General features: G+C 39.7%; 1 protein-coding gene across 1 annotated transcript; it reads left to right on the forward strand.

The window, feature by feature from the left end:
• Positions 1-699: 699 nt before the first annotated feature.
• Positions 700-84175, forward strand: MSH2 (mutS homolog 2). The gene is made up of 16 exons (XM_081944768.1): positions 700-1037; positions 4063-4217; positions 6893-7171; positions 11676-11822; positions 15115-15264; positions 17835-17968; positions 49501-49697; positions 55319-55428; positions 65694-65817; positions 67307-67457; positions 67612-67709; positions 74077-74322; positions 76325-76529; positions 77372-77619; positions 79140-79312; positions 83454-84175. The coding sequence occupies exons 1-16, from the start codon at positions 806-808 to the stop codon at positions 83622-83624; spliced, it is 2820 nt and encodes a 939-aa protein (XP_081800894.1). The 5' UTR covers positions 700-805; the 3' UTR covers positions 83625-84175.
• Positions 84176-144179: the final 60004 nt, after the last annotated feature.

Genomic DNA, 144179 nt, shown 5'->3' on the forward strand with positions numbered 1-144179 from the left:
ATAAAATTACCTTATTACTTAATGCAAAGTATGAAGCAACACAAAGTGGTTTATTTTTTTAAACAGTCAAAACAAACCATGACTTGGAGTTATATGTGTACTTAGCTACTGAATTACACTGGACTTTCTCCCAAATCTATCTATGGTAGTTATTTTGAAGGCTATTATTGTCTGTAAAGAGAGTTCACTGAAGCTGCTCTGAAACAGATAAAACCTCTGAGTAAGCATGCCGATTAGTTACACTGGAGTGGGGGGAGTAGCAGAAAATGGCGCGTTTTAAATGTTACAACCTGCGAGGTCTTATTTTGAAATGCCTTGATAGTAATAAATGTCTTTCAAGCAAATACGCGTTTACTTCTCTCCCAAAATGCTTGAAAGACGTTTTAGTTATTCTTCCGATTTTTACCACCTCCGTCTGCGTGCTGAGATCAGAATTCACAACTTGCATTAGAAAGGCTGTTGAAAAAAGTGCTTGCAGAATTGCAATGGGAATATTTAAAATACAGCCCTGTGCATATTTAATAGAACATTCTAATAATGCACCTTAGTTCACGAAATGAGAAGGAAGCATGTTTTTCAACTAAAACCGTGTAAAAGGGAGAGTGCATCGTCTCCGCTCTCTTCCCAATAGCGACGCATCTTCAAGCTATAAACACGGTGTCCCGAAAGGCCTATTTTGCTCAGAACGCGTTGCGATGAGGGCGGGGACTCTTACGGTGGCCGAAATAGGCCTCGCTCTTCCGGATTGGCGGCGGGACTATGGATATTATTTGCTGGCGGCATCGAAGTGGCGGGTGATTTCAGCATGGCGGCCTCCATAGACGCTTGTGTTTCTGCTCCACGAGAGGGATGCTGGCCCGAAGGCTCGGGTGCCGAAAACGGCTTTATTCGCGCCGTCTTGGCGTTGCCTGCAAAACCTAAAACGACTGTGAGGTTCTTCGAGCGCGGCGACTACTACACGGTGCATGGCGAAGATGCAAACCTGGCGGCGAGGGAGGTCTTCAAAACACAAGCGATCATTCGGATCCTGGGCTCAGGTTGAATTGAGGGGCTTTCGCGACTTCTCCTTGGCGGGATTATAGTGGCAGGGTTGGATTGCTTAGTTGCAACTGCGCTCCCGGAGTTCGCTATTTCTTTCACCTTAGCGCTGCAGTAGACGCCATGCTTTGTGCTCATGCCGGCGAACCGCTCAGTCTCTTTTAACAATTTCAGGTAGCGCTGGAAAAGCCTTCTGAAAAGCCGTTGCAGTCCTTCCCAATTACAATGCCCATCTGTCTTGTCCAGCAAGCCGGAGGTGATGGAATTTCTAATTCCACGGGTCTGGATGAGTATCAGACTGACCAGAGTTAATCTGAAAAGACTCCTCAAATCCACTTCTGGAGAGGAAGAGTAAGCAGGCGCCTTGTGTTCCAGAATGGGTGGATCCACTCGAAGTGATCCGATGACCCAGCCCTGATTTTAAGCTTGCTGGCTTGGGGTGTTCTAGAAGAGATTTTGCCTGCCTTGTTTATGGTTGATGATAATGATCCATAATGATCTAGAATCTAAACTTTACTTTTCATATATAGTATAACTTCCCTATCTTTTTCCATTATTGCTCCAGCTTTTTCTTTTTCAGATTATCAATTAAAGATTGAAGTATAAAGTAACTACACAGAGTAATATTTTGACTCGACTAGGCTAGAAGCAGATTGTTTAGAAGTCCTTGATTCCTTAAATCATAAGGAGCTTGAAATTCTAAAAGCTTCTACTCAGATTTCATTATTTATAAAAATATATCAGTTGCCCACACAATGGATGCAATATAAACATAGACTAAAATAAAGCTGTATGAAAAGGAACAAAACTAAATTTCTGTATCAACCCATTCAACTATCTCAAATAAAATTTATCTCACCTTTGTTTTCCACATTTTAGCATGGCTTTCTCTTGTTTTTCCCACAACACCCCCCCTAGACTTAGAGAGAGTGTGGGAAACTTTCCCACAAAGTTATCCAGCTGGCTTCTGTGCCTAACGGAGGACTTGAACATCTGGTCTTATGGTTTCTAATGCAGCACTTTAAGCAGTAGATTGGTACTAAGAAATGATACAAACTTTAGCTGTAAATAGCATCCAAATATAACCAGTCTTTTTACAGTCAATGTTCTGATCTATGTCTGACTAAGTCTATAATACAATAATAATATAATACAATAATAATACAATAGCAGAGTTGGAAGGGACCTTGGAGGTCTTCTAGTCCAACCCCCTGCCTAGGCAGGAAACCCTATACCATTTCAGACAAATGGCTATCCAACATCTACTTAAAGACTTCCAGTGTTGGGGCATTCACAACTTCTGGAGGCAAGCTGTTCCACTGATTAATTGTTCTAACTGTCAGGAAATTTCTCCTCAGTTCTAAGTTGCTTTTCTCCTTGATTAATTTCCACCCATTGCTTCTCCTTCTACCCTCAGGTGCCTTGGAAAATAGTTTGATTTCCTCTTCTTTGTGGCAATCCCTGAGATATTGGAACACTGCTATCATGTCTCCCCTAGTTCTTTCTATTAAATTAGATATATCCAGTTCCTGCAACCGTTCTTCATATGTTTTAGTCTTCAGTCCCCTAATCATCTTTGTTGCTCTTCTCTGCACTCTTTCTAGAGTCTCCACATCTTTTCTACATCGTGGTGACCAAAACTGAATGCAGTATTCCAAGTGTGGCCTTACCAAGGCATTATAAAGTGGTATTAACACTTCACATGATCTTGATTCTATCTCGCTGTTGATGCAGCCTAGAACTGTGTCTACCTTACTTCCATATCAGAAAAAGTTTTTGTTGACTTTTGCATATCAAACTTTTATCAAAGAAAGTAAAGCAGAATGCATGTGTTCTTTCTGGAGATTTGGCATTCCTTCAGATAAAAGCTTTAGTGCATTGGGAAGACTTCAAATAATACTAAAAAAGCAAAATAAGTATAGAAATGCCTGCAAAACATGTTAAAAATAATATAAGAACAGTTAGCTTGATTAGTCTTGTATTCACTGTGTAGGGAATCAAGGCATAATGATCAGAGAGGATAAATTTATTTAGGTTTATCCCTAATTAAATAGTTAATTGTTGCTAATGAGCATTATATGCATAGAATAAAGGAATCGTTAAATTACAGAATAATACATGTCTTAATTTAATTTGAGAGACTGAGTATCTTCCATAATGTCTCTTACAATGTCAAACTGTCCAGTGCGTTTCAAAAGATGGGTTGTTCTGGCTGCTATGAATTAAGCCAGTGATGGCGAACCTTTTTTGGCTCGCGTGCCATAAATGGGGGGAGCACAGGGGGGTAGTGTGCGGGCGTGCCACACCCATAATGCAATGTGCGACCTCCCCAGTGCGCATGCGCGCACTACAGGTGCGACCCCCCCCATTTTTCCATGCTTTTTTTGCCCTCTCTAGGCTCCAGAGGCTTTATAGGAGCCTGGGGAGGGCCGAAACAGCCTCCCCTGCACCCCCGGAGGCTTCAGGGTCCTTCAGGACGCTTCCTTGAAGATTCCGGAGCAGTCAAAACAAACCTCAGAGCAAACCGGAAGTCGGTTCCCGAAGTTCCGGTTTGCCTGTAGGGCTGGTTTTTTTGCGCTCCGGAGGCTTCAGGGAAATTCATGAAGCGTCCGGAGGGCCTCTGGAGCCTGGGGAGGGCAAAAATGGCTTTAAAAAAGGGTGACTCTAGAAAGAGTGCAGAGAAGAGCCCTGTCAAATGGTTCCACGTGCCACCTGTGGCATGCTTGCCATAGGTTCGCCATCACTGAATTAAGCAATACAATCTAGTAGTGAAACTAAGGAAATTGACCTTTTCTATTCCGGTTTCTATCCTTTGGAACAGCATTCCTCCAAATGGCCTCATCTTATCCAACTGAGCTGTAATCTGGCGTCCTGTAGTTTAAGTATGTTTAGCAGAGATTATTTGTGTTTTTACTGTATTTCCCAATAAGAAACAATAGCTTTTAATGCTTATTTTAACCAAAATTGTAACTTCTAATTGTAGTTTGTCAACGGTATTCCTTCAATTTTTTTCTTATTTTTTAGGAATTCAGAAACTCGAGAGTGTTGCACTCAGCAAGATGAATTTTGAGTATTTTGCACGAAATCTTCTTCTGATTCGTCAGTACAGGGCTGAGGTGTACAAGAACAAGGCAGGAAATAAATCCACCAAAGAGTCTGAGTGGTATTTGGCCTATAAGGTATGTGATCATTGTGTTCAGAAATGTATATTGCTTTGATTTATAGACCTGTGACTACTTTTCACTCTTTCATTGGCAATTAAATCCAAAACTTGTACAATTGCCGATGTCTCTGTTAGGGCAGCCCACCTGATGTTATATTCTATAGATCTGGTGAAAAAAACCTCTTGTGGATTATATATAGAGATTGCCAGGTTGTGAAACATTGCATAAAGTGTTCAGTTCTTTAATTGCAAAGGTTAGTTTTTACATTTTAGCAATGTTATTTCAGAATATTATTCCAAATAAAAATAATAAATTATTCCAAATAAAACAAGGTTTATTCATGCATTCTATTTAACATATGGCAAAGAAGTCAGGTGTCAAAATTTGATTGCATAGCTCTTTTTGTTGTGTAGAAAATTATTTGTCAGTCATGAGACTCCCCTTCAGCAACTTTAACAGGTTCAGCTCAAATACAGCTTTATGAGAAGTCAAGCTTGGAATCCTGCTATACTTATTTCTTTAATAGCATAATTGTCTGCTGTTAATATTGCAATGCAATAAAATAATGGCAACATCAAAATATTTTAAAGCACTACAGAGTAATATTAACAATTTAAAAATCAACAATTTGACCTTATTGCATAATAAATCAGTAGCCCTGGAACGTACCCAATATTTTTCAGAAATATTTTCCTTCATGAGCTTTTTTCGGAGTCCCTTGCATAGTGTTTGCAAATAGCAACTGTAGGGACTCTCCTAACAATTACTTTTTTCTCCTGTAGGAAAGAAATGGGGAGGCTGTTGGCCACAACTGATAGTTGGTGGTGACATTCAGGTTCCTATTTTTGAGCAAAAGGCTGCAAGGTTCTTCTTTCCCTCCTCACTCTCCTTGGAAAAATTAGAATAATGTGAAGTATGACTGGGAGGAAAATGGAAAAACTACCCCAAATGACCAATATAATTCCCACCAACCAATATAGATAGATAGAAAGATGCAGGAATTCTTTTTTGTTTCTTCTGTTCCCTAGAATCATAACTTACCTCTTACATTCCTCCACTTGAAAATGAGCAGTTTCACCTTAGCTTAGATCAAATCTTGTTGGAAATATCTGTATAAAACTGATTGGAATTGGAACTATAGTAACTTTCTTGGTTCCCTTATTAAGCCACAAAGTTAAATACACATTACAGGAAGCTGTCATGTATGGAAATTGATGAGAAACAACAGACTGAATAGATAGGTAAAAGAAGCAAAGAGATTCCTCTTTCAGGAATCATGAGGTAGGAACATTTAGGTAATTGTCTCATATAATAATAATAATAATAATATATTTATTTCTTAGCCGCACCCTCTCCCGAAGGACTCGGGGCGGCGTACAACGAAACATACGAAATAAATATGTAAACAAAACAAACATATAGCAAAGACATACACTGAAACATACACAAGGAGGAGGTCGATTGATAAAAACAATTAAAATACAGTATATAAAACCCCTAGAAATTAAATATAATTAAAATACCCAGTTAAAAACCCGTCAGGAGCCATATGGTGAATGTATCTCTGAATAAGATAAAGTTTAGCTTATTTTCCAAAACTACTTAATTTGTGGCGCTAAAGTCAGGGACCTTCTGTGGGGTGAGGAAAAAATAAGTGAGTGAAGAGGACATATAAGCCATGTAATCATGAACAAAATACACTGATTGAAGTTATTGACTTGAAATGTATTTTTTCTAGCCTCGCAGTTCTTCTCTGAGGGGAGAGAGAGGAAGAGAGCTGTTGCAATAGTAGTGCTCTTGATTAGCAGCCCTTGTAATATTGTATCAAATAATTTAAATAAATGTATAGAAAAATCCAGATTAATCTTTTGCAGGGTGGATTTGATTTAAATCAAGTCAATTTAAATCAAGTCAATTTAAATCACTAGTAAAAAAGCTTGATTTAAATCATATTTTTTAAAGAGCAACTGTCCTCCTCTCACCCGCTGTTGACTCACCGACAGTCTCATTCACTTTAATGGGATGGCTGGTGATGCGGCAGTGACACAACAAGGTGAGGGACGTGGCAGGTAGCAGGTGAGTGGATGCCCACTAACAGGCACTGCCATGATGGATCTGAAATGACAGGTGCTCTTTAATATTATATTTATAAGCTGCTTAAAAGGTTTCACTGCTTGTCCTGCCTCCTCTCACTTAGACTCTGGTGGAACATTTCTCTTCAAACAATCGTAGAGTTTGTAGTGTACATAGATTTGCAAAACAATGGGATAAAGGAATATTCCTGAACTTTGTTTTATGATTTATCTCATGGTTACTGTGAAATTGGGTGAATGCATCAAGGCAGTGCATGTTATCTCAGCTTGCAGAGCTTGGATTCATTGAATGTTTACCAAAAATGTAAATATTGCAGAATATACAGCCTCATGCTACATAACTAAGCTCCATTTCAGATTGAATAAGCTAAATTATTAATGCATCTTAAATAGAAAACTATCTTTAGATAGATTTTTACTCCAAAAGCATTTTATTAAAACAAATTTGATAAAAATAAAAAATTCTGATTTAAATAAAAAATCTGATTTTTTTAATTAAAAAAAATCATTGATTTTTATCCACCCTGATCTTTTGTTAGTTTTATTGTTGTATTTGTATAGAAATTAATATCCTTGTGTTTTTCTTTCCTCAAATAGGGTTCTCCAGGCAACCTTGTTCAATTTGAGGATGTTCTTTTTAGTAACCATGATATGTCCTCTTCAGCTGGTGTTGTAGCCATTAAGCTGTCCTCAGTTGATGGACAGAAAGTTGTTGGAGTAGGATATGTGGATTCACTGGCAAGAAAACTAGAAGTATCTGAATTTGCAGATAATGATCAGTTTTCCAACCTTGAAGCACTGTTGATACAAATGGGACCAAAGGAATGTTTGCTGCCAGGTGGGGATACTGCTGGAGATATGGAGAAACTGAAGCAGGTAAGCCATGGAAATTCTGAAATCACAGACCTTGTTTACATGAACTTAAAACTGAAAAGCCATCTAGAAAATGAATTTAAAATGGGCATAAAATGGAGCAGCTCATTCAGTTGTGGAGTTCTTGGTGCTCCCTTAATAAACATCAATAATTATTTTGTGTAGATTTGCATCTGCACACTAATTAGGTTAACTAATGGGTACATTAAAGCTTCAATTGGTGACTATAATCACTTATAACGGTAAGCTATGGCTTAGTTACCTATGTTTTAGGGAATAAAGTGCACCTTTCAGAGTTTACACAACATGTGAAGTCAAAAAAGAGTCTGTAGTGTAGCACAGTATAACCAAGTCATTGGCTACTCTTCTGCTTATTGGGCATGCTATTTACTTGCCTAAGGCTAGGGGAACAACACTCTTCAGGGGCTGTTAAGACTTAACCACTTTGAAGGCCTTCTAAATGAACAGGAGTATTTGAGCACTGGGCATTAAAAATGCAAAATGAATCCTAGTCACAAAACCCCCCAAAAACCCAACATAAACACATTTTCAGATATCAAAGAAGAATTGAAATCAGGTTCAATGAAGATATAAAAGCCGAACAACAGAATCAAGGCATTGGTTGTCTGTAATAACAGTTAACTGAAAAGGCAAATATTTAAATTAATACTGATTCTTAAGACTATTTCCAAATCGTACAACTGTTGACAATATATTAATTTAAAGAAGTGGCCCTGGAACTGCAAATCATCTAAGTAGGCATGGTGTTTCTGGGCTTTTGTTCCTCCAGAGCCATTTTGTGAAGATTCTGTTAGGAGGATAAACTCATCCTCTTCATTAAGATTAGGTTTATATTCACTGTGGTATCTTATCATGGCTTAGCATCCTTTTCCAATGGGAATATTAAATATATAGACACTTCTTGAATCTGATCCTTTTACTGGTGCTCCTTTTTCCTTGGAAGAAAAATCCTCTAGGAAAAATATTTGGCCCCAAGCATGATAGCTTGAACAAGTAGGCCTTATTTAGCAATTGCCCTGTTTAGCAACTGTTCAAATTTATGACCTGTCCTTCTACTTAACGACTATCGCAGCATCCCCTGCAACAATGTGATTGAGATTGAGGCCCTTTGCAACTGGTGTGCATTTACAACTATTGCAATGTCTCATGGTCACATGTTTGCCATGTTTGCGTATCATAGCAGAGTTTGGTGGTTGTTTGCTCTCCAAAGACTGGTCATAACAGTGTAGTAAACTTGTACACAATGTTTTATTACAATACATACTTTCCCCAAAAACAGGCCATTGCTCTGGGTGAACTCCACCCGGAATTTGCAGGGCGATCTTACCACATAACTTTGTTTTTAATGCTTAGTCAGTCAGTCCTTTATACTCTGTCTGTTCAAACAAAAGTCTCAAAGTCCTTAAAGAAGTATACATCTGTTGCCTTTTCCAAACATTTACACTAGTTGTGGCATTTCAGTGTGATTGCTCTTCTTTCAAGTTGCTGCTGAGTTCCAGACAAAGCTTCAAGCTCCAGTCAGGACTTTCACTAGGATATGCTACTCATTGTGGTTTGTGGTCCTGGCAGTTGAGTCATAGTCCCATTGTCTGCTTGTAATAGCTATCAATCTTAGAAATCCACCTATGCTTTCCTGTAGAGGCTTTTGCTTATTACCTTTCCTGCTACACTGTCCCCTTCTCCACTCTGTAATAGCATTTGTGTTTGTAAGCTCAAAAGCCTGGATGAGGCGAAGCTGCCTCTTGAGGTCAGCATGTTCTTGAAAATACCAGGGTGTGGCTCAGTTAACCAGGCAGCAGGACCACCGGCTTGAATGCCCGTGAATACAGTTCTAGGGAATGGATGAAAGCCTGAGGGAAGGAGGGATAGAAAGTTTGCATGACTACAGGCACTTTTGAGGAGAGCAGATAGCAGCTCTTAACTTCACACCCTCACAGAATCAATGGAGAAACCAGCACTGCCTTGTTTAATAACCACAGGTGTTTTGCTTAATGACTGTGGTAGAAATGACATAAATCCACTGCAGCCACATGATTTTTTGATTAGGGATGGAATTGCCTATCCCAATTGTGGTATAGGTCAACCCTCAATTTGGGACCATAATTGGGTCCGAAATCTTTGGTCAATGGTTGTTGAGACATCATATGACTGCTTCATTGAACAACTGTAACCCCAGCTCTCCCAGTTGCTGTCATAAAATGATCACATATGTAATTAAGGAGAGCATGTGGGAAGCTCTGAGCAAACTACAGGGCCTACAGAGGCTGGCTTGTATCATTCTGCAAGTGGGTGTCATTTTCACAATCGCTAGGAAGGCTTCTAGACTAGAAAGGCTACAAAACTAATCAACATGATTGCTAGAAGGAATCAAGGCTGGAAAGAGCCTCCTGGGCCATTCTCCCTATCTTTCAGAAGGCTCAATCTTCAAATCGTGTCATTTGGAAAAGGAGCCTTCCATGAGAATGGCACCTGTTTGCAGAATGGTGCAAGGAAGTCTCTGTAGAATGGCCATGCCTCTCATAGGCTGGGTGACATACAGATCCACCTGTCAGCAGCTGCAAAATAAACAAAGATAAGTGGAGCAATTTATGCATACTGCTGGGCCCTGTAACTGGTTGAGGCCTCCCAGGTGTGATGGGAAGCAGGCCTGGGCCTCCAGAGCCATAGTAGTTTTCCCTTACTGGTGGGCCACTGAGTAGTTGAGATGGGGAGAGAGATAGGTGGCTGGAGGCAGCTTTAATGCTTCTGTGTTCAGTTGTAATGGTGGGCGGACTGCTAACTGCTTGAATTTTCATTCCATAATTATAGGAGCTTTGCAACGGCCATACCTTTTGAGTACAGATTGTATGTTCGTTTCCTCAGTACCATTTGAATTTTGAACAGTTACGAAGTGAGGACTACCTGTAGTTAAGCGAGGACTCTTTCTGTGGTGCATTGCCATGGCTTTTTATTGGTGTGAAAATATAATGTTTCAATGCCACTCATGAAAGTTATTGAGTGATCAAAGAGCTCTAGTACTTACCAATGCTGTTTGCATCTCTCTTTGTACCTTAGAAGTTCTTCTTTCCCTTTGTGGGTCAGTTAGGTGTGAAAGTAACTTTTAGCATACTTTGAAAATGGGCTTCTATTGTGATTTACTGTTTTCTGCAGTCTGTGTATCAGTCTTTCCAATCTGATGCTCTTCCGCTAAATATAGTACCATATATGCTAGGGTATATATAGTAAATTATGTGTCAGACATATAATTTATTAATGGAGACATCAATTCACTGAAATAATATCAAACTACTCTTTCTGCATGTAGTGTAGCCTCACAATTACATTTAGATCTTCAGTTATACTGCTAACAATATTTCAATATACAATCTTATTCAGCTTGAAATAATATTTAGATGGGCAAGGATGTAGCTTCTCATTAGGTCTCACCATGCAAGTTTGATCTGCACCAAACTTTGAGTGCATTATATTGAAATAATAATTTATTATATGTGTGGAACTATGTCTGAATAAATGTGAATGGTTCCTTTTTTATCCCTTCAGTTTTAAAAGTTACATCTGATTAATAGTTCTTTGGTAGTCACATTAGGTAACTGCATGATTATATATGACAGTGTTTGATTGATTATGTGTCATCAAATTGGTGTTGACTCTTACCCATAATATAGCTTTTTGTCCAGGATACTCTGAATAGGTGACAGTGAAAAATCCTTAAAATAAAAGTAATAAAACTTCATTTAAGAAAATGCTGAATTTTATAGTACAGATGGAGGAGGAGCTGGATCAGTCTGTCAACAAAATAGAGTCTGGTAGCACTTTCAGGACAAGCAGTTTTATGAGAGGGGGGGGCATCCTTTTTGTAAGCAGCAACTTACCTAGATTTGCTATTATAGGGCTTTAAACGGGTTTAAAAGGACTTTAAAGAGTTAAAAGGGGAAGATGGAGGGGGAAAAACGAGTGGGAAGTTAATGAGTTTCTGTGATAGCAGAAACTGAGAAAAGAGGTTGTTACATTATCAGTTGTAAATGAGACATTTCATTCTTTCAAGTCTATCTATCACTAGTCACACAGATCTCAGCAATGGTGATACAAGTGAAATTTTGTCAATAAAATAGAGTTAAAGTACATTAGAAAAGTCTAATCTATTATAGAAATCTTGAATAAGGACAATGACTTCTTAAGTCACTACATTTGCTATCTTCCCCTTTGAGAGCTTTTTTTTCACTCTCTGCTTTTATAAATCCATTTTCTTCTCACCTTATTTTTCTCCCTTCCCTCCCTTACAAGTCTACTTTTAAGGTTTTATAATACTGAACCCATTCTGTGTATCTGATGAAGTGAGCTCCTGCTCACAAAAGCCTGTGCCTCAATAAAGTTGGCAAGTTTGCAAGGTGCTATCGTATTCTGTGCTGAATGTTGAATACAATTAAGAGTGTTTTGAACCTATAAGCCTGAAATGGAATTATTCCTAATTATTTTATTTGTAAAGGTGGTTCAAAGGGGAGGAATCCTGATCACAGAGAGGAAAAAGACTGAATTTTCAACAAAAGATGCTGTTCAAGATCTCAACCGCTTGTTGCAATCAGGAAAGAAGGACCGTGTGTCTAGTGCAGCATTACCTGAAATGGATAAGCAGGTGAGTGGTATGGACGTGTGCCATAAATCAAAGAAGTGCATGTCAGTTTTAAATAGAAAACAGCTGGCTTCAGTAACGTCGTAACTTTTACATCCTTCAGAAATTCTCAGACAATCTCATCAATCATAAAACATACACTTAGATTCATCTTCACTTATTTGCCGTGTGTATGCATGAATGCTTAAATCATGTTTTCAAAACAAACATTTTTCTAAGCATAACTCTTGACTCCAGAGGAAAAAACAGAAGTCATCTACAACATACAGCGTAATGATTGCAACAGTCACTATGAAGAACAAACAGGCAAAAGACTGGCAAAACACATCCATGAACACCAGCTAGCAGTCAGAAGGCATGATGAAAACTCTAATTTCACAACGTATGGACAGACTTAACCATAGTTTCAATTGGGAAATTGTGACCATCCTAGACCAAGCCAAGTCCAAAAATGCTAGGGAATTTCTAGAAGCTTGGCACACTGACAAATTAGACATCAGTAGTCAGACATAAACAATATCTGCAAAAGAGACAATAAGCCAAAAAAGGGAACAAAAAGACCAAAACACCCCCACCCCGCACTAACAATCAGCACCCAGCTGAGCATAGATTAATTCCAAGATTAACATTAGATCAACAAGTAAACAATATCCTAATTAAGGAACTGCCAAACAAGCTAACGGTAAACATTGCAGTGAAAGAAGCTCCAAAACCACCTTCGCCAACACTGACTGGACAAGCCACTAGAGCAGGGGTGGCGAACACGCGGCTCGCGAGCTGCATGCGGCTCGCGGCCAAAATAAATGAGGCTCTTTGCCTCTTACCATTATTTAGTATACTGTGGCTCGGATCGCGCGCTAAACCCGGAAGTACGGTCGACGCTTGCCTGCACTCCACCAGCTCTGAGCTGGTTGTCGCGTCGACCGTACTTCCAGGTTTATCTCAACAGCGCCCTCTGCTGTTGAGATAAACCAAAAAAATAATGCTTCAAAGTCTAGCACAGTTGCTGCAGGATTCCGGTGAGGTTCTAATGATTGCTCAAATTAATAATAATGGTTGCATATTGAAGCTCTGGGTTCAGGAGCAGCAGAGTTTTAAATAGGAGAAAACATTTAATTGAATTTCCATGGTTAGTATATTTCCCAAAATTCTACGAGTGTTTTTCTCACAGCCTGTAATTGTAATAGATATCAAAGATAATCCAAACTCATATATATATATTATAATACATATATTAGGTTAAAGGAAGATAATATTAGGACCAGGCTTTACCCATGTATAGGTTGTACTCGATTTACAATCACAATCTCGTCACTGAGCAAAGCAGTCATTAAGCGAGATATGTGACTGCTTTGTTTAATGACTGCAAGTGTGGCATTCCTGGTTGTGGTCATCAAGTAATCTTGTAGGTTGTTAGGTGGACAGAGATTCCACTTATTTATGGATTTAAAAGTTATACAGCAGCTCTAATGGGTTTATAAAAAATTATAACAAAAAACACCTGACTGAGCATGTTATATTATGTGTTTAATATATTATTGTTAAAATTATATGCTTTTGTGTGAGTGTTTGTCTGTTTTGGCAGGTCACTGCGTGGTGTGGCTCTCTGACTCTCACAGTTTAAAATTTTGGCTCTTTTTGTCGAACTTGTTCGCCACCCCTGCACTAGAGTATAACCTAAGTGCAAACCCCACTCCCTTTTATCATTGTTGATGATGAAATGCCTGCAAGAAAACAACTAAGCTCAGAGAGCAACAAGGACCCCTCACTATATGTATTTCTTTTTCTCTTGGATTGCATTGATAATATATGCCTGTTATATTTCAGTGAATGGAAGGAATAATGGAAAATCTTATAAATAATGGAAAATGTTATAAATAATGGAAAATGTTATAAATAATGGAAAATCTTATAAATTGAACAGTGAGCTGTTGGTTAAATTTTTTTAAGGCTATGAATCATAAACAAGCAGTGCACTTTGTAGATAATGTGTGTGTTCATTTTAGAATTGTAGTCTACAAGTGAAAGGAAGAATGCCTCTTTTGGGTGAATTAATAAATGCTCAAATATGCCTGTCTTTCTCTATAGGCACAAACATTATGAAGTTTGCTCCTTAAACAACATTCATAAACATCAGTCTAAAGGAAAAGTTCCGAACTAATGAAATATTGTAATAAGATTTTTCCCCAAGCCTTTCCAAAATTTACAGCTTGCTATTTGAATGATTATAGCAGCTTTTTTGAGCTGTTGTTAACACCTAACTACCACTAGGAGCCATTTTAACATAAGTGCTTGAGAAGGAACTGACTTAACCTGATGATGCTGGAGAAATCATTTTCTTGGGGAAGGAGTATATAAACTTGAGTTCTGTGTAGGAATGTCAGAGAAATTCCTACAGGCAAATTCTTAATGTTTGCTACAGTTTTAAAATGATGCATACCTCTAATATGTATTGTTATAAGATTTATTAGAAGTTTCTAAATAGAGGTAATAATGGCAAAGCAGCCACACAGTTTCACATAGAATGATATTCATGTGTTTTTTAACATCAACCTTGCCCAATTAGATAGTCTTCAGTTGTGCTAGTGCATGACTTACAACATTTTGAGCTAGTAGAAACTGTCCATACTGTCTGATGATGCGGGATTATACCACAGCAAATTAGGGATTATGGAAAGCTGCCCTAGAAAAAATTCATCTATGTTTTGTAAGTAAAATACAAAAGCAATTTTTGTTGAATGCCATGGAAACTTCTTCCATCTTTATAGAAAGTTCTTCTCTCTTCATAGAATAATATTTAATAATGGTTGTATGATATCCTGTTTCCCTGAAAATAAGACCTCTCCGGATAATAAGCCCAATTGAGCTTTTGAGCACATGCGCTAAGCCTTCCCCTTAAACCCTCCCCTGAAAATAAGCCCTCCCTGAAAATATTGCAACACAGCAACAGCCATGAGGTGACCTGCACCTCAAAAATAATAAGACCTCCCTGAAAATAAGGTCAAGTACTTATTTCAGGGGTCAAAAGAAAATAAGACCTATCTTATTTTCGGGGAAACGCAGTATTTGTCTGATCCTCCTCCTGTTATTTCTGTTGTTTTACAAAAACTTCTAGCGAAACATTTGCGAGCTACTTCTATCTTTGAGCAGTAATTTAATTTTGAAAAACTGCTGTTCAAGAACAAACACTATATTGTCCACATTGCCACCAATTTAGTCCCACCAATACCCCAGTGATCAATTGTCAGGCTGAGTACATATGTGATTACACTTCTGTTGAACTTTTATCCTCCAGGTTGCCATCTCTTCTCTGTCTGTAGTGATTAAATACTTAGAGCTGTTAAATGACGAGTCTAACTTCGGACAATTTGAACTTACCACGTTTGACCTTAATCAGTATATGACCCTGGATCATGCTGCTGTCAGAGCCCTTAACCTTTTTCAGGTAAGATGTATAACTTGCCCTTATATCTGATTTCTGTCACTACCTTGAGTAATTTATGAAATCTATGAGGTATCTACTGATACAGTCATTAAGAACATTAAAGGATTATAGTAACTAGCTTAAAGTTCTTAAGCTAGTTTTCTATTCAAGATGTATAAAAATTAGCTTGATTTTTATATGTAGGTTGTTCTCTGAGCCAAATGGATTTATGCTCCCCTTTACTTTAGAAAGAGCCACTTCTAGCACTTATCTTCTTGCCAACATTGATGATATGGAGAACAAAAGTAACCATGCTGTGTGTTTTTCTCATATTATTTACTACATGGGAGAAGTTGTCATCATTTGTTAAATTTTTCCATTGTGCTGTTCATTCACTTGGACATTCAACTTCTGTAAACAAATACCGTATTTTAGGAGTATAAGACGCACCTTTTTTCCTCTAAAAAGAGGCTGAAAATCTGGGTGTGTCTTATACATTGAATACAGCATGTTTTGCCTCCTGAAGCCCCTTCACAAAAATGGCTGTGCATACCCTTATGGAGGATTTCAGACAGCTCCTGGGGGCTGGGGAGGGCAGAAATGAGCAGAAAATGGGCCGTTTTTTGCCCCCCCAGCCCCCAGCAGCACTCTATAAACCTCCATAAGGCTATGTATGCATTTCTTTTACAAAAAAATGGGCCGTTTTCGTGAAAAACAGGCCTTTTTTTGCTCTTTTTTGCCCCCTCATCTCCCCAGGAACACTCTGCAAGCCCCCCCCCCCCCCCCCAAGGAGTGCAAAACCTTTTTTTTTCCTTTCGGGAAGCTGTTTAATTAGAGTGATTGATGAGTTTTAGGTGCTACAGATTGTCAGCGATTTCCTTCACCACCACATGGAAATTACGCCTGGAAATATCTACATACCTACTCTCTCTCCCTCCCTCCCTCCCTACTATTCTCTCTCTCTCTCTCTCTCTCTCTCTCTCTCTCTCTCTCTCTCTTTCTCTCTCTTTCTCTCTATCCCTTTACCTACCTACCTACCTACCTACCTACCTAACTACTCTCTCTCTCTCTCTCTCCCTACCTACCTACCTACTATTTATCTCTCTCTCTTTCTCTCTATCCCTTTACCTACCTACCTATCTAACTATCTCTCTCTCTCTATCCCTACCTACCTACCTACTGTATTTCTCCCTCTCCCTCTCCCACCTGGGCTCCATTTTCAGCTGCAGCAGCCTCCTCGACTCCGTTTTAGCTGGCAGAGAGTTGCAGGAGGCTGTTGCGGCCAAAAAGGGAGCTTGGGAGGGCCATGCATGACTCTCCTGTGCTCCTTTTTCGCTGGCAGAGGCACTGCGGATTGGTCCTTCGCTGTTTCCATGGAGGCCCCATGAGCCAGATCTAAGCACCCCATGGGCCGGATGCAGCCCATGGGCCTTCAGTTTGACACCCCTGTTTTAGAGTCATATTGACCTTAGCATATGCACCCCTGGAAAGCTTAATGTTTATTTCAAAGCTTTAAGTGATTTTGTTCATTTTAAAAATAGATTATTTTTTGACTTCCATTAAGGTGGCTTCTGATTTCTCTTTTTAAAATGGATATAGTATATTTGTTCAAAGAAGCATTGAAAGGAAAGTTTTACCCTTTGTCTTTTTCTCTCCTGGAATGCTATATTTAATCTCTGTTCTGTTTATCTATTCGTGTGATGTCTAAAATGTGTAGGCTACAATTTATGAAATTGTTGACAAATTTAATTTGTCTACTGTATTTAAAAGAAAAAACATTGAAATGCAAAATATATAACATTATCTTCTGTTGCCATTCTTTCTATTATTTTCTGAAGGATTTAAACAAGGTCAGCAAATTTTGTTCTGAGCTTAGAAAAATCCAATTTAGAATAGTTTAACAAATTTGTTTGTTGTTTTGTCTTGAAATAAGTTCAAACGTTTGAAGTTTTCAGGCATACGAGAAAGTAGAATCCTAAAACTAATTTCTTCTTCTCTCCTTTTTATGAAATGACCAGAAAAGCACTTGTTTTTAATTCTTCCTAATCTGAATAATAAACCACTTAAAACAGCAGAGAAAAAAATTCAGCTAAGGCAGAAGTATGGAACATGGATTGCTTTGTTCTAAGATCAGAATGTGAGTTTGAAACATTTTGTAGACAGCAGTAGTCAGGGTTTTATAAAGGAATCTTCTTTTTATTAATCAATGAACAATTCCTAGAAGGAACCATTGTGCCTTGATCTTTTGCATGCATCCTTAAACTGAAGAAAACGATGGAAGAAAATGAAAAAAGAGGAGGCAAAATGACGCCCACTGTTATGGTTAGCAATTTGAGTTAAAATTGCAGATTGTCTATAGAATTGCAAAGAGAATTAATTGGTAACCAGTATGTGTTAAGGAATCAGATTTCACATATACCATCTTGGAACAAAGAAGCAATGCTTTGATCACCATTTATGAAAACAGAAAGACTAGCAATAACTCAGCTTCCTCTCTTCCTTTAGTTTGAAGTAAAGACTTTTTTTGGGTTTTTTATGACACAAAAGTGCCTTCTTTCACAACATACATCCTTATCTCTTTTTCTTCTCAGGATTCTTCAGAACTTTTCCAAGGAACACATTCACTGGCTGGATTGTTAAATAAATGCAGAACACCTCAAGGGCAAAGGCTAGTCAACCAGTGGATCAAACAACCATTGATGGATAAGAACAAAATAGAAGAAAGGTAGTAAATAAATAATGCATTCCTTCTCAGTGCTCAATTGCTTGTGCTGGCTAGAAATTCTGGGAATTGTACTCTTAAAATATTAATGGGAACCAGGTTGGGGAAAGCTGTTCTGGAAAGTCCATTGCCTTATTGCCACGATTTTGGAGTTATAACCTTTAGCCATACATTGTATAGTACTTGGAGGAGACACATACTTAAATTCTGCAGCATTTGCATTCTGAGTAATTTAGTGATCAAACTGGAGTATTAATGAGGGCTTTTATCAGGGTCCAAGAACCAAGAAAGACATGGGTGTGTTACTAAAGAGCAGTGCCCTTCATTGTAGACAGAAGTCTTGACAAATTAAAATAACTATTGCATCATTATAGATACACTCTGGGAATAGCTGGGGAGGAGCCTTCTTAACTCTCTTCCTCTTGACAAAACTTTCTATGTTTCATTGTCTCTTTGCCTTCTGGGAATTCACATCCTCATATCCTAGACCAGTGATGGCGAACCTTTTTCGCCTCGGGTGCCAAAAGCACATACGTGCGCGCTATCACACAAACTCGAGTGCCGACCCACATAACATAATGTCCCCGCTCACCTGTGTGGACCGTGCATTATTGCACAAGGCTTCCTCGCCACTCCCTGCTCTGGCTGCTTCCCCTTGGCTAACACCCAGTGAGGGGAGAAGTTGCTCTGCCACTAACGGGCAGAGATTGGGGTGGGGGGATGCTCAAGTGTGCTCCTGTGTCAAAAAACCTTCCCTTATCATTCTCCTGTGTAAAGATTGGGCCCTTTTTACAATGGCAGGTGTGAGTCCAGTTGCTAAATTCTCCCCTTCTATTAAAGAGGATCCTGGGCACTACAGTCAATAGACAGATGAGGAAGGGAGCTGCTGGCACAGGGGAAAGACAAGCGGCAAGGAAAGAAGAAAAAGCAGCTTTTCCCCCTCAAGGTGGCTGCTCTGTTCCCCCCCCTCCCCCGTGCTAGCACAGAGGATCCTGCCTCGTCCCTGCAATCCAAAGGGAAATGAGGAAGAGACCAATCTGCATGAGGGAAAGACAAGCAACAAGGAAAGAAGAAAAAGCAGCTTTTTTCCCTCAAGGTGGCTGCTCTGTTGCCCTTTTCTCCATTTCAGCACCACTCCATGGAGCCTGCCCCACCCCCCATCGCCCAGGTCCTCGCTTCTCCCAAGCATTTCTTTGCCTATTTAATTTCCCCTCCGTAGCATTTTTCCATCGTGTTTCTTGCCGTTTTGGACAGGAAAACAAAGTTTGTGGGACTAAAAAAAACTCCTTTCAATCAATCAATTCCAACTTTGCGAGATCTCTTCCCCCTCCCCAAGTTGTAATTGATTGAAGTTTTTTTTAGTCCCACAAACTTTGTTTCTCTGCACACGATGGCAAGAAACGCGATGGAGCTGGAAATCAGGTAGGCAAAGAAATGTTTGGGAGAAGCGAGGACCTGGGCGATGGTGGGTGGGGCAACCTCGATGCCCTAGCACTGAAATGGAGAAAAGGGCAACAGCAGCCACGCTAAATGAAAGAAGCCTCTTTTCTTCTTTCCTTACTAGCAGGGGGGAGGGGGGAAACACAGCAGGCAGCACGGGGGAAAGAAGCCTCTTTCCTTGCCGCTTGTCTCCCCTGTGCTGGCAGCTCTCTCAGCGATCGGGCAGGATCCTTTTTAGTAGCAGGGGGGAGGGGGGAACACAGCAGGCAGCACGGGGGAAAGACAAGCGGCAAGAAAAGAGGCTTCTTTCACTCGTGCTGGCAGCTCTCTCCCTGTGGATTCAAACGATCGGGCAGGATCCTTTTTAGTAGCAGGGGGGAGGGGGGAACACAGCAGGCAGCCCGGGGGAAAGAAGCCTCTTTCCTTGCCGCTTGTCTCCCCTGTGCTGGCAGCTCCCTCAGCGATCGGGCAGGATCCTTTTTAGTAGCAGGGGGGAGGGGGGAACACAGCAGGCAGCACGGGGGAAAGACAAGCGGCAAGAAAAGAGGCTTCTTTCACTCGTGCTGGCAGCTCTCTCCCTGTGGATTCAAACGATCGGGCAGGATCCTTTTTAGTAGCAGGGGGGAGAGGGGAACACAGCAGGCAGCCCGGGGGAAAGAAGCCTCTTTCCTTGCCGCTTGTCTCCCCTGTGCTGGCAGCTCTCTCAGCGATCGGGCAGGATCCTTTTTAGTAGCAGGGGGGAGGGGGGAACACAGCAGGCAGCACGGGGGAAAGACAAGCGGCAAGAAAAGAGGCTTCTTTCACTCGTGCTGGCAGCTCTCTCCCTGTGGATTCAAACGATCGGGCAGGATCCTTTTTAGTAGCAGGGGGGAGGGGGGAACACAGCAGGCAGCACGGGGGAAAGAAGCCTCTTTCCTTGCCGCTTGTCTCCCCGTGCTGGCAGCTCTCTCAGCGATCGGGCAGGATCCTTTTTAGTAGCAGGGGGGAGGGGGAAACAGAACAGCCAGCAGGAGTGAAAGAAGCCTCTTTCCTTGCTGCTTGTCTTTCCCCGTTCCGGCAGCTCTCTTTGCATTGGGCTGTTTTTCGCCCTTTGGAGGCTTCAGGAAATCCTCCGGAGATTAAAAAAAACTATCGAAAATCAGCTGGCCAGCGGGTGCATGCGCACTGGAGCTGACAGGGCAATGCCTCGCGTGCCCTCAGAAATGGCTCCGCGTGCCGCCTGTGGCACGCGTGCCATAGGTTCGCCATCACGGTCCTAGACCTATTGTTTCAACTTCTGCCCTGAAAACAATGCTATAGCGCACTGCACACCAGAACAACTAGACCCAAGGACAGTTTTTTCCTGAATGCCATCACTCTGCTTAACAACTAATTCCCACAACACTGTCAAATAATTTACTAAGACTATTACTATTATTATTTCTCTTCCTTCCTAGTATCTATCCCTTCCTACTTAATGACTATTACCATGTTACTTGTATCTTTCAATTTATATTGTTTTATTTGTTTACTAGTACGATTTGATAGCTTATTAGTAACCTTGACTATCACTAAGTGTTTTATCTTTTTATTCTTGATGAATGTATTTCATTCTCCTTATGTATGTATACTGAGAGCATATGCACCAAAGACAAATTCCTTGTACATCCAATCACACTTGGCTAATAAAGAATTCTATTCTATTCTATTCTATTCTATTCTATTCTATTCTACTCTACTCTACTCTACTCTACTCTACTCTACTCTACTCTACTCTACTCTACTCTACTCTACTCTACTCCACTCCACTCCACTCCACTCCACTCCACTCCACTCCACTCCACTCCATTCCATATTACATCCCACCCCATCTTTTTGTGGAGAAGTGGCTTTTACTTAGTGGTCCAGCGAAACAAAGTTTTGCTTTCTCTTTCCCTTTGCTTGGAAGCAGGTTAGTTGACAGAGACAAGATGTATATTAACAGAACAGAGTAGATGGCATTTATTTGGTGTCTTAGTTTTCTCTATATTTACTGGTTGTCGTCTCATAATTTATGATATAAATAATTTGGAACAAGGCCTTTCACTGATTGTTGAAGAAAAAGAAATGTTCAAGGTACTTCTTGATTACAAAAAAAAGGAACTAGTCCAAGGTGCTCTCACTCTTGGAAATCTTGAAACGACACAAGACTAGGCAATGTCTGAGATTTCAACTTTTAAAACTTTAATATCTCTATTTAATTTTGGTGTTCTGCAGCAATCGTCTGATACCTTGAATAAAACACTACAATTTGCTGTCTTTTGTGATGGTGAAAATGTTTCTAACATTAAATCCATATTTTAAGACTAAGAATCTCATTTAAACATTGCATCATTTTGTAGACCAACTTTATTTTGTGTTTAGTTTAGCTCTAACCCGTTACCTTTTACAGTACAAATTAAGTTGGGATCATTGTGTTTTTAAAAGCAATTAATAGTCTGGATTCAAACTCCCTTATAGTTAGCTGGTTCTACTATTATAAAGTATATATTATACCACTACTTTTCTAGGAACTCTGTTCTTTGTTACAATTAAAAAAAATGAAATGACTGGCTTCAGAGTAAGAAATGGAACATTACATTGCGCATGATAATTAGGAAAACAGGAATAACAAGAAATAAATTGAGTTGCTCTTAACCTGTATTTGTCTATGTGCAGGTATGGTATGTATGTATATTTGATTTATAAACCCAATCTTAAAATTGACTATCTGAATTAATTTAAAGCTATGTCATTTATGGGAATGAAAATCAGTTTGATAATAACAATATCTTTGCTGTATATGAAAAACCAAAATAGTCTTATGTACTGAGATATATTGTGTGATTCTAGCTTGGGAGAAGGGAAAAGAAAAATTCCTGACCCTATTCTGAACATATCATTCCTGAAATTATGCTCTATTAATCTAGTTGCTGATATGGACCTGCTTTTATTATTGGTTTGATAGCATTTCATTATGTTTTGTACTCATTTGTTAATCTTGTATTGCATTTTCAATGATGTATGTTGCTTTGAGGTGCCAGGTCTGGTCTGCGAATGAGAATAATTTAATTAAGCAAGTATGAAAGAATTGATGTTATGCAGTTTGCTTGCTCCTAGCTAATTTCATTAAGAATGTAGTTCAGCCTATAATTCTTTGAGCAAGGATGTGGGGATCCATATGGAAGTGCTGTTTTGTTTCATAGTAGGAAATCTAATCTTACTTTCCAGTTTCACAAAGGCTGTTAAGTTTTATTAAAACTAAAATATTCTTTAAAAGTAACAGCAGATAAACAGTGTTTTGGGTACCATAAGCAAATGAAAAGATTATGTCACCTGTCTCCTCCTTTTATTTATTTATTTATAACATTTATTGGCTGCCCATCTTACCTAAGGGTAACTCTGGGCTTAAAATCTTACACACACACACACACACACACACACACACACACACACACACACATTAAAACCAACCATTAAAATCCAATTATAGATCGGGAGGACAGAGGCACAGTGGAGGAGGTGGGATCTGCTGTTACTTAACCACTCCACTGTGCTGCTCTTCCATTGGTACCCCAAGCTAAGTTCTTGAGGCCCTTACGAAAGGAAAGGATTGGGGTCAACCTCATATCGGGACCAAGATGTTCCAGAGGGCAGATGCCCAAGCAGAGAAGGACCTTCTCCAGGATCCCACCAGTTGGGATAAACAACTTTTTGCCTTGAACTGGAGGGGAAAAAAATCATCTCCAAAAGTTAACCGACTAGAGACTTTGAGGAATCTGGGTTTTTGCAAGCGTTAGCTGTTTATCTGACGGCAGTCTACACTCTAGTCTTTAAGTTCTAGCTGAGCTTCCTTATGTCTTCTTTTATCAGTACATCTTTGCCTTCGTTTTTCTTCTGTTATACCCATCCTTTGCATATTTCTTGGTTTCCATAATTTTCCTATTCCTCTTTGATTGCTATCTTCTGTTTATTTGAATATCCATCTATAATTCCTTGCCTTTTCTTGGGACTCTGGAATTCAAGATTTAGCTGGACACATTTTCCTCTGTTTCTTTTTTTCTTTCCTTCTGTCATTTTCATTTTATCAGTACATATGTCATTTTTGATTTTTGCATTTTAGGATATTCTTGCTTGATTGATATTGAGTCATATTGTTGCAAGAGTTAATGATCTGAGTCAGACACAAAATTCTGTTTTTGATTTGTGAATAGAGCTTTTCCATTTATGTTTAAAGAAAATATAGATTTTGCTGTTGTCCATCTATTGATGTCCATGTATAGAATTTGTTATTTATTGTTGAAAAAAAGTTTTTGCTATGAAGTTTTATTTTCTTAACAGAATTCTACCAGTCTATTTTCCACTATAAAAGTAAAAAACAACAACACCCTAGATGCTTCGAAAGAATAATTGCAGCTATTGTAAGGGAATAACTTGGAGTAATATTTTATACATATTGCAATAGATATAAGCAGGCATGACATTTAAGGAAAAGTCCAATAGTTCTGATTTTAATATAGCAGGTTTGGCCTATTCTTTATGTTTAACTGAACTATAATGTCTATGGAGATTTTCAGTCATCTTGGTCATGGTTGTCCATCTTAATATGGTAGGGAAGACATTTGTTTCCTTCCTCTTGTAAAAACATATTGCAAAACTGATGGAAGGAAGATGGAAAGTTATAGTAGTATCCTGTTAAAAACTAACAAATTCATATTTTAAAAAGATATTTTCCTTTAAAACATAACAATATGGCTTAAAGTCCAACATAGATAGCATGTGGGCTTAAGAAAAGACCTTATGTGAGAAGTTTATGAATCTTATTATTATGAATATTGCATCAAGATTTGTTAAAAGCATATATTGTCTTGTGTTTAAAGAGGTTGCTTTACTCCAGAATCTGACAAAAAGTTTGTAATGTTTAGAATTGGTTGGTTCAGGAACTTAATTCCATCGGTGCATTGGCAGAAGAAACGGAGGCTGAGGGGCTTTTTATCTAGATGTTTTTTATTGCTATTAAGGGGTTCCAGGGAGGGGGTGTGTGATAACCAGGCCGGGAGAGGAGCCAGTGCCAGTGCCAGACGGACAGGTGAGTCCGGGAAGGAAGTGAGCGGAGTGGGGGGGGGGAGAGGGAACAAGTTATTCCAACAGAGGGTTGTTTGATTACAACGGTCGCGGGGAGGGGGGGATGCGAGGACAAGAGAAGATCACAAGGTCGGTTGGGAGACCGTGGCTGTTGGCTACGCCCGGTCGTTTGTACCAACCCCCGCAACCTAGGTGGCCAGGAACTACAGAGCCCGGGCCTACGGCTGATGCTTTGCAATGCAAGGTCCGTAACCAACAAGGCCCCCCTCATTAATGAGCTGATCTCTGAGGGGGAGCTGGACCTTGCAGGGATAACGGAGACCTGGTTGGGCCACGAGGGTGGTTTACCCCTCGTGGAAATGTGCCCACCAGGTTTCTGTGCATTCCATCAGCCTCGGGCCCAGGGTAAGGGTGGTGGGGTGGCGGTAGTTATACGGGAAGGTCTGGAGCCGAGGGAGTTCACTGTTCCTCAGATATCCGGGTGTGAGTCCCTTGGTGTGAAATGGGGCCCAGGGAGGCAGTTGGGTTTGCTGATTGTATACTTGGCTCCTCGCTATACATCAGCGGCCCTCGAGCTGATCTCGGAGACGGCGGTTGAGATCCCCAGGCTTGTGGTTATGGGGGATTTCAACCTGCCGTCGACGGGAGCAGCGTCTGAGGTGGCTCGGGAGTTCATGGCTTCCATGACAGCCATGGGCCTGACCCAGTTAATTCAGGGCCCCACACACGAAGGTGGCCACACACTGGACCTTGTTTTTGTATCTGAGCAGTGGACAAGTGATCTGGGTATAGGGGACTTTGTTGTTACACCCCTGTCATGGTCAGATCACTCATGTCTCCGGCTGGACTTCCCTGGCGCTACCCCCCACCGCGAGGAGGCGGGACCAGATGGTCCAAGCTGGTACCGCCCCAAGCACCTGATGGAGCCGGATAGGTTCCAGACGGAGCTTGGGCCATTACCTGTAGCCCTGACCCGCGCTCGGTCAGAGGACCTAGCGGCCGCCTGGAATAGGGCGGCGGCTGGGGCCTTGGACCGGGTTGCGCCTTTGCGACCTCTCCTGCGGCAGCGACCCACCCGGGCTCCTTGGTATACCGAGGAGCTGAGGGTGATGAAGCGCCATAGGAGACGTCTAGAGAGCAGGTGGAGGTCCTCACGCTCCGAATCTGATCGAACACAGGTAAGAGCCTACTTACGGACCTACCTTGTGGCATTAAGGGCGGCCAAACGTAGATATTGCGCCGCTCTTATTGCGTCCGCGGATAACCGCCCTGCCGCCCTGTTTAGGGTGACCCGCTCCCTCTTGTCACAGAGGACGCAGGGGGCACCCTTGCAGGGCAGAGCAGAGGAGTTTGGGGAATATCTGCAGGATAAAGTCGCTCAGATCCGGAGCGGATGGGCCCCCCTCAGTGGACCGGACGGGCCGCCAACAGTCTCTTGTGAGACCATCCTGGGAGGAGTTTGATTCTGTTGCCCCCGAGGATTTGGATAGGTTGCGTGGACGGCTGCGACCCACCACATGTTTAATGGACCCGTGTCCCTCCTGCTTGGTACTGGCATCTTGGGAGGTGACCCGAGGCTGGCTTCTGGGCCTGGTGAATGCCTCATTGGGTGAAGGATCCTTACCAATGCCTTGAAGGAGGCGGTGGTGAGGCCCTTACTTAAGAGGCCTTCACTCGACCCAATGGAGCTAGCTAATTATCGTCCAGTCTCCAACCTTCCGTTTCTAGCGAAGGTTGTTGAGAATGTGGTGGCGCAGCAGTTTCCACGACACCTTTACGAATCCGAGTATCTAGACTCACGCCAGTCCGGCTTCCGACCCGGGCACAGCACAGAGACAGCCTTGGTCGCGTTGGTCGATGATCTCTGGAGGGCCAGAGATAGAGGTTGTTCCTCTATCCTGGTCCTATTAGACCTTTCGGCGGCTTTTGATACCATCGACCATGGTATCCTATTGCGCCGGTTGGAGGGGATAGGAGTCGGAGGTACCGTTTTGCGGTGGTTCGGCTCCTACCTCTCCGACCGGAGGCAATGTGTGTTGACGGGGACAGAGGTCGACCCCGAGGCCACTCACTTGTGGAGTGCCACAGGGGTCGGTCCTCTCGCCTCTCCTGTTTAACACATATGTGAAGCCGCTGGGTGAGATCATCCGTGGTTTTGGGGTTGAGTATCACCTCTACGCTGATGATACTCAGCTGTATATTTCAACCCCAAACCACCCCAACGAGGCTGTCGAAGTGATGTCCCGGTGTTTGGAAGCCGTCGGGGTCTGGATGGGGGACAACAGACTTAAACTCAACCCCTCCAAGACTGAGTGGCTGTGGCTACCGGCACCTCGGTTCAGCCAGCTGATCCCATCGCTGGCCATAGGGGGCGAACAATTGCCCCCTGTGGAACGGGCGCGCAATTTGGGCGTCCTCCTTGATGCCCGGCTGTCAATGGATGACCATGTGGCAGCCGTGGCGAGGGGGGCGTTCCACCAGGTTCGCCTGGTGCGCCAATTGCGCCCCCTACTGGACCGGGATGCCCTACGCACGGTCACTCATGCGCTGGTGACGTCCCGCCTGGATTACTGCAACGCTCTCTACATGGAGCTGCCCTTGGGACGCGCCCGGAGACTGCAGTTAGTTCAGAATGCAGCCGCGCGGGCTGTGATGGGGAGTACGAGGTACTCCCACGTAACACCTCTCCTGCACGAGCTGCACTGGCTACCTGTGGTTTTTCGGGTGCGTTTCAAGGTGCTGATTACCATCTTTAAAGCGCTCCATGGCACGGGACCTAGTTACTTGCGGGATCGCATCCTCCCACATACATCCCTGCGGCCAATTCGCTCACACAGGGAGGGACTTCTCCTGGTGCCGTCCACTAGGCAATGCCAACGGGCGACACCAAGGAGTAGGGCCTTCTCTGTGATGGGCCCAACCCTCTGGAATGACCTCCCCCCCGACATTAGAACCACTTCTGACCTCCGCTCCTTCCGGCAAAAATTGAAGACCCACCTGTTCCGATTAGCAGGCCTGGCATAATTACAACAGTCCCTCCTGGCAAATGTATTATCATCTGGTTATTTTAGGGGTTTTTAAATTTATTGTGTCTATTTTAGGGGTTTAAAACTTATATTTATATTAGCTTTGTACAGTTCTTTTAATTGCATTTTAACCTCCTCCATGCCAACTGTACATATTTAACTTTTTATTGTATTTTGTTATATTCTGTATGGACTGTACACCGCCCCGAGTCCCTTTTGGGAGAGGGGCCGGTCTAGAAGCATCAAATATAAATAAATAAATAAATAAATAAATAAATATTTTAGGAAGCTGTCACAAGTTGATGCTGCTTCCTTTAAAAACTACAATCTTTCCCAACATCAGGTCTCTCTCCCCCTCCCCCCACCTCCAATGACTCCTCTCTTCTCCTTTGGTGGCCAGAGTTTCAGCTTCATAATTCTGTGTGATGTTGTATGGCAGCGGTCACCAACCGGTGGTCCGTAAACCACTGGTGGTCCATGAGAAAATTTTGGTTGTCCACAGAAAAAATTATTTGCATTTCTTATATTGCACTAAATGCTATTTATCTTTTTAAAAAATTCATATTGGTTGTCTGCAGGATTTAAAATTATGAATTTAGGGGTCCCTGAGGTCTGAAAGGTTGGCGACCCCCGCTCCATGGCACAGGTGTCAAACTCAACCACGTCACATGATGTATTGCGATGTTTTTTACCTTTGCAGAGATGGAGTGGGCGTTTAACACACCTGCTCTATGGAAATTAAAGTTGGACTTTAAAAAGCAGGATAGCAAAAGTGTTGGTGCCCTTGCTGAGTTATACTAGTATGAATTAAAAAGGGGTGGGATAAAAATCTAATAATTATTAAATAATAAGAAAATTTAAAATAAATAGTAATAATAATTTAATAAGAATGATTTAAGTCCATAGCAGATAACATTTGGAATGGGCTCAGACATACTTTCCTAATTTACAGTATTAATAATTAGTAGTAGTAGGTATGTTGTAATCAGATATGCAAGATTTTGTTATTATAGCAATCTGAATAAATTTGTAACCTTGTGGACTTGATTTCTTGATCTGTTTCTATGTAGTAGGGCTGACATTTGTGGTCTGGTTAAGAAATTGGCTGATTTTTATTTTCACATATCTAGGAAAATAGATTGCTGTTGACTGAAATTTTAGGTAAACATTCTGTTAATTTGGCCTGCTTGATGTGTTTTTGTGTTATTTAGTACATTTCGTCTGCTGCTATGGGAGTTGTAAACTAAAGATGGTTGTTAAATATATAAATGAATAAATAAATATCACTTTAGTCTTTCTAGAGTGCACCACTTCGGAATACTGAGAGGGCTCCTTTGTCAAGTGTACTGTGCAGACTAGAAAACTAAGTGCTTATTCTAGTTAATTGAAAAAGCTTCCCCTGATATATTTTGTAAAATCACTCCTGCTTCTCATTTTTGTTACAGTGAATGATAAAAAACAGTTCATTAGGTGATTGAATTCTGGTGCCTATATCGCAAGTTTGATTATTATAATTCATTAAAAGTAAGATTATGGACAACAAGTAACATTTTGATATTTCTTGCAGCAACAAGAAATGTTTATGTAAAATACGTAATTTCAAACTAGCATTAAATTGCCAATACTAGCCCACTAAATATGCTCCTTAAAATGAATGTAAAATTGAATGATTCTGCCTAAGATGTCTTTTAATAGATAAACAACAGGCCAGTTGTGTGATTTCTCTCTTTGTGTTTACTTAAACAGCAGAGCAATTTAGAAGCTTAGAAACATAATAAAGGTTAGGGACTCTCTTCATTGTTTAAAGGTAAAAGTTCCCCTCACATATATGTGCTAGTCGTTCCCAACTCTAGGGCGCTGCTCATCTCTGTTTCAAAGCCAAAGAGCCAGCGCTGTCCGAAGACATCTCCGTGGTCATATGGTGGCATGACTAAATGCCGAAGGCGCACGGAATGTTGTTACCTTCCCATCAAAGATGGTTCCTATCTTTCTACTTGCATTTTTACATGCTTTCGAACTGCTAGGTTGGCAGAAGCTGGGGCAAGTAACGGGAGCTCACTCTGTTATGCAGCATGAGGGATTCGAACCGCTGAACTGCCGACCATTCTGATCGACAAGCTCAGCATCTTAGCCACTGAGCAACCCCGTCCTTCATTGTTTACTCTCTACCAAATTAGATCAACATACTATCAGATTTTCTATAAGCATGTGGCATACCTTTTCCTTAGTAACTGCCCATTAAAATGGAGCACTTTCCTTCAGTATTGCTTACACTGTCAGGCATCAGCATCTGGCAAATGTTATCCTTGGCCTTGAGTGGTATGTGGGAAGTCTCTCTCCAGAAGGAAGGTTGGGCTTGGATGAAATATTTCATTTCCTATTCATCTATACATGGACTCCATTATACATGGAGTATAATTATTGTAATTATCTCCCCACTCATACCATGTTTTCCCCAAAAATAAGAACCACCCCAAAAATAAACCCTAGCCTTTTTTGGGGGGGTTGAACCTAATATAAGTCCTATCCCAAAAATAAGCTGGGGGGATGGGCGTGGCCAGCACAACAGGCAGTGCATGTGTGGGGGCTGATGGTGCAGCAGCTGCAATTTGCCACCCCCTTGGTGCAATGCAGATAAGTCCAAGCACAGAGGCAGAGGTGGTGGGGAGGCAGGCGATCCGGACATGCTGCACGGCTGCCTGGATCTTGGGAGGCTTGCGTAGCGGGACTGTCAGCAGGCAAAGGTAGAGGCATGGGGGGGGGGTTTGGGAAAACAGTCAGGACAGGTTGCCTGGGTCATGGGAGGCTTGCGGGAGGCTTGCGCAGCAGCGAAGGCAGAGGAACGGGGGGAGGCAGGCAATCCAGATGTGCTGCGTGGCTGCCTGGCTCACGGGAGGATTGTGCGGCGGCATCAGCAGCAAGTGGAGGCAGAGGTATGGGGAGGCAGGCGATCCTGATGCTCTACCTGAGCTGCGGGCAAGCTGAGAGATGGTGGGGCAGAGTGGGTGGTGCTTTGGAATCACTTGCCTCTCCCCCCGTGCCTCTGCCTCCGCCTGACTTTGCCATGCACTTTTCGCTTAGGGGGAGATGAAGCTTCGTCTGCATGCAAATGTAATGTGGCACTTTGAAACGGAGCTAATCACTCCATTTCAAAGCACCCCATTTGCAAGGCAGACAAAGCTTCCAGTCTCTATTATTTCTCTGTTATGGCGAAAAGTGTGTCTGCCCTGGGAAGCCCTGAAAACCCTTGTGGAGGTGGGCAAGCAGATGATGGGAGGGAACAGGTGAGTGGCTGCAAAATAATACATACCTCAAAAATAAGACCTAATGGGTTTTTTGATTATATATACACCCACTCTGATGGATCTTATCAGAAGGGCAATTTTATAAAGGTAAAAACATCATTCAATTTCATAAAAAGAACTTTGCTGCAATTACTACTCCACAGAAATTTTATTACTTTTTATATGAATTGCATATTCCTAATTATTTCTAATTAGATAATTATATTTCTTATTATGCAGTTAGTTATTTCAACATAGTGGCAGTCTTTGGAAGAGCTTAAAGAACTGGATTAAGAGCTTTAGTGATACAACAAATTATGTACCTTCTTAAAGGGAAATGTGAGAGCTGAAATTGGGCTCCTGCAATCATCAGAATCTTCAAGTGTGTCTGAACTGAATGATAATCAAAGGCCTTAATATTAAAACGATACGCAAGTGTTAGATCACAGGTGTCAAACTCACCGTGTCACATTGCCGTGACGTGATATATCGTGATGTTTTTTCTGTTCACAGAGCTGAGATGGACGTGGTCTGCGTGTGACACATTTGGCCCACGGGCCACCAGTTTGAGAGCCCTGTGTTAGATACTCCAGTTCATGGAAGTTTGTTTCTTACCCACATTTGAAGATATCTACGGGGCTTGATACAATTTCTTTATTATAGCAGTTGTAACTGTTACTTTGCACTGGAACTAACCGGAAAGGATAGCTAAAGTCCTTTTTTATGAATTTGATGGTATTTTACCTTTTTGCAACTAATTAGATCTGCTTATGTGTTACAAGATCATTTGTTTTTATAATTACAGTGCTAACAAACCCCTGCAGGCAAGTTGGCAAGACAGTTTTCTGACCTTCGTTGCAGATATGTTAGAGCATGACAAAGTAGATTATATTTTAGGGCAAGTAGACATATTTAGATTTCTGAGGAGTGTTAAGACTCTCCTGGCTGCTGAAAGGGATGATTATTCAAAAACTATAGACCTACCATATATCTAAGTTGCAAAAAACAGACCGTCAGTAGATGGCAGCAAAGAATCAGAGTTTTCCGCATATTTTTTGCTCATGTGTAGTAGTAGTCTGACCGTTGCAGCCCAAATATGTTAGGCCTAACAAAATGCTTCCTTATTAAAGCAGCAGAAGGAAAGTTACGAAATGGTAGCTAGTCAGGAAAACATTAATAAAGTACTACTCTTTAGTAGAGTCCATGCTTTGTATTCAAAAGGCACTATGTTTAAAGCCTGGCATCTTGGGGTAAAAGTCCCAAATGTAATCCTCCATTGCTGTTGCCATTCACAGAACATAGGTAATATTGAGCTGAGCAGTGCAATGGTCTGATTTGATGCTAGGCAGCCTTCGTATGGCGTTGAGCTTTCAGTTCAAGCGAGTTCAGTCCTGTCTAGTTATATCAACAGATACTGCTATTGAGTCAGTACACTGGCTTCACTGAAGAAGTGAATCAGAGCTGGAGCACTAATTCCTTTATCTTTTTTTATTACTTGGTCTTTTGCATCTCTACTTTCAGATAAAATGTGGGTCAAAATAATAGAATCTTGAATAGCTGTGCATTTGTTTTGAAGAGTGTATGTAATTATTTTGAAAATAATATTTGAGTTATGTTGAGTTGCTCAAATTATGAGTAATGTGGAATCCTAAATAGGGTAATTTGGCAACAGTAAATCCCTGCATTGCACTAAGAACATTGTTGATGTAAATGGAATGTACTGCTATCCTTTCTTAACAGAATGAATCCATATTTTGAATTTGGATTTTAAATTGTCTTGGTGTTGGAAATATCTTAAATTTTGGTTGCTTCAGAGATAAAAACTAGTTACAGCTTTTCAATTTTTAATAATTCTGGTGCTCAGATTTTTTAACTGAAAGAACAGTTGTAAGAAATCAAAGCTATGTACCTTAGCAGATTCAGGAAATTGTATAGGGCAGGTTTTGATTGTTCTGATTAATTGAGCTATATATGTACATTCTTATAATCAGTTTTTTTTAATGAAGGCCTGCTAGTTAGGAAATGTTCCGTACTGCTCCTGTTACAAAAGTAATACAGATGAATGTTTCAATTAATTGGAGGAATGTTTTAAAAATTAATACAGAACCAATGTATTTTCTTTGCAGTAATAGGAAAGTGAATATGATATTCCCCGTGGCTATTGCTTTAGTGTTTAATAATTGGCAGTATTGGATTTGCATCTTAATTTGGACTAAAAAAATGGCATACACAATCTATGGGACACCTTTCTACTTTCCTCGGTCACTGCTGATAACAACGTTGCTGTGTTTCTCCAAAAGGCATTCACAGAAAGACTTCAGCTGAATGACATGTAATCAGAACTCTGATTAGTTCTATCCTTATGGATTCTATGGAATCTCATCGCCAAAAAATATGGTGGCATCAGATAATGAAGAATCTGAACCATATTAGATTGATTTGGATAAATTATGGAGATATTCAAATTGAGTCATCATTATCATCATCAATTCAGTTTATAAATCCACGTAATAATGGTTATACCATACAAAAATTATAAAACAAAGGAACCAAATACAGTGACAGGGGCATGTTGGGGAAATGCATAGAAAAGAAAAATTCCAGGAACCATTCAGGCAGAATAACAATGCTTTTCTGAAGGATGGAAGATTGGACCCCATTGGACTCTGGGTGTGTGTGAATTTTTTATCTAGATAGCAGAGTGATAACAGAGAAGGCACCTAGGCTTTGGTTTCCAGCTAGATAGTATTAATTGCTGTGATCCCAAGAATGCTCACATTGTCAGAGTTATAGTGCGGACAATTGCAACTACTTCCAGACTGCCCATCAATCTTGGTTCTTAACTTTTAATCTTTTTATTCTAATTTTAGGGGTGTTTTTTAGCACTGTTAAACTTTTTATTATATTGTAAGCCACCTAGAATCACTGTATTAGTGAGATGGGCAGTATGGTAATTTAATAAACGAATAAGAGTAAATAAGAAATTAGAGAACAGTCCTACGAATAAAAGACCTCTGGCCACAAAGGGCTTTATATATATGAGTGCCTATACCTTGAGTTGAAAAATTACAGCCAATTGGTAACCAGTGCACCTTGGGGAATTCTGGTAGTACATAGGCATTTTGAGGTGTTCCCATATTTTCTTACGCAACTGCATTCTGGACCAACTATGAATTATCTTCAAGGGCAACTCAATGTAAAGGGCATTCAGTAGTCCATTCAAGAGACCCTCAGAGTCTGTCAATCCAGGAAAGAGTGCAACTGTTACATATGAGGGATCTGTAAAATCTTTCCTGACCACATCTACTATTTGTTTTCAACTGGTTTTGTCTGAAGAAGTATAACCCCATCAAGAACTAAGGGTGGAAACTACCCATTCACAACCAATCCATGACTCCAAGGCCACTTGATCTTCACATCCTCTCCATAGTCCTCACTTACAATTTGTATAAAGTTTCATATTATCAATCTGGTGTATATATATGCATTATACTCATTTATTTGACTATAACTATTATCATTTTATACATAATACTCTAAATTTAACTAAATTTAACTTAAATTTTTATTATGATCTTTCATTACATCATCCTGTGTCCTTCCAGTAGCAGTGCAATCTTATATCTCTTGCCATTTGTAGTATTAGTGTTCTGATTGCTTTCTTGGTAAGTCTTATATGGACTTCTCTTAGCAACTTGTGTTCATTACATATCTTGTAAAAACTTGAAACCCTCCATTTGATACTTCCATCAGCTTGCTTTTGGTTATCACTGATGCCTCTGCCAAAATTTTTCTCATTACTTCTATCATTTTTCCCCTTTTCTTCTATATTTTGAGATCTGAGATAGAGTTCCAATCCGTCGATCTCCCCTTTCCATAGTCCACTCTTGCCATTTCCAACCACGCTCAGTTTACTATCAATAACAACAATTTTCTTATCTCTTTGTTCATCTTTTTCTTCAATTTTTAGAACTCTGTCCTCAACTTTCATCATCGTTTGATAAGTATCCTCAATTTTTCCATCTATTTTTCCCATTCTGTGTTCTATATTCTCCATTCTCTTCTCGATATTCTCTGTTGTTACTAGTATTTTTTTGAATTTCTAGCATAATCATCGGCAATATTAATGTTTCTTTTTCATGTTGCGTCATTCTTCCAACTTATAAGTACTGCCACTGTAACATCCAAGGCTTTTTTTGTTAAATGCAATACAATACAATAGTAGAGTTGGAAGGGACCTTGGAGGTCTTCTAGTCCAACCCCCTGCCTAGGCAGGAAACCCTATACCGTTTCAGACAGATGGCTATCCAACATCTTCTTAAAGACTTCCAGTGTTGGGGCATTCACAACTTCTGGAGGCAAGCTGTTCCACTGATTAATTGTTCTAACTGTCAGAAAATTTATCCTCAGTTCTAAGTTGCTTCTCTCCTTGATTAGTTTCCACCCATTGCTTCTTGTTCTACCCTCAAGTGCCTTGGAGAATAGTTTGACTCCCTCTTCTTTGTGGCAACCCCTGAGATATTGGAACACTGCTATCATGTCTCCCCTAGTCCTTCTTTCTCTTAAGCTAAACATACCCAGTTCCTGCAACCGTTCTTCATATGTTTTAGTCTCCAGTCCCCTAATCATCTTTGTTGCTCTTCTCTGCACTCTTTCTAGAGTCTCCACATCTTTTTTACATCGTGGCGACCAGAACTGAATGCAGTATTCCAAGTGTGGCCTCACCAAGGCATTATAAAGTGGCATCAACACTTCACGTGATCTTGATTCTATCCCTCTGTTGATGCAGCCTAGGACTGTGTTGGCTTTTTTGGCAGCTGCTGCACACTGCTGGCTCATATTTAAATGGTTGTCCACTAGGACTCCAAGATCCCTTTCACAGTTACTACTACTGAGCAAGGTACCACCTATACTGTACCTGTGCATTCCATTTTTGTTGCCTAAATGTAGAACCTTACTCTTTTCACCATTGAATTTCATTTTATTAGATAGTGCCCAATGTTCAAATTTTAAGCAAGTTCGTTATAATCTTTTAAGTCAAGGCTTTTCACTCCAGTCTAGCTACTGATAGTACTCCAGAAGAGCACCTGTATAAACAACCAGTGCTCTTCCCTCTATCACTTTCAATAAACAAACTCAGAAGCCTTAAGATATACCGTATTTTTCGCCCTATAAGACGCTCCGGAATATAAGACACACCCAATTTTAAAGGAGGAAAATCTAGAAAAAAAAGATTGTGAACCAAATACTGTAGTAAAATATTTTATATCAACTGTATAAAGTTAACAGCAGTTTAAGAAAAATTTTATGTCAACCATGTAACATATTAAGAACTATCTTTACTCTCATTAACAGTCAGTAAAGTCAGTAAATAGTGAAAGTAACAAAAATAAGGCTGTAATGTTTTTATTCGAACCCCAAGAATTCCTCTTCTTCGCTGCTATCAGAAATGAGGAAGGACAGATCCACACAGTCATTGTCATCGCTTTCTTCCTCACTGGTGTTTGCCTGCCCCATTTTTAGATGACACAGGTGGCTACATTCGGCGTATAAGACGCACCCAGATTTTCACCCTCTTTTTTGGAGTAAAAAAGTGAGTCTTATAGGGCAAAAAATACAGTAAGTCAAATGTTCAAAGAGAAAAGAAGAAAACAATGTTTCCAAACCTCCATCCTCTAAGTGGCAATGTTACTTCTTTTTCCTCTGCTTTTACGTCCCTCTTTGTATTCCAAACTTAAGGAGAAAAGTTCTTAAAAGAAAAATAATCCGATCAGGCGTTGTAAAGAAAAGAAATTTTTAATCCATAAGTATGAAAAAAGAGTGAAAAATAGAAGAAGAAAAATTTACCAATCCAATTTAAAAAGTAGGAAACATTTGTAAAAATTCCATCCGTAAAAAGAAAAAATTAAAAAAAGATAACACACTAAGTTTAATTCTGGCTTAATCTCGCTGCTTACTCTCTTCTGTCTTCAATTTTAATTTAACTTTTGGTTTTTTTGGGTGATCTCTAATAATAAAATTTATCTCTCCAATTTGACACACACTTCTTCCCTGCTTTCCTTCTGTTCTGGAGCTGTCCCAACTTCAGCAGCTTCAATGGCTGCTTCTCTGTCGCCGGAAAAAAGAGCTTCTCCTGGATCAACCAGGGACTTCGCGATGTCCCTGAGATCAGCAGGATGTGCACTTCTCTATCACCGACTCTACAGGACGGTTTAGGTCCAAAAGGACCGTCCAGCGGCAGAGATATCGACAGCAATCTTGGAACTCCAAGATCGCACGTTGTATTGTCGTGGTGTCTGCTCCGCTCCCCTCTAAGACCACTTGGATCTTGTTATGGTTGAACTTGAGCCTGTTAGTCCTCATGCAGACCTCAACAGACCTCCGGAACTGGCACAACATTTTAGCAACTTCAATTGGTAAGGGTTGAGATATACAACTAGATATTATTATCATACTGCTGATATCTGACCCATGCCCTCATGTGTTTTCCTCCAGAGGTCCCATACAGATATTAAATAGAATAAGGAAAAGTGTCAAGCTCCGAGAAACCATGTTGAGCAAGCGTTTAGACTTCAATTCTATTCCCCACCAACATTGCCTGGAACCAGCTTGGAAAAAGGAGACAAAACAGCAGCTTCCATTCTCAAACCATAAAGAGAGTCTAGAATGTTTAATGGCACTCAAAGTCATTGTGAACTCAAGAAAGATCAAGAGTTGCCACAAGTGCGATCAATGCTGTCTCAAAGCTATTTGAAATCTAACTGAAAAGGATCTAGATAATTCATTTCTCCTAATTTAGCATCCTAAACACTAAAAAGAGGACATTGGAGACCAGATTAAAGTTACTAGGTCCAGCAATTGTTCCTTGAGGAAAGGATGCATCATCTGCAGGTTGCTAACAGTTCTGAGAACTTTGCATACTTCCTTGAGATTTATAGTCTCAATGCATAGAGGGAGAGAATTAATCTGACAGATTCCTCTGTAGCTCCTGAGTTTTAATATGATTCTCGAATATTTGCATTCTTGGGTTTAAAATCAGTAATTGATTAAGAGTTCCAGGAAAAGTACCAATGTATGAAAGCAGGCTTTTTCTAAAAGGAAGTGTTGTTATTTATTTAACAAATTTATATAGCTACCCAACTCACACATCGATGACCCTGAGAGGCTTTCAACATTTGAAATTTCAACAAAATTAAAAAATTCACCATATAATAAAAAACATTAAAAACCTCCATCCCACCCACATAGTATTAGATAGAAGCTCCATACGAAGTCAAGACAAGAACGTGTTTCATTCAGTTTTTCAGTTTCTAAAAAAAGTAATATAATTTCTAAAGAGAAAGAATGGATATTTCAGTAAATTATCTTGCTAATAAAGATGAATAAAATCCTTAGGTATTGGAGGGAGGGTAGATACCCCATGTGCCCTCTTTTTGTGATTCTTTTTAGCACAATTTCCTGACATTTTGAAATGGGTAAGAAAACAAATGCTGTATTTAGATTTCAGATTTAATGTTGTGAATCCCATTGTGAATCCCACAGCCTTGGAAAAAAACAGCTCAGAAATACGTGAAGGAACATGAAGAAAATGGACAGTTACAATTGTGTGACCTTTAGCGGTTCAGTGTCTTTACATAACTTACCACACAATATTTCTATATATGTTTCCATACAGTTTCCATATATGTTCCAAGTGTTCAATATATTTTGGTTCATTGTTTATAACGTTCTATATACTTATAAATAGTAACACTGAGGCTGAGCAAGAGAACTTGCAAGGTAACTGACCTGGTACAGCAGAATGGGGAGGGGGGAAGCAATTGTGGGGTGCTTGAGGTATCTCAGTGGGTCGGGGAGGCCTTGGGCGGTCTTAAGCAGGTGGCCTGTTCCATCACTCCGCTCCTCCCCACCCTTAATTAGCTTTCCCCACCCTTAATTACCTCATTTACACTTAATGTCTGGCACATTTGATTAGTGAATGCATGGGCAAAAGCAAGGACTTTTCACATTCATTTTATGTGATTCACTCCAACAAATCCTCAAGTTACGAATGTAATTGGTAGGCTCCATTACATTTGTAACTTGAGGACTACCTGTACTACATTTTAGCTTCAGTACAGTTTTTCCAATGATGATTTATATCTGCATCGAACATTGTAACGAAGTTGTTAATTGTCTCTGCTTTTCATCGAATTTAAAAACCAAAAAATCCTTACTGAGATTCTGTTGTGATTCTATAAATATCATAGAATGCTGAGATAATTGTAATGCTTATTTTTAGGACTCCTAAGAGGAGATTCCTGAAATAATGCCTGTCAAATGTTTTAGCACCTAGAATATGGTTTATAAATATCAATAATTTTCAAAACAAACTCCTTATATATTATTTTCTTGTTTACCTTAAGTTCCAGTCACCACCTTGTTTCCTTTTATATCTTGTTGGATTTCTCTCCAAAAGTAAAGAATCCATAGTTGCTAAGACCTGACTGTTGCCTAACAACTATTGGGCAAATCTTAGAATAAGATGGTTTTCTGAGGCAATCAAAATAACTTTTTTTCTTTTTTGAGCAATTAGTGCTGCATTTAGTTGTGATTCATGAATGCCTCTTCGATCTTATCCATCATTCTTAGGAATATTGATGTATGGTTTCATTTTTCTTGTCTCACTTTCCCCCTCTTTATTCTTTGTGATGTTCCTGTAGTTAATACAGCTTTGTGATTAAATATTATCAGATTGTTGACTTCCATTTGCTGACATGGAAAGAAGAAGGAATCTTTTTTTTCACTTCCAAGTTTTCAGGAAGTGTAGAGAGGAAGTAAGCAAACAGAAAAAAAGCAAGGATAATTTTTGAGATCAGGTTTGTTTGGCCTCACGGTTGTAGATCTTCGTTTCAAATACCTAGACTGAATCTATGACAAAGACAATTATAGCACTTGCTATGCTCCATTGGTTCTAAACAAACCAAACTTAATAATTTGTCCTCATACTGCAAAGATTTATCTGTCTGCCAGCCTTAGAAACTGCTTTACAAGCAAGCACATTTTATCAAAACAACTGCACTGAACTGAAGCAATAAAAGCACAGAGGGCTGAGATGTGCCATCAAAGCATACATTAATTTGCTTTCCTTATTAAAAACAAAACAAATATTGGACTGTAACAAGGTACGATATAGGCATATTTTTTTTATTGGAGGAGAAGCAATAAAAGGCAAACGTGTTCTACTACTCTGCCAGAGCAGGAAGAAATAAAATTTTAATGTTTGTGGCAATGGAAGACAAGTTTTCTAAAGGAAACTGCAGAAAAGACTGTTCTGTTTTAGAGAAAATTACTATTTGTAATTGCCTTACTATTTGTAAGACTTGCTTGTCATCCCGCAGCGGAAAGATTTCGCTTTGTGGTGCTTTTTAAATATATATTTTTAAAAATGTAAGTTGCATCATGAAGATAAAAATGGGAAGGAAAGAGAATTACAAAGGAGTTATAGAATTCAACCTCTCTCATTCAAGTCATTCAGGTTTTGGGGAAAGCTGCATATGATAAGGTGTTTTTTTTTCATATTTCCCTTAATGTTAAAAACTTTTTTTGTTTTGTTTGATGGTTTCTCTTTGATTTCATAGTATGTTCTCAAATTATTACATGTCATTTTGAGTTGCTTTGCAATTTGGGTTGTTTACAGTCCTGTAAATAAATAAATAAAGAATAGCATGCTTTACCTCCAGCATCTCTGCAGGCAACTAATCTGAAAACCAGAAACATTCTCAACCTTCTTGCAATTCTCCGTCCCTGACTTCCTCTTGCTGTCATTTCTTACTTGGGCTATGTTCCTTTCGAAGAGCCACTTACAAAATAGCAAAAAAGCAGCAATAAAAATGATGATTGCAGTAGGTGTTAATGAAGAAGGATGGGATGGAAATACAAATCAAGGTAAAAGGAGAATAAAAAGTCAGCTTCTGAAGAGATGTGATTTTTCTCTAGACTTAATAGCTGCTCAGTTTATTCTGTCTTCCTCAATTTTCTCATTGCAAATTCAGTCCTAAATTCAAGGCATTACAAAGAAGGTTATAACTTACAGGCAATAGTTAGGAGCGAACCTTTTCCCTGTGAAGACATGTGATGTCTAATTTTAAAAAGGATCCATGTATTCATTCTCTGTTTTAAACTTTCATGTTTGCATTTCCGTGTGCATGTTTATGTAGGAAGACTTCCTTGGCACAGAAATCCTTGCTGAATACATGAATGATTTTACAAAAGAGATGTAATCCATATGGCCTTGACTAGTGGGGCGTTTTTAATTCTTTTCCCGAATGCCTGAATATAATTTTATTGGAGGCTGAAATTTATACATTTCTGTTGTTTAGAGTGGGATGAATTCTTATGTCCTACATAAAGCTTTGTGAAGGCTATTCAGAATGCTTATTGAATGCTTCACTTTGCTCATTCTTTTATACTTATTGAACCCAACTTCTTCCAAAATGCCTGTGCCCTCTGCTACATTATAGGCTCCCAGCAGATATTAGCCCCCACTCCCCCAATCATTTGAGTTGCTTCTTAAATACAGGTTAAATTCAGCAACTGTTTAAAGTTACGAACAAGCTGAATGATGATACTTAAGACTGAAGCTCAAGCCATGGTGGTGCAGTGGTTAGAATCAGTACTGTAGGCTACTTCTTCTGACTGACTGCTGCCAGCTGTTCGGCAGTTCAATTCCCACTGGCTCAGGGTTGACTCAGTCTTTTATTCTTCCAAGGTCGGTAAAATGAAGACCCAGATTGTTGTTGGGGGCAATATGCTGACTCTGTAATCTATAAAGCACAGTGTGTCAGGGTTCCAAGTAACACTCCTAACGAAAGAAGACTCCGAGGCTTGAGTTTCCTCAAAGTTTCATTTTATTAGAGATGTCATATTGGCACATCTGGGAAAACCCGAATCTGAAAGTTTCCAGGTTTTTCCTCACCCAAAAGAAAGTTCAAGTCCTTACCCAGCATCCACTTGTCTATCGCATGATCCAATCAGGCACCATCCGAATTGGAGATGCCTCCCAGTCACCTCATCGCAGCTGCAGGGACAGTTGACCTTGACTTTCTGAGAAAGAATGTTGTTATGGCTACATAGCATCCACACTCTGTATAATCCCCCCTCCCATTTTCCCACAGTAGAAAATGTGGCAGGCCTGAAGTCCAAAAGGTAAAAGATGGCTTCCAGGTCTGACACAGTGAAGTCTAAGGGCTATTGCTATTGAAGTTCCAGCCATCCCAGCACTCCTCCTGTGATAACGATCTGAGCGCTTGGCAACTGTCTTGCATTATGATGGTTGTAATATGTAGTTACATGATCACCATTTGCAACCTTCCCTGCCGGATTCCGACAAGCAAAATCAATGGGGAAGCTGAGAGGGAAGGTCTCAAAGTCATTGCAGTAAGTTGTTTGTACCCTTCCTGCTCAGCAGCAAACACCTCCCCCCCCCCACCCCATGTGCATGTTACACTTTACCAGTTACCGACATATCCTCTTGGCCTAGCAGCAGCCGATAACACATCTATGCCATGCCTCACAGGTCACCTGTGCATCTCCCCCATCCCAACAATTACACCCAGCAGCAGTGCTTTTCATCCCTCCCTACTCAGCAACATCTATCCTACTGTGTTCACGTCACACCTTACCTGCCTGTTAATCTGTTTGCAATCCATTGGGTCTTGCTTAATGACCCATGATCCTTGCTTAATGATAGCAGGGACTGCTGATATTGTGATCGCCAGCAATGTGATCACATGATTAATACTTTACAACTGCCTTATTTAGCAATGAAAATTCCTATCCCAATTACCATAGTTAACCAAAGACTACCTATAAAATCATAAACTGGATTTTCTGGTGATGAATACAGTTCCTATTAATCTTTATTCTCTGGATGCCTAAGTCTTCCTCCCAAACAAGAAGCATTTGACTTGCCTTAAGCCTTACTAGTTATTGTTGACCCATATTGATGAACAAATGTTCTTTCTCTTTAATGACCTGAATGAATCAGGAATACACAGTAACACGTCGTTCTGTTGTGGAGAGCTTGATGGATATCAACACTCCCCACCTCCAATATTTTGGCTAGAAATAGAATACTACTAGTGAAGATGAGAGTCATTGCTGTTGAACATATATTAATCATATGTCATTTGTCCCATTATATTTCCATTTGGCAAATAGAAAACTTTAGTATATCTGTTCAAATTAAAAATGAAAGCAGCAGCATCACTATAATGTTAGTATTATTGAATCATTGCATTAGATAGGTTAGCTAAATATTGCTAATGCATTGCCCATAAAGTGTTGCTTTAGAAGTTAATCCAGTGCTTTGCACATGAAATTTTTTGGCTTTGATCCCTTTGAATATTTTTATATATTTTGTTTTGATTATTTATTTTGTTTTGAATATTTTGAGTAATAAACTTTGAAATTTAGGGTCAGTAAATATAGGCAATCCTGGCTAAAAGTCCTAGTATCTATGAAAAATAGTTTGATATGGTCATAAATTTATACTGTAGTCCAGTGATGGCGAACCTATGGCACGCATGCCAACAGGTGGCACGCGGAGCCATTTGTCAGGGCATGCAAGGCACTGCTCTGTCAGTTGGCCAGCGCGCATGCGCGTGCTGGCCAGCTGATTTCACCCTTTTTTAAAGCCATTTTTCACCCTCCCCAGGCTCCAGAGGCTTTAAAGGAGCCTGGGGAGGGCGAAAAGAGCCTCTCCCCCCGGAGGCCCTCCGGAGGCTTCCCTGAAGTCTTCGGAACGCTTAAAATGACCCTCGAGCAATCTGGAAGTGACATCCGATTTGCTCAGAGGGTCGTTTTGAGCGCTCCGAAGGCTTCAGGGACCGTCCAGAGGCTTCCCTGAAGCCTTCGGAATGCTTAAAACGACCCTCCGAGCAAACTGGAAGTGACCGTGGTTTTTCCTTGAAGTATACTTCAAAATTAAGAAAAATAAACCCGAGATATATTCTAAGAAACACATTTTATTGTAAAGAAAATAAAAACAAAACTTACTAGCTAATGATTACATTTTGGCAGTGTTCCTGCCTACCTTCTTGGCAGGCGAACAGAGAAGAATAATGTGGAAAAGAATGTGGACATGCGTAGTGAGCTTAGTGATACGAGTCAGATCAGTCTACTGTATGTTTTAGAGTTTAAGCACAGCTGGCAAACAAAAAACGCAGTGACAGTACCAACCCTGCATGTAATCTTGATTCTATGCCTCTTTTAATGCAGTCTAGAATTATGCAGGCTATTTTGGTCAGTACAGTTTTTGAACTAAGATACCTCAAATGAGCTAATTTACAGAATGTGTCCAAAATCAACAATCCATGACTCCCAATGGAATGAAATTTGGGGAGGTTGTGGCTGTTTCACTGCTATTGACATCTGCTGCAGTCACATGACTTTCATTTTCAAAGTTCTGTGACAGTTTCCCAGCCAGTTTTGCAATCCCTCACTTCCCCCTCCCATCCAGTAGCAGCCACTTTCCTGCCTACTGGGAAGGGAAATGAAAGGGAGGGAGGGAGGGAGGGAGGTAGATTTCCAGTGCTCCCTGCCAAATTATCACAATGAAACTCAACAGGGCAGGATGTCAGAAGTTGCTCCTGCTCTACTGCTTTTTTGCCCACTCATTTTGTTTCTCTGCTTGGGTAAGGAAATATACAGTATCTGAAAAGCTGGTCCAAAGGGGCACACGTTGTCTAATAACAGCTAAAAATACCCATAAATAATTTACGTGTCTGAAACTGTCAGCATATACAGAAGAACCTGGCGCTGAGAGAATTCACTGTGTCGCAGATATCTGGGTGTGAGTCTCTGGGCGTGAGATGGGGCCCAGGGAGACAGTTGGGCCTGTTGATAGTATACTTGGCTCCTCGCTATACATCAACGGCCCTGCCTGGACTCCTCGAGCGGATCGCTGAAATGGCGGTTGAGACCCCCAAGCTATTAGTGATGGGGGACTTCAACCTGCCGTCGATGGGAGAAGCATCCGAGGTAGCTCGGGAATTCATGGCTTCCATGACAGCCATGGATCTGACTCAAGTAATTCAGGACCCCACACACGAGGGAGGCCACACACTGGACCTTGTGTTTGTCTCCGACCAGTGGACGAGTGATCTGGGAATAGGGGATTTAGCCATCACGCCCCTGTCATGGTCAGATCACTCACTTCTCCAGCTGGACTTCCCTGGTGCTACCCCCCGCCACGGGGAGGCGGAACCAGATTGTCCTAGATGGTTCCGCCCCAGGCGTCTGATGGAACCAGACAGGTTCCAGGCGGAGCTTGGGCCACCTCCTGCAGACCTGTCCCGCTCCCGGGCAGAGGACCTGGTAGCTGCATGGAATAATGCGGCTGCCGGAGCCTTAGACCGGGTTGCGCCTTTGCGGCCTCTCCGGTGGCAACAATCGACCCGGGCTCCCTGGTTTAACGGGGAGCTAAGGGCGATGAAACGCCACAGGAGACGCCTAGAGAGCAAGTGGAGATCCTCCCGCTCCGAATCTGACCGAACACAGGTAAGAGCCTACTCAAGGACCTACCTTGTGGCAATAAGAGTGGCCAAACGTCGATATTGTGCCACCCTTATTGCGTCCGCAGAGAACCGCCCTGCCGCCCTGTTTTGGGTGACCTGCTCCCTTCTGTCACAGGGGCAGCGGGATCCCCCTTTGCAGGGCAGGGCAGAGGAATTCGGGGAATACCTGCAGGATAAAATCGCTCAGATCCGGAGGGAATGGACCCCCTTCAGTGCTCCAGGGGGGGCGTCCGAGGCGAGTCTTGAGAGACCACACTGGGAGGAGTTTGACCCTGTTGTCACCGAAGATTTGGACAGGTTGCGCGGGCGACTGCGAGCCACCACATGTTTATTGGACCCGTGTCCCTCCTGGCTTGTACTGGCATCCTGGGAGGGCTCACGAGGCTGGCTACTGGGACTGGTGAACGCTTCGTTGAGTGAGGGCCTTCTACCAGCCACCTTGAAAGAGGCGGTGGTGAGGCCCCTGCTCAAGAAGCCTTCTCTGGACCCAACGGAGCTAGCAAATTATCGTCCTGTCTCCAACCTTCCTTTCTTAGCGAAGGTTGTTGAGAGTGTGGTGGCTCAGCAGTTCCCGCGTCACCTGGAGGAATCTGATTATCTAGACCCGCGCCAGTCCGGCTTCCGACCCGGACACAGCACGGAGACGGCCTTGGTCGCGTTGGTGGATGATCTCTGGAGGGCAAAGGATAAGGGTTGCTCCTCTGTCCTTATCCTATTAGACCTCTCGGCGGCTTTCAATACCATCGACCATGGTATCCTATTGCGCCGTCTGGAGGGGTTGGGGGTAGGAGGCACCGTGCTGCGGTGGTTCCGCTCCTACCTCTTTGGCCGGACGCAATGCATGCTGGTAGGGGAGCAGAGGTCGACCCCGAGGCCCCTCACTTGTGGGGTCCCGCAGGGGTCGGTCCTCTCGCCTCTCCTGTTCAACACATATATGAAGCCGCTGGGCGAGATCATCTGTGGTTTTGGGGTGGGATACCATCTGTACGCTGACGACACGCAGCTGTACATCTCCACCCCAAACCACCCCAACGAGGCCGTCGAAGTGATGTCCCGGTGTCTGGAAGCCGTGCGGGTCTGGATGGGGGACAACAGGCTCAAGCTCATGGCACGGGACCTAGTTACTTGCGGGATCGCATCCTCCCACATACATCCCTGCGGCCAATTCGCTCACACAGGGAGGGACTTCTCCTGGTGCCGTCCACTAGGCAATGCCAACGGGCAACACCAAGGAGTAGGGCCTTCTCTGTGATGGGCCCAACCCTCTGGAATGACCTCCCCCCCGACATTAGAACCACTTCTGACCTCCGCTCCTTCCGGCAAAAATTGAAGACCCACCTGTTCCGATTAGCAGGCCTGGCATAATTACAACAGTCCCTCCTGGCAAATGTATTATTATCTGGTTATTTTAGGGGTTTTTTAATTTATTGTGTCTATTTTAGGGGTTTAAAACTTATATTTATATTAGCTTTGTACAGTTCTTTTAATTGCATTTTAACCTCCTCCATGCCAACTGTACATATTTAACTTTTTATTGTATTTTGTTATATTCTGTATGGACTGTACACCGCCCCGAGTCCCTTTTGGGAGAGGGGGCGGTCTAGAAGCATCAAATATAAATAAATAAATAAATAAATAAATAAACCCCTCCAAGACAGAGTGGCTGTGGCTTCTGGCTTCCCAGTTCAACCAGTACATTCCATCTCTGGCCATCGGGGACGAGCAATTAGCCCCGGTGGAATGGGCGCGCAATTTGGGTGTCCTCCTAGATGCCCGGCTGGCTATGGATGACCATGTGGCAGCCGTGGCGAGGGGGGCGTTCCACCAGGTTCGCCTGGTGCGCCAATTGCAACCCCTTTTGGACCGGGATGCCCTGCGCACAGTCACACACGCGCTGGTGACGTCCCGCCTGGACTACTGCAATGCTCTCTACATGGGGCTCCCCTTGAGGTGCGCCCGGAGATTGCAGTTGGTCCAGAATGCAGCCGTGCGGGCAATTATGGGGAGAACAAGGTTCTCCCATATAACATCTCTCCTGCGCGAGCTGCACTGGCTTCCTGTGGCCTACCGGGTGCGCTTCAAGGTGTTAGTTATCATCTTTAAAGCGCTCCATGGCACAGGGCCTAGTTCCTTGCGGGATCGCGTTCTGCCCCACACATCCCTGCGACCTATTCGCTCGCACAGGGAGGGACTTCTCCGGGTGCCGTCCTCCAGATAGTGGCAGAGGGCGGCGCCCAGGAGTAGGGCCTTCTCTGTGATGGGCCCTACCCTTTGGAATGACCTCCCCCCAGACATTAGGACAACAACTGACCTCCGCTCCTTCTGCACGAAACTTAAGACCCACCTGTTCCGGCTAGCCGACCTGGCTTAATTTAGAGCTTCTCCACCTCTTGGGCATTTTTAATTTTAATTTTTAATTTTAACTATCATTGGGGTTTTTAATTGTTTTAAATTATTGTAATTTATTTATTTATTGTTCCACCTCCTCCATATTGTATCGTTGTGACCGCTGCTGATGTACGTCGCCCCGAGTCCCTTGGGGGAGAGGGGGCGACTAAGAAGTCAAAATAATAAATAATAAATAAATAAACCTGTGTAGGTCAGAAGCAATTATAAAAAAGCGAGCACTTTCCTTGGGTACTTGTAACAACTGTTATGCAATCCTTTCTAGGGTGGAACTTTTGGAACGCCTGAACATGGAATCAACAAAAAAGCATTTTATTATAGCAAGGAAGGTGGTCAGGATGATTTATAACTGTATGATCATCTGTTAGGATGGAGGAGCTAAAGACCTGTTCTTTAATGCTTAATGTATGTGGATGGCTGACCATATTATATTTTTACACATTTCTGTCGAGGTAATTCTGCTTACGGGTCTAGTGTGGTGGCAGTTCCACTGAGTAAGTGGGCTGTGATACTCTGAGGTAACTGTTGCTAGCCAAATAGGTCATATTTGGCAACCAGAACAGAATTGCTTTGAAAAAGGACACTTGACTCCCTTGCTCTTGTTTCCCAAACAGGCACTTTACAGTTAACATCATTTCTTGCAGAATGAGAGTTTTGTTTCATAGATGCTGAGATTTCTATTTTGCTGTGAATTGTTTTTGCATTTTTTAATTATTGATTTAACATTTTAATTCTAGTTTGGCTCATTTTAATTACATAAATATTGAAAATTATATGTAAATTGAGAATTTTTATAATCTCAGGTTGCTGGGGATTGGGCAGCATATACATTTAACAAAGTCATTATGATTATGATTATTGTTACTGGAGTATGGTTTTGGAAATTCTATAGCTGAATCTTTGGTAGCCAGAAAATTTTGGATACAAATACATGTACAAAGTCAGAAGTTTTCAAACACTAATGTATAATGAAACCAGAGGATTTATTTTTTGGGAATGGCGGATAAGCAGCTGGAAAAAAAATCATGGAATTTTGCTTTAATATGTAACTGCAGCAAGATTTATTATATGCTTCAAAGTGGAAAGGTTTGATACTGTTCACAAAGGAGGAATGATGAAGATGATGGAATTTCCTGAGATGGCTAAACTGACTTCTTTGGTTAGATAAAATTAACATCTATATTTGGTTGCTTACTGGAAACCCCTTATACACTTTTTGAAAGAAATAGAAAAAAATGAACTTTTGATTTATAGTTTTGATGATAAAACTGTCAGGGTTCCAAAAACACCCCCAACAAAATCAAAAACATTAGATAATAGGTTCTATTAGATAATAAAAAGCCTATTTTGTAACTATAGAGTAAGATCATTTTCTAATCATACTTCTACTTGCTGCAAAGAAAATTGGAAGCCTCTTTCTTTTTTATCTTTTTACACTTCTATCTTTTTCTTCTTTTTCCTTTCTTCCCTTTCTTTACTTCGTATTAATTTTTGTTTGTTTTTAATCTTCTTTTTAAATTCTTAATAAAATTTATACAAAACAAGTATTTCTGATGGTGAAATGATTTATAGTTATGGTTATTGACATCCTATCCCAGTTATCCCCAGCCTAGTACTCTGATTAATTTTAAGCTCCCATTTTAAAAGATAACTTGAAAATGTGTTACGATTTTCAAAATCATGGCAGTCCCACATGCTAAACTTTTTTTCTGTCTATTTTAAACTTACCTTACACTTAGGTTAGATATGGTGGAGGCCTTCATGGAAGATGGAGAACTAAGACAAATTCTTCAAGACGATCTCCTCCGCCGCTTTCCAGACTTCAATCGGATAGGGAAAAAATTTCAGAAGAAAGCTACTCTACAGGACTGTTACAAAATATACCAGGCAATTAATCAGCTACCTAATGTGATACAGGCCTTGGAAAAAAGGAATGGTAATCTTTTTTTCTTATTTTCTAAATGTAGAAATTTTCTAAAGTTTAGAAAAATTTAAAGATTTTACTTCTAAAATGTTTAGAAATAAAAATTTAGATATTTAAAAAATAAATATGAAAATCCAAATATCATAAGCTCAAGAGGCAATCTCTATTCAGCTGCCAAGAGTATTTTTACAGCATCCAGGAGAACTGTTTTACTGCCAATGTTAGTGATACATGTGTAAAAAGCTAAGCATTTTGGTTTGGAATGCCTTATCATCTGACATTTGTATTCCTTGTTTATTTTTCATATAACAAGAAAACAATTAATGTGGGAAAAATGGAAAAAAAAACCAATTCTGATTATTGAATTCAGTATTTTGGTATTAGGAGTATAGCCTCAATCTCTTAAGTATAGAACAACCAAATAACTGAATCAATAAAAAATTTAAAACAACATAAATGGAAAGAGAAAATGGCAATTAAGATATCATAATTGATGCAGTGATACAGTTCAGCAATTAGAAATTTCTAAACGGGGCAATAAACAAAAAAAAATTCTGGCTATGGTATTTTTTATTCTGAGCACAATTTAAGATTGCTCACTTCACTTCTGAAGTAAGAAACACTTGGATAGAACCAAGTTGGCTTACAAATCAGGATTAGCTACACTTTTGTGTCAGTCATGACTTATTATATGAACCTATTTACATATATATGCACATGAGGTTATCTTTATGTCCAGTGAACTTATAATTGCATCTTTCTCAGAGTTGTGTTAAATATGCCTTTTTCCAAATTATTAAAGAGTTTTTCTTTAAAAGAGTCAGTCAAGTTTTCCATATTTTGAATACAAAAAACATTCAGTTTTTGTGTTAACTCCTACTATGTGTCTTAGTGTGCTATTCCGAATTATGGTAATAGAAGGAAGACGGAGAAATTTAATTTGCTAAATAAAAAAAACAATTTTTGAATAGTGACAAAGCAGTTTGGGAGGCTGATCTTTATAAATATTTGTAACTCATGATTGCTCAAGTGTGAACAAGGAAAGATGAATAGAAATTGGAGGGGGGAAAAAAGTAAGATATAAAGTGGTATGTTGGCTTTAGTAGAAGGTGAAGCCAAAATATAACATTCCTTGTTTGATCATAACAAGCATTAGTTATCTTTTGTTAAAAATGTAGTCCTAACACTATTTGTCTAGAAACTTTTATATAGCACATTGTCCACAAAGAAATAACAATATTTGTTATACTAAAATGGCATTGAGCAATCTTGAAGCAATCTTGATATAGATAGACTCCTGTTCATAGAGGAGTAGCCAATGAAGTCCTGACTGATTAAATTATGTATGGGGAGCAGATCTAATTTAGTTATGAAAGTAGAAACATCTGTTAGTGACTAAGAGTATGAGACTAAAACTCTTGGCAGACCATCCCAAATTTCCAGCTTGTCCATCAAGTAAATGAATAAACCATAGTGTCAGCGGCTACTAAGAAGTGTCACAGTTGCCTGCAAATTAACATACACACCTGTCAGAAGTACTAGAACCTACTGTTTGGAGAGTTAGACATATGAATGCTATCTAAAGAGTCACCTCTTTGACTTCTGACTGTGCTCAGTGATCCAAGGGATCAGATGTAAACCGGCAAAGTGGTTTTTGGCTGAAGGTAACTGACATTCTGGCTCTGGAAAAATCTTCCCCAAATGTAACACTATTTAGGTCAGTGATCGCAACCATTTTTCTTGTGGCGTGCCACAATTGTATGCGGGCGTGCTATTGCATGCCCACACCAATTCAGTCCTTTCCACCCCTCTCCCCGCATGCGCGCACGACCCCTCCCCAGACTCTGGATACTTTCCTGAAGCCTGGGCAGGGCGAAAACTGCCTCCCTGGCTCCCCGGAGGCCCTATGGAAGCCGGAAACTAATCATTTCCAAACTTCCGGTTGGCCTGTTGGGCCTGTTTTTTGCCCTCCCCAGCCTCTGGAGGCTTTCCTGAAGCCTGGGGAGGGCGAAAACAGCCTCCCCCAGCCCTCTGGAAGGCTAAAAATCAGATGGCCGGTGCACGCATGCGCACTGCAGCTGATGGCTGGTGTGCCAGCAAATATGGCTCCGTGTGCCCCCTGTGGCACATGTGCCATAGGTTCGCCATCCCAGATCTAGGTGCATAGAGTTCAACTCATAGAATTCCCCCATCATCATGGTCATTACTGAGAACTCTGGGAGTTGAAGTCTCTACATGTAGACATGGTCCAAATATTTATAGTAAGAAAGAGAAACTTTCATGATGAATATTCTATTATACAAGGGAACTCCGAGTAATTTTTGAATTGATTGTTGTAGGATATTAAAAAGAAAACAGATTATTCAAACTTGATACGTTTCAAACAAAGGCTTAATAACATTCAGTATCTATAGGACATGGCAAAATATGTTAACTTTGTCCAGGAATGAATCAGAATCTGATGGAAATTCCTGGTTATTAAGTTGAATGAAAACAAATTGGTTTTTAAAAAGCCCATGTACAAGAGCTGTTGTTTTATTGTATGAATAGTCCAAGTGCACTAAAGTCTCTAATGTTTTGGACATTTCTCTAGCAGCTTGAATTGAATGATCAGGCTGTTCCCTTTCAGTATAATAAATGTCAATTTGCATCTGACATCAAATGGCAAATATAAAGATCTGGCTGTTCATTAAGTTAACAAAAGGTGAACCTTCTAACGTCTGCAAAAATGACCCCTCTGATTTAAAAAAGCAGTATTGTAGCTGAGAAAATTAAAGGGCATTTTAGTAAAGAGCTTTAATTTGGCAGCATGAAAAATGCCAGATTTGTTATCTATTAAAATCTATAACATGCTTGCTTCCTGACTGCTACTGTGTTTCCCCAAAATAAGACAGGGTCTTATTTTCTTTTGACCCTGAAATAAACACTTGGCCTCATTTTTGGGGAGGTCTTATTATTTTTGAGGTACAGGAGGTGGTGAGCATAGTCACCTCATGGCTGCTGCTGTGTTGCAATATTTTCGGTAAGGGCTTATTTTCGGGGGAGGGCTTATTTTAGCACATGCGCTCAAAAGCCCAATTGGGCTTATTATCTGTGGTGGTCTTATTTTCAGGGAAACGGTACTACAAATTTGAAGGGTTTTTAAAAAAAATAATACCTCAACGAAGCAAACGCTGCATTTGGAATTGTAAAACCAGAAATGTATTGGCTTCTAAAAATAGGGTCTGGAACAAATTTATAGTATGAAAATAAGTTGAAGGTATAAGCCAATCAGTCATACTTTCTTCAAGGGTCTCTGTTATATTTTATCTTTTTGCTCAGAATTTGTCACAATTCTGTAGCCACTGAATATACTTTGTATATTACTTCTTTACTGATTGGTTTTAAAAGCCTCTCTCCTCTAGATTTTATTCTCTTAATTTTTCTTAGTTCCTCTGCAAATCTTAGAGTAGTATTCACTTCTAGACTGTTTTTACCTCCATCATTTATGTGGTTAATTTTAGGGCATATTAGTAATTGGCAAAATGTGTTTAATCCAGGCAAACAGTACAGATAGTCCTCGACTTATAACAGTTCATTTGGTGATTGTTCAAAGTTACAACAGCACTGAAAAAAGTGACTTATGACTGTTTTTCACACTTATCACAGTTGCAGCATTCCTATGGCCATGTGATCAAAATTCAGATGCTTGGCAACTGATTCATATTTATGACAGTTGCAGTGTCCCAGGACCTTTTGTGATCTTTTTACACACAAAGTCTATGAGGAAGCCAGATTCGCTTAACAATGGTGTCACTAATTTAAGTAGTGATTCACTTAAAGTCATAAAATGGGGCAAAATTCACTTAACAAACGTTTCACTTAGCAACAAAAAAATTGGGCTGAATTGTGGTCATAAGTGGAGGATTACCTGTATTTATTTAATAGCATTAGAGAAACTCCTAAGGTTGAACAGAAACAGAAATTACAAAATTTACAAAATTGATCAGCCCTATCAGATAGACCAGACCAGAGAATCAAAGAAGCATTTGTTGAGCTGTGTTTTCCAGGACTTAAAGAATGCTTCAGCCCCTTTACCTAGATATTGGTTATTGCCTATTTCTGCAAAGGTTACCTCCCTTTCTTATACAGCTTATATTGTTTGCATTGAGAGTCAAATGGAAGGACCCAGTGGTGGGATTCAAATAATTTAACAACCGGTTCTCTGCCCTAATGATTTCTTCCAACAACCAGTTGGTTGTTACTCAAACTGCTCAGAAAGTTAACAACCGGTTCTCCCGACGTGGTGTGAACCTGCTGAATCCCACCACTGGTGGGACCCCAAAATCTTTTCTGTACATTTCTATTAGGAAGTCTGATTTGGTGCAGGTAACATAAGCAAGCTTCTTTAAGAGCTAACCTTGAAGACAGGAGAATGCCAGGGAGAGTATGTACTTGATATCCAAATAAATGGTACAAAAGAGCCTTTTGAACCTCTTTGGAGCAGAAGGATTCCTGCCTCCCCATGTTATATCTATATAGATAATCATGTTACACACACATGTCCAGGAAACCACTAGGCGTCAGATTGAGTTTGCTTGGGCTCAACTTTTAATATTTTTCTGACATTGTAAGATTGATAGATTGGCTTCTTGAATGCAACCGTTGGTCTTGCAAGGAATACTATAAACCTAGGAAATATTACTATACTAACTCTCTTTCTGTGGTCTCCGTTACTGCTGTGATAAATAATAGTAAAGGAGAATTTTCCTCTAACGGCAGAGAAAGAACAATTCTTTCTGACCCAGCTTCTCACCTGAATAGGAGATATCCCTTCTCTGTTGGACTATTATCTAGGAGGCAGATCAATATTTTGCAGTAAGTCAGGATTTGTACCTGTTCCATTAACGGCAAGCACATAATTTTTAGTATTGTGCTACATTGTGGGAACAAATTATGAACAAATTAGGTTTTGTTCAGAATTGTAGACTTCTTAAGTAATAATAATTTAAAAAATAATTTGCACTTTTCTACGCTTTCTATTCAAGATACAATGAAAAAAGACCAAAATATCTACATGGCACCTATATATATGTCATTCCATATTGAGTAGGGTTACATTCTAAATGACTGGATTAAAGAATCTAACTGTTTTCATGTTAGAAATGGATTGATTGGATTCAGGGTTCCTTCAGAAAAGGAGAAAAATGCTAAGCTGATCAAGACTCTGGGAATCCATGAAAGTGTTAAAATTCTCTCTACTACCAACAATACAGTTAAATGTATAATTCTGTAATTTACTATTTTCCCCCCTTTCAAATGATTGTTGATTCTTGAAAACTGCCTGGGGTTTCTCTGTAGTTCTTCTGGCACGACTCAAAAGTAGTTTGCCCTTGTCTTATTCCCTGGGCTGAGAAAGAGAGGCTGGCCCAAAGTTATTCAACTAGCTTAAAGCCTGAGGCAAGATTAAAACTCATTGTCTCCTAGTTCTAGCCTGGAGCCTTAACCACTGCACCAAACTGGTTCTCACATTACTATTTAGTAAGTTACTAAACAGCTGCTAATCTATTTAAACATATCTGATAAATTCAAGTAGCATTGTCAGTCAGTTTATTTATTGGCGATTCTTTTCTATGTGTTTTATCTTTTGACAGGAAACTGCAGTACGCTACTGGATGCGATATTCACAAAACCTCTTAAAGAGCTAAATTGTGATTTCTCCAATTTCCAAAACATGATAGATGAAACTTTGGACATGAATACGGTAATCTATGAAAGTAGAATGATTTATGGTCCTATCATATATATTCTATGCCAATTTATAGCACAGAGCACAGTTAGTCAGGAAGGAAATTTCAAGAGACATGTTGCTATACCAGGAATGGACAAAGCTCCGATTTCTCTTTCCAGGTGCTAAAAACATACCGTGGGACCTGTTCAGAAGACTCACCCAACTAATTATAGCAACTAAAAGTACTGTAAATGTGTCCAACCCAAAGTTCCTTTGATTGGACACATTTCCAGTGCTTCTAGTTGTTATATTGATAATTCAGGATGCTTTGGTTATTTGCATTAATAATAATAATATTGGATAAAAACAATAATAAGATTTTCAGTAGTAGTTTCCCTATCCATGGGTACATGCATAACTACATTCTCATTTTGCTGTTATCTTTTAGGTAAGCAATGTTATGCTTGCCCTCTCCATCATTAAGGAGAATGATGACTGCTCTTACATTCATTTTTTTGCAATCATCGCTGCTTACATTTCCCCAAGCTCCTCCATATTCCAGTGGTACTTAGTGATATAGTTGTTTTCCATCATTTCCAGGAAGTTTTTATATTAGCAATAGCGATAGTACTTAGACTTAACTTAGACCCTAACCTCTCCATAGTGCTTTACAGCATTCTCTGAGCAATAATGCACATTTACAAATGTCAGCATATTGCCCCCAACAATCTGAGTCATCATTTTACTGACCTTGGAAGGATGGAAGGCTGAGTCAACCTTGAGCCGGTCAGAATCAAACTCCTGGCAGTGAGCAGAGTTAGCCTGCAGTGCTGGATTCTAACCACTAGGCCACAACGGCTTTAATATCCACTTTCTATTTATTCAGTTGGGAAGATAACCTATTTTCTAATACCTTTTCATAATTGCTTTCTTTTCCTGAAGTAGTTTTATTTTCATACTTACTTCTTACATTTCTTCAATGTCTATATTTCCCAAGATTCACTCTTGACTGGCAAAAATGGCTTGTTTCATATTCAGAACCTCTCATCACTTTGTATCCTTCACTAATATTCTCTATCTTTCTTCCTAAACATTCAACTTAAATCAGTTCAGTTCTTGGATATGTGTATGCATGAATAGACTTATGCATAAACATTTATTTGAAACAGCTTTTTCTAAGGAAATACTCAGAAATGAATTATTATTTTCATTCATTTTTGCGACTCTAAATGGCCCAGCAGCATTTTCTATAATCTCTTATTTCTACTCATCTATTAATATCATATAGTAAAGCTTTTTCCTCCTGGATTGCATATTACAGTCTTGCATATTTTATGTATCACCTGATGGGCCCATAGATTAACATCTGCTGCCCATCATGGCTTTGATCAATCACAGTTTTCACATCATGCTTTGTAATATAATAAAATTACTAGGCTTAGTCATACCAATGCCACACGCAGCATTGCCTTTTAATAATAAGAACAGTACTCTCAGTACTGGTATATTTTGGGCCAATATGGTACAAGAATATTTTTTCCTCAAACATGATCACACACTTTTCTGGAAGTTTATTTATAATTTAGAAATTACGGTACAACTCAGTATCAGTATCAATAAAAAGATTCATGCAGAATAGTGATAGACAGAAAACTGGATCACATTGATAACTCAGAACTATGTATACCAAATGTATTGCAATTCCTGTTCAGATTAATAGTAGTTACATGTTATGGAAAGAGCTTATGTATTTGTGAGTGTGTATGTGTTAGCAATGAACATTTTTGCAGAACTCTTTGAATAAACAATCATTTTTTTCTGGGAAGATCCAATCAAAAAAATGATAAAGACAAAGTCAGAAAAATTGAGTGTTCTTTGCCTCCACTCTCATCAAATGCTTACATTAGCTTTCTCCAACTTCATGTCTCAAGTATTGGATTTCAACTCATATTCATAATATAATGAAACAGTATCTTATTCCAGAAATTTAAAGGCTCATATTCAATCAATTAGAGGATTAAAAATTCCAAAAATGATCTAAAGGATACTTGTTGCCCTTTTCAAAAATGATTCATTAAGATTTTACTGTGTAATGTTGGTAAAATTATAAATAAATTATTATAAATTAGAAATCAACTCTTGAATTACTTAGTACTCTCTGTTCTTGCAGTTAATGTTCCCTTTTGACCTTCTATTCCTTCCAGCTAAGCTACTTTTTCTTTAAAATCAAACAACAAAACTGCAATTTGTAAAATGAAACTCCTACACAAATTGATGTGAAATGGTTGAGCAGGGCATATATCTAAATAAATAAATAGAGCATTTGTTAATATTTTACATTCATGAACAGTTCACCTGTGGTTACTGGGATAGTAAACTTTCTGGAGTGTAAAAAGCTAGACTCTTGTGATTGGAGATTTTATGGGCTTCAGTTTGACACGAAAACCTTTATGAATCATTTAATTCTCCTCTGCACAGTGCATGGTGAAGTTACAAGTCACCATAGCAACCAAATTATTAAGCTTTGCTGAATAAACTTTTTATGTATAGATTGACGTTTTAGAACCCACCAACATATTACCTTGTGAAAGATACACTATCTTTGTTATATAGAGCCCTCCCTTCTTTTTGATCATTTCAAGACTTTTCCTCCTCCTGCCCTCTTTTAAATTCCTGGCAACTGCCTGGATTAGTTCCTATAGTTTTCTTGACAAGATTTCTTCAGAAGTGGTTGCCATTGCCTCCTTTATAGTGCTGAAAGAGAGCTACTGGCCCAAGACCATCCATCTGACTTAAGGTATGACTAGAAGTTTCTAGCTTGATGCCTTAACCACTACACCAAACTGGCTCTCCTATAGAATCATTTTTTTGAATTATATTTTACAGGCAGCTTCAAGTATTAGAAGATGGCTATCAGCTCTCACCTTGTTCATTTCTTCTTTAAGCTATTCAGACTCATTCCCTTAACCATTGTTTATAGGACTTAGCCTCCAAGCCTCACTCTATCTTATTTGCTCTTCTGTACACTCTTTCCAGTTCTTTACTATGCTACTAGTAATTTTAAATTCAAGGGAAAAAATAGTGATGTAATTAATGCAGTCAGTTAAAAAAACGTGATAAGCCATAGCCCTATTAGCCATTCTATCTGCTTTGACTGGAGTTCTCCGAAAATGGTGCATTGAACGGCAGGGCATTTTTTCTCCTTCTGCCGACAAACAGCTGGTTTTGCTGCCAAAGAGCCAGCTTTAGTGGTGTACTCGCCAGATTTGAACAGGAGAAACTAGGAATGACCCAAGATGATCCTCGGATGATCGTGGACCTACTAGGGAAGGGGAATCTCGATGGTTGCAATTTTTAGTAGGAGTGACCGGACAGTTGGATCTTCATCTTTTTCTTTTAGCTGTTTGTTCTTTTGAAGTGCACCTCAGTTTTTAACTGCAGTTCTTGAAATTTTCTTTTTGACTTTTATCTTTAACTGTTGATTGAATGCTGATTTATTCTAACCCTTTGCTGGACTTTAATTTGAATTTTTTGTGGTTTTTTACTGCTTCATTTCTAACTGTTCATGAGAACAGTTGCGAATCACTTTCATTTTTACTGTATGGAAGTCAATGGAAATCTCTTGAGTAGTGAAAGTGATCAGATTGAATTTAACTTATGTCAGATTTTCACTACAAAGATTTTGAAGAACGGTTGCAGGAACTGGGTATGTTTAGCTTAAGAGAAAGAAGGACTAGGGGAGACATGATAGCAGTGTTCCAATATCTCAGTGGTTGCCACAAAGAAGAGAGAGTCAATCTATTCTCCAAGGCACCTGAGGGTAGAACAAGAAGCAATGGGTGGAAACTAATCAAGGAGAGAAACAACTTAGAACTGAGGAGAAATTTCCTGACAGTGAGAACAATTAATCAGTGGAACAGCTTGCCTCCAGAAGTTGTGAATGCCCCAACACTGGAAGTCTTTAAGAAGATGTTGGATAGCCATTTGTCTGAAACGGTATAGGGTTTCCTGCCTAGGCAGGGGGTTGGACTAGAAGACCTCCAAGGTCCCTTCCAACTCTACTATTGTATTATTGTATTGTATGCTATTAATTTTTTAAAACTGGTCTTATTTCCTTTAACCTCTGATGGGAATTTCCGTTTATCTCTATTCGTTTTCATTATGTAAAATATCTCAATCCTTTCTGCGATTATTCTGTTATGATACATCAGTTTCCCTTGTCCAAACTCTTTATGTTTGGTTGTGAAATCTCAACTACAGGAGAGTTTTGTACTGTATTAAAAATGCAAACAATGCATCAGCTGAATGATAAAAGTCCTTTGAGAAACCTTTGAAAAAAATGCTTTTTTTTAGCTTCGACTGACAACAACTTCTAAAAGCCAGGAACGATTGTACCATTATACGTTATATAATGTGTAATAAGCCAGATTTCCATCATAATCATAATTACAATCATCATAAATCATTACATATAACATTCAGTGATAGTCATAGGATACTAAATAAACAACATAAATCATAGTAGGGTACTAATAAAAGGAATCAACATAAATCATGAGATACAAACAACAAAGTTATAATGAAGAGAAGGATAATAGGTAATACAGCCCTACTAGGTGGTTGACATCCCAGGGCATAAAACAGTGTTGTGGGAATTAGTTGTTTAGCAGAATGATAGAATTGGGGGAGGGGGGTACAACAACTGTATTTGTGTCTGGTTGTTTTGACTTGCAGTGCCCTATAGTATCAACCTGAGGGGAGAAGTTGAAATAGTTTATATTTAGGATATGAGGGGTCTTTAGATATTTTCACAGCCCTCTTTCTGGCTCCTGCAGTATATACAAGTCCTCCATGGAAGGCAGGCTGGTTGCGATTATTTTTTCTGCAGTCCTAACTATCCGTTGAAGTCTGTGTCTGTGTTGTTTGGTTGCTGTGCTAGACGCTTATAGAGGTGCAAATGACAGACTCAGTAATTCCTTTGTAGAACTGTATCAGCATGTTGTGGCCCATCAGGGGAGCTGGCAGCAGATTTGGACAGTGAGGAGGTTGGGGAGGAACATGGGCCAGTCCTGGAGTCTGGGGAAGGTTCTGATGAGGGTGCTGTGTCGGAGGCAGAGAGAGGGCCAGAGCCATATGCCAGTTATCAGCTCCCTTCAGAGTCAAATAGATGAGGTAGACAAACAGCTGGAGCCTGTTTCCAACGTGTGCATGTGCAGAGTTGCCAGACAAAGGGAACAGCTAAAGAACAAGGGGTTGACTTGGGAGTAGGACCACAGGTGGATGATGAATGCCCCCCCCCTAGAGGAAATAAAAGAGGAGTGGAGTTTGCAGGAGACAGTTAGTTTGCTTAATTGGATCCTGACTCTCAGACACTCCTTGCCAAGTGTTGCAGATATCCACCTGGCAGCTCTCCATGCCAGATAAGGTCTGTGACTGTAAATCCTCCCTTTGTTGGATGTGAATGAGCACAATTCACAGTAAATGAATAAAAAGTTTTTTTGTCGGGACACGGAGTTTGCTTCATGCTCTTGGGAAGCCTAGGTCAGAACACAGCAGTTCTGATACATCTGTGCATCTGTAGTCTCTTCCTCCTCCTTGCTAATCTGAACCCTGCTGGGTAAATATGGTCACTCTGTCAGGATGATCAGACAGGCAATTGCACCCTTTCCTACATATTCAGAGTAGAAGAAAGAGCACTGTACCAGGTTTGTTTTGTATTGACTCTATGTGACGAATAGAAAGGCAAGCTAATTCTCGTGTTGAAGTTTTGCAAGGATTACCCAGTTGCATTGGAGCCTAAGAATCCTGGGAAGCTATGTATGTTAGCAGTAGCCATTCTTTACTATTGATCTTCAACAGCTGGGATCTGTGGTAGTGTTGTACCTTTGCAGTTACAGTAATAGCCACAAAAAGATCTGTAACTTTGTTGTCTATTTCTTTTAGAGTAATCTGTATTAGTGCATTTTATTCATTTATGTAATCATATTTATATGTTTACCCGTCTTAAGAAAAGTGATTCTAGGTAGTATACAGTCCAGCCATAAAAACAATTTTAAAATAATGCAAATACAGAACATGATATATATTTTTTATTAAAGGACTAGGAGAGAGCATCATATATTTCAAACTCTGGAACTATTTTGTGACAGTGAATTCCATAAATCAAAGTTGGACAATCCATGGTCACACTTCCTGCCTCTTTTTCTAGAAAATTCTTTTCCTCCATAATATTTTTTTACTGAGTTTAACTTAGTCATTTCTCTTTCCTCTTGTTTCCAACTGGTAAACCATCAAGATTATGCTTTTTAAGACTTGAGTGTTGTTCCTTTAACTGCTGTATTTTTCTCTGTGATGCATCACATCTCTCTCCCCATGAGAGAGGAGTGGTTGATTTGAAGCCTGTCTGGCTGATTCACCCACTTCTGTTGTCAAGGAAAGAAATTTGCATAACAGGTAGTTCTAAACTCAAGGACCATTTGTTTCACAACTGTTTGAAGTTACCACAGTGCTGGAAAAAATGGCTTACGGCCAGTACTTGCACTTAATGACCATTGCAGGGCAACTGGGATGCATTTATGATGGTTGCAATGCCCCAAGGTCAAGTGTTCAACTTTTGCAAACCTCTGACAGGCAAAGTCAATGGGGAAGCCAGATTCATTTAACAACTAACTTAACAACTGTGGCAAGAAAGATAATAAAATGGGGCAAAACTCATTTAACTGTTTTGCATAGCAATGGAAATTTTGTGTTAATTGTGGTCGTAAGTCGAGGACTACCTGTAATAATATTGGGCCTCTTGAGCTTTGGCTAATCGACACAGCTGTTTTAAGCTTTTCCTCATATAATAGATCTCTGGTTGTGTTTACAAGGGTGGATACTAAAAATTAAACTGGCAGGAAGGAGAGATATGATAAATCCTGCTTCTTGGTATAGGAATAAGAACGTATTGTTCTAAAGGGGCAAATTAAATAAGATTTCTCTCACTACAGGAAGAAAAAAAAATGATATTATTAGGAGACCCATAAATCACGGTTTTTATAGCTTTTCCTCCTTTTCTTCAGCCCCAGCAAGAAACCCATTCACTACTTATGTAACTGTACGTATACGTAAAAGTATTTGGTATGCTGGAATATAGTCTTTGCTCTTATCAGCTACCTTGTCAGAATACCAGACATGGACTACAAATAGCCACTTCTAGGCCAGTTACCCTCAGAATGTCAGCCACACACATCCATTCCTCCCTCCCTCTCCTTTCTTCTTTACTTCTTCCCTTTGTTTTGTGTACAAATTATCGTCCTGCTATAGTTATAGTCTGACAAGGTCATTCAACTGAAAAATAAACAGTGCGTGCTTTTCCTTCTGTAATGTATCACATTCCTATATCTGCATTGTCTGATATTCCATGCTTAGAGGCAATGTATTTTTTAACAAGAGAACCAGTTTAGCTTAGTGTTTAAGGGCTGGAAAATAGAAGCTCATGAATTCTAGCACTGTTTTAAACACAAAACGAACTGTGTGACCTTGAGCTACTCATTGCCTCTCAGCCCTAGGAAGAAGGCAATGGCAAACCACTTCGGAAACTCTGCCCCAAAAAACTTCAGAGGCTTGTCCAGGTTGTATCAAGAGTCAATACTGACTCACAGGCAAAAAATATATAAACAAAATCTTGGAACTATTGGGTAGTAGAAATATACTAAAAGGAAAGGATTAGTTTGTGTTCAGATTCTACTTAGAGAGATTTCTGACTTTTGTTGAATGAAATAGTCCTTTTTATATTTCAGCCCTTTGATAGCTATTTTTCCACATTATTTCAGATTAATAGAAACTGTCTTTATTGTGTAGCTCTTGCCTTAACTTTCAGTTTTAATAATCAGTAGAAAGAGCTGTGCACAATTCCTATGCTATCTCTGATTTTCTCCACACTAATCACCTGAGGATTTTCATTAATACTAGTATTAATGAATTAGTATTAATACTAATATTGGTATTGGTATTAGTAGAGCAAATTTGCTCTTGATGTTAAGGCACAAGGCTAGAAAGCAAGTTCAAGTTCCACTTTACCCATGAAAGCCAGTTAGATGACCTTGGACAAGTCACCTCATAGGGTTGTTGTGAGGAAAATAGGAGGAGGAAGATGTGTTGGATATGTTCAACATCTTGACTTATTTGTGAAAATAATAAAGGATAGATAGACAGACAGACAGACAGACAGATAATCAATTAGGTCTGACCCCTAAACAATACTACCAGTTGTATCCTCAGCATGTGATGTTTTTGTGCATTATGCCAGGCATTCACCCCTGCCCTGGAATCTTTCTTCAGATTCCTCACAGTTGCTATGTTGACGTAAGACAAAAATGGCCACTTGTCACTGATCAGAGTGGTCTCTCTGCACCATAGCAGGGCTGCCCATGAAATCCTTATAGGATCTCTTTAAAAATCAGGTCTGCCTTACCCAATCAGGACAGCTTGGGGTGATTTCAGCGGTTATGTTCTGCTACTACTTTTTTTGGCAAGGCAAAAAGAAAGAAAATTTGTGTTAATTGTCAAACATACAAGCACGTTAAGCCCAGTATCTGACAGGCATGCCACTTGAAAAGGCCCAGGTCTTCTAAGGCATGTTAAAACTCTACAAGATATAAATTGGCAAAATAGTTGTTGCAATTATTATCTAGATCTGTGATGGCAAAACTATGGCACGTGTGCCCGAAGTGACATGCAGAGCCATGTCGCCTGGCACGTGCGGCGTTGCCTGTTCTTCTTCTGGGTTTCTGGCGTGCATGTGCACACAATGATCAGCTGGCTTTTATGCATGCAGCAGTATATTGGAAACGGGAAGAGCTGGTCTTCCGTTTTTGGCGTGAGCATGCATGCATGCCAGCTAATAGGTACGTGGGCATGCATGGCAGTAACTGGAAGACTTGCTGGCTGCATGCATTCATGCGCTGGAAACCAACAGTTCATTTTTTGGCATGCCCATCCCCCCTGGGCAGCTGTTCTTCCTGATCGCAGCCCAGATGACTGTGCATGCGCATGCGCGCCCACACTAAGTGCTCCTTTTTTGGCACTCAGGCGTGGGTGCTCTCTTTTCGACACTTGGTGCTGAAATGGTTCACCATCACTGATCCAGATGTTCTGCATTCAGAATATCTTCAACCACACAACTTAGATTGGATGTGGGTTCTTTTCTTTCTTTCTTTCCACAGAGCTAACTGCTACTCCTAGGGAAGTTAAAAAGCAAAAAAAGCCTTGAATAAACATCCCCTCAACCTCCTTCCCTCCCTCTCATTATTTAATCTCAAAAGTCTGGGAGTTCTTGCTCAGGCCACTTTGTTTTTTAAAAGATAGAAGGAGATTGGTCTATAAATAATTGTGGATACATTCTTAGATTGTGTCCATTACAGGGATATATTAGCAAATAATGGAGTTTATACATGAGTATCTATTTATCATAGGACTCCCTCAGATCTGAAGCATTAGTGTTGTTGCTATGATAAGAAGAACAATGATTTATAAATAAAATTTGAATTTCTATTGAGGACAGGCATATTCAATTGCTGATACAACATTGTGATTGAAAGACTTTAGATTTGATTTAGATTTACTCCATTTGTGTGCAGGGACAGGAATTCCTCAGGAATTGTAGAACTCCATTATAATTTTAACAAATTGCATTCTAAATTGCTTTTGAACTATTCAGCTTCAGTTTGTTGTTTTGATTTATGCATGGAAGAAATAATGGCTTTTTCCTGTGAAGCAGATTCCTAGGTGTTTCCAGATAGCGCTTTTATTGTGCAGAATCCTTGTCTTGTTTCATGTAATGAGAAGAGGATCCAGTCGTTGCTTTCCATTCCAAATCTCTGCTTTTTGTTTATCTTTTTTAAAGTATTTAGTCCTCTATTAAAGAAGGAAAATGGGATATGAATATAGTACCTTTGGAGTGATAACAATAGAATCTCTTTAGAAGAAGGAAAGTTGAACAGATTTCCTTGAGTTATAATGGTGTTCTTTCCTGGATGAAATAAGGTACACTGTAGCACAATAATGCTCACTTGCCGCTGTGTTGATTTTCTACGAACAAAGAATTCATGAAGGGAGATTCCAGCACATGTTTTGTAGTGGTACAGTTGAACAAATCATTTTTGCTGAAAGGTCTGATTAGCCCTTTGGCTGCAAAATTAAATGATTTTTGTGATTATTTTTCCAAACTCTTGATTAATGAAAGTCTTAGTCACTATACCTTATTTGTTAACTATGTTTGTAATAAGAGTGCAAATTTTGTGAAATTTGTTTCCTAGGTGGAAAGTCATGAATATCTTGTCAAACCTTCCATTGACCCCAATCTTGCTGAATTGAGAAAAAGTATGGATAAGCTGGAAGAAAAAATGCAGGGCGTCTTGAAAATTGCAGCCAAGGAATTAAGTATGTTGGAGGGTGGAAATTATTTTACCAAGAAGTACTTTTAAGTTCGTTGAGTTTTTTCTTTCTCCTTTCAAGTCACCATCAATATTGACTTGCTTAAGATAGCTTCACAGTCTAAAATGAAGTGCCACATGTCAGCCTTCTCCAGCCTGGGGATTTCTGGGAGTTGTAACCCAGAACATCTGGAGGCACCAGGTTAGATAAAGTTGCAGCATATTGCTCTTTTAATCCCTTCTTGGAAACTTATTAGAGTTTTCCTTAAATAAGAAATAAGCTTTCCCACTGCTACTAATATTTACTTTGAAGTTCAATCACTTTCTAGGTTCTGCTAGCACCCTGCTTTTATTCACTGTACGCATTCAGGGTCTTCAATGAATGCATACCATTTTATGCGTATCTTTAGGGGTCCTTGATGTGGAAAAGACACTCTGAAGGAAGAATCCTGGAAAATTATTTCAGTATTCAAGGATGCCCAGTCAATGATTTTGTAGCTCTCCCCCTCCCCCCACCTCCCTCTCATTAGTTGCTTGTCATTTCACTTCTTACTGAAAAGGTTAAAAACGGCAAAAGCTATGGAGTCAGAGCAATCATACTTCAGAACTACATCTCTCCTTACGCTTTCTGTATATGCCAGTACATTGAGGGAATCCACCTAATGCAACCTTGACTGCTAAATTGATATGCCATAGTGGTAATTATTATATAAAAAATAAATGGGCTGTAGAAAATGGCTATTGCCATTTGTAATTGTAATTTTGAAACGAAGGTAAGATTACTGACAGATGAATTATAATTTTCTTTGATAATGCTGTCCAAAGCAATTTAATACATGGTCTTATTTAAACACCTATATTTTTGATTTGTCTCAGCAAATGGCAGCATCTACTTGTCTGAATTTGAAACTAAAGAAAATTGGCCCTAAATTATTACTACTGTGGGAAGTTGAAAAAAAATCCAACAAGAAGCCTGTGACAAATTACTTCTGTACTCCCCCCCCTCCCCCCGCCCAATTACCATTGTAGTCAAGCTCCATTCTGGGTTAACTTTATTCTTACTTTAACTTTACTTTGCCTTTATCAAGTTGCAATATAGATTGAGGGATTTTGAAAACTGAAACTCTCATACTTCTTGATTGTAGACTGTGGCTTAAGGGCTTTCTGAAACAAAATAATTAATAAGAGTCTGGTTCTTTTACCACTGTTTTAGGTAATGTGATGATGTTACAAATTAGATATATCTCTATTGTTGGGCGATCCATTAATGAAAATTTCTCAGATGCTTTTATCTGGTCAGCTTGATGATATGACTTTCTCCAAGTCCTATGATTGCTCAGTTGACTTTTCACTAAGGGATCTGGTACAATGTTAAGCGGCAAAATCAAGGAAAAAATTGATCACAGAGTGAAGATAATGAAGGTGTGATTTGTGTGCTTTTATGGTGCCATAATCAGTCATATATGCTACTTCCTCTTCTTCCCACCCCAAAAAAGGTTTGGAAGCTGGCAAGAGTATCAAATTAGAATGCAATGCACAGTTTGGACATTTTTTCAGAATTACCTACAGAGAAGAAAAGGTTCTGCGGAATAATGTGAAATATAAAATCTTGGAAACCCAGAAAAATGGGGTGAAATTCTCTAACAGGTAATTTCAACATCACAAGTCAGTTCTGTTCCTGCTTTTAGCCCTGAACTTATTCTTAAGTATGCTACTTGGAAAATGATTGCATTCCTGGGAAAATGGGAATATTACAATGTGAAATGTTGCAAACATTTCTGCCTTTTTTATTTATGTCCAGTGCATTGAAAGAGATTAATGAAGACTATGTGAAGAACAGAAAAGAATATGAAGAAATGCAAGATGCTGTAGTTAAAGAAATAATCAATGTTGCATCAGGTAAGACTATATGCTTGCTTCTGAAATTGCTATGTATGTTAAGAGAATAAATACTTCAATAGAAAGGGCAAACCAGATTAAATTATTGAACAGATCAATAGAACTTCCAAAACATTTTGACTTGAAAGAACAAGCAGGATATAATTATCTGTTTGGAAATTTTTAAAAGTGCCATGGGAAGTATCCATTTGTACATTTTTTTCTAAATTCTATCATGAGGATTTATTGATACATTAATATCCTTTCTCAATCAGAATTTCATTTGGTTCATCATTTGATATAATAAACATAATACCAGTTCTAAAGGAAAAAAATGGTGTTGAATAAACAGAAACTTCACACAACTAATTTCTGCTAAAACATATCGTCATTCTCACTTAGTCTCCATTCCCATCAAATTGTATCCATACTCCTTTTAAACCAAAATTGATGGATGGACGATAAATAGATAAGATAAGATAGATAGCTTTAACTTTGTTATGGGTGCCCACTCCACTAGACTGGTTGGTTTACCAAAATTTAATACATAATTAAAAGTGTTAAAAACATAAAGCAATAGAAGAAAACCTGGTCTAAAAACAACCATAACAATGAAAACTGAACAGGGTCTTGACAAATATGAACCCCAGGCCTGGGAGCAGAGCCAGGTTTTAAGGGCTTTCTGGAATCCCAGGAAAATGTCTGCTGTCGGTTTCAGTGATGTCCCATTTTGTCATGGAAATGGAAGTAGATGATCTTGTTTAGTATAGTATATACATGTATATACAAGAGTAAGGTTCTACATTTAGGCAACAAAAACGGAATGCACAGATACAGTATAGGTGGTACCGTGCTCAATAGTAGTAACTGTGAGAGGGATCTTGGAGCTCTAGTGGACAACCATTTAAATATGAGCCAGCAGTGTGCAGCAGCTGCCAAAAAAGCCAACACAGTCCTAGGCTGCATCAACAGAGGGATAGAATCAAGATCACGTGAAGTGTTGATGCCACTTTATAATGCCTTGGTGAGGCCACACTTGGAATACTGCATTCAGTTCTGGTCGCCACGATGTAAAAAAGATGTGGAGACTCTAGAAAGAGTGCAGAGAAGAGCAACAAAGATGATTAGGGGACTGGAGACTAAAACATATGAAGAACGGTTGCAGGAACTAGGTATGTCTAGCTTAAGAGAAAGAAGGACTAGGGGAGACATGATAGCAGTGTTCCAATATCTCAGGGGTTGCCACAAAGAAGAGGGAGTCAAGCTATTCTCCAAGGCACCTCTGGACAGAACAAGAAGCAATGGGTGGAAACTAATCAAGGAGAGAAGCAACTTAGAACTGAGGAGAAACTTCCTGACAGTTGGAACAATTAATCAGTGGAACAGCTTGCCTCCAGAAGTTGTGAATGCCCCAACACTGGAAGTCTTTAAGAAGATGTTGGATAGCCATTTGTCTGGAACGGTATAGGGTTTCCTGCCTAGGCAGGGGGTTGGATTAGAAGACCTCCAAGGTCCCTTCCAACTCTACTATTGTATATCTACTATAGTGTGTATTGTGTATTTGTGTATCATAGCATAGTAGATTATCTTGTTTCAAGAAAGGGAATTCAGGAACTCTGAATTTCTGTCTCTTTTAAAGTCACAACTTTTGCAAAATGGGATTTTAGCTTTAACAGGAATTAACAGTTTGTGAGTTTTAAATACTAATTTTGCCATTTTAAAAACAAACTTGTATCATGCTTGTCATTTGCACCATTTGAATTTTGGCAAATATTCTTGGCTACCTATACCTTGCCCTGGTATAAACAAATGATAAACCAAAGTAGCTTTTTTGATCAGTTCTTGCAAGTAGAGCAGAAAAAGCTTTTCCCTGGGTGGTGGGGAAGTGATAAATAGAAAAAATAAGCATGAATAAGATTATGATACAGGCAAATGGACTAGCTTGTAGCTTTCTGTTGCATAAGCTGTTCCAGATTGCATGAGAGCTCATGACTAGTGGCTGCCTAAACATTTGGTACACAATGTTCCTAGCAATAAGCAATACTTTACATTCATTGATCTAAATCACTGATGGCAAACCTTTTAGACACTGAGTGCACAAACTGCACTTGCATGCCCAAACCGAAAAATGTCTGTGCGCACGCGAACGCGTGCACACACAAACCTTCACGAATGTGCACATGCGCAGCAGAGACCCAAAGACCAGCTGGTTGGCAGGGGGGCATCCCAGCACCGGTAGTGCGGCAAGAGGTAAGATCTTTTTCTTTTGTGAGCTTCTGTTTCATTATTTGCAGGGGAACAGAAGCTCACAAAAGAAACGCCATGGAGATCTGACCTGGGGCGACGGTGCACATGCCAGCAGAGAGGGCTCTGCGTGCCATAGCTTCGCCATCACGGGTCTAAATAGTAATTTCTGATTCTAGACATTGAATATATGTCAGAATAGGCTGGTGGGGATTTAACAAAATAGATTAAATCTACAATCCACCTTCAATTCAAATGCTTTGAATAAGGTAAGATATTTTATGCTGTATTTTTCCATGTCTCTAAATGTACTGGGTAGTATAAACTTCTAGGAATTTTTCTTTCTCCAAAAAAGATTTAAGGTTCATTTACACAGTCTTTAGCCTCTTTGCTTTCTTTCACTATAGAGTGAAATAAAACATAATTAGATGCCATGAGGCCCATTTATCAATTATCACTAAATGCTGGAAGCCTTCAAATAACTGTCTCTAATTTATTAATGTACAGATAGTCCTTGATTTATGAATATTAATTCAGTGACTGTTGAAAATTACGATGGTGCTGAATGATCCTCAGAGTTACAGCTATCCCAGAATCTCCATGGTAATGTGATTGCTATCTGTGTGCTTGGCAGCCCATTTATACTTAGGACCTTTTGCCAAGCATCCTGCAATCACTTGATTACCATTTGCAACCTTCCCTGCTAGCTTCCCCAAAAAGTCAATGGAGAAGCGGAAGGAAGGTCACAAGGGTATGTCTCCACCCGCATATCCTCCACAGCTCTTCTGTGTTCTTGCTGGCCACTTGTGCACCCCAACATATCCTCCTCAACTTATATGGCACACTTTCCCTGACTCAATGGCACCTTTCCTGCCCCCTCATTTCCTCCCCCACCTGGCAGCACCTACTTGTCTGCCAGACAGCTTAGGATGTTGCAACTTCCTATCGACTTCTCAGCTGATTTTGATTGTGGGAAGTCAGCAGGAAGTTGCCTCTCCTAATGACGGTGGGATTCATGATGATAACTGGGACTGCAGGGATTGCCATCGCTTTTGGATGCAATTACACTTTATGAGAGCATCACTGTGTTGTTTTGATTGCAAGTCCAGGACCATCTGCATTAACAAGTGTAGCTGCTTATTTGCTGAATACAGATGTTGAGCAGGTCCCATTAAAAGGAAATAAAGAAATGATAGTTCTTTTAAAATCAAAGCACCTAATTATAAAAATTACAGTTGGAATTTTTGGTCCTTTCTTGCTTAGGTTGCTGCATTTTGTGCCCCCTGTTCTGGCTAAACCCACCCCTTCACTAGGGCTTATTTTCAGGGGAGGGTTTATATTTTTGCCCACCGTGAAAATCTAACATGGCCTTAGTTTCAGCAGCAGCGTCTCCTCGCATGGCTTCTTCCGATGTCCCAGGTGTATTGATTTCCATGCCTTCTTTTCCTGTTACGTGGACAGAATTGCGAGCTGTGACTGTCACCGTTAGGCAAGGAGGGCATGAGGGTTGTGTTGCTTGGCCTCCGGCTTTGCAATTGGCTGCAAAAGCGATGCGTTTGCTGGAGGCAGAGGCCTGAGCGGCACCCGTGAATCAGCTGTTTTGTGAACGGAGCGGTCCAGCTGATCTGATTAAGGGGTCAAGAAGCCTTGAGGTGACTGGGGAAGGGAAGGGCTGGCCCCTGTTCTGGCTAAACCCATCCCTTCACTAGGGTTTATTTTTGGGGGAAGGTTTATATTTTTGCCCACCGCGAAAATCTGGCACGGCCTTAGTTTCAGGACATGTTGTATTTGGGGGGAAACAGTAGTATATCAGTATACAGAACTATATAGTATATCACAGAAGTGAGTACACCCCTCACATTTTGTAAATATTTAAGTATACCTTGCCAGCAGTTTAGACATTAATGGCTGTGTGTTGCGTTATTTTGAGGGGACAGCACATTTGCACTGTTATACAAGCTGTATACTCACTACTTTGCATTGTAGACAAGTGTAATTTCTTCAGTGTTATCACATGAAAAGATATCCTTAAATATTTACAAAATGTGAGGGTGTGTCCTCACTTTGTGATATACTGTATGTATTTGGCATGCTTGTTTTTACATAACTTATCAAGTTGCATTTTCTGCTTAAATGGTAATATCCAAAGTGCGCTTGCAAACACTAAAAAAATAGTTCGCAACAATTTTGAAAGTAAAATGAAACAAAAATCGATTGTGTGTCATCAGGTCAGTCGATTCTTGGCAGATAGATACATACAGGTAGTCCTCAACAACCAATTGCTTAGCAACCGTTTGAAGTTATGACAGACAACTCAAAAGGTATTTACAACTCAGTACTAAACTCCCAATAATCCCCCCCCCCCCAATCCAGTCATATAAACTGCATTTTGGGTGCTCAGCCACCGGCTTGCAATTATGGCTGTTTGCAGCATCCGTAATCACGTGACAATATGTATAACCTTTTCTCCCGAAAACTGGTCTTTACTTCTGATTTAGGCTATAACAAACAATAGCTTCACTTAATGACCCTGGCAGTCACTGTAGAACCATGGCTTTTGCTTAATGACTGCTGCAACAAAGTTAAAAACTCTGTCTTGATTTATGACCATAATGTACCAGGTCTTCACTTGTTGCTTAACAAGAAACTGTCAGATGAATCCCATTGGGAAGACCATTCCATTGTATTGATGTTTTCACGCAGAGCCCAAGCTGCATGCTTTTATCTGAGAGGGAAGGTAGAAGAGACTCCTTCAAAATACTCAGGCTTGACATGTCACTGGAAGAAGCATGGTGCCCTTACAGTTATCTTGAGAGTATGTTGTCTGCAACTTCCTCTTTGAGAAAATGAACTGAAATATTCTGTATTAGCTGCTGCTTATGAGTATTCTCCAAAGACAAGCCTATGAAAACCAGTCTTCAGTTTTATATATATATATAGGAAGTGATGACTGAATGAAGGCCTTACTTGGAAGGAGATCTAAGCTCTCAAAAATACACATGGCATGGAAACAGCTTCGTTATTCCTTCATGTAGTAAGAAGATCCAGCTTTGTTTTAATTATAGTTTGAGGAGGCTGGTAGCTTTTGTAAGTCTATTCACAGGCCTGGCCCAGAACTTGTTGCATACATCTTCTATTTCAGGAAATGAAAATGCAGTGCCACCGGTACCATACTTTTCCCCTCTGTTGGCTTGTTAATCCTTTAATTTGCTATTCCTCAACAAACTCATAGTTACATTCAAACATACCCTTAGGCAATCCGCTACAATCCAGATATAACAACAAAACCTACTGCTTCTGACATGCTGTTTTTCAGGCTCATTTAAGGCAGCATGAATTTGGCTAAAACTTCTCAGACCCTTGAAACAATATAGATAGAAACTAAATATGGTAACTCAAGAACTGACTTTACTGAGGGATAGGAGTCTAATGTAGAAGTTGTATCTCATCTTGATTCAAACCCTTTCCCCATGATTCCTTTTGTGTAATGGACTTTCTGTCTTCCATTTTTCTTTCTCAGTTGTAAGTGCCAGGGTTGTCTGTTGGCATTCTTTATATCCTGCTGTGAGAGTCTCTTACATTAATGGGATTTTGATACCTGTTGACAGCATTAGTATATTAGACACTGTTGGATAAGAAGGACTAATTGAAGCATCTGGATTCAGCAGCCTAATCGCCATTGGTTGCTGGAACTTAACTTTGACTGAGTTTGAATCTAACATCTGAAGGGATTTTAAAACTGAAACATATAAATCTGAGACTATCAAGCTGGAACTCCCAGGGACCTTTTCTCTCTAGCTATAAAAAAATCAATTTGATTCCTGATGCTTTCATAAATGGAACAATGGTGTGGAAGTGGATTCCTGGGTTTTTCCCCTTTTTAGCTTAGCCCACAGCCTTGATCTATTTTGTTGATTTTCCACCCAAGTAGGACTTTATTTGCTAATGATCAGTCTATTTCCCATGGTTAAAAAATTACAATGGAGTAAAAATCCAACTCTAAATGAAAAGAATATATTGGGTGAAATTCTATGTCAAACTGACCACAGTTGGTTAAAGAGAATGGTACTAAAATAACATTAGGAATTCCGTTTGGCTTTCTGCATAGTGAGAAAAATATCTGAACACTCTTTCTTTTCAATAGGGTATAAAGAACCCATTCAAATTCTCAATGATGTCATTGCTCAGCTAGATGCCATTGTCAGTTTTGCTCATGCATCAAATGCAGCACCAATACCATATGTGCGCCCAGTTATTCTAGAAAAAGGGCAAGGAAGAATTATCTTGAAAGCTTCCAGGCACCCTTGCATTGAAGTTCAAGATGATGTTGCCTTCATCCCGAATGATGTCACTTTTGAGAAGGACAAACAGATGTTCCACATCATTACTGGTGAGACTTCATTTTTATATCATGTTTATGGTCTTCCCCCTCTGGCCCGGTTTGAACTGCAATTTTTTTTATGTAGATGCTTTAAAAGGCTTGAAGCTTTGCCTTTAAACAGACAGAAAAAGATGGCATAACAGTTGTTCCAAAAGAGTATTTTGTGTTTAGGTGCACAGTCAATTTTAGACTCTAGAGGGAGGCATTTTCAAGTAAGCCTCATGCACCCAAATTTCACTTTTAAAGAGGGAATTGATGCACTACTGCTCTCCAAATTAGTGGGGATGATTTTCATGATATGCAAATAAAGCAATAAACCTGGTACAGCTGTGGCTGCCTGGGTGGGGGTTGGGCTTTCTGTGGAAGACGTCTGGCACAAACTCATACCCTCAGTTTGTTCCCTGTTCTTGGTTTTTTTTTTGGTCCTCCTCAGTTCCTCTTCCGGGATTCCCAAATAAAAGTAATCTTTCCCCTCTCCACCCCCAGCTCAGTTGTAAATCAGTGGGTTTTTTTTACTTATTGTTTTCTATAGCAGTTCTTCAGATTGAATGACTCATACCTTGAAAACGATCGATCTGCAGTGCTTTAATCTGTAAAATACTTGGTGAGGTCTGTGCAAGTGAGGGCACAGATGACCAGTTTGGCTTTTGAATGTTCTATTCAATTCTCATGTATCCCTGTGGTATTTGAAACATCTACTCTCCTTTATTTTCCTGTAAGAAAACCAGAGTTTTCCACTCTCCTGTACAATGCTATCTCAGCAAAATGCCCAAGTAATTTTATGGTGTTTTAATTACTCCAAAGATTTTAATTCCTTCCCTTATAAATAAACACGTGGAAGTCTGAAGGATGCACCCTTGGTTATCTTACTCTCAGTTCTCTAGGCATTTCCCACCCTCTCTTTTCCATAACACCTTTGGTGAAACAGTTTTGCTGTGATTTTATGGTTGCTGGGGAGAGCTTTTCTTCCTCCCCCCCCCCTCCGAAACTGGACATACCTACACTTTCCTAGTATTTACAGACTCGGTAAATATATGATGATTTCTTGGCAACAGTGTAGAAATGTAGAAAATGTACAAAACAGTATAGAGAGACTATTTTGGTTTTCCAGTCTAACCTACAGTAATTTCTTTTGCATTTTGTTTTATTTTTAAAAGAAACTGACCATTTCTAATTTTGACATTTCTTCAATTTAAGCTTATTTTCTCTGGGTGGGAAGAGAGAGGATTGCATTAATCTAAGGCTATTTTTTTAGTGCTCATTAAGCACTAAACTCATAAAGTTTGCTCTAAATCCTGTACTTAAAAAGACACCCCCCCCCCCATTTAAAAAAAATCCATAGAACTAAAAATGCAGAATCCCATTTGTCACAGTTCTTCCAAGTCAGGCCAGGTGGGCAAGGGGACCTTTCACCTCTGGTTAACCTTGGCAGAGCTATCTCCTTCCATTCATCAGTTGGTCATGAACCATGAGGAGGCAAATGGGCATGAATAGCAGAGCTTATAATAAAAAGAAGGACGATCGCAGAGGCTCTGTTGCTTTCATTGCTGGGAAAATAAGTCCTTTTCCTGCTGTCTGCATTTGATCATGAATGTGAGTCACCAGGAGAATCCTGGCATCCAAGCTTTGTATCTTCAGAAATGTTGCCTTGCCTGTTTTAAAATTCAGTTGTGTGTTAGACCCTTGTGCAATTGCGAAACACTCTTGGTCCTCCAGATGTGCCTGAGCTATAGCTCCCAGCATCCTTTATTACTGCCCATACAGCTGGTGTTTTGGGAGCTCTTGATTGTGGGTGGAGACATAGACTTTCTATTGCCTAGACTTAACAGAAAATTATCACTGCAGATGATAGCAGATATTGAAAACATTTGTCTGCAGAAATTGAAATAAGGGAGAGTTAGCAATAATTATTCTAATTATATAGAATAAACATTCTAATTAAAGACTGTAAAAAAACATGGTAAATATGAAGTTTATTTTGTTTAACTTTTGGGGAATACTTGCTCTGCAGGACCAAACATGGGAGGAAAATCAACTTACATACGGCAGACTGGGGTGATTGTTCTTATGGCCCAAATTGGATGTTTTGTGCCGTGTGACTCTGCAGAAGTGACTATTGTTGATTGCATCCTGGCTCGAGTTGGAGCTGGAGATAGTCAACTCAAAGGGGTATCTACTTTCATGGCAGAAATGCTGGAGACTTCCTCCATCCTTAGGTAAGAGCAGTGACAACATTTGTTTAGCAGAAGTGTGAAAGGTTAAGACTATTCTCCAGGCTTACTGATCTGCCGCTTCTAAAGAACATACAGATGACTGTAAGATCTGCCTTCACTTACCTATTGCTACAGCTATCTTTCATTCCCCCATTTTTTCTCCTAGCTACCTTGCTTCTATGAAAAGTTGCTGTTTCCTTTTGTTCTTGCTCCTAAAAAAATCAACAGCTCTTTTCTACTTTTCTATACTTACCCTCAGGGCTTTATTCTCTTCTATCGCAAATTAATTGCTTGCACAACTGATCGCTTGCACAAGAACTGCCTTTGTGCCAATGGAAATTGTATTGGGCCACGGAGATTCAAGAGGAATCACAAAATCTTGAAAACCTCTAGTTCAAACAGCCCAGTAAGCAGAGAATACTGATATTTGGGGTGGGGTGTGGGAGATTGAAATTGTAGAAATTGAACAAGGGCTGCAGCATTCTGCAAACTAGACTTCCTTAGAGATTTCCTTTGTCCTGAATATGTCCTTCTAAAATCTGCTTGTACAAACCCATTTGTAGGTTTAGATCATAGAGAAACTCTGATTTCTATATAGAGATAAGGAGAAATTCATCAGGTCACATTTTCGTACAAATTTAAAATGTGTATTTCCAAACTGGCATGTGAACTGCAGTATAAATTTCTTGTGCACGCACAAGAGAAATTTGTAAGCAAGTGCAAATAAAAGGTGCAAACTAAAGTCCCAATATTACTGGATATAATGCACACAAATGTGTTATGAAAAACTGTTTCAAATTGTTCTACTTTAAAAGTAGAGTCTAATGTCTTTTTTTTTCTTTTAGGACTGCAACTGAGCATTCTTTGATAATCATTGATGAGTTAGGGAGAGGAACATCAACATATGATGGATTTGGATTGGCCTGGGCAATTTCTGAATACATTGCGAGCAAAATGAAAGCTTTTGCTATGTTTGCTACTCATTTTCATGAATTGACAGCCCTCGCTGATCAAATACCCACTGTAAATAACTTGCATGTTACAGCATTAACTTCAAAGGAAACACTGACAATGTTATACCGTGTGAAAAAAGGTGAAATGCATTACTTAAGTGGGACAGAGAAAATCTGCTTTATTTTATTGTAGAATGAGTGACTGTTTCTTTATAAAGTTGAAAAATTGTCTCAGATATTTATCTTTATAGATTGTAAAATATACTTTCCTATATTTCTACTTTCTTTGATTTTATGAAAATATAGCTCTTAGGATCTGATCTATGTTAACAATATCTTTATGAATAATGCCAGCTGAGTTGTTGAGTGGGACTGATTTCAGCAGATTCAAATAAAGAATAGTTGATAAAATGAAGTTGTTAGAAATTGAAAATGAGGTATTAGAGCATGAGTGTCCAACTTGATCGCATCATATGACTTTTTTGCCTTTGTGGAACTGGGTTGGGCGTGGCCTGCGCGTGGTGAATCTGGTCCGCAGGCCGCCAGTTTGACACCCCTGTATTAGAGGGTAGTGATACAGAAATGTTTTCATTGATTACAACTTTTAAAATATATACTTAAAATTAAGAACATATATTATGAGAGTCAAAAATCTCATATAGAAAATTAAAATTGTCAATCTTCAATTTGTCCCATTTTAATAATCATTTTTTTGTCAGGAATGACTTTAATTCATAACAGCTGATATAATGCATATCAGCTTGAATATTTGCATTGGAATAACCAGTCAAACCAATAATAATTTTAAAGTTAGTTTTTGTGCAGGATTATAACAGAATAACAGAGTTGGAAGGGCTCTTGGAGGTCTTCTAGTCCAACACTCTGCTCAAAATATAATTTATCTTGGCTATGAATATAGAATTGTATATGCATTGATTATTTATTTATAATTATTGTCACTACATTTTGCAATCATTAGATGATATTTCACTGTACAATAATATAAGGAAAATTTATTACAATGGTTAAAGATTGGCGTGGAAATTACATTGCACATTGTACAAAAATAGAAACATTGTCAAATTTATTTTTTATCAATTTTAGATGCATTTTTCAACTATAATAAATCTGGGGAATGTAGTTTTATCCAAGTTCAAAGGGTTGATTACAGGTAGCCCTCTACTTATGACTACAATTGATCCCAAAATTTCTGTTGCTAAGTGAGATAGCTTTTTAAGTGTTCAGTGAATTTTGCCCCATTTTATGGCCTTCCTTGCCATATTGTTAAGTGAATTATAGCATTTGTTAAGTTAGTAGCATAGTTGTTAAATGAATCTGGTTTCCCCATTGACTTTTTTTGTCAGCAGGTCGCAAAAGGTGATCACATGACCCTGGGACACTGCAACTGTCATAAATATGAACCAGTTGCCAAGCATCTAAATTATGATCATGTGACCAGGGGAAGCTGCAATAGTCCTAAGTGAGAAGAACATTATAACTTTGAAAACAAATGGTTGTAAGTAGAGGATTACCTGTATTGTTGCTATTGACCCGAATACTTGTCAGTATCTTGTTTTGGGTGCATGTTCTGCTCTTGTGTGGTCTGAAGTTAGTAAGTTAACATTCAAATTAAAATGACTTCCTCCTGATGCTTCTTCAGGGGCCTGTGACCAGAGCTTTGGTATCCATGTAGCAGAATTAGCGGCCTTTCCCAAACATGTGATTGAGTGTGCCAAGGCGAAAGCTCTGGAACTGGAGGACTTCCAGAACATAGGAATATCTCAGGAGGAGGATGAAGAACCAGCTGCCAAAAGATGCTATATGGAGAAGCAGGTTTGTTGGATTTTACTGTTTATTTATTAAAATGTCAATATTCTGCTCTGCATAATTCTTTGGAACATATTTGCCGAGTTCATATATCTTATCATAATGTCATTTTGGCTCATTGTGATGTGTCATCACAACCATTGAGACTTGACAACAGATGTATACTTTTTAAGATGAGCAGCCAGACAAATCTTTTGAATAAAAAAATGTAGCTCATATTTACAACCAATAATCTTGACTTTTACCAAAAAATAAATACAAATGAAAAATGCAATCGTGAGTTGAAAATAAACGTCGATTATTATTGTGAATTAAAAAGAGTTGGACCTAGAGAAGATGAAGAATACGAGAGGAACATTTTGAAACAGAGAACATTGCTAAACGGAGATCTGGATTCAGGTTGTAAGATATTTTTATGAGAGAAATCTTAGGGAATCAGCAGCAAGTCATTTCAAGCAGTCTTTTCAACTTGCATGCTATTTCTGGTGCTCACCCCTTATTGAAGAAAATATTAATTTCCTTGTTTGTTTTGGCATAAAGAGTGGCTGTGCAAGATCAATCTAAAGTTCATTTTAATCCAGCGTTTTCTCTCTTACCATGGCCAGTCAGATGCTTCTGAGGTGTTTGTAAGCAGGAAAAGGCATCTCCTCCTGTTGTACCTCTCCAGTAGTAATTGGAGACAACATTGAATTGTAAAACTAACAGCTTTTGATAGACTTGATCTGTACAAAGCTTTAAGGTTCTTTTTTAAAGCTAATGGCCATCACTTCAACTTGTGGTAGAGAAATGATTGAGCACTCTGATTACTTTGGTTGCTCTGTTTTCCACTTTTTGCACTTCTCTCATAGCCTTTTTTAGATGTGACACCAGAAATATTCGCAATTATGGTGGAAAAGCTTATGTCAGAACATGCCAACAATTAGAGATGATCCAGCTATTGTTTCATTAAAGCTAACAAGTTATACTGAGTCATTGGTCTCCTACTGTTAAGAACAAAGAACATTGGCAATTAGTCAACCAAGTTTTTATATAAGGTTATAAAGATTGAAGTTGAGCTGATGGACTCATTTGACCATTGTCAAAGAATCACTTTGCAACTGATAAGAAAAACATATAGGCCATTCATAGGAATCGAGATATCTCCATCTTTGGAAAGAGAGCACTTTGCAATGCAGGTATGTATCAGGTATTAGTCACTTTGACATTGATCATATGCCTTCTTCAGCTATTACAGATATGAATAATATTTGCTATCTGAGCAAGTATGAGTGCATCTTTTCTCCTCACTTCTTTGTCAGCTCAATTTGGAATTAGCCTATTGTTCCAAGGGCTTATTAAATAAAATGGGTGTGTTTTTTAAATACCATTTCTAGCCAAATATATTTTTTTTCCTAGAAGGTGGTAATTAGGGCTGTTTTAAGTGAACATTCTTGGAGAACTTGTGGGTGGCAGAAATAGAGCGAACAGGGGCCGGTTTTAGGACCTTCTCCACCTGGTATGTGGGTGGAGTAAAACTATTAATCAATGAGCCAGTTCAATAAACTTTTGCTATTTCCACAGTATTTGTGCTCATATGCCTTTGTTAAAATATAAGGGAAAGGAGATGCAATCTTAATTGTGTACTAGGTTCTTTAAGTATGTTCTAAATCAGGGTCCCCAACCGTGGACTGGCACCAGTCCACAGCATGCCAGAAACTGGGCCTCACAAACAAACAAAGCCCCATCTGTGGGATGCAGGCAGCATGCAAAACCACATCCCTTCTGGTCCACAGAAAATCCTCTCTCTACAGAACTGGTCCCTGATGCCCAAAAGATTTGGGACCATTGTTCTAAAAAATGTTATCCTTTTTTTCTTTCATTGAGATAGTCCTTGTTTAAATAACCATAGGAAAAAGATGGAAGAATTATGGATAAACATAAAAGACTCTTTCTAGTCTTTCTATTTTTCTTTATAGCTGCCCTGATGGAAAATATTAAACCCTAACTAGGTTCAATAAATATTGAACTACAGGTAGCCCTCATTTAATGATCATTTGTTCAGTGGTTGTTTGTTGGCCTCTTCAGTTGCTGTCTTGGAAGAGGAGGATGAGTCGGAACCAGGGCCGTGAGACATAGAGACTTTGGGTTCTCAGGAGCACTGTGAGAGCCCAGGGTTGGAGGAGGCTCGGGTTCATCAGGCATTGGGGGCCACAATTGACAGAGGGACAGCCGCCTGCTCAAGAAGAGGGAGGAGAGGCACGGCTGCCATCAGTTAACACTGACAATCGGCAACAGGCTGCCTCTGATGAGGAACAGCTGCTGCCCCTGCTTGATGCCTGGATGTGAAGAATGGAGAGACAGGAAGTTCAGAGGAGGTTGGTGAGGCTGCTCGTGAAGAAACAGCCTCGCCCTTCCTAGTGAGGAAGTGTGGGTTGTGGATTACATAGTCAAGCATGTTGCAGTGAGCGGTTGGTGAAGGCAACCATTTGGTTTCCTGCGTGCCTTCGGCTCTGCTCCTTGCATATTGATTTTGTGTTGTGATCCTTGGGTTTGTCTTGTTGGCTACTCTTGGACCTGACCTGGATTCTGATCTGGATCTGGACTTGGACTATTCATTCTGGACTTGCCTCAGGGAGTTTCCTTGTAGGGTGCATTTCCTTGGGAACTTGCTGCATCAGCTTCACATGTGTGCTTGGATTTACTCATTGAACTGTTTGTGAGGGGAGTTTGTGACTTGGGGGAATTTTGGGGCATGTTGCTATAACAAGTAGGGTGGTGCAATAAACATACTCTACTCGCACCTATTGCCATGTGTGTGACTTGGTTCAGACAGACTGTTCCAATGGTATTTATGCCTGGTCTTTGAAGTTATGTCTGTTGCGGTGTTCCTGCAGTCTTTGATAAAAAATGGGGGATAATTGGCAGCCCTCCCAAATTTTTGACAACAAGGTGCACTTCAGTTCCCTGCATCCACAAATCTCTCTGCATTTCTCTGCTTTTGGCTGTCGTCTGTTCCGATGCCCATGCCTCTCTGTGCCCTGTCCTGCACCTCCACAGCTCTACACTCTACCTTGATATCTACCACCTAGCACTTAGGAAGTCGGTGCAATGCTAAACTGCCTCATGAAGGGCCAGGCTGGACATACCTTGTCAGCATCAGGAAGAAGAAGAAGAAGACATCGTTAGCAGAGTGCAAAGACTGCAGAATGTACGGCAGAGGTGGGGAATGAAGGGTGAAGTGCAGGGCAGTAGGGACAGCAGAGCGGCAGGTTCATGGTGGAAGGCAGGGCAACAGAAGTGGCAGGGGTGCAGGGTGAAGCACAGGGCAGCAAGGTGGTGAAGTGGATTTACAAAGTAGATACAAAACTTTAAAGAAATAATTACAGTGCAACAATAGGAAGAGTAATGGAAAAAATCAGTAACATTTATACTGATGCATGTTGATGTAAAATATTTTTAACTGGTCAATAATTCCCAAGACAGACAAATCACATAACAATATTATAAGTTACTAGACAATCAATGACCCATCAGGTCATCATTTCAGAAATATTTCCTTGCCAGATTCTTTAATATATCCAACAATGGCAGAGCTTCTAATGTACTGCCTTGACTGGAAAAAATGTTTTTTTTTTAAATTCAGGGAGATATTCAGAAATGTATCTGCCTTGAAAATAGCTCATGTTGAACCATGTAGCACAGTCAAACATCAGCAATTGACCTCCCAGAAATATTTTATGACACTGTATTATGTTATAAAATGTTTAACAAAATTTGCCAATTTTCAATTCCACTGGAGTCTTGGGTCCTGGATTTTGGATACATTCTGTAAGTTAGCTCCTTTTAGGTACCTTGGTCAAAAAGGTTTTGCCCTATGATACACCGTTTCACCCAGGATACAAGCACAATGGTTTTACTAGTATATAGATATATATCTTTGTTAATTTCCACATAGTTAATAAGATTTGTCAGGACTTGGGTAAAAAACGGTTCAATTTGTTTATATATTTTTATTTATGTTTATTTGCCTACTTTAGGCTTAATAGTTTTACCTCATCCTGCTTTGTTAGTCTAGTCTGGTCGATGATGAAATAAAGAACTTGTGTTTTTAAAGGTTAATGATTTGATATTAAGTAATTGACAAGTACCTTTTATTTTTATTTTTCAGGAGGGAGAACAAATAATTCAAGATTTCCTTTCTCAAGTGAAAGCAATGCCGTTGACAGAAATGTCTGAAGAAGAAATCCGGACCAAACTAAAGGAGTTAAAGGACTACGTTTTGAAGAAAAATAATTCTTTTGTAAATGGAATCATTTCCCGTATCAACGGTACCTCATGATACATAACTAAAATCACTTGAACTTGTGATTTTTTTTTCTGATCATAATCTCTGAACTGACACTAGAACTACTTTGTTCCCTCTGACTCCAACGCAATAGTAAAGAAGAAGCCTCAGGAATCATTGTGTTCCACTTTCTCATCCACATACATAAAGAGAATCAGAACAGTAGAGTTGGGAAATCTATAACAATGATACAAATACCTAGTCGGACTGTCCTGAAGTGGGCAAAAACACTTCAGAACTGACATGCATCTTCTGTGTTCTGTCAGCTGTACTTTTTCCATGCCAGATCCAAAGTTCCTTTAACCACTTTGGATCTGGATGCTAGAGACTTCTTTATGTTACTAAATATTATAACCATGAAATTATGCATTTGGTATTGTTTTATGTATATATATATGTTGTATTTTGTTGGGTTGTATTTTGCTGCAATCACTGAAGAATTCTTGTTTCAATCTTACTTTTGAAATATATATATATATTTGTGGTATCCTCTGAAATACTTTTAGGCATTTGACAGCCTTGGAATAAATCACACTTCTCGGTCATTAAGAGGTATGTTAATGTCACAGAAACAAAAAGAGACATGGCATTTTGCTATTATTTGTTAGAGTTTCATAGCTTATGCCAATATATTTAACCCTGAAGTCTAGAACAAAAAAAGCATTTACTAAGGGTTGTGGTTAATTTGTGTGTTGACGAAGGGTGTCGTTATATGACTTCCACGAGATTCCAAACTTAAAATTGTTATCCTTAATGCAGTGTAAAGTTTTACTATATATTTTATTCATGTTTTTTTCAAAACATTTCAAACAACTTGAAGAAAATAAAAATAGTTTGTCTTCCAATTAGTTTGTCCTCCCATTAGTTTGTCTTCCGCTATTGCTTAGTGACATATTATACAGATATTTCTTCAGTGGATCTTTGTGAATTTTTTTTACATGTCTGGGTTATTGTATTACACATATTACTCTATTTCTTTTTTCACCGCCCCGAGTCCCTTTGGGGAGAGAGGGCGGTCTAGAAATCAAATAAATTGAAATTGAAATTGAATTGAAGAAATCACAAAAATATAAGACTATTTGCTTCTAATATTTTATAGATAATAATTATGCCACTAGACAGAAAATAAAATAAAAACATTTTAATTTCTAGGGGAAATGGATGGCATATAAGTTTAATTTAAAAAACTTTAAAGTTTTCCCCTGTCCAGTCATGACTGACTTAAAAAGGCGATTCTCATCTCCGATTCTTGGCTTAGGGATTCTGCATTATCCGAGAGCCGTTTCCATCATCATGTGGCCATCAGCGTGAAAGTACAGAAAACAGTAACCTTTTTCACCAAAGTGGTACCTGTTTTATATACTCACATTTGCATGCTTTTCAACTACTGAATTGGCAGAGCTAGGGCAAGAACAGGAGCTCACCCTGTTGCACAGCACTCAGGTTCGAATCCCACCTGTCCAGCATCTTAACCTCTGAGACATTGTGCCACTCCAAGTTTGATAGAGAGATAGAGAGATAATCTAAATGAACAGAAGGAATAATTTGTTTTCCTGGGTGCTGCTCTGGAGAGTCCAAGCATGGGTTAAATACAGCCAATCTGCCCAGGACTGAATTGAAACTTTAAGGCACGCCTCTGGTGCTGACTAATCTTCAGATTTTTTCAATTCAGCTAAGCCCAGTGGACGTGCTTCCAGTTTCTCTTCATTCCTAATTGATTGCTTGGACTCTAATTCTCCTTTTACTACAAAAAGATTCTATTCTACTTCCTGATTATTGGAGCAGGCTTGGTGAGTCTCCCTTTAATTCCCTGGTTCTCACCAATTTCAGCCTCTCCGGTGTCCTGGGTTTGCTCGGGCACCGTGAGACTGCAGGCAGTTGTGGGGGAAGGCGCATGGGTCGGAGTGCCAATGCCAGCGCGATCGCAGTGATCCCGCTGCGATTGTATCCCCGCTGAGCCCTCCGTTGCTGCTGACCATGCTTCTGAATGAGCTGGCTGTGGGCGCGGAGCCTCAGAGCTCTCCGGTGTATGTGGGTATTTGAGGTGAGTCGCATGTGGCGGTGGCCATTTTGAGAGTGTCGCACATGGTGGCAGCCATTTTGAGAGGGTCGCAATTTGAGAGGGTAAAAGTTCTGGCCGCCATTTTGTTGACCTACTTTTGCCGCGAGAAGCAGCTACAGCCACCTGATTGTCTGTCTCTTGCAGGTCGCCGCTAGAAGCCTTCCTGTCCGGACTTCTGGCAGGTTTGCCTACTCACAGATCCACCATTACAGCAGAGGATGGCAGCGGAGGTTGGTGGCCCACATGGTCACGCCCCACATTAATTGACCTGCGTGAGTGCTGGGAGCTTGGAGCTCGCCCCATTCTCCTTCACAATCAAAGGACTGCTGAGCTTTGCTTGCCCTTGCCTTCAGTGCCTCTGCACCAGAGCGCTAAGGCTGTTTGTCTGAGGTGGTGAGCGGGGGAAAGTTTCCTTTAAGGCCTTACAGCCCCACATTTAATCATGGCAGACGGGGCCCCTGAGGAGCAGCAGGTTGGTCCTTCCACCAGCAGGGCCTGTACCAGGCAGGCTGGCAAGGCAGCCAGGGAGGCCATCAGAGCAAGCAAGCCTTACTCTAGGCAGGGGACTAAGCAGAGTTCGGGTCTAGACAGATGCCATCAGATGTCAGAAGGCTTTAGAGAAGCATTTTTCTAGGGCTCAAGTACAGGCCCAGAAAGCCGGGCCTGCTTCCCCTGGGGATCACTTGCCCAGGGTTCAACCTGGTCAGGATCTTCCAATGTTAGAGAGTGAGGATGAAGGCCAGGAATTCTCCTCTGCTGATTCCATTGCAATGGCAGACTCCCCTGGGCCTTTCATGGCCGATCGAGCAGACCTATTTGCATGTCATTTTGATCTCGAAGAGGAGCCGGTCACAGTGGGGACCCTTGCACCCCAACAACCAGCTATTCAGCCCCCACCCGGAGCTCGCCCCCCGGAAGATAGGGGACCCGATCTTTCCGTAGAAATGTAGGATGTCATTGCCAGAGCCATTTCCCAAGGGATAGAGGTCGGCATGTTGCAACGGTCCAAGCGCCCACGCAAATCACACCCTCTCTGGGACCTTCACAAGAAGTGGCTCAGGCTTAGCCCCCTCATCACATTAGTCATCGCATTCTTCCTTGGCCAGTGAGGATTCTGACTGGGAGGAGGACCTTGGTCCAGGGGAATCAGAATTCTCAGGGGATGAGGCTGCTGTTCCCAACAAGCCGGCCTTTTCTGGCTTGTTCAAGTTTACTAATTTCAAAACTGTTTTGAACAAGGCCAAAGCCTCGACCCAACGTTCATACTCTCAGGGCACGGATAGGTCTCAGGACCATCAGCCCTTTCGTGACAGGAACCGTCAACAGTCCTTCTCCAAATGTCCCTATCGCGGAGGGTCCAGTTCCAGACCCTTCAGACGCTATAAGTGACCACCAGCGGATGGCTCCCATAGGAGGGCATCTACAGCTGTTCCACGCCCAATGGGAACGGATCATGTCGGACTAGTGGATCCTTCAGACAATACGCATGAGTCTAACATTAGAGTTCATTTCTCCCCCTCCCCGACACTTCGTTCGATGTCCAACTCCCTCCTGTCCGGTCAAGAAGGTTCTCATGGAACAGGAGATCCTTCACCTCAGAGATATAAATACCATAGAACCGGTTCCACCAGGTCAGGAAAGGACAGGGTTTTATTCAATACTCTTCCTTGTCCCAAGGAAGGGTGGAGGGGGATCCTTGACCTAAAAAAGCTAAATCATCATATAACATACCGGAGGTTCAAGATGCAGTCCCTTCAGTCAATTTTGGGTTGCATCAGGCCAGGAGATTTCTTAACATCCATAGATCTCAAGCAGGCCTACTTCCATATCCCCATTTGCAAAGCTCACTGCAGATTCCTGAGATTCTTTTATGCAGGCGGCCACTACCAGTACAGGGTCCTGCCATTCGGCTGTCCTCGGCATCTCGAGCCTTTACAAAGATCCTAGCCGCGGTGGCGGCTTTCCTGAGATCTCTCCCAGTGCGCTTGCTTTGCTACCTGGATGACATCCTCATCCAGTCCTCGTCACCGCAACAAGCGGTACAAGACCTGAGGCACACACTGCGAACCCTCCAACATCACAGGTTCTCCATCAACAAGGAAAAGAGTCATCTGCATCCCACCACCAGGCTGCAGCACCTGGGCGCCATCATCGACACCACCAGCTGTTAGGTCTCCCTGTCTCTGGAGCGCTTGGCAAGCATCAGAAGCCAGGTGTTGCAGGTACTACATTTGTCACAGGCATCGGTGGTGCAGCTGTCACAACTCCTCAGCAAGATGATTTCGTGCCTGTCAATAGTTCCTTGGGCACACTTTCATTCTCAACATCTACAATGGCTCCTCCTGCCCTACCAGAGGGCCAACATGAGCAACTCTCAACAGCTGGTTCGAGTCTCACCGAAGGTATGTCAGTCCCTCCACTGGTGGCTGTCCCCCGCGCTGGCGAAGGGGACCCTCTTCAAAGAGCCAGACCATCTCACCATCATGACGGACGCCAGTCTATTCGGCTGGGGCGCTCATCTCCACAACCAGATTGCGCAGGGCAGATGGTCACCGCCCGAAGCGTCCCACAGTATCAACTGGTTGGAATTGAGAGCAGTGTGGCTCGCACTCGCTCACTTTCAAGACCACAGCAAGGGGCGGCATGTGAGAATCCTAATGGACAATGTGGCCACAAAAGCGCACATAAACCGCCAAGGGGGCACCCGCTCCAGGTTCCTGATGGAGGAATCAGAGCGCCTGGGAAGGTGGGCAGAAAGACACCTGTGCTCGAGCCAAGGGAAGCACATCTCCGGGGTGCACAACATCCAGGCGGACTGTTAGAGCAGGGCCACGGTCGATCACTCAGTGGCGCCTACACCCGGACCTGTTCCACCCGTTGTCTCAGAGGTTCGGCCGTCCTCTGGTCAACCTGTTCGCCTCCCCGGAGAACACACACCTCCCCAGGTTCTTCTCCAGGTTCCACACTCCGCAAGCTGAGGGGGTCAACGCTCTCCACTCTCAGTGGCCACCGGGTCTGATGTACGCCTTCCCCACCATTGCCTCTTCTTCCCAGGGTGATTCAGAAAATTCTGTTGGAGGAGGCGGAAATTCTGCTCGTGGCTCCCTACTGGCTCAGAAGGACCTGGTTTGCCGACCTGGTGAGTCTCTCCGTCAACCCTCCTTGGCGGATTCCCTGACACGAGGGCTCTCTCAGCCAGGGGGCGCTTCAACATCAGAGCCCCAGTGGCTACAACTAGCTGTCTGGAACTTGAGAGGGACCTCCTAAGTAGGGGTAGCCTTTCCACCAAGGTCATTCACACCATTCAGGCGTCCAGGCGGCCTTCTACAACCAGAATATACAACGCCACGTGGAAGTCCTTCGACAGCTGGTGCAGAAAGCACGAAGCTGAGGCGACTACGGCTACAATTTCCCAGATCTTGGACTTCTTACAAGACGGACTTGACCAAGGCCTGGCCCCTAACACTCTTAGACGGCAGGTGACGACCTTGTCCACAATTTTGATGATAGACGAGCACTCTTCCCTTGGTCATCATCCCATCATCCACAGCTTCCTACAGGGTGCAACCAACCTGAGGCCTCTGGTTCTTCACAGATAGCCCTCATGAGATCTCAATGTAGTGTTACGGGCTCTCATTGCCCCACCCTTTGAACCCCTCCATTCGGCCAGCCTCAAACATCTGACATTTAAGACAGCCTTTTTGATTGCCATCACGTCTGCATGGTGAATTTCTGAATTGGCAGCACTGTCAATTCGCGAGGACTTGTGCTTGATTCAACCTGACAGAGTGATCCTCCATTTGGACCTGGCATTTATACCCAAGATCAACTCTTGGTTTCACCGGGCTCAGGAGGTCGTACTTCCGGATTTTTGTCCACACCCCAAACATCCCAAGGAGAAAAAGTGGCACATGCTTGATGTTCGTAGATGATACGTAAGTACATCAAACGCACGGCTGCCTTCCGTCACTCTGAATCACTTTTTGTCACCTTTCAACTGGATTCCCAGGGCCGCAAAGTTTCTTCTCAGACAATCGGTCGCTGGCTACGGGCTTGTATCACCTCGGCCCACATTCTTTAATCTATTCCGGTGCCACGCCATATCACTGCACATTCTACAAGAAGCGCTGCCACTACAGCGGCCTGGGCTACCCAGGCACCGATAGAGGAGATTTACAGGCTGCAACATGGACTTCCTTGTCTCCCTTTGTTCGAAACTACAGACTGGACAAATTCCCTTCTGCAGAGGGGGCATTTGGGAGGCGAGTTCTCCAGGGCATTGATACCAGCAGAGAGACCCTGGACGCTTCTGCTTCCCGCCCTAGTGACATTTAGCTTGGGTATGTCCCATGCTTGGACTCTCCAGAGCAGCACCCAGGAAAATAACCATTGGCTTACCTGAAGGGTCCTTTTCTGGGTGCTGCGAAGGATAGTCCAACCCTACCCTGGGGGTCTGCTCCGCCAGTTGTCATATGGTTCTGCGGAACTTATGGATACTTGTTATGACTTTCGTTGACTTTGTTCCTGAACTTCTCCGCGTGCATTGTCCACGCCTTCATTGAAGAAAATCAGCAGATTAGTTGGCACCAGAAGCGCGTGGCTTAAAGTTTCAATTCAGTCCTGGGCAGATTGGCTGTATTTAACCCTTGTTTGGACTCTCCAGAGCAGCACCCAGAAAAGGACCCTTCAGGCAAGCCAATGGTCATTCTAATGGAAACTCTGTTTTTATTAGTATACTAATTTATGTATTAACCATTTATTAATTTGTTTAAATTATGATTGACAATAATACTCATTCTCAAATAAATATTGAGATCCTCCAGGGGCTGTATAGTACTGTTCAATTTTCTAAGAAATCCTGTAAAGCTAAGTAAAGTAATTCACTAAAACTCAAGTACTTTTCATCAAAAAATATTTTTCTTTCTCTTCTTTTTCTGAAGTACAGGGCAGCTGTAAAAGCAACTGTGATAGGAATGCAGTAACAGTGACAGTTTTGGGATGTAAATTGTGCTACTGTTGAGAGAGTTAAAGTGCCATTTAACTCAATTTTTTTTGTACAAATGATTTTCATTCTGATTAGTTCTAACAGGACTGAGTGGTTGTGGTACAGGCAATATGTATGGGAGCTTTTCAGTTAAGGGGAGAACAGCCTTTAGAATTAATGAATGGGCCTGGAAAATATGGACCATATTGTCTTTATTTGGAGGTCCCCTTTCAAATGTTTTCTATTTCCAATCAGCACATAGCATTTTGGAATATATTGTACAGCAGTGTATAACATGCAAGCATGTTTATTGTCAAGGCAGAAATTATTGTCTAAAGCAGTTCCTGGCCTCAACATTGTTCATTAATAGAATTGGCAAAGCAGTAGCTGGGTTCACGCATTGCACTAAGCTATAATGTGGTTAGATTGTTTATGGCTTAGTATTATTGTGCAAATGAGGTTGTTTGAGTTTGTTCAGCAATTACAATTAGCACATGATTTATGTTCACTCCATTAACTAAAAAGCTCTTTAGTATAAAGATATTGGTATACATATTAATATACGTATTGGTGGCCATAGAGATCTGTCTTGTATGTTGCGTGACTGCTGCTGTGTATTTTGGCAGGGATCTTTATTTTTATTTTCTTTATATTTTTGAACTGGAGATGCCAGCAAACAAACCTGGCAGTTTTTGAATGCAGAAGATACACTTACTGTTGGGGTCTGAAGGCCATCTGGTGGAAAACCAGTGGACTTCATAATGCAATTGATTGACCATTGTGGAAACAAACTGCTGGATTAGATAGGAGTAGCAGTTTGATTTATATACCGCTTCACAGTACTTTACAGAGTCAACATATTGCCCCCAGTAATCTGGGTCCTCATGGGTCTTGTAGATGGGTCTGGGGTCTTATCCAGCAGGCCATATATCATCTTTCTGTACTGTATCCAAGTCTTTGCTTTATATAGAGAGACTGAAACTGCCATGGTCATGACTTTGACAGGTCGCAATTAGACTATTGCATGATTTGCTAAGTCAAGAGTCCTTAATCTTTTGGATCAGTGAGTACATTTTCAATGTTGTAGGGTTGTAATGGGCACTCTGAAAATTGTTGTGTGAAAGAGGATAAAACATCCATTTATTAAACTAGTTGGTTTGCTCCCAGCTACCTCCTCTAGTCTTCTACCATTCCAGCTTATATCTGTCTTTCCTTCAGATCAAGTAGGCATACTTTCAATCAGAAAACTAGGCTGAACAGCCCCATTATTTATATTTCTAAAGATTCCTCCAAGAGATACACAGAGTCCATAAAGCAGTCTTAGAAATAAATATGATGTTTGATTTGATAATTGGTTTTACAGCATGCTAGCTTTCCTCTTTTTTCAGTTAAAAGAATTCAAATAAAATAACATCTGATAAGGCATGGCACCTCTCAGGCACTGCAGGAGATGTGAAAAAATGTCATGTTGGGACCCAGCTTGGTTAAGGATATACAAATTATTGATTTTTTGCTAACTCCTCCTGATGAAGCCCCATGGACAGTCAAGAAAACAAACAAATCAGCCCTGTTTTCTAACTTGAGACGTACATGACCGGCCTCAAATTATCCTACTACAATAATGTAATGTGAAGAACTAATTCTCTGGACAAGGCTTTAATGAGTTACAGTGGTGATTATTGTACCATTGGACCTGAAAAGCTGAGTTAGGGATAGATCATCATAAAGAAAATCTATGTGGTTGCTAAGAGTCCTTAAAGATCTTGATACTAACTAGTATCATAGTTAAAGCCCTGTAACTATGATACTAACTAGTATCATAGTTAAAGCCCTGTAAAATTTACCCCAGTAAATCATATAAAATAAAGCATAATGTGAAATATGACCATTTGGTTTTGCTTTGATTTGGTTGAGAATCATGAGTGTTGTATCAATTTGTTAAAGGCACCATGTTGGAGGAATGCTACATTGGCATCTCTAGGGATGTTGCTGTTTTCTCTGATCGGATGGTTCAGGGTAAGCAAATTGTGTTCTTCCTTTATACTGAATGCCATTGGGTCTCTTCAGACCTGTGGAATAGTCTAAAGGTGCATAAATGTCACCAAATTGCTCCAAATTAAGTCAGTGGAATAATATTGTGGAGTTCTATATCTGCTACTGGAAACTCTTTGCTTATACTGTACAGTAAAGCAGCATTCAATACTCTTGCTATTGTTGATGATCGAGAGATTATAACACAATTAGGCTTTGTTTCTGAAAAACAATAGTACATCCCTTCCTCTTATATTTTTTCTCTGTTCCCTCACTTCACCCAGCATTTTTTTAAAACTCCATTTTAATGTCCAATTTCTAAATATAAGGTATTCTCCCATCCATGTGTTTCAATTTGGTAATTATTTTCATTGGGAGACTTTCATTCCTACTGTGAGAATCAGTAGGAATGCATTCTGAAAAGTCCTCACACTGATGAAAATAAAATGACATTTACATTTCTCATTGTGTTGGGGTGCACACTAAGTCACTAGAAAGAATATAGAAAGCCTACATTCCAGCCCGCTGGCATAACCATTTTGAAGATTAGAATTTAACACTGTCAACTTCACAAAATTATTTTCCCCACATTTTCTGCTTACTTCTTTCTTACACAGTAAACATTTCCAGGAGTGTAGGTATATTGTGGGTGATCCAAAGCAACTTATTATGTATACAGGGGGAAAAAACCCTCTTTAGTGGGGTTTTTTTGTGTGTGATCATAGAATCTTTTTATATAAATACATGCTTTATTGCATTTACAATCTTAAAGAGTGATAGTCCAAAAAAGAATCCCACTGTAGCATATAGTTTTACTACATTCAGTGTTTCTCCAAAAAGAAGGGTGGGACTTATTTTCTTTTCACCCCCGAAAAAACGGCTAGGTCTTCCTTTTGGAGGGTTGTAATTATTGACTCACCTCACGGCAGTGACACCGACAGCCCTGCCCAGCTGGAGCCCGCTGCTGTCCCACTTCTGCGGCTGCTTGCCGCCACTTGCACACAACGTCCCGGCCTCCGTTTTGCCTTCAGATGCCTGTCGATTGGCTGCAGATGCCTTCTGGCAAGCATCTGAAGGCGAAATGGAGGCCAGGGCAATGCATGCGAGGGGGCGGCAAGTGGCCATAGAAGAAGCAGCCGCAGAAGAAGGCGAGGCAGGTTTCGGGGTGTGCGAGGCCTGGTAAGTAAGGCAGTTCCACCATCCCCCCCTATTTTATTTTTTACCTGTGTGCCTCGCCCCACCTCCTGCACCCTGGGGTGGGTGAGAGTCTTAATTGGGGCTAATTGTGTGAGTGGGGCTTAATTTGTTTGCATGCGCTCAAAAACGTGATAGGGCTTCTTTTCAAGGTGGGTCGTCTTTTTGGAGAAACACGGTATTAAAATAGCCATTGCTAAAGCATTCATGACAGCCCTTCACATGTCACTCTATTTCTTTCCTGAATAGTAGCTACTTTGGAGATGAAATGGAAAGTGTTCTAGATCAGCACCATGGCATTCTGATCCCAGCTTAGACTAATGTTCTCTTCAGTAGGTAAATCGGAAAGAAAACATGACTAATTTAGCATTCTATACAGTTTGCTTCTTAATGGGTCATTCATAAGGTATTTGTAAACTTTATGGCTACTGAATGGAAGCCAGGGATGCTTTCAGGCAGCTGTAGCAACTCGGTCAAGTATAATGAATAGAAAGGCACTTTTATTGGAGTGACCTTTGATATTTGCTAGGTCTCCATAGCAGTAGTTGTGTATTCTCCTTGGCTTTAATAGGATGATGCACTGGAAGAAACAGAAACCCAATTTCTTTTGTTTCAGAGTTACTACCACTTTGATGAGAAAGCTGTGAATCAAACAAGCCTGTAGTCAGCCATTCTAGCATTGCAACAAACAGCTTTCTTTGGTTATTTTTTCAAAGTCGACCTCTCTAATGAGAACTGTTTGACAAGGCTGTTCTATTCTTGCAGCTTGTCCCCTATTTTTGATGGGTTTCCAGTATTGGGTGCCAACAAGCTGCTTTAATGATGCCAAAGAAATCTTGCAGGAAATATAAGTTACATAATTAAACATTCTGTTGCCTCAAATGCTTTTGGTTTTGCGTGCCATGCATGAAAGAAATGAATTAGCAAAATCTGTGCTGAGAGTGAATTCAAAGCAAGTCTTGTGTAGACTGTTCTCAGAAGTATAATCTAAAAGCAAAGAAAGCAGCAAACAACCTCTCGTTTGGTTTGAAAAATCTAAGGATGAAAACATTACCTTCCCACTTTTAAGCATTTTCTTCTTTTCATTTGGTGATTTATATTCTTTCTGGGTTTGAACAGGTACATTTGAATCAACATGACCAAGTTTATACTTCCTTCTTCTATTATTCTGATCACTATGATGCTAGATACCAATCCTGATTTTTATTTGCTTAATTTTAAAAATGGCAAAGTTGATAATTACAATAACAAATTAGATGTGGAGGCTATCATGCACAAATGCCTGTTGGCAGCAGCCTTGCATAGAGAAGCAAAACAAAAATAATTTTATCACTAATAAGGCAGCTTGCCCAAATTGAACAAACTTGTCTCCCACATACAGAACATGCCCAACCTGGTGACAGAACATCTAATGACATGGGGGAATTACAATGTTAATTGTTGTTTTTTCCTCTAGAGAAGAACACCTATTAAGTAATGCCATGCTTCTCATAACAGTACTTAGCAGTCCTTTAGCCTAGCAAAAATAAGATCTGTTCTTAACTCCTGAACATTTTCTCCTTTCCGAAAGGAAAGTCCATTTTCCCCAGACTGTACAGGTAGTTCTCAACTTACAATGCTTCACTTAATGACCATTCAAAGTTATAACATCACTGAAAAAAGTGACTTATGACCATTTTTCACATTTACAACCATTGCAGTATCCTCATGGTCACTTGATCGAAATTCACGCAGTTGGCAAATGATTCATGTTTATGATGGTTGCAGTGTCCCAGAGTCATGTGAGCTCCTTTTGTGACCTTCTGACAAGCAAAGTCAAAGGGGAAGCCAGGTTCATTTAACAATCAAGTTACTAATTTAATAACTGCAGTGATTCACTTAACAACTGGCAAGAAAGGTTGTAAAATGGGATAAAACTCATTTAACAAAAATTTTGGGCTCAATTGTGAGCATATGTCGAGTACACCTGTATTGAACAAATGAGACACTTATCCTTGGTGCTGTTCTAAAACAGTGTTTTTCAGCTCAAATCAATGGCCTTCAACCCAAATCAGTCTTGCACTTCAGTATGCTGGCTGGGAAATTCCTTGAGTTGAAGTCCAGATACCTTAAAGTTGCCAAGGTTGAAAAACACTGGTTTAGAAGGACATTCCAAATAGCTACTCACCAAGAGCTTCTACTGATGTTGTAGTATCTGATCAGATTGTTGTTTCTGTTATCTATAGCAGTGGTGGGTTACAACTGTTACGCCCCGGTACGGGCGTAGCGGTGCCTGCTGGGAGCACCAGGTACTGTTCCGGTACGGTGCTCCGGAGGGTGCACCTGTCCGCCCGCTGTCCTTACCTGTATTTGACCCAACTGGACCATTTGCCCACGTGCATGGAGCATACAGCATCTGTGCAATGCTCCGCTGAGCAGCTGGAGCATCGCAGGTGGTGGGTATGCACGTGCACGCAGCGCGTGTGCACATGGTGGACGCCCGGCCCTGTCGCAGCGTACCGGTTGCATTGGGATCTGGAACCCACCACTGTATCGTTTGGTATTAGCATACTTAACTGTTCTGGAGTTCTATGACCTACAAAGATAAAAATCAGGTGGACTTTCAGTTCTTAGTTTAGTTTACCACTCGGATTTGAGGAGAACTCTTTAGCAATATGTTGTGGCCTAGCATACGAAGCTTTTTCAGCTCACTGCTTCTTAGTGGCCTTATCAAAAAAACTCTGGACATCTTTCAGCACATACTAAATCTTGCCATTTTAGCAGCTTTTGATCTAATACTGGATTGGCATTCCAGCTTTTCTCATTTGCTCAAACAAGCCTCAAAAGAAGGAGCTACAGGGAATTTTTCAGCCCCAATTTTCCACATTGTTATGTGAGAATAAGGCAGTACCAGTCAAACTGGGATAAACAACACGTTGGGCTAAACATGTCCCTGCAGCAGCTGCTCCCATGCATGAAGTCATCATGCTCTCCTGATTGGCTTGCTGCCCTTTGGCTGGTATAGCTGTTGTTTCAAAAGTCCCCCAATTGCATTGTGAGATGGCTGCAGCCTGAGATGAGAGGACAGTTAGTTTGTTGCTAATTTCACAATGTCCTTTTTCTCAGCCTTTTCTTGGTGGCACCAGCGCCATTTCATCTCCAGCCAACAGTCCATCCTTATGTACATATCATTGAGGGGATTTTCAGAGTGTCATTCCTAGGATGTTAACTTCTCAATGCCATGTTCAGGACTTTAGAGCCTATGGCCAGTGGATGAATACTAAGGTTGCCAGAGAAGGGATGCACAATGTGAAACATACACCCCAACAATAGGATAGCCATGGTAGGGAGGTCCTAAATCAGACTGGGGCATTTTATGGCCCATGGGCCACATCCAGCTCTTTGATTGTCCCTGTTCCGCCTGCAGTGGCAACAACATGGGTGATGGTGGCGGGGGTGGGTGGGTAGTGGTGGCCCTCCACAAAAAACCCAGTTTCTCCTGTGGCTCCTTGGGAAAATCACCCACAAGATCATCCTACTTAAACACTGGGCCAGTTTGTCTCAGTCTTCATGGCCACTGCTAAGGCTTGTTTCCAGCTACTCACTCTAATTGCTTGCTGTCCTGGAAAAATATATTCTGTCTCTCTATCTGCCTAAGAGCCACCAGTTGCTGTCACACAAAAACACTAGCAAGGATATATTAACCAGATCAAATTGGAGATAGCCCTCTTTTTATATAGTACAGTATTTTATTCTCTTTTTTTATCCTAAACTTGATGGAAATACATCCCCCGTGGTTGTAAGTTGCTGTGGGAGACAATCATCTGAAAACTGAAATAAGAACATAGCAATTAAAGAAATAGTTAACATGTCAAGCCACAGTAATTGCAAGAAAATTGGGATAAAAACATGGTAATTAAAGAAATCATTAACAAGTTTATTTTAATGTTCAGCAACTGCTTAACTTATCCACCTATAACTTAAGCTTGTTAGAACCAATCCTATCATTTGTAGAAGCAGAAAATGAGTGATTCTGGAATGAATAGGCACGGTTTTGTTGTTCCCTTATATTTCCAGAAATGATGCCTGTTTCTTCTTGACAAATTTGGGAGTGCCACTAGTACAATTCTGGTCCCAATGGGACCCAATTTTAATGTCTGAAACTTCACTACCATTCTGTGGAGGAATACTATCATCCATCTCTGTTGTATTTTTAAAATTGTTTTTCTACTTCTCTTTCCTTATTAGAAAAAAAATTCAACAATTTTGTAAACCTTGTATTGGCATAATAAATACAATCTTTAATAGAGTTGAATACAGGTAGTCCTCAATTTACAACAACTCATTTAATGACCATTCAAACAGCATTGAAAAAAGTGACTTGTGACCATTTTTCACACTTATGACCATTGCAGCGTCCCCATGGCCATGTGATCAAAATTCAGACACTTGGCAACTGCTTCATATTTATGGTTTGCTGTGTCCCAAGGTCAGGTGATCAACTTTTACTACCTTCTGACCAGCAAAGTCAATGGGGAAGCCAGGTTCACTTAACAACTGGCTTACTAAGTTAACAGCTGCAATGATTCACTTAACAACTGTGACAAGAAAAGTCATAAAATGGGGCAAAACTCACTTAAGAAATGTCTCACTTAGCAACATTTTAGCAAATTAGCAAATCAATTATGATTGAGAGCTACCTGTATTTTAAAGACTTTCCCCACTGGATGAATGTTCAGATTAAATGCATCTAAATTTTCCAATTTTCTACATGGAATTTATTTTCCACAGATTGAGACCATCCTCAATGAGCTCCTGGAATAAAGCTGCAAGTATGTTATGCCCCAATATATAGAAATTGTGGGAGGCATGATTTCGAGATAGGGAAGTAAGCATTTCAAAGAAAATGAATTATCTTACCCAGCCCATGTCTTGAAGTAGATCTGTTCTGGAGTAACAGCGCCAACTGTGAGGTCTTCATAATTATTGTCCAGTTTGAAAATTGGAAAGGTATCTAGTTTAACGTGACAACATTTTGATTTCAGAAGACGGAAACTTGGAGTCTGCCAGATATAATTGGTTCATCAGTTCCTGAGCTTCAGTTAGGCAAGTTAGTCTGCAGTTCCGGAGGAATGGTGGTGGCTCTTCAGTATTTAAAAATGAGAAAAATGATTTAAAAATTATATGAGCCTGAATATAAACATTTAAAGGAAGCAGTGAATGGTATGGATTGTCTAATGCAGGGGTGTCATACTCAAGGCCTGTGGGCAAGATCCAGCCCACAGGGTTCTTAGATCTGGCCCATGGAGCTGCCCTGGAAACAGTGAAGGACCGGCCCGCGGTGCTTCTGGCAGTGAAAATGGAGCTCAGGAGGGCTGTGCAAAGCCCTTTCAGGCTCTTTTTTGGGGCTACAATGGCTTCCTACAGCCCTCTTGCACCAAAAACAGTGAAAACTCCAGAGGGCTGCAGGAGGCTGTCACTATCAAAAATGGGGCACATTTTCTCTGACACAGTGCCGGGCCACCACAGGTGTGCCCAACACAAATGACTTCAAGCTGGCCATGGCCACTTCCATGCCCACTTCCACCTCAGCCCCCCTGAGATCAAACACAATCTTGATGCGTCCCTCAATGGAATCGAGTTCAGGTGCCCTAGACAACCAATTGATTGCCAATTGCTTTCCTTCCTATGGGCAGGTTCTGCTGGCCATATCAATAGATACTGAAGATACAAAATTAAACTGAGTTTATATATAAAATCAAAGCATTACAATGTGCAGGTGCAGGTACAACAAGCAGCTTTTTTTTAAAAAAGATTTTTATTATTTTTCGATTACAAAAATAAACATTCCATCTTTCCTTATGCAGTGTGTCATCTGGGTACAAACATCTCTATGCAACATCGTTCCTCTTTTGCCACATCTTTCACATTCATATTAACATTATTTCCCTAAGTTTAGTATTATAATATATTGAGCATTTAAACGTTATAAAACTCTCAATTTTTCTTCTTAATATCTTCTAGTAATAATATATTAACATTAAACATCATTATTCTCATCATACACATATTAACAGTTTCTATCTTATTTATATCAACAAGCTGCTTTAAAAAATATCCTTATTATGGTGTTTTTTTATAATGTCTTAGAGTAGACCCATCTTTATCGCTAATACTGTAATAACACAAGGTTTATAATTCTTCTCTCATAAACAGAACACTGCTGGCTTGAAAACCAGATGATTTCTTTTTCTTTTCCTGAGCTCCCTACACTTCTCTTTGTTTTATTCTTTTTCCACTCATTGGAATATTTCGACCCAGATTTCAAACCAACAAATTTTGATAACATGACAAGAGCTAAAACTATTGCATTATTAGAGCACTTACAATAAAAAGGTAGCCTTATAGAAGCACTGACTGTTGAAAAAGCATCTCTTCCTTTGCAAGATAGCCAAGGAACTGCTTGGGTTAACAAATGTGCTTTCCAAAATTGAGAGCACCTTGGAGTCAACATAACTTAAAAAGGGAACTTTAGAACTTGTCCTGAAGTTGCTTTGATGGTGAGTCAGGGATTAACAGAAGTTGACATCATTTGTTTCTGTCCTCCATAGAGGGTTGCCTGCCTATTCTGGCTATTGGGTGGTGGAGATAAACTCCATGTACCCTCATGGTCATATTTAAGATTTCCTTTTCACTAAATTCTTACACAAAATTGGTTCAGTCTATTTCATAAACTTTTAGTTTAAATCTTAAGCAAAAATCTCTGCTTTAGATGGAGATTTTAGAGAGACAAGAATAAGGCAAAAAAGAACCAAACCTCTGTAGTAATAAAATAACATAGAATCAAGCCAGCTGTCCATTGACTGCAGATTTTTTTTTGTTCATTGAAAGACTAGAAACTGTTTAGGAAGGCACAATTATTTGATTGTTATTCCTTTTCTCTTATTCCACCCCAAATAATCAGTTTTCAATAACACTTGTTCCTACTCGAGGATTAAAAGGATACCACCACTACCCCCTATGGGTTCTTTTCCCTTTTAAGGTCATCTCAACATGTAACAAGCACTACATCCTACAACAGTCCCTTGTATTACATGTATAATAGATGGTAAATGAAGTGATTTCTTTTGCATGTCTTCCAGTTTCCTGCCAATCAGTTTAATTGGTTGAGCTGGAGTTCTATATTATGAGCAGCAAGGAAGGTAGGTCACTGCCAAGAACTTTAAAGAATGGAAACATTTCTTCTTTTTCTTTAATGAATACCTGCCATTCAGCTGCCTCTCTTCCTAAAATTCTTTCTTAAGTCTATTGAAAAATTATTGCCCCTCAAGTAGTAACATAAATATTTATCTTATTATGGGTTAAAATCAAACATAATGCCTAGGGAGTTTTTAAAATTATGATTTAACCTTGTAAGCAAAGAGCTTATTGCTTTGATCATAATTAAACTATAAATTGGTCCTTCTCACCCTTTTCTCCTGTAGGGAATACTATCCTGCCAATGGTTTTGCACTAAATTCTTACATTATCCTGCCAACGTTTATTTTTTCTTTAATGCATCTTACTAGAGGTAAAAATATGCTTTTGATGCTTTTAGAGGTGAATCTCAGGACACCAAAAAGAACAAGAGTTCCTCAACTCTCATGCTTTGCATTAAGGATCCCATTAACCATGAAAAGCTGTACTCGCTTCTGAATATAACTGTTCTCTTGGGCCTCAATTAATATTGAATTTTTCTTGGAAAAGTCAAACTGTGGTCAAAAAGGTGGTTGAATCTGTATATACGTGCTCACACAACCCATATTTCCTTTTAATTTGGATTTTCACATTCTAATAAAGAAAGGAAAAGTAGGGTTTTTGCATTATGTAGACTTAACAACATGTGGGGTGAGTTATATAAATGAGTTTTATGTGTTACTAAAAAGAAAGCCACATTAATCTGGGTGCTGGGATTAAAACCTTCATTTAAAAAAAAAATCTTCAGCATTCTCAAAAGCTTGAGCAAAAATCTGCAGTCTTTTTTCCAGCATTTTCCTTGGTTTTAGTGAAGTGAAAAAGACAAAGCCCAAGAAGAATCTTTTTCATTGCATGCCCTGGTCTCTTTATTTCCTTTTCCTTTGCACTTTTAAAAAGATGGGAATTATGTAAATCGTTATCACCTATGACAACCACGATTTTCAAAGAAGCTTCTGAGCCCAACATAAGTTCCAGATCCATGTTTGGAAATAACTGTAATGGGTGGCTGTGTCCGACTGCTATCTTTGCAAGCGTATCATCTACATTAGGAAGATGAAATAGTAGAGAGCAATCCGGCTAAAGAGGATTGTAGAAATGGGCACTTTTTCAGATCCAAATGGAAAAGGTATTTTGCTGGACCTTTTTAGCATCTCCTTAAAGAAGTTGTTACTTTTCCTCCACTCATAGTGTAGCCAAATGGTCCCATGAAAATGGGTGTTTGAGTTCAGGAGGCCTCAGAGAGGGAAAAATGGTCTTACATTAGTAGTGGGTTTCGGCTCCTGTTGCAATCAGTACGCTGCAATGGGAGTCGGGCGTGCACCACAGGCATGCGCACTGTGCAAGCATGTGCACCCACTGCCTGTGACACTCCAGCTGCTCGACGGAGCATCGCGCAGGTGCCATACACTGCACATGCATGCACAGATGACCCATTTCCTTCAAATACAGGTAAGGAACGAGGGCGGCCAGGCCCTCCAAAGCACCATTCCGGTACGGTGGCTTCTGCTTCCGGCAGGCACCAGTATGTGCATACCGGGGTGTACCACCTGCAACCCACCACTAAGATATCTTGTCAAATGCTCCTCAATTCAAATACTTTTTTTCCTAGGATTGTGCAGCTTCTACTCGACTTACAACAATTCGCTTAGTAACCGTTCAAAGATACCATGGCACTCAAAAAAGGGACTTATGACCGTTCTTCATAGTTACAACCTTTGCAACATCGTCGTGATCATGTGATCAAAATTCAGATGCTTGGCAACTGGTTCATATTTATGACCTTTTCTGTGTCAGGCAATCCCAGTTTGGGCCCTTCTGACAAGCAATGCGAATGGGGAAGCCAGATTCAAATAATCTGTTAAACTGTTGCTAAATTAACAACTGTGGCAAGAAAAGTCATAAAATGGGGGCAAAACTCACTTAACAACAGCAGAGATTTGGGGCTCAATTGCGCTTGTAAGTTGCGGATTACATGTATTTAAGATGCTAAAAATGGAGCAAGTGCACCAGGGGTGAAGTCCACTTACTTTTGCTACCGGTTCAGTAGCAATGTGAGGATGCGTGCAAAGATAAGCGAACAGCGAGGGGGGGGGGAAATCCGCTGTGCCATGTGAAATCCTGCTTTCTAGCTAATATAAATCACATGACACAGCTGATTGTCGGAAAAACCAATTCGGCTGAACTGCAGGGGTGGGTTGCTGCCAGTTTTACTACCGGTTTTACTACCATTTTTCAACCCACGCACAATGCGTGCACGCGCTGTTCAATGTAAATTGCTCTTTGTGCATGTGCAGAACAATTTACAGTGAACTGCGCACACGCAGTCACTAAAGACCAAAATGGTGGCAGCCCAGCGGCGGCAAAGGAACCAGTTCGGGGGCGTGGCAGGCCTGAGTCGCTGCCAGTTCTGCGACCCAGGCCTGAATTCCACTATCGTCCAGCCTACCGGGAGCAACCCACCTCTGCTGAACTGGTAACATTTTTTTTTACTACCAGTTCGTATGAATGGGTAGCATTTTTACTACTGGTTCGGGCCAATCGGTCTGAACCGGTAGCACTTCACCCCTGCCATTTTCTCCAAAATACTATTTTAGCTTTGGATCCGAGGAACAGCATGTAATCAGCATTGAGCAGTCTTACCAAGCTTGTTTTCAGGTAAGTGGGATTTTTTAATGTGTGAGTGGCTTTGGGCAGCGTTTTATGAGTAGGCAATTCTTTTAGTGCTTCTTATGGCAGCCAATTTTCTCTTAACACTTCAGATATGCCTCCCAGTCCCAAACTATATCCTTAACATTCTTATATTGGCTGTGGGTTGCTATATATTTATGCGCTATGTAAAGTAAAACTTGCATGTTGTGGTGCTGGTGAATTGAGCTCACCAACAAAGAGCCTCAGCAATCTAGTAACAATAGCTTCTGAGCATAATAATACATAGAAAAAGAACAGCTGTAATTTTGGCAATTGGTGCTGACTGACAGACGCAGCTGTAGCACAGACACAGGCTTATGTGCCACATTGTTCATGATTGCAATGACCTAACAGTTTGAATATGCAGGAAAGTTTGACAAGGTGGACTAGATCAAAATTGAAGGGTTGGTGGAATATAAATTTGTCCATCTGAAAGCTTCATTATCCTTTGGTGGTAGAGGTCAATGTCTGAAAAGTTGGAGGAGCCTCTGCTTGGATTCTAGTATGGAATTGGAGCATCATAGGCAAGGAAGTGTGCAAATAGCTACAACTGTTTCCACACTCTTCTGTTGCTTTTCCACCTTGCCTTAATACATGATATTGTAGGAGAAACAGTGGCAGAGTCTGGGCGAAGAGTCAAAAGGGGAATCAGCATAGACTCTCTACATAGCCACAAACAGACTAAGCACAACCCCTCTTGAATTCTGTTGACCCTCATCCTGCACCAAAATAGTGCTAACTATTACTTGAGTATATTCCTGTGCATAGGCATGAATAATAATAAATCAGTTTAGTTGGAACTTCATATTGTTCTGGTCTTTCGCACCTGATAGATAACTGTGCTTCTTGGTATTATTTTAGGGTTAATGAGTAGGATGCACAATTTGGTCATGTACACTATGGAATAATGCTGTCACTTAGTTACATTTTAAAAAAAATCTATGGGCTAGATTCCTGTCTTGGATGCAAAAATAGCCAGCAAATCAATTTCGTAACAGATTGAGAGATGAAACCATTTGTGTAACTACATTCAGAATGCATGAAACACGCAATGCCCATTTCGAGGAGGTGCAATGGCTCAGTGGTTAAAGCTGAGTTTGAAACGTGAGCACTGCTCCATGGGGTGACCTACCTAGCAGTTTGAAAGCATATAAATGTGAGTAGATTAATAGATTACCACTTTGATAAGAAAGTAATGGCATTCCATGTGCCTTTGGCTTATAGACATGCTGTCCATATGGAAAATGTCTTCGGACAACGCTGGTTCTCTTGGCTAAGAAATGGAGATGAGCACCATGCCATAGAGTCAGACATGACCAGAGAAGGACACCTTTACCTGCATTACATAGATAGCTATGGAGACCATAAACCAGGGGTGTCCAAACTTGGCAACTTTAAGACTTGTGGACTTCAACTCCCAGAATTCCCCAGCCAGCTGGGGAATTCTGGGAGTTGAAGTCCACAAGTCTTAAAGTTGCCAAGTTTGGACACCCCTGCCATAAACTCTAAAGAAACAAGCTGGCTAAAGAATGATAGATAATTATCTCTCATTCTGTACCCCTTTCTACAGCAGGGAGGAGGGACACTTTCTTGTAAGTGTGTCTTTTGAATATCTTCATATGGGTTAAAGATGCCATGTATTATGTATAGTTATTTGTGCTTTACATACCAATCTTGGATCCTACCCAATTGACTTTCTTCTTATTAAGTGATCTTCGCTCATGGAAATGTAGACTGACCAGAAAGGCAATAGCCGAATGGCAGAAAGCTCTATGAAACGCATCAAGCTTTTATTGCCTGTTAAAATGAGATACTATAATAGTCGGTGTGATATAGTAGTTAATGTGTTCTACCACACACTAACCTTCGGCACATCATTATTGCAGGCTAATCTACCTTACAAGATTAATATGGTGCAGACAGAAGCCATCACAAGAAGGGTGGGATAAAAATATAGCAAGATAAAAATAAAATCATATATAGCATCTGATAATGCTTGCATTGGACTCTATGGAATGTACTTTCAGTAAATCTATCTAGTATCGATTAGATATTCTCATCAAATTGGCCCACAAAAAGCTTTGCTGGATATTTTCAAAGAAGCTCAGATAGGATTAGCGGTGACTACTTTCAGTAGGTTTTATTTTTATCTTTTATCTTATTTTTATCTTAAACTGGACTTCGTTCAAGGAAATTATATTGCTGGAAGAGTGAAAATATTTTTCTTCTTAAAGTTGTTAGGGTGGCAGGAAAAAAAAGTAGTGAGATTGGTCACCTGGTCTTCCAACAGTCTTGCAAGTTGTTTCTCCTTCACAGGACTGATTTCATAGCAAGGGAGGTTTTTCGGTTGCAGTTGAAAAGACGACTCCAGTCAGATTTAACTTTTATTTTCCTATTACATTTCTAATACCTTAAATCATTGCAAGGATTTTGAGTCACAATCAAGAGGTTTGCCTTTCACGAAACCAAGAACAAAGAGCAGATGAAGCAGATTGTCAGCCTCCCTGGGTTGACCAGACCAAGAAATCAACTCCACAGGTTGGTTAAAATATTTTTTATTGAAACTGGGTGTTATAATAGAGATTTGCAATTCAGATTGTTCTGTGCAATGATATCCAAAAATACCTATTAAGATGGCATAAATAGCAGCTATCTTTATTGGATAGAATCTCTGGAAATTAAGATGTCTTAATGTTATTTCTATTTTAAATTTTACCAATACTTATAATTGATACTTCATTTAAACAATAGAAACTTTCCACGTTCATATGGCAGGAGAAATAAAACCAAGATTTAGATATAATTTACTGCATGATTCTAAAGAAAGAGAAGGTTCGGGTTCAAAATTATACTTCGATGCTTGTGGTTTGGTCTGATTTAAAGAGGGCGTGATTCTCCAAAACAAGAAGTTAAATGATCTGGAGGGCTATGGTTTCAGATTTAGATGGCATGCCTACTTAGAGTATGATAAGGTTAAAATATATGTGGATTTCAACAACCATTTTTTTAGATGTCCAAAAGGTGCTTTTTCAGAAGGCAGACATTTTGTTAGATGTGCCATCCTAACAGTTTGGAATAAATATAAAGCAAGGTTCTCTGCAAAGATAGCTCTTTGAGTACCATCCCAGGAAGCTTTCCTTAGAAAAGAAATAGTAGCAGGGCAGTCAAATAATATTTTTTAATTATGGTGAACCTATCCTCAAATCCAAAGAGGAGTTGGAATTAGAAGGATGAGTCTGTCATTGGTTTACATATGCACAATTGAAAGGTTTAAATTAGATTGAAAAAGTTATGGATTTGACTTTGTAAAAAATGAATTGGAAACTCTATTATGTGGTAATGATGGACATATTATTGCTAAGTTTTATAAATTGTTATTGAAATTGAATTTGTAGAATGAGTATGTGAGTATGATCCAAATGGACAATGAATTTTGGATATAATATAATGCTCGAACAATGAGAAAACATGTGGATGAAAGGTTTACATTTATATCAAATTATCATTTAAAGGATTTTTTAAAATAAAATGATGTAATGTTGGTATATAACACCAGATAAAGTGTCAAAAATGTATAAAGGTACCTCAAATGTATGCTGGGAATGGAAATGTAAAGAAGGAACTTTTTACCATCTTTGATGCCCTATACAAAGCAAAGAAATATTGGAGTAGGAGTCATATCATAATACAGCAGATTCTTAAAGTGAATATAAAGATAAAACCAGAGAGTTTTCTTTTACGCCTAATGGACAAAGAAGTTGATTTTTTTTTGAACTTTGATATTACATATGCTGAAAGCAGCAAGAATAGTCTATGCACACAAATGGAAAGATACTTCCCACAATGGATGACAAAACTGTTGGGGTTAGCAGTTGGCTGTTTTAATTAAAGAAAAGAATACAATTCATTTAGTTTCAACTTGGAAACCTCTTCTGGGCTTTGTGCTTCAGGTGGAAAAAATGAGACTTGATATTAATTTTGCTGAATAGATAGGTTTGTTGTTATAGAATTTATTTCTACATATTAATATGTAAAATTAAAAAGTTGTGCTTGTATATTATTACCCTATTTTATTGTGCGAAAAACAATTGGAAGTCAAAGCTTTTCTTTTTCTTTTCCCTTATTTTTTCCTCTTCCTTTTTTCCTCCTCTACTTTCCAATTATTTTAATTTTTCTTTGTGTTTTACATTTCAATAAATTAATACAATTATATCTGCAAGTCTGATTGTGCTGAACCTCCTCCTCTGCATAGTTCCGTGAATTAGGGAGGTTTCTGTCTGAGTCACTTTTAAACATTATCTAGACATTCTAGACTTTAAAAAAATGCTTTAGAATCATTTGCCTAAGTAAAACTTGTGCTATTGGCAAAACAAATACGAAGCATAAAAAAGGAGCAATTTTGCTCAAAACAAATAGTACAATTAGCATTATGTAAACTTACATAATTTTAACATGTTTTATTCATTTTCATATTCCTGAGGCATGCACCTGATATAATCCTCATATCACACCTGACACAATCCTTACATCTTATGTTTAATGCATTATACTGCAGCATTTAATAGTCGCTGGCTGTTTTTCTTTGATATAAATATGGTGCCGTTTTTTTGGTCTTTCCTGCCTCAGGCATGAAAGCCACCTTAGTGTGTTAGTATCAGATACAATCACACATATGCTGTGATGTCAGCCAGAGGCTTGTCCATGTCCTGTTTTGTAAGGTGATACAGAATCGATCTTGACATTTCAATGTGTAATACCCCTTTGGGCATGATGCATGCACATAGGCAACTTTTTAAAAGATTCCCTCAGTTTTTCCTCATAGAATTACTGTTCCAGTGTCCATTCTTATTGCTCCATTTCTGTTCTAGGGCCTCTGATTTTTTTTTTTAAATGTAGTGCCCAGAACTGGATATATTTCTTGGAGTCTAATACTCAATTGCTTTTCTATTAGAGCTATTGTGGAAGATTCTTGTAATGGATGTTAACACAGCAGGAAGACTATTAAATGATTAGGTAAAGTTGGGATAAACCAAGTTTTTCTCTGGAAATGGAAGTTAAAGTATGGGCTCCATCAGAGAATTCTAATCTTCTTAGTACTTATACCGAATGTTCCTTGAGATACAAATTGGATTTAGGATTTTCAAGAATAGAAACAGCAGTTTGATAATATCCAAAATGGCAGATAGTATAAAGTTGATAGATCATGATGGGGATTTATCCCAATCCCATTATAATCCAATAGTACAGGAACTATAATTGTTATAACCTCTGCATATCAAGAACCACTAGGAAATTGGCTTCACTTGAGAATCTTTCTGACTTTTCAACACTTTGTTGAAACGGGAAATAGTGTCTTTCATCCTTCTTTTATTTAGTGGCTTTTCTCTCTTCCAATAATTTAGAATTAGTTTTATAATTTTCTGTTGTTGGAATTTGCAAAGTTCACATAGTATCTTTTAAAAAAAGAATTCAGCCTCTTCACTTGTTTTTCTGTGTTATCATATATGCTTATGCACCACGGCATCACATTGCCTTGATGTGAAGTATTGTGATGTTTCTCCCCTTCGTGGAGCTGTGGTGGGCATGGCCTGCACATGACACATCCACCCCGCGGGCCGCCAGTTTGACACCCTTGCCTTACATCCATCTGCTCTGAAATCAGCAGATAATTTTCCAGGAAGGATAGGTTGGTTCCAGGTAAGATTCACAGGACTGACTCTCAGTGGAATAAAGATTGCCATTCTTGGCTATTAAGAAAGGAGGAGACTGATTAACATTTAAATGGATGAAGATGTCAGATACATTCTTCTTGAGATCATGGTGATTTCACCAATAAAAGCTGTTTTTCAAATAAAATGGAATGGAATATCTTCTTTTTTGAAATCAAAGGTCTGTTGTTTCTTGAGTGAATCTGCTGTGGGAGCCTGTTTTTTAAAGCTTTTCAGATGGTAGGAGCAGAACATACAGTATAATTGAGACTTCTCCCTTTTCTTCTTACTACATCTTAATGTATGTTTTTTGCCACTCAAAGGGAGTGTATAGAGAATCCAAACATTAAAATAACACTTGAGATTACATTTAACAGATGGATTTTACTGCAGTGAATGAAAAGTATTGATCCATTTCATCGTATCAGCTTTTAAGGCCTCCGGCTGCAATAAAAGTAAAAATGATGACATATTGGGGGATGGGAACAAGTATGTGTAGGGTGTGTGTGAATAATGTTTAATTAAAACGAATGAACTACCTAAATGTGAGGCTTAAGGCTTAGGACCTGCTTCGCAGTTATCCCTGGTTGGCCATGACTTCCATTGACCCAAATTTGCAAACCCTCTTTTCTTATCTTTTTGTTTTGCTGTCCTCAGTAAAGCTTTTTTTTTAGCTTAGAAACTCTTTGAGGCAGTGAAACTAGATAAAATATGAGGAAGATACAAGATAGGATTGAAAGTTGATTTACTGGAAGAAAGGAACAGATGGACTTTTATTAAATAACCAACAAAATTACCTGTAAGCAGATGCACTTTTACAAATTTTCTAGATTTTTCAATACTTGCATACTTAGCATTAAAAATAATCTGAGCACTATCTCCCTGACGGGGTGAGGTATGGCTAGGTTTGGACTCTCAGCCTCCCTTAAACCAGTCCTTGCAAATGTACTTTCCAAATCCTTCTTCTCCAGTTCCCTCTTCTTGCTGGATGATAACTCCAGAGGAGATGCTCTTCATTGCTCTCCCGACTAGCAGTTTATCTCTAATCATCATATGGAGAAGATGTTATCTGAGAACATGATGGTTGATCAGATCTTACCCAGCACTAGAATAAGCCAAAGTCAAAAGTTGGTGGGATGCTTTTTCTCATTTAATGAGTGGCTAGTTGGAAGGAACAGATCTGACATTACTCAAACAGGGATTTTTGAAATGAGGTTTGAGGCACAGGTTGGAAAATCCAGCAAGATAGTTTCTGCCCACTGAGTGTAAATTGACTTTTTTGCTAGTGTACTTTGGCCAGGGCTGGGCAATGATGCCTAACTAGATTAGCCATTTGGCTCCTTTCAACTGTTCAGATCCTGAAATCAATAAATAAATCAAGTTTGTGCTCCTTTCTCCTTCCCAGCAAAGGTCAACCAACCAAAGTAGAATAGATTAGCTCTACTTCCCTTGGCAGGATCATTTTCCATGCCAGCTAATTCAATTGGTTACATGTCTTGGGAATATGGGCATGATCTCCTACTCACAGCACCTGAAGTAGCTAAGATAAACTTGGATAACCTACCTGATTTCTTCTCATAACCATAAAAGGGTGTGGAATTATTTGAGATATTCTTCAAGGATGTAGGAAACCTCAGATATGATCTTGGAGAAAGCATCCACAAACCTTTTAAGGAGAAAAACAGGTGCAGAAGAAATATATGTGTTGAGCTCAAATGGTGGGTGGGAAAGTATTAGGAAAAAAAATCCTGACAGGCTCCTCCTTGATTTTTTGGGTTATAAGAGGGAGGAAAAGAAAAACACAGGCAAAATGTGCAAGATTGTGTTACTATAACCTGTCTCAGTAGAGTCTAATTCTGGCTCTCCCTTGGAAGCAATTTTCTGATCTGGTCTCATAGGGCTGAAAAGAAATGTCTCCCCCCTCTCAGTACACTATGTATTTAAGTAGCTTCAGCAACACGAATTACTCTTATTTTGAGCTGCTCTTTATATTTCATATTTCCTCTGGATCAATAATACTGCTACATAGTACCACTTCTTTCTGCAAAAGACATTTGATAAATGGTACAGCTCTTTTAGACCTGTCCTTTTACCAACACAAAGAAAATGCTTTGTCTATGCCAATGTGTCTCTCTAGACTGCACGCACTGTTGAGCTGCCAAGACTATTAGTTTTGGCACTGGCAGAGCTAGATTTTTCTTGTTGTTTTGTAGTGTTTATTTCATTATGGCAAAATATTGATCTAGGAAAATTTATATTACTCTGTCTTTATTTATGAAGATCCATTAAGTTTGATACTTGCAATAAATGAAAGAAAAGTTCTTTGAGAACAAAACAAAATAAACAGTTACCTTAAAATATAAAGGCGGTAAGCAATAAAATAGCAATTGAAAAACACAGCAAAAAATAAATGTACCAGGTTTATGAAACAAATTTACTCTCTTAAAATATTTTATTCTGTTGTTGTTGTTGTTGTTGTTGTTGTTGTTGTTGTTATTTCCATTTTAAATGAAGCTTTGTAACCTCTTTACAAGAAAAAGAATATGGAAATGTTGGAAATCAATTATGCCACTTAGGAAGAATTGGTAACATCAAATGTATGAGATTAGAATTTACTTGTTCAGAATTTTCCCAAGATGTGATTTTTATACTTTTGGGGTCCAAATAAACAGGAAAAAGGGAATTGTGAACACCAGTATTTTCACGTTGGTGCTTTGTTTGAATGAATGGTTTGGTTGCAACACTGATTTCTTTCTCATCCCACTTATGAATTCAATATTTGTAATGTATTACAATTTATCAGTCATGATGATCCTATGTATAATACTGTAGCAATGTTTCTTCTGTATGCAACATCAAAGAGTCTTTTTTGCTGGTATGAAGGATATTAAACATATTTTTGTAAATTAGCTCTATTTATTAGTCAAGAGAAGACTATTCCATTACTTGATACACTGCCCTCTCTTGCCTCCAGGTTTCTAAGTTTCCCTTAAGTTTCCAATAGCTGATTCTACACAGTATTAAATATGACTGGAAAGCTTGTCAGGCAATGGAATTCATATCCAATTATGGCTATTATGTGCCTCTACCTTAGATGCTGAATAGATGGCAGAGAGGCTCTTTGGTGAAGTCACCTCACTCATGGAACATCTCCCTCAGAGCATGCCTGTTTCCTCCTTTGCTATTCTTTAGCCAAAGGCTTTTATCAGGCTGATTGTTGAATTATTTTTAATACTGCTGAAATGATAGATGTACCTTTTTACTAGATGTGGAATTTATTTCCATCTTATTTTTTAATCCTTTACAAACTAAGTTGGATAATGCCAATGGGTTGTTTAAGGTTGAGGTAAAGAGGCTCATTAAAGCATGCTATTACTGTCCATTGGATTTAGACATAAAGCAGCCTCATGTTATGCGCAATCTCTAAACATAAAAGAGGTAATTGAGAAGACTGCTTTCTCTTAAATAATCTTTCATATAACCTCTACTACCTACATTCTGAAACTTGAGCTGATGTTTGTGGTCTAAAATCAATCCTTACAGTTTCCTTATATTCCCCTAGCTACTAGATTGCTAAATGCTCGTTTGACCCTAAAAAATATGTTCAGCTCCAGTTTTACCCATTGCATCTATAACTTGAATATAATAAATAGTGTAGTTTTAACCAGGATTATTTTCAACTGTAACCACAAGTTACTGTCTGCATTTTCACTGCATATTTGAGCCTCATATGAATCCTATGAGGCTGGAATAAGATGCAAGAAAAACTGCAGCTTATTCATTAAACATAATAAGTTTTGTAGCTCATCACTAGATGACATCAATAGTAATTATGTTCCTTTAAAATCATGATATTCCAAATCTATCATGTTCTAATAAAACGCAGTGAATTAAGATTAATATTTTATAATGAAAGAAGAATGAGGTGGCACAACAAAAAGCCAGACACTGCAGTGCTGCTTTGTTTTTCAAATTTACTTGACAGATATTATTCATCCATTAAGGTGAAAACCTGTGCCAATCTGCCAATCATTCAGGGATCTCTCCTCCTTGGTGAGTTTAAGATATTTGGACTCCAACTCCCATAATTCTTGAGCCATCATGTTGGCTGGGGAATTCTAGGTGTTGAAATCCAAGCATCTTAAAGATGCTCAAGTTGAGAAACTCTACTCTAGATGACCCTTCATACTTGCTGATTAGAATAGTTCCAAGGAACATGCAAATACTAATATTAATAAAAGACTAATGAGATCGGGAGAATCTAATTTTCAGAACACTAGGCAAATTTAGGCAGCTCTTTTGGATATTATGGATGATGGATACTAGTGATCTGGAGCAATTATCAGCTTAATTATTAAACTAAAGTTTTCAGAATTTTTGTGGGGAAGCGATAACAATAAAATGTGTATAATACCAATGGAAGCATGTAATGTAGAGAAAAAGATATTTCAGATCTAAGCTTCGGTCTTTATGATGCTAAAATAGAGATATTGCTATAAAACTTTCTGTACAGTCTTTGAAGACCAAGAGATAGTGCCCATGAAACAATTAATCCAATCTTTTGGACACTTACAAATACAGGCAACCTTGAGCTTGGATGCAAAAGGTAACATGGAAGAAGTGCAGGATGGTATCAAGTTTTCCAAAAGTTTTATCTCTTTTTCCATTGGAGATTTTCAAACAAAGGTAGAATACTAATTTATCAGGGATGGTGTAGAGAATCCTGCGGTGTACAATGAGTTATATTTAATGATTTCTTAGGTGTTTTCTAAGTATGATTCTTGAATCCATGCGCTAATTCTGACACTGGTTCACTTTTTGCACTGGAGTGCAATACAACATATTTTTGAAGGCTTATTTTACTATATAGCTAAAGGACATTTCTCCTCTGTTCTCACATCTGCAGGAGTTTTTTCCAATGCAATCTGTGTATATGACTCAACTACAACACCCATCGTCCATAGAGAAAATAATCATATTTGCTGCAGATGATATTTGGCATAAATCAAGTTGAGAAAGATTTATGTAGATACAATGGGCCAAGTTTTCTTTTCAAATTAGACATACATAGTAGATCAGATGCATGGAGGTTTGTTTTAAAGGTTGTTGACACTGTTTAATGCCAGGATGGTACAGCATTAATTTTATTTCAAAAGCATTCTGCAAATAGTTGCTCCAGACATTTGCCAACAAGCAATTGTCTGAATTTCCTGTGGGGAACAAGGAGAGAGAGAGATAGAAGTCTCTTTCTCATAGAAATGTTATTATATTGAAAATGGATCCTCACAAGGCTATGGACTTGAAGAAAATCTGAGAACCTGAGCAAATGAATTAGCTAATTAACTATCAGCTCAGCTCCTCCTCCAGAGTACATACTGCAAAAAATGGTTTTGCAGCATTTCATCTGCAGTTGCAGTGTTTCCCTTGTTCTGGAAGTCAAAGCTTTGTGCCATTTGTCACCAACCTTACCGCCCCCCCCCCTCCATTCCTTCGATGCATGAAGAAAGTTGACTCTGCCACTCTTCCTACATAGTTGTGGATTGTTGGTGTATGAAACATGTAACAAAAAGACCTCCTCTATCCCCCCCCCCAAAAGCAGCCTGAAGCAAGCAATCCATTCTCTGTTTGCCAATCAGACAGCTCTTGCAATCTTCCCCTTCGTTTCAGAGAACACCAGTGAGGGTATTTGTGCAATGGTTTAAACCTGCTACCAAGGATAGGTTGACAAAGATTTGTGCTTTCCAAAAGGAAAGGAAGAAGGAAATCCCAGAAAGAGAAGCAATGACTGATTCATTCATTGCTTCCTTAAGCCCAGTCATCACTGATGTGCAGGAGACTTTCAAAGATGTGCAGTTATTAGGCATGGAAAATAGCCCAACTGTGCTGCAGTGCTTTGTTGCAGTGGGAATGAAGGGAATTTTTTCAATGAGGATGCTGAAATGTCTACTGGGAGTTTTGGGGGTGGGGGTAGTGTTTAAAGTAAAGGCATGAAGCAATGGTTAGATAAGCATAGCATCAGGAGTTTATGAAAGATCGTGCAATGTCTCTTGCCCCATAGCAGATCCAGAGTCCCTGTGATTGAAATTTTACTCAGGGATGTTTTTCCTTATAAATGTATTTTTGTTGATTTCCTTTTTTCCTTGTAGCTCTCTAGCTACTCCCTCTTCCTGCCCCCCCCCAAACCTGTTCTGGGATTGAAAAATTCAGGGATGGTGGCAAGAAATGCGAATCAGAGAAAACTGCAATCCTCAGCAGAAAGTCTCAAGGGGAATCACATACTTTCCTTCATATAGGTTTTATTAACACTTTTAAACAAGAAGATGAAAACTGATACAAACTAATATAAAGTAAGGAAGCAAAAATAACAAAGAAATAAATCAAATAAATAACAAAAAGTGCCAGAAAAACAGAAAAAAAAAGATATAAAGAAGTGGCTTCCAATGTTCTTCATAGGAATTCTAAGTAACATATATTTTAACCTCTCTCTCTAGAGTCCCATCATATTACTCTTCTTTCTATAATATACCTTGTGTAATTATCAAAGCCATAAATCACATTTTTTTCCATTTTTACACAAAAAGATCCATAAGAAGCTTCCAGTCACCAGATCATGTCTTTTCAAGAATCATATACCTTCCTCTAAATGGAAGGGACATACAGTCCTCTTGGGCACAGAGAAAACGGCTCAAGATTCAAGGCCATATTTTATTTATCAGTAGTAAAATATCATTTTTTATGGGAAAAAACTCTCTGTCTATATAGCACAGCTAGAATATATTGCCAAGAGAGCTGGGAGTAGAGATGGTTGCTATAAAACCAGTTCTGCACACAAAGCTACATTGCAATCCCCTGTAAGATTTACATAGAAAGAACTTAACTGTTCTGAGAAAGGAAATTAAAGGCAGCAGTGCAATTAAACCTTTTCCATGTGGGTGAACTGCAAACAGTCACACAGATGGGAGAAAGTTAGGGAAAAAGCTTATGGGAGGGGGGAGATGAATTTGCCTTGAGTGACCCAGTAACTGTACCTTGTGGCCAATGAATAGAAGAAAGCACAGCACTGTTGTGCATTGAGTCTCATGAACACATCTCATTTGTGATAGAACCTTGGAAGCGAGATTTTATGCAAAGTGTCATGGTTACTACCTGAAATCAGCAAAGAGCTGCAGTTTCTCCCCATCCCTTCTTATTCCAGTCTCTCCCATTATTGCCGGGCTTTCTCCTCTGTCCTTCCCGCTAGCTCTTGAATTGCATCTCCTAGCACCTCTTAAATTTGTGCCTGCCACAGCATCTTGTCTCTAGGGGGTGCCTCAATTAGTTTAAGCTTGCCATCTTATAAAGATGGCACACAAGGGACCGCCGTGGTTGTACTCAAAGATGGTGTCACACTTCTGTTATTTTGTTCTCCTGACAAAGGAGAGTGCAATGCTGGAGATTAAATGGGAGTTTATGATTGAATATAAACAATTCTCTTCTACAGTTTTCTAAGTAAACTGTCCAAGAACTGATATTCATTGAGAAGTCTGGGAATAAAATTTGGTTAGCAAAAGGATAAGGAAGAGATGAGAAAGAGGAATTATGACCTCAGTGGCCATTAATGACTAGTTATGAACAATGATTGCCAAAAGAAATCTGTTTAATTTGCTATAAATATTATTTCCAGACTGAGACTGAGCAGTATTCTTAATTTTGAACATTTTATAACAGAGAAAATCATTTATTTCTTTATTTATCAAATTTGTCAGAAGAAATGATTCAAGGCACCATACAGCAAAAAATAAAAACAAAAAGAATAAACATGCCAAACATATTCATATTAGCGTGTGCCAGTGGTGGGATTCAGTCAGTTCGCACCTATTCAGGAGAACCGGTTGTTGGAAGAAATCTCCTCCCCCCCCCACTTTACAGGGCTAATCCTGTAAGGAAGTCAGGAAGGAAACATTCTGGTGTTGTTTCTAGCCTCATCTTTTTTTGCCCTGCTTACAGAAACTGCCTCTCCAGTTAACCCTTATTACATTGTAACAGCTAATGCGAAGCGCCCATCGACCTGAGTGATGTTGGATTGGCCACGCCCACACAGTCACATGACCACTGAGCCACTCCTACCCAGCTGGTCATTTGGGCAGAGAACCAGTTGTTAAATTATTTGAATCCCACCACTGGTGCATGCGTGCGCGCGCGCGCACGCGCCCACACACAGATTCAATAAACAAAAGAGCCACCTCATCATCTCACAGGTTCCCTGAGACTTCCTGGTTTTGAAGACAAAACCAGGTCTTGAGGGACTTCTGGAAAATAAGGAGGGTTGCAGCTGACCTCATTTTGGGGTGGGAGAAGAATGTTCCACAAGGCAGGCACCATGTCAGGGAAAGTCCAACTCTTTGGGCACATCAAGCATAATTCCCTGAGAGTCAGGAACTGCAGCATGCCCCTCATGCAGGACCTGATGGGACAAGTATTGTAGTTGAGGAGAGATGGTCTCTCAAATAACCTGGTTCTATGCCATGAAGGACTATACAAGTCAAAACCAGCTCTTTGAATTAGACCTGTTAACAGTCTGGCAACGAATGAGCCGACTCACGGAAGAGACATGCAATGTGCTGTTTGTTTAGAAGCATCCATTTTGCACCAGCTGAAGATACTCTTCAAGAGCAGCTCCGTGTAGAAGGCAATTCCAATTGGAAGATGACTAGGACATGGGTTACTGTGAGCAGAGCCCACCGATCCAGGAATGGGCATAACTAGTGCACAGCATGAAGCTGTGCAAAGGCCCAGCTTTATGAAGCCAGCGAGAGAGAAACAAGTCCAAACTTTGTAGCTGGTTACAGAAAAGAATCTGTGAGGGCTCCAAGTAGAGGCTGCCAAACCAGAATGCTTTAGATATGCTTTCTGCTTCGCCATGCTTATATATATGTGCTACCCCAGAATTTTCTTATTATAGTAGATAAATAGACAGACAAGCAGTGTGCAATATTTGAGTTGCTAAATAAAATATTTTTAAAAGAAAAGAAAACAAACAGAAGGATATTGTTTCAGACACAAAATGTGCCAGAACAGCAACAACATTTCATTAGAGTATCTTCAAATAAAACAACCCCCATCATTTTCTTATTAATGTAAAATAAAATTAATGTCATTTAATATTTTAGAAGAGGATTTATAATTTAATATTTTAGAAGGGGATTTCCTTGAAATAAGGAAGACACAGGAAATTGAATATTTGTATATGCTTGTGTTTGCCTTCTAAAATACTATAGCACATCTTTCCAGGGCAAGGACAATAACTTCATATAAACAAACTCTTAGACAACGATTGAGCAGAGTTATAAATAAAGAGGGACACAGAATAAACATCTATCTAAACCCTACTGTTCCTTTGTGATCAATAGGACACGAAGTGCTAGAACGTCAGTGCCGTTGGATTTGGACCTACAAAGTTTAGCAGTTATGTCACAGTTATGTTTTCTCATGTGGATAATTATGAGATCTAGATCCTTTTCACATATACTACTGCCATGGTGTCCTCCATCCTATACTTGTGTCCTACACTTCTCCATTCAAATGCAAAACTAAACATTTCTCCCTGTTAAATCTCTGAAATATTAGCTACCGCACCAGCTTTCTGCACCTACAAATCAGAGGTGGTATTCTATCGGTTCAGACTGGATTGCCCGAACCGGTAGTGGAAATTGTGAGTGGCTCCTCCCACCCACACCCAGCTCTACGGCATCCCATTTAGGCCATTTTTTCACCAAAAACGCATTTATGTTCTATATGTTCTCTGTATAGCAGTTTTTACTATATTTATGTCATTTTGTTTAATATATTAAATCTTTTATAACCATGACTTTATATATTTGTGCATTTACATTATTTCATACATTTTTCCCCATTCTATATGTAATATTCTATATATTCTCTGTGTAACAGTTTTTACTACATTTACGTCATTTTGTGTAATATTTATTTGCTAAAGTCTATCTCATATTTCAATCTTTTAATCCTTTTCCGGTTTTGTAGTTATCTATTGTTTTGTTGATCTTTCTTCCTTTCTTTTTTGCTTTCCTGCTTTTCCCCTCCTTTCCTCTAGCCAATTGTACAATAAATCCCATATGGAGTGGTATTCAGATTCGTCTTTCTCTTTTAGTTCTTTTGTGAGCCTTTCCATCTCTGCACATTCCAATATTTTTTAAATTACATTTTCTTCTGTTGGTACATAATTATTTTTCCAGTTTTTTGTGAATATAATTCTCGCTGCCATAACGATGTGTAAAATTATCTAGTATTTTTTTCATAATTTCCTTTTATAATCCCTAACAAAAATAATTCAGGTTTTAGTGCAATTTGATGTGTAGCCAAGATCTAGCCAATCTTTTATTTTTTTCCAAATACTTTTTCGCAGCTGTGCACATCCATCACATATGGTAGTATGTTCCACGTTGTTTGTTGTATTTCCAGCAGACAGGTGAACACTCCGGGAACATTTTTGCAATTCTCGCTGGTGGAAGGTGCCATCTGTAGAACATCTTGTACATGTTCTCTCTATAAGCCGTTGCCATCGTTAATTTGTAGTTTATTTCCCAATTTTTTTCCCATTCCGCCAATTCTATACTATACCCAAAATTTATCGCACATGTTATCATCGTTTCTTTCACAGTTTCTTCTTCCATTTTAAATTTTAATAAGTAGTGATATATTTTTAAATCAAATTTTCTTTGGTTCCCTGTAAAATTTTATCCAGTTCTTGTGGCTCCTTATAGAATCCCTTTCCCTGCCTTTTTTATACTTTGCCTGTATTTGTAAATAGGGCTACCAGCCAATATCTATTCCCTCGTGTTTCAGTTCTTTATATAATTTTTTTTAATAAATTTTTATAAATTTTTCTCCAAATCTCATCATTTTTAATTGCGTGATAATGAAATGCCAATTCAAGTTATCAAAGGTCTTCTGAAGATCTAAAAAGATCAGTGCAACTTGTTTTCCCAGATTCTCTTCATAATATTCTACGGTAGTGTATTTATAATTATCCTCATATTGTTTTTTAACTGACATTTTGGTAAGAAGCCGTTTTGATCTGTGTGGATAATTTCATTTAATATTTTTTAAATTCACTCTGTCATTATTGATGTAAAGATTTTATAATCTGCGTTTAGTAAAGAAATTGGTCTGTAATTTTTTATTTGTTGATGGTCCGAATCCTCTTTGGGTATCAATGTTATATATGCTTCCCTCCATGATTTTGGTAACTTTGCTTCTATAAGTGCTTTATTAAATAAGTCTAAAATCACTGTTTCTGTCTGCTCTTGCATGGCTTTATAAAATTCTACAGGTATACCATCTGGGCCCAGTGTTTTATTATTATTTTGTCTCTTCAATGCTTTTTTGTCTCTTCAATGCTTCCTTTAATTCTATGACTGTGATTTTTTTATTTAGCATTTCTCTTCTCTCTTCTTCAATTTCATGTAGATTCCTTGTATTTAAGTATTGTTCAATACTGTCTTGTAATATATTTTCTTTGCTGTACAGATTCTTGAAAAATTTATGTACTATTTTTTCCCCCTCTTTTGGGATTGTATGTTTCCCCTTTCATCTTGTAAGTGATGTATTATCCTTTTTTCTTTTTCTTTTTTCAATTTTGCTAACCATTTTCTCAGTTTATTCACATTTTCAAAATAGTTTTGTTTTGCAAATTTGATTTTTTGGGCCATCTCTTCTTGTGTCATTAAATTTAATTTGTGTTTTATTAATTCTTTTTTCTCCTTTATTTTTTATTCTTGTGGGGTTTTTTGCAGGTCCATTTCCAATTCTTTAAGTTCTTTCTCTAATGTTTCTTGCTTTTGCCTCTTTTTCTTGTTTTTCCTGGCCAAATACGCTATTGTCAACCCTCTTATAAAAGCTTTTGTAGTATCCCATAAATTTTGTAACAATGTTTCTTCTTTCTTATTTACTTCATAGAAAAGTTTCAATTTTCTTTCTATCATTTTTATATATTCTTTATCTTTCACTGTTCTTTGATTCATTGACCATCTCTTTTTCTTTTTTGGTCCTTTCCATGTTATTTTTATTGGGTTGTGATCAGCCAAGGTGTTTTCATTATTTCAATCTGTTCTGTATTTCTTCTCAATTCTTGGGTTGACCAAATCATATCTATTCTTGACCATGATTTATGGGGGTTTGAATATGTAAATTGTTTGTTTTCTATATTCCTTTCTCTCCATACGTCTTTCAGGCTCAATTCCTGCACTATTTCAAAAAAGGTAGATGGTAGCATTCTTTTTTTTCTTATTTCTTTTGTTACTCTTGTAGTCATCATTGATATCTGTTATAGCATTGAGGTCATGAATTAGACATATATCCTCATATTCTATTTCTGTTATTTTTGGGTGGATCTTCTTGTAAAATTCTTTTTGGTTTTTATTTGGGGCGTTTATTGCTGTGAGAAGAATTTTTCTTTGTTCTGTTTCTATTTCTATCATTAAAATCATCCCCTCTTCAGCTGCATATTTTTTTTGCATTTATCCATTCTTTGATGTATATTACAATTCCTCTTTTTTTTGTGCTAATGTTGTAAATAATTATTCTAACTTTGGATATTCTAGTAGTTTGTTATATTGGTTTTTAATATGTACCTCTTGAAGGCATACTCTGTCCATATTCATTTTTTGTAATCTAGTCAAAGTTTGCCTTCTCTTTTCTGGTGAGTTTAATCCATTTATATTTAATTTATATTTAATCCATTTATATTTATATTTCTTGTTCCGTTGTGTTATTTGTGTGCTGCCCTTAGTTTCCTTGCATTTCTTGTCTCTATTCCTATTTTCCTACCTTCTTGTTCTATTTGTTCTCTTTCCTGTCTTCTTCTTTCTTCCTCTCTTCAACACTTTTTTCAGTTCAGTCTTTCATTTCCTAGTTGTACCACAACCAATTGCAATGATCTAATCCACATTGATTTTACTGAAGGTACCATCAAAAGGGCATTACACAACCTAAAGCCATCTCTATCTATTGGTTCTGATGGAATATGTGCTTACTTTCTAAAAAAGCTCTCCACCGCCTTAGCTGAACCTCTAAGCACCATCTATGAAGTATCTTTTAGAACAATTTCCTTGCCTGAGCTATGGTCATTAGCAACGGTCATTCGTATTTTCAAAAAAGGAGACCCTGGCCTTGTTGAGAATTGCAGACCAATCTCCCTTTGCATATAAAGTCATGGAATCCATCATTAACCAATCCATCACCCTCCACTTAGAGACAAACAACCTACTCTCTAATAAGTAATTTGGTTTCATGAAAAATTTGTCCTGCAATCTGCAACTCATACACTGCAAAACATTTGGACCTCTTAACTCGACAAGGGTAAAGCAATGGATGCAATCTAAATAGACTTCTGCAAAATCTTTGATTCAGTGGTACAAGACAAATTTCTGTTAAAACTAAGCTCCTATGGCATTTGTGGATCTTTGCACAAGTGGATAGCTGTGTTCTTATCAAATAGGCAACAAATAGTCAAGATTGGTATATCAATTGGTATATTTGGTATATCAAACCTGACACCAGTTAACAGTGGTGTTCACCAAGGCAGCGTTCTAGGACCAACACTCTTTCTACTTTACATAGATGACCTTTGTGATCATATTATAAGCAGCTGCATCCTCTTTGACAACAATGTAAAACATAGACAATTCTACTACCCTAAAAACAACCTAGATTATGTATCTGAATGGTCAAACAATTGGCAACTCCAAATCTCTGCTAACAAATGCTCAGTACTATCCATTGCAATAAAAATAAAAACATCAAATAGAAACTGGGCGGAAATGATCTAAAAGATGATCCACACTCTGTCAAAGTCTTAGGAGTACACATTTCAAAAGATCTGAGCCCCAGAGCTTACTGTAACAACATTGCTAAAAAGGCATTCAGAGTTGTCAACCTTATTTTATAAAGTTTTCTCTCTGGTAATGCTATGCTGCTAACTAGGGCATATAAAACCTTTGCCAGACCTATCCTTGAATACTGCTCATCTGCCTGGAACCCACACTGCATTTAGGACATTAATACATTATAGAGGGTCCAGAGGTATTTTACAAGAAGAGTACTGAACTCCTTTGCTCGTAATAAAATTCCTTATACCACCAGGCTTGTAATTTTAGGCCTAGATAACATTGAACTACGTCGTCTATGTTCTGACCTAAGCTTAGTACACAAGATTATCTGCCATAATGTCCTACCTGTTAATGGCTACTTTTACTTCAACCACAATGACACAAGGGCTATCAATAGATACAAACCAAATGTAATCCGCTCTAATCTTGATTGCAGAGAAAATGACTTCAGCAATAGACTAGTAAATGTCTGGAACACTCTATCTGATCCTGTTGTTAGTTCCTCTAACCCACATACCTTTTACCTCAAACTGTCCAACCTGGACCTTACACATTTCTTAAGAGGTCCCTAAGGGGGCATGCATAAGCGCACCAGTGTGCCTACCATCCCTATCCTATTGTCCCCATTTATATGTATAGTATTTTTCAGAGTATAAGACGCACCAAGATTTTGAAGAGGCAAATTAAAAAAAAAGTTTTTGCACTCTGCAGACCTCCCAAAAATGGAATGTTTTTCTTGAAAATGGACCTGTTTTTTTTCCAAAAAAAGGACATGAATAGCCTTTAAGAGTTTGTAGAGTGCTCCTGGGAGGGGGGGGGGCAAAAATGAGCAAAAAAAGGCAGTTTTTCACCAAAATGGGCCCGTTTTTTGTGAAAAAAGGGGCATGCATAGCCTTTAGGAGGTTTATAGATGCTCCTGGGGGCTGGGGGGACCCAACTGAGTGAAAATGACCTGTTTTTCACTCATTTCTGCCCTCTCCAGTCCCTAGGAGCACTCTATAAGCCTCCTAAAGGCTATGCACGACCATTTTGGTGAAGGGGCGGGGTTTCGGGAGGCCAAAAATGCTGTATTCAGTGTATAAGATGCACCCAGATTTTCAGCCTCTTTTTTGAAGGAAAAAGATGCTTCTTATACTCCAAAAAATACAGTATTCATTTTATGTGTTTATGAATATGTTTTGCTTATTTATATCCATTTATTTGTGCCATTTTATATAAGTGTCCATGTCTATGTTTATACTGATACTTGTTTCCTTGTGCTTATCAACAATAAATAAATAAATAAAATAAAAATAAATAATAGATGCATAATAGTGGAGCCCCTTTTGTTTTTCAACTTTACACAAATTCAGTTTCAGCAAGAGAAGACAAGAATGTGTTGACTATCTGACTCTTTAATGTCTCTGCACACAAGAGTACTTAAAAAGTCCTGTTTTTGCTGTTGTATATTTCTGTGAAAGATTGGTTATCTAACCCCAAAAGGCTACTTCATCCATATCTTCTGTCTGCCTAGGATCTATAATAAACTCCCATGAAGGTTCTATTTCACTATTAGTTCCCCCCTCTCTAAAACATTATTTAACTTTATTTTTATACAAGAATGTCTGTGTTTTGATTCCTGAATTTCTGTACATGCATTTTTTACCTATAAGGCAACAGAAACATCCTGCACATTTCCTAATTGTACATTTGACAGTGCTGACTATTAATCCATTGAGCTTCAGTGATGCTGGTTATATGCATCTTCCTAAATTAGGGTCTCTGATTCTCCTTGTTTATTTCCCATGTGCTCATCAATTAATTATTGATTAATTTAAATTCATTAAGTTGTAATCTGCTTTCTTTTCACTCCAATATAAAGACTATTAGATGCATAGAATAATAAAATCCAGGATCCAAGACTTAGAAAGGGTCAGTTGCTCCATCAATTTCAATCTGCTTGTCTATGAAGGTATGTTAAAGTGATCCTAATAGATGGCTTTTGAAGGGGCGTTCATAATCCCCTTGGTAATCGATTCTATTGTTGTCACTGCTTATTTTATTGCAGAGTTTTCCCTAACTGTCAACTATAATTTTCCTTCCTGATTTTAAGAACACTATGCTGTGTGCCTCACTCTGTGATGATTGACAACAATTTGTACCTTTCCTCTGCATAACAATAATTTCAAATATTCGAAAAATGCTATCTTTGAAATTCCAGACTATCTGTATGTATTGTTTCTTGATAGCCTATAATTTTTATGCAGTCACGTTGGTTTCTTTTGCAACCTTCATTTTTTTCTCATTACAATAATTTCAATTTTTAAAAATCTTTTACCTTCCATCCATTGTAGGCAGTTTTCCCTATCTGCTCTATCCATTGCTCTGAGTGTATTAAAACACATTTTAGAAAACAACTGTTCAAATCAAAGACTTCAGCATTGCACAGTTGTTTCCCCCCCCATGTTTTTGCTACTTCCACTTTGTTAAATAAATCTTTCCTTATAGTTAGAATCAAATTATGAATATTTGATCCCCATTTGTCTTCCTCTAGTCTCAGAAGGAATTTATTAGCAAAAAAAAAAAAAAGACAAAAACCTTTGGAGAAAATATTCTTGACAGAATTTATTTTGCAATAGATGTTGAGATACTTAAAATCACACCATACCATTATTATATAGATATGTGATTCTCTGTTACTTTTGGTATTTATTTACTTATTTTGAAAAATAAGTAAATAAATGCAAAATAAAACACAGGAGGTAAAACACACAACACAAAGCTGACAGAACACTCAAACAATTATAACAGAATCCTGAGTAGTTAAAAGTTTCTAAATATCGAACATATTTAAAAGCAGCCCATTAATTGATTGAAATTCTAGGAAGGTTAAAAATAACCTTGCCTGACATGGAGAGTCTATAAAGGCATATATCTCACTGGGAGGCGATGTCAGAGTCAAGGGTAGGATGGAAGGTTGAAAATACCAACAATGTAAGGTCGCAGCAGTCAATTAAACTTAATACAACTCATGTTGACCACTGGCCACACAGAATTATCATTAAAGTTTTTTTGTTTCTTAAAAGCAACTGTTTTTAATAAGAACTTGTGTAATCAAACTTTATCACCTCGCCCAGATAAGCATTACTTTTAATCTGTCAGACATTTTCTTGTAACTTCAGTTTATGATAAATGGATGTGAACAGACTCAGTAATAAATGGGTAACTCACTCTTGCAACTTTCTCAAGTGAGTTACAGCTCTTCCTTTCAGAATATGTTTAACATTGTGAATAAGAACATGCACGGGAAACACAGAATCACATCTATATTCCTAAAAGAAGTATAGCTACAAACAAAATTCTCCCCAAATTGGGATAATAATTTGATTTGAGAGTATCCTATTGTTTCAAAGGATAACTTGAGTGTCTCCCTCTCTGTCCTCCAGCCAAGCCTAAGGGAAACACTAAAAGAGAGAGTGTACACAATTTTGCCTTTACACACACTGAAGAAGGAAGAGGTGAGACAGGGTCAGAATCCTGAAATGTTACTACGCTACATGTGTGACATATACTAAACTGGATATTTTTTTAGGATATGCTTAAAAAACCTATTATATAAATATTGCTGATGCCATACTTTGTGTTACCGTGATATTTTTGTGGCCCGCCAGCTGCCAGTGGAGCTGGCGGCAGACTCAGATGAAGAGGAGGTTGGGGAGGAATTTAGGCCAATCCTGGAGTCTGGGGAAGGCTCTGATGTATGCTGTGTTTGGGAAGCAGAGATAGAGCCAGAGCCATCGGACATTTCACAGCTGTCTTCGGAGTCGGAGATAAGTGGGGAGGACAAAAATCTTGCTTTCACCAAAGGATGCAAAAATTTGAGGAATCTGCTGAAGCTCATGCATGATTGCTATATGAGAAGTACATGACTATGAGCATGGAGGCAGTTTTAATGAAACAATAGGTCACTTGGGTTGTGGGCATTATGGGCAAGGCTTTACTCAAAAGTTATTGAGGAAATTTTAAAAGATGCTCTGCAGAAGTTAAGAAATTAATTGATCAAAAATCCTCAATAAGACTGCAGAAGTTGGTGACTTCCGGTTCCGGCGGCTGACGGCGACGGGCAAGTGTTTGCTCGCCCCACGCTCTCCCGGTGGGCTCCCCACTCCTTGGGGGGCACAGGACGCCCCGTAGAGGCTCCTGCCGGAGGAGCGGCACTGCGGGGGATCCCCAGAATCGGCGGCGGTCGGTGGGGGCCCCCCCGCCTCGCTCTAGGCATTGGGGAGCATGAAGGGGGACGCCCGGCGTCTTCGCTGCGAGGCTGACGGAAGAAAAAGACGATCTGAAGGAAGCGGCTGCGGTGTGGTGAGGTGACAACTCCCTCTCATTCCCTTCACTAACTTAGAAAAATTGCCAGCAGTTTGAACTTTATTTTTGGCTTGGCTGGAGAAGTGCGACTAGAGGGAGGGGGATTTCCCCCCCCTCGGACAAGCGGCTGGAAACAATTTCACTCTCAGCCCCAAGGGAAGGAGGAGGGGGGAGAGCCAACTAAGGATGCCACACTCCTAATAATGGTGAATTTTTTGAACTCAAAGCTACAATGGAAGGATGAACTGAAAAGTTATTGTGAACTTTGAAAACTGTATTATGCCCCTAAACCTGAAGCCGGCAGGGCAAGATGGCACACTTCCGTTGTCTTCATGAGTTCTGAAATTTGACTCCACCTTTGAAACTTCAGGCTTCTGGTCTTTGTCTCCGTGCTACTCAGACTAATCTCTTGTTGATTGCTACCCTTTGATCTCCCTGGAGCGGAAAACTTCACTCTGCTGCCAGGCTGATTAGAAAAATCCTCTTCTGCCTGGAACTTCTGTCTCCTGGACTCGCCTGGCTGTTTCACCTCTCTGACTGACCACTCCCTGTACTGTCTGATTCTCTTATTTTACAAACAATGCCTCCTAAAAAACCACCTCCTGGAAAGCCTGGCTTTGCTTCCTCTGCCCCGACATCTGCAACGTCTAGTCCCAGTACACAATCAACGATATCAGCTTTTACGCAATCTAAATCTACAGAGACTGACTTTCAACAAATATTTCAACAACTTCTACAGGGACAAGAGGAAATTAAAAACAACTGAAAGAGATGAAAGAAGAAATTAAAGAGAACCAAGCCCAAATTAATAAAAACTCACAGAGACTGGATCTTTTGGAGGGTGGGACGGCTGAGATGAGGGAGGGGATAGAGGTGATGCAGAAGGGTAACAAGGATCTTGATACCCAGCAAATGAAAACGGAATTTGAGAGAATGTCCTTTTATCTTAGATTTCAAAACGTGGTGGAAGCAGATGATGAAGACATAAGGGACATCATGACAAGTATTTTGGCTGAATACATTCACAGAGAGAAGCAACAGATGGGGTGGGAAATAGACCTGGTCTATAGAGTTAACTCAGCGTATGCTAGAACACACAATGTACCCAGGGAGGTACACATTAAATTTCTCAGAAAAAGTACAAGAGATGAGATTCTGAGTGCACAAAGGGGGCAAGAATTGAAATATCAGGACAGGCAGATAACCATTCTAAAACAGATCCCCAAGAAAGTAAGGGAAAAAAGAAAAAGCTACTCGCAGCTAGCAAAGAAACTATACCAGAAGGGGGTGTGGTTTAGCTGGCAGATGCCTGAAGGTATGATAGTATTCTGGGAGGACACAAGAGTTAGAATTAATACATCCATAGAGGCACAGGCCTTTATGGACAAAAACAAAACACTCTTAGAAAAACCAGACGATCCTACACCAGATATACAGGACACGGGAGGGGCCGGAGCTCTGCCAGCAGGGGGAGATGGGGCGACATTGAGAAAACTCAGATCACAAAAATGAACAAGAAAACTTGCTTGATATAAGTTGACCGAATTTATTAATTGAATTTACATGCTGACTATATGTAACTATTTAGTAATGAAATTTTTTGCAAATGTATACCTTGAGTATGGAGGGAGGGGACACCTACCGCACGTTGCAAAATGTGTATTTACCCACTACCTTTTTCCTTGTAAATTTTTTTAAAAAACCAATAAAACGTTGTTTTAAAAAAAAGACTGCAGAAGTTGGTAAAGGCCTTCTACACAACCAAAACAACTTGAGGGAGGAGAAACAAATTAAAAGTAGGATAGACAAGCTTTGTTCACAGTATGACAATCTGCACTATTGCCCTGGAAAAGCTGTAGATCTACTTGCTGTATCGTTAACCAAATGAGTTTTGGGACCAATTGTATGCTCTGACAACTGCCATATTATAGGGAGAATCTTTAGAAATAATAGCTATGTATTGTCCTCTAATAGATAATGATGTATTTACACAGTTGTGATTTCAGAATTTGCCTGCAGAAGCTTCCAGAGCCTGCAATAATTCAGCACTCTATTCTGTTTTGCAGGCATTGGGGAATGTAAATTAAAACACTTCATAGTCAGATAAACAGTCTTCTGAACCAAGAGACATCTGCTGTAATTAGCCATATATAAGAACTCTTCACAGAGCATTAAAAAAAGGAACCTTAAATATTTCTCCAATGAAGAAAGGGCTCAAGGAAGGAACTGTTTCTGAGGGAGGGGCATATAAAATTAAGGAAGATGAGTCAATTTAGAGGGATCATTGAACTAGCAGACATCTGTCTACCAATAAGTCAAGTACCCAGGAGAAATGGCATCAGTGATTGCATATTTATAGATCTAGAACTGCTAAATAAAGGTATGAAAAGACAATGAAAATTTCTCCCGCCCTTCTGTCATGACAATTGGTTTCTGGAATATTCACACATCTTAAAGCAATAATCCTTGTTTATATTCAGTTAGAGCCAGATTGTAACAACTTTTATCATACAAATGCAGATGCAACCTAACACTCTTCAGAACACTATAATGTTTTGTTTTTCTGAGTAAGATCCAACAGAGATGCTGCATGTCAGTTGAACGTGTACAAACATCTAACCCCAAGAATGATTGCACCTCCTTTTTCTTTATAGGAATGAGCTTAGATATCCATTACGTCAGCTTTCAGAGGGGAGATAATCTCATAGCCTGTTTGATGTCCAAAGTAGACTCCCAGATTCGGCCATTAGACATTTCTTGGTCTTGAATCCGGCTTTCCTGATGCACTAGAAAACCACTTCCAGATGCTGTTCACAGGTAGTTGAAAAAATGTATTTGGTCTCATGAGAGGTCTAGGGTATTACCAGACCAGCACCTCACATGTGGAAAGAGTTTGTATTCAGAAAAAGTCTTTCTGGGACATATGATATTACATTTATCAGAATTTGAGCAGTGCTTATTAGAGTATATTGCAGTACTTTCACTATATTTGACTGATGTATTTATATACTGACTTTCTAAACAAGCATTTTTCCCTATGGATAAGAGTTATTAAATTAGTGATAATCATTTTAAATTCCCACTGAAACTATGAGAAATAGGAAAGATAAATATTGTTTATATTTCTAAAATTATAGAAATGTTAACATTTACTGATATTTATGACTTATGGAATAAATTATTGGAATATCCAATGATGAATGTTAATAGATCCATGTTTTTAAAATTGTTAAGTTGTTTCTTTGGGTTTACAGCTGAAATTAATCAAAATTAATCAATCAAAAGATTTTATTCCAAGTTAATTGGACTCCTCAAATTATATATCAGAAAGAGTAGATTGTTGGTGATGTCAGAAAGGCTAATTCAAGAAATGTGTAATTTAACAATTTTTGAAAAAGGCTGTTCACATTTTTTTTATTTAGCACAGATTTAATAATATTTCATAAGAATTGACATTTGTATCTATAATGTAATATATTTTTATTAAATTATTATATAATAGGTGAAATGATATATTATAATATAAATATTATATAAATATTATAACACACAGAGACACAAATATATATATATTTGCTGCTAAGATAAAAGGGAAGCAGTATGCTCCCTCCCATACTAGGTGCCTTGACAAAACATCTTCTTGTTGTATTTTCCCATGTAAGATTGAGATTATCTTGGCAATGTTTCGGCGAGGTCTCACTCACCATCTTCAGGCTGGGTTTTGGGCTTAAAGCGTGGTCAGAGCTTCCATCTTTTTATAAATCTTGGTGGGGGTGTGTGGTGCTGGCTTTGTTTCAGTAAGTGGAATGATTGGTTGTGTGGTTGTATCCTGATTGGTCCCACTTGCTATCTTCGCCACGAGGTCCCACTCGCCTTCTTCAGGCTGGTGCCTTTGGCTTCATGCTCGTGCGAGCAAAGCCTGATTGGAGCTGTCCTCTTTCTATAAATATTGATGTGTGTGTGTGTGGAGTGCTGGCTTTGTTGCTGTAAGCGGATTGGTTGGCTGTGTTGTAATATCTCGATTAGTTGATGGAGTTGATGTTTGCAGATTAGTCCAACCCTCCAGGAGGTTGCAACACAGGACTCAGGATATCACTACAATAGAGCTCAGGATGTCATCACACAGCCCATTACCCAGGTCGTTACAACACAAAAGAACAATAGGCACACAGCCAGTACCTCAGCCACACAGGATGTTACAAAACAGCCGATTAATCTGCAAACATCAACATACATACTCTCAATCTTACATGGGAAAAGACCCAAATACGCCAAGACCTGCATGCATGCATGCATGCATGTATGTATGTATGTATGTATGTATGTATTGTGTCACAACCCCTGGTATGCCCAAATATGGGAGGAAGCATACTGCTTCCCTTTTCTGTCTTTCAGCTCACCCTAAGAGCCATCCAGGCAGAAAGCTATTTTTTTAAATTTTATGTTGCCTTTGTTACATTTGTGTTGCATTTGTGCTGATAAATAAATAAAGGGAGACTAGTATAGATCTATTTCAAGCTATTTAGCTCTCATCAGCTAGCCATACCCTTACTGGGAATTGAACCTGGGCTGTATTACATATTAGGCAGTTATATTAGCCACTAAGCCATATATATATATAACTTGACTAATTTGTCCCATTAATTGCAATTCATTGACTACAATAAATGACATGACGTCTGTCCAGCTCGACATCACTCATGTCAGGAGCACCTGTGGTGGCCCAAGTGCTCTGCCAGTAAAAACAGTCTCCCGAGCTCCATTTTTGGCTGCAACAGCCAAAAACTCTCTGCTAGCAAAAACGGAGCTTGCAAGGGCTGCACCTGGCCCTCCCAAGTTCTGTTTTTGCTGGCAGAGGCACCATGGGCCAATTCTTTGCTGTTTCCAGGGTGGCCCAGTGGGCCATATCTAAGTACCCTGCATGCTGGATCCAGCCCCCGGGCCTTGAATTTGACATCCCTGGCCTAGAACTACAGTCTCCTGGTTTCTAGCCTGATGTCTTAACCCAATGTTTCTCAACCACAGCCCCTTGAAGATAGATGGACTTCAACTTCCAGAATTCCCCAGCCAGCATGAATTCTGAATGTTGAAGTCCACCGAAATGGGGGATTCTAGGAGCTGAAGGCCAACCACTGCATCAAACTGGCTATCTTTTTTACTTATTTACTTTTTAAATTTGTTAGAATAGCATATATTTTTAGGCCTTGAATAGTATTTTATGTTTCTCAGAATCATTAAACATTATTTATAACTTCACATGGTATCAAATTTAACCTGCATACATCAGCAAAATTTAGGAAAAAACTATTCCTTCACACATACATTCCTTTAAAAGCCCATATCTTTTAAAGCATTATCCTTGGAATTGATTCAACACTGGATACCAGGGAAATGCATAGAAAAGAGACTGTACAATGTGAGCTGTTTTGTTCAGATTTTGTTGCAAAATGCACACAATTGTAGTTTTGACCTTCTCATCATCTTTTAAGGAGAGACGAACAAGCAGGGCTTCTTGCTGTGTGGTAGAGTGGGATGCAATCTCAGGCAACATGCCTCCATAGACACAAACAGATGGGTCAATTTTGATTTTCTTTCTGTTATATTCCCATTACCTTCCATTGTGAAAACTCCACACAAGTCTTCTGGGTGAATCATATCCCCCACTCACAAGTCTTTCCTTTTCCTTCGCTCTGTGCCTGCGTTTTACAGGAAGCTATGAAATCCATCATGGTATTATCATAATAAATCAACGGTTGCTTTTCTTTCTTTTGGACGCCCTCTTGGAGTGAAGTTTTGGGAGGCCTTTAGATAACAGAAGTAGGAGAGAAAAACTAAGCAGGGCATGACCTGAAGTATGAATGAAAAAAAAAAAGTAAAATCTGAGAATTAAGGATTCTTTGCTTTGCTATGGGAACAGCTTACATAACCACTTTCTACATCATGAATGTTTTATGTTAATCGAAGCAAAACAAACAGGGACGTCTTCATGGCCTGAATGCAGTGCTATAGAAACTTATATGCCTTCTTAGAACTGTTGCCTATCTTACAATGTCAGTTTATTTAGAGGGCTGAGTCAAGGTTGTTTTGATTTTGCACCAATTAATCTGAAATGAGAGCAAAGTTGGACATTTTGGCAGTCTGGGTCTTGCACCAGACTTCTTCTTCTGTTTGCTTCATAACTCCTGGGTGAAAGCATTATTTTTTCTCAGCCTCTACTGCATTCCACTCCGGCTAGGGAAGAAATTCAGTAAACTTTTCCAGTGAACCTACTTTTAATATTTTCAGGAGTGTTGTCAGAATCCAGAAGATTATTTAATGACAAAAGAGAGTTACAGAATTATATACTTTTTGCTAACAGCCAATGAGGACCCAAACGTTTGCAGGTCATCAGATATGCTAACTTCAATTTTTCTGATCAGGTTTGCAATCTGTACAAAACTTCTTTAGCTTGATGTTTCTTTTCCATATAAGCAGCATGAATTTAATTCCACTTGATGGAAACCTCTCATGAATCCAGGAACGGTTTGCATACTTCCTTTTTGAAGTACTTTTGGAAATTGCTTGTTAACTGTTTTTCAAATTGAAAGATATTTGGATCGACAAGTTTTACAGCACCAGGTTAGCTTCCTTCAATCCTTAGTGAAAGAAATTCTATATGTGGAGTCCTTGGTCTTCCAGAGCTTGGTTGTTTCCTTGTTGATGTTTCATTATCTAACTAGGTGATATCATCTGAGTATGGGGTTTGCTCCCTGCTTATATACAGTAGTTTTACCTGCTGGTATTGGTGATCGTGTGATTTTCTTCTTGGTAGTTCCTTGATTAGGTAGTTCCTTGATTAGGCTTGACTTTCATAGCTAAGTTATGACTAGGTTACAAGTTTCTAGAATGGTTGAGAATTCTTAAAAAAAAATACATGGTAGGATGGGACTTTGAATGTTGAACACAGGGAGAACTAGAAGGAACTAAAGATTACAATTAAAGAAGAACACTTAAATTTGACTTACTAATATAAAATACAGCAGAATACTTTAACATTGGACATATTTAAGGATTATTTATGGACCCAGAAATTAATTTTAAGATGCTCTAACATTAGAAATAAAGTGTGTAAAAGGGATACATTTTACTGTACAAGACTGAGACTGATCAGAAAATTGACTTAAAAGTGAAATGCTACAAGAAAGAAATGAAAAAGATACTATGCTGGATATACAAACGAAACCTGCTGATGTCTTAATAATTAAAAGGGATAATAATAATAAATAATAATAATAAAATTTATTTCTTAGCCGCACCCTCTCCCGAAGGACTCGGGGCAGCATACAATAAAAAACACATAAAATACAATATGGACAATACACACACAAAATAAACGAATACGTGTACATGGAGGAGGTAGGCAGATGAATAAAGACAATTAAAAACACAATTTAAAATCCCCTAATAAAATTCCAAAAACCACAAAATTAAAAAACCCGTCAGGAGCAGTGTGAACGAACTATGGTTGAGCCAGGCCAGCTACTTGGAATAGGTGGGTCTTGAGCTTTATCCGGAAGGCGCGGAGGTCAGAGGTGGTCCTAATATCCGGGGGAAGGTCATTCCACAGGGCTGGGCCCGCTACAGAGAAGGCTCTGCTCCTAGACGCTGCCCCCCGACATTGTCTGGTGGACGGCACCTGGAGGAGTCCCTCTCTGTGCGAGCGAATTGGTTGCAGGGATGTATGGGGCAGGATACGATCCCGCAAGTAGCTAGGTCCTGAGCCATGGAGCGCTTTAAAGATCGTTATCAAGACCTTGAAACGCACCCGGTAGACCACAGGGAGCCAGTGCAGCTCGCGCAGGAAAGGTGTCACATGGGAGTACCTTGTACTCCCCATAATTACCTGCGCGGCCACGTTCCGGACCAACTGTAGTCTCCGAGTGCATTTCAAGGGAAGCCCCATGTAGAGAGCGTTACAGTAGTCCAGGCGAGACGTCACCAGTGCATGAGTGACTGTGCGCAAGGCATCCCGGTCCAATAGGGGGCGCAATTGGCGCACCAGGCGAACCTGGTGGAACGCCCCCCTTGCCACGGCCATCACATGGTCATCCATGGACAGCCGAGCATCCAGGAGGACGCCCAAATTGCGCGCCCGCTCCACCGGGGCAAGTTGTACGCCCCCGATGGCCAGAGATGGAATTAACTGGTTGAACTGGGGGGCCGGAACCCACAGCCACTCCATCTTGGAGGGGTTGAGCTTGAGTCGGTTGTCATCCATCCAGACCCATACGGCTTCCACACACCGGGACATCACTTCGACGGCCTCGTTGGGGTGGTTCGGGGTGGAGATGTACAGCTGAGTATCATCAGTGTACAGATGGTATCCCACCCCGAAACCACGGATGATCTCACCCAGTGGCTTCATATATGTGTTGAACAGGAGCGGCGAGAGGACCGACCCCTGTGGTACCCCACAGGTAAGGGGGCTTAGAGTCGACCTCTGCTCCCCTGTCAACACACGTTGCGTCCGGCCGGAAAGGTAGGAGCCGAACCACCGTAAAACGGTGCCCCCGACCCCCAACCCCTCCAGTCGGTGCAATAAGATACCATGGTCGATGGTATCAAAAGCCGCCGAGAGGTCTAATAGGACCAGGATAGAGGAACAACCCCTATCTCTGGCCCTCCAGAGATCATCCACCAACGCGACCAAGGCCGTCTCCGTGCTGTGCCCAGGGCGAAAGCCGGACTGGCGCGGGTCTAGATAATCATTTTCCTCCAGATGTCGTGGAAACTGATAAGCCACCACACTCTCTACAACCTTCGCCAGAAAGGGAAGGTTGGAGACAGGACGATAATTGGCCAGCTCCGTAGAGTCCAGGGAAGGCTTCTTGAGCAAGGGTCTCACCACCGCCTCTTTCAAGGCGGCTGGAAGAGACCCCTCACCCAGCGAAGCGTTCACTAGGCCCAGGAGCCAGTCACGTGTAACCTCCCAGGATGCCAGTACAAGCCAGGAGGGACACGGGTCCAGTAAACATGTGGTAGGTCGCAGTCGTCCACGCACTCTGTCCAAATCCTCGATGGCAACCAAGTCAAACTCCTCCCAGATTGGTCTCTCAAGACTCGCCACGGACGCCTCTACAGGGCCACTGAAAGGGACCCAATCCTTCCGGATTTGAGCGATTTTATCCTGCAGATATTTCCCAAATTCCTCTGCCCTACCCTGTAAAGGGGCCTCCCGCGGCCTCTGAAATAGGAGGGAGCGGGACACCCGAAACAGGGCGGCAGGGCGGTTCTCTGCGGATGCAATGAGAGTGGCACAATATTGACGTTTGGCCACTCTCAATGCCACAAGGTACGTCCTTAAATGGGCTCGTACCTGTGTCCGGTCAAATTCGGAGCGGGAGGATCTCCAACGACTCTCTAGGCATCTCTTGCGGCGCTTCATCACCCTTAGCTCCTCGGTAAACCAAGGGGTCAGGGTGGAGCGATGCCGCCGGAGAGGCCGCAAAGGCGCCACCCGGTTCAAGGCCCCGGTAGTCGCATTGTTCCACGCGACCACCAGGTCCTCTACCCGAGGGCGGGTCAGGGCCGCAGAAGGTGGCCCAAGCTCCATCTGGAACCTCTCTGGTTCCATCAGGCGCCTGGGGCGGAACCATCTAGTATTTTCCGGTTCCGCCTCCCCACAGCGGGGGGTAGCACCAGGGAAGTCAAGTCGGAGGAGTGAGTGGTCTGACCATGACAGGGGAGTGATGGTTAAGTCCCCTCCTCCCAGATCACTCAACCACTGGCCAGAGACAAAAACAAGGTCCAAGGTGTGACCTCCCTCGTGTGTCGGGCCCTGAATCAATTGAGTCAGGTCCATGGCTGTCATGGAGGCCATGAACTCCCGAACCCCCTCGGATGCTTCTCCCACCGATGGCAGGTTAAAGTCCCCCATCACTAAAAGTTTGGGGGTCTCAACCGCCACCGATGCGATCAGCTCGAGGAGTTCAGGCAGGGCCGCTGATGTATAGCGAGGAGCCAGGTATACTATCAGCAGGCCCAACTGTCTCCCAGGGCCCCATTTCACAACAAGGGATTCACATCCGGACGTCTGTGGCACAGTGGACTCCCTCGGCTCTAAGTCCTCCCGAATAATCACTGCTACCTCACCGCCCCTTCCCTGGGTGAAATGCTCGATAACCTGGCGGGCACATTTCCACGAGGGGTAAACCTCCCTCATGGCCCAACCAGGTCTCCGTTATTCCCGCGAGGTCCGGCTCCCCCTCCGAAATTAGATCGTGAATGAGGGGGGCCTTGTTAACGACGGACCTCGCATTGCATAGCACCAGCCTCAGGCCCTGGGTCTGGAGCTCCTGACCACCTAGAACGCGGGGGTTGGTACATGCGACCGGGTGTAACCAGCACCCACGGTCTCCCAACCGACTGCGAGTTTTTAATCTGTCCTCGTATCTGCCCCTCCCTACGACCGTTGGAATCAAAATGCACAAATAACAAATCAAAAGAGTGATCGGGATAACTTTTCCATATTGGATTTGCATACGAGATTTTTTTAAGTTTTGAAGAATGTTAGGGAAGGGACGAGGAAAAAATAAAAATAAATCAAGTTTTAGGTCGTCATTTGAAGAGTTTAAAAAATCAAGATTATTAAAAGTAAAAGGAAGCAATATAAAGTAGGCTTATTTAATTAAGTTTAAAATAGATAGTTATCTTTGCAACTCTTAATGAACTTTAGCTGACTAGGACTGAATGATGAAGCTTTAAGGATTTGTTTATAGGGAAAATGGAATATGGGACAAAGAGAGAAGGTGATAAATTATTAAAATGGTTTTATTATTGTGATGAAGTCATTTCTTTATGTATTTTATTTTTTTTCTTTTCTGTACTTTCTATTTTTCTTCCTTTCTGAACTTTCTAGCTTTGCTTTGTTCTTTATTTTTATTGCATTATTTTTTTAATCTTTGTTTTATAAAATTACTATGTTAAAAAAAAAGAAAAAAGGAAGCAAAGAGTACCTACCACAGGAAACCAAGTCACCCACAAATTCTGCAAAGATTCAGGCCCAGAAATGAGGAAATGAGGAATTCCCTGTGATTGTAAGTTTAGTAGAATCAGAAATAAAATCATTCAGATACTGAATGCAGACAGTGGCATGAGATCACATTGCTATTCTGGAATTGTGGAAAGACTTCATTAAAACTACCCCATGTCTCCATAAACTCAGTGGCCGGGTTCGTGCAACGTAATAAATCCTAAAGTTGGTTTATAAAGCACAGTTGCTATACTCACATAAAATGCTCTGCCTGAACAAATAAATCACATCATGCTCATTTCAGGTGCTCTCATGTGGTGCATGTTAGTACAGTGGCTGCGGGGTTTTACAATATACCAAATGACAACCAACCTAGCCACATTTAATCTAGTGAAACTAAACCTTATAGTAAAAGTAAAGCTTATAATACTGTTTGAAAATGTGTTCTCAGAAAAGGTAAGCTAAGATGGAAGAAATGCCAGAGGAAAACTGTTATTAGTTTGATTTATGGTAAAATAGATATTCTATACTTAGTCACACTCACCCTAATCAATCTTTTGTTGCAGTTCTTGTAACATATTTTCCATAAATTGGGATCACTATTTGAGAGAACACTTTGAGTCCCTTAGCTGGAATAATAAGATAATGTGCATTTATTTCTCTCTGCAGTTGTGGAATATAGAGTCAAATATGCTAAGGGACACTGAGGTTTTTAAAGGGGATGAACAGAAACTCTGCTGAAGCTTTCTCATCTTTGGGAATGTTTCCAGATTTAATCCATACTGGTAGGGGATGATGGGAATTTAAGGTCCAACACATCTGGAAATTGTCAGATTGGGGAATGGTGGATTTATATGCTACAATCATGGGCTCATTAACATAGAAGCCTTCTGGTGCTACCAATCAAAAGGCTTTATTCAGCCACTTAATCTTTTCTTTCTCAATAGATTTTAAGGGATGAAAAATAGAAGTAGGAATGTGGCTCAATAAAAGCCTGAAAAAATCATCAATTGGTACTTATTCTCAAAAACAAAAAGATGTAGGTGTTATCAAGTTGAGAAAGCATTTGGTACAAGACTTAATATTTGTTATGGGGGAGGGGATTTGAAGTATAATAAACATCCACAATAACTTGGAGACAATAGTAGATTGTGTTGGCATCATAGAAAAAGATAGAAAGAGCTATAAAGGAATCTCCTTCCAAAATATCACGCTTCAAACAGCTCAGATTTATAGAAAATATATTCCTAATTTGCAAGTAAAGTACCTTCTATTTCACTTTCATTTTTAAATTCAGTTATCTACATTAAAATGAATGCATAATTGCAAAAAGTTTCTACCAGACAGTTTTACTTGCTGTGGTTCATTAAGTTTACACAGTCAGTTGAAATGATAAGTATACGAAGCACTTAAATATATTCTTGTTATGCAACTGGGATTCCTGCTATGTACAAATTCAAGGCTGCACAACTAGTGAAAAAGGAATACTGGTTCTGTTAAAAAACAACAAGTATCTCCAGTGAGATCTGATCAAATGGAAGATTTAATGCAGTCTCTCTTGGTGGGAGACTTCTAACAATGAAGATATTTTAGAAAAGATGGACCTCGTTAAAGGAAGCATGCCCTGTCTACTCTATATTTTTGGCCTGCAGGAACCAAGATCTGAAGCTATGGAAGAGATAGCCAAAAGGAAGAAATCTGGAAAACCTCCCATTTCCTTAAGAGATTTGCAGCCACGGAGGAACCTATTAGTAACCAACTGGTCATCTTTCTGTAGAACAATATAACAGGGGCCAGAGGTCACTCCTAAATGCAGCAAGCTAAATATCAATTTCCTTTTAGTACCGCTCAAATGCAGTAATAGCTTTGTACAAGTTTAGCCTTGCAATCAGATAGAGGAAAAGCAATTTATGCTTGACTTGAAGGAGTATATAGAAGAGGTCTAACATGTTATGCATTTTATAGTGTGCTGCTACCACAGACCTGCCCTGCTCTGCCCTCCTCTCTTATGGTGTGAGAAGTCTCAGTTTGAAATGGCTTTTTTTGATAGCATTGAGCCTTTTATTGATACCTTACAGAGTCGTACATCTCTGAAACCAGTCCCTTTGCTAGAAGGCCAATGATGAGCTTTGAAAGAGCCAATTTCAAGAGGCTATAGGTCTAATACAGAAACAGATTCTCAACTTGTTGATAAAATTATGAACCATTTTAGAAAGGAGAAATGATAAATTCCAGTGGTATTAATACTGCAGGTTGTGGAGCTGTTCTTCCTGGATTTATCATGTAGGCATCTTTGAAGGTAGGATATGGGATGTGGGCAACAACAATGATCATTGAGTGCCATAATTCCCTTTGATAGTGGATTAATTTTTATGGAAAATCAATCAGAAAATTTTATTTTAAAATAGTGATGCCTATGCTTCCAAGATTAGAAAGAAAAATAACCCTTTACTTTAACAGTTATGCAAAGGGTTTCAATTACTTGTATACCTGTGGCTCTCCAGAGAACTGGAAACTCTAAGGAATGTCATAATAATATAGCTTTTTAATAATGTTCCATCTGGCAGACTAGTCTTAGCTTATCAGACTGTAGATAGCTGAGTATTTTTAAACAAATAGTGGCTGCTTCCATATAAGAAAGCAAGGATATTTCAGAACTCATGCTTGTATATTTTTGTCCCCATCCCCATTAAATTAATGTTGTGGGTATCAATTTAAATGATTTCACATACAAGACCAAGTTGTGTTGCTGGGTGACATACAGTATAAGAAATAAACAATGCCTCTTTTATAAATTCCATGCACTGCAAGTCCCAAGAGGAACTGCCCCTTTAAAAAAATGGGAAGCATATAAATAAATATTTAATTTTGGCTAGATGAATAAATAATTCATATTAAGTTACTAAAATTCCTGTGCAGTTATGGTCCACTTAATAAACCATCTTACATCATTCGAGCTGACTTTTCTTCCTTCCAATATATGTACCTCACCTGGAAAAAATATTTTGAGAGAGCTTAACGTCATGTTAAGTGGCTTATACAAGTGGCCTTTGGGGAACAAGAGTGGTGGCCTCCTTAATCAACAGAGCCACAGCCAAAATATGCCCCAGGAACAGAAATAATTGGGTGCCTCTACATTTTTCACTTAGGGAAGTACAATAGATCAATTAAGACATTATCTCATTTATTTTGACACTTATTGCCGTTTCCTGCACCATCATCAATGGATAGAAAAAATGGCGGGAAAAGTTACATTGTCCTGGGATGCAGTGAAAAAGCCCCCAGGCCTCTCAATCTCTTGAAAATATGGTGATACATAGCTACATTGTATAGGTGCTGCAGCAGCACTTCAGCATCTCAGAAAAGGGAACCAATAGATCTAATTGGTGGGGTGGGAAAAGAGCTTAAGCAAACTATTTTTAGATCAGACCAGAAAGGAAGAATTTAAAAGATAAACCATACCCTCTAGATATTTGGGTGCCTCAAGCAAAAGATATAATGAGAAATGAATTTACATGCAAGGTAGATAAATGTCTTAACCACTGAAGGGAAGAAAGCAAAACATTTTCTTTTAAAATCACCGAAGAATGACTATAATAGACCGGCACTAGTAAAAACGCATTTAAGGGTTGTGCCACCTACAGTCACTATGGTAACAATGAAGCTATTGTTGTGTTGTACCCCATTTTTGACTGGGTTTCAAACAACTACCCAGATCATAGAAATCGCTCATTAGAAAACTGGATTGTAATAAAGGTCTGTGATGTTGCTCAGATTCTGAGAACAATTGGAAACAGTTTAGTTTCCAAGCTACTAAATATAAACATTTTGGAGATCCAGACTGCCATTGCATTAAGTACTATTTTAATTGTCTTTCCAATCATACTACCCAAATTGAGCATCAGTGCTGATTCTTTTGAGAGTTGTTATCCCCAATTCACATTGTTTAGGCCAAGGTGCCCAAGAATCACTCGGTGGGTGATATAGATCCTGGGATAAATAGACATTTGACATTAACATATGCAATGCTTCAAACTCAGGGATAAACTTAACAGTGCACCTAACCCATTTCACATCCTCTTTTTTTAACACCCCCTCCTTCATTGCTAAGAACCAGCTAGGTATAGTGATTAAAGTGTCAACACTAAAACTCAGGAGACTGTGTTAAATTTATATTTTACTGACAAAGAAAGGGAGAGTAGTATATATCTATTTCAAGCTATTTAGCTCTCATCAGCTAGCCATAACCTTCTGGGATTCAAACCCAAGCTACTTACATATTAGGTAGATATATTAACTTCTAAGCCACAGGCTCTCCTTGCTTTGTTGGTCCTGTGAAGGAGACTAGATGAGCAGAATTGAGATGCCACAGACTGATTTTATGAGATTTGAATCTAGACTTAGTCTAACCCTCTGTTCATTGTATAACTTTGTCTTACCGCTTGAGTTGTTTGTGAAATATTTATAGGCTTGCTTATTCGGTTAAACGTACTACACTTAGTCTTCACGTTTAAACAACAACCAAAACAGAAGACAATATTGCATGACATTACAGTTTCAGGCCAGTTGGCAAGGGATACAGCAGACATTTCTTCTATAAAGCACAAACTCCAAGGGAGAAGATTATGGTCTAGCATAAACATGGAAACCTGGATCTTCAGGTTGTTGGTAGAAACAATTCCCAGCACCCCAAATATCAGCTCTGCTAGCTAAGGCTACTGAAAGCAAAGGGCCAAAGATTCTAGACAAAAATGATGGCACAGTTCCATACAGTGTTTATTAATACTGCCTAATTTACAGAACTAGCAGTTTTGAAATTAACTTTGCTACTCAGACTGGGCTGTATTTCTTTTATGAGAGCTGCATCTGTTTAAAGTGAAACTGGTTGTGGAAAGAGCCAGAGCCCAGTATGGTTGGCCACACTATTTTCCTCTGCTATTTCCTGCTCTCTATCCCTTCTTCTTCCTGCTATTTATACCGAGCAGTAGTTCTTCAAGTGATCAAGCAGGTTTTTTCCCCTGCATTTCTTGCAGATGTCTAGGACTTTCTGATATAAAATATAATTGGTCATATTTTGTAATGTGCAGGGACTTCTTCAAAAAACATCTCTAATGCCTGGCTTCATTTACATGCTTTAGGTTTATATCATAAAAGTTGACCTGCGATCACAGCAAATTGAAAATGCTTACATAACTAAAAAAAATCATTCATTTGGTGGTGTTCAACAGCCTATTTAAAGGCTTTCATTTGGAGGTATTCCAGTGCGTACTTAAATGGTGCAAGGAACAAGCTGGCTTCCACCACAGAAGATCATGTTGTGAACAGATCTTTACAGTGCATTAATATTATTGAACAGAGCCTTGAATTCCAACTGATCAATTTCATCAACTTCAAAAAGTTTTTTGACAGCATGCCGAGAATCA

Source organism: Natrix helvetica, assembly GCF_964273705.1.
Source record: "Natrix helvetica genome assembly, chromosome: 2".
NCBI classification, from domain to species: Eukaryota; Metazoa; Chordata; class Lepidosauria; order Squamata; family Natricidae; genus Natrix; species Natrix helvetica.

Excerpts from the sequence above, each read along its gene's own strand:
- MSH2 (XM_081944768.1), top strand. The coding sequence starts at position 806 with ATGGCGGCCTCCATAGACGCTTGTGTTTCTGCTCCACGAGAGGGATGC. Across the intron at positions 65,818-67,306 it reads AATTGCAGCCAAGGAATTAA|GTTTGGAAGCTGGCAAGAGT; the intron begins GTATGTTGGAGG and ends ACCCCAAAAAAG. Across the intron at positions 67,458-67,611 it reads GGGGTGAAATTCTCTAACAG|TGCATTGAAAGAGATTAATG; the intron begins GTAATTTCAACA and ends ATTTATGTCCAG.